At 41.3% G+C, this 122894-nt stretch overlaps 1 protein-coding gene across 5 annotated transcripts; it reads left to right on the forward strand.

The window, feature by feature from the left end:
* The first annotated feature begins 4663 nt into the window (after nt 1-4663).
* On the forward strand, nt 4664-112391 carry ZNF516 (zinc finger protein 516). 5 transcript variants are annotated; one of them, XM_068932031.1, is made up of 6 exons: nt 5409-5602; nt 50287-52317; nt 95021-96508; nt 101708-101818; nt 102733-102800; nt 109987-112391. In XM_068932031.1, the coding sequence occupies exons 2-6, from the start codon at nt 50412-50414 to the stop codon at nt 110044-110046; spliced, it is 3633 nt and encodes a 1210-aa protein (XP_068788132.1). In that variant the 5' UTR covers nt 5409-5602; nt 50287-50411; the 3' UTR covers nt 110047-112391. The 5 variants fall into 5 exon arrangements, with proteins under 5 accessions (XP_068788131.1, XP_068788132.1, XP_068788129.1 ...); XM_068932032.1 differs by lacking the exon at nt 5409-5602 and adding an exon at nt 5617-5735; XM_068932030.1 differs by lacking the exons at nt 5409-5602; nt 102733-102800 and adding an exon at nt 4664-5076.
* Nucleotides 112392-122894: the final 10503 nt, after the last annotated feature.

The following is a 122894-nucleotide window of genomic DNA, read 5'->3' on the forward strand; positions in this document are numbered from 1 at the left end:
AACTTCCTCTTAAACATGTTACTTCTACTCTGTTGCTCTTGATATTGATGGCTATTTTGACCTTTGCAGTTCTTTAATTACTGAAGCCTTAAAATAGTACACATCAGGTAAAATAGTCTCCTTTTGAAGTTCCTTTTTCCCTGTATGCTGAGCTGAAAAACCATACAAACCAAGATTATTCAAACACTTAGACCACTGCACAAAATGTCAAGGGAAATTTTGTTAGCGAGAACATGTCACTGCTTTGTTCCACTTTTACTTTTGAGGGATCTTTTACTCAGTAGAAGATAGTACATCAATGAATTTGTCATGCTGTTATATAAATTGTTCAGAGCATTCCAGTTACTAAACTCGAGAAACGAACATTTGTGTAACCATTTTTTTCTGCACTCTTTCATTGCAAGCTAGTGAAATATCACCAAATAATACACCGTTTTAGTGCTAGCAACCAAGTCTCTTCAGTTTATTAAGAGAGGTGTGTTTGATGTGCCAGAGGTCACTTTTAGCTATTGTACCTCTTTGTTTGGTCCAGTTAGAAACGCGCACAAATAATCCAGTACTATCAGTTATTCTTGGAAGAACATAAGAAGATGGGGGGAACGCAGGGGGCGATAAGAAATAGTCCGTTAATTTTCTTTGAGAAGAGTGCAGCACGCTAACGGTCAGGTTCGGCTTGCTGGAAGATTGGCATACTCTAGTATTGTAAGCAGGAGACAGCATGAAAAAACCCAGGCTACAGAAACATGCCCTACTAAAGACAGGAAATCTCTTAAAAGTGGCATCCTTATTGAATTTGTCTTCCTTGAAATTAATTCTATGTTGTGGCCTAGTTCTTTTCATTTCTGAACGTGTTACGGGCCACATCTGTGGAATTCTGTATCAGCTATTTTGAAACCAGCTGCTGCTGAGATTCTTTCAGTTAAGTTGAAATTAAGAACAGGTTTGTGGGTTCCCTACCTGCTGTGAAGCCGTGATGTAGTTTATGAAATTACATATGGGTGAGAAAATGCAACTGCCAGGGCTGGAAAAGTTGGTATGACATACAGCATTTAGCACGAAGCTAAAATAACCGTGTACACTGAGGCTGTACTTTCTTTGCAACATTAACTTTTCCTACTCTCTTCCCCAATGTCATTGTAAAAACAGTGTTGGATAACTTGATGTAAAAAAGTGTAGTTTTGAGAGGATCAAAGCGCAAAAATCAAAATCAGTCTATATCCTAGCAACTGTGTTGACAGTAGTGGCAAATATGAACGACATTAGAGTTAAAAATGTGGATTCTGCAAGAAAGTTCTCCAGATTATTTCTGCCATAAGGAAAAGTTAATTATGTGCCACAAGTAAAATGATGGGGCCAAACCCTGACCGTCTTTTATCATGAAAGAAATGCCATTAATAGCAGTGGGACAACTTGTATGAGTAAGGTAAAGATGATACAACCGCATCCTGATACTCCCATACAATTTTTCATCAGATATGCTCCACTCTCTTAATTGTGGTTCCGTGTTAATAGATTCTTCAGAACCAGAAACATGTGAAGTTCTTCGAATGGAAAACTATTTTTCAATCTGTTTGCTGGACTTGTGCGTGACTAAATTAATAGGGCACAAGAGCTTGACCGCAATCCCAGCAGATGCAGAGAACGTCAGTGTGCTAAACTTTGCTGAATTGTGGATGGTGCATTTTCACAGAACAAACTTCAGAAGCAGGCTGGCACTGCAGAGCTACTGAGGCATGGCTGAAGAAATAAAGATTTTTGTGTTGCAGATAAGAAGTCAATGCATATTATCAAAGAGAGTATGTGTATTATTGATTGAAACCTTTTTTGCTTCAGAGTGAAAATGGTGCCACCCACATAAGCTCTGAAAGTACAAGAATGTTAGAATGGCCCATTTCAATTGCACTCAGAAATTTTAGTTTTTTAAAGAAAAAAGTCCCTGGGAGTGTTCCTGTGTAGCGATCTGCAGATACACACGGGTATTAGAGCTGTATATACCTTCCACTTCTACACATGCTATTTGTATTTCTAAATATACCACGAAAAAGTCTATTCTTAGTACAAGATTATCTGTTGTCAGAGTTTGTGTGCTCTTTTTTTGACCCAAGCTCTCTTTGTAAGAGAAATCTCTGGTTTAGATAAAAAAAAAATGTTTTATTGCCACACCTGGAGAATTAACAAAAACTAAGGAGTGTGTTTAGTAAGGAGCATTAGAGATGAATATGATGGGAGACACCAAGGAAAATGCTAGCGGGAGTCCTGAGATGGAGGGATACAATCCTCAAAATCCTTATTTAGATACATTTTCTAAATATCAGACAGATTTGTAACAACAAAAATATTAATCAGCACAAAAAATGAACAGCTGAGCTAGTACATAGTGAGAGCTAAAACAACTGATTCCTCTACTCAAGCTTCATCGAAAATATCTGTATATGTGACATGTACACACACACACACACACACACACACACACACACACACAATATTTAATCCAAACTTGGCTTGTTTGCCTGCCCTGAAGTATTTATATATGCTTTCAACTTTGCTTTTAGAGACATGGCCTTTTTTCCTTGCTATTCTATTATGGTGTTTCTCAGGAACCTTTCTTATCTAAACTTCCACCAATCATTTCTAAGGCTAAGTTATGCAGACAAGTCATTGCACAGATTTTCATCAAAATGCCATTTTCCTTAACTTGAGAAAGCCTAGTTCCCAAATGCTGAACAAATAATTTATTAGACTATAGCAAAAGTAAATAAATGTTTTCCTGCTCCAAGTATTTCATTAGCCAGAATTATTATACATACGGGTCTATAAATAGCAAAACACGTATTGAGCCATTAATATCACTGACATTCTCATACAAAATACTGTAATTTAAAGAATTTGAAACAGGAGGACATCTCCTGGAAGATTTCTGGCAAAGACAGAAACGGGTAAACAGCATCTGTAAACAGATTAATCACCCATCCCATGGTAATGATACATTCATAATAATTTTAAAATTAAGGATGGCTTCCTTACCTGAAATTTCTAATGATATCAATGATGTTATGCAAATATCATTTGCAAATCTTTTAAGGATATGAATTACTATACTGTTCTGACTTTGCTTTCAAAACCCAGAAGTGCTGGAATCAGCAGAAGAACTGTGAGAAAAACTCCTATTTAAAATTACATGGTCAGAGTAACTCTACTAGCGACTTTCGATGAAATTAATATACTGCTTGATTGTTTATAAAGTCTCTGCACCTTCTGAATTTTTAATCGCCTTTCCATTAAAGGGGAATAACCTTCATTCACTAGGCTTGAGAATGGTTCTACAGTCCTTTCACCCTGTAGCATTCTCTCTCTCTCTCTCTCTCTCTCTCTCTCCCTCTCCCTCTTTTTTTTTTTTTGTTTATGGGAACAGGGCGTGCAAGATTGGGCCCTGTGGAAGCAAATATGGAAAATATTAAGTATTTTAAGGACTGTCGAGTAATATAGCAAGCACAGTGTTGATTGTGCTCACATTTTACTGTCTGACGAAGAGACTCTATACAGCCTGAAAGAGAAACGGGTAGGTCATGAAAATCACATTTTTATGTAGAGGAGTTTGGAAGTCTCGTGCACCTTTCATTGCTCTAACTTGTCAATTTTCACCATATGGAAATTATTAGCCTAATACTGTAGTTCTAAATACTGCCCAGGAATGCTGATTTATAATGGATTTTTTACTCTTTGTGTAAAGAAATGCTAAACTACTATATAAACTGTGATTAGAAAATCTACACTCTCGTGCTATGTGTGTGCCTGGGGTGAATTCTTAAAGCTTAGAGGGGTGAATCCTGCTTCGGTCCACACTTATGAAAATCCGGAATAAGCAAACTCTGCATTCTTACAGCAGTGCAAGTCTGGAGAATCTGAGAACAGAATTAGGGCTGGGATTTAAAAAAGCGCGCAGGAAAGATGCTGATATACAAGGAACAAAATCCAGACATTCCAGATACATTATTTACCATCCCGGCATTTAAAAACACTGCATTAATGTAATGAAGCTGCTTCTGAAGGACAGGCAAAGTGCATTTTTGAAAGTGCGTTCTCCTCATATTTAGACAAGCTACTATGTGTGTCCAGTATTTTTTCTGTGAATTAGAATGAAATTTGATTGTCCCAAATACATCCCACTCAGGCATTCATGCTGAAAGCAGCAACAATTGTCAATGACCTTTAACACGCCTGCTATTCAAATTAGTGCAGATCATTAATCACACATAGCTTACATTTTATGATTCGTGTATCCTTCATTACCAACTTTCCCTCTTGCTCGCTCTCTTCCCCCCCCCGCCCCCCCAACCCTTTTCTTTATTCCAAGGGTTCTGGTAAAAAGCACTGGAAATGACAGTGTTATAAGGCTTCCCCCCCACACACAATTTTTTTCCCCTTCTTTTTGCAAACGGGGCTGTAGCAGATTCTGTCGCAAGTGCAGGAAGGAGCTGGAGGGGGGCAAGCGGGGGCCGGGCCGGGCCAGCGGTGGGGGGCTCGGGGCTGGGGTGCCCCGGGAGGGCTCCGCAGCCCTCCGGGGCGTCGAGGTAACACCAGCCCTCCCCAAAAGTCCTCCGTGTCAATTCTACGTCATCGCACATTACTAGACAAAGAAAGAAAGAAAAAAAAAAAAAGAAGCTTCCACACCCTTGATGTCTAGTACCAAGCTTTAGCAGATTAAATTAGGGTTTCCAGCCATAGACTAAACATATTCCAACCGCCTATGGCACACATATTTGGCGTGATTAAACCGAGCTTCGCAAACACACAGGAAAATAAGAATTGAACTTTTAAGACATAGGAGCTTTTTTTTTTTCCTTTTTTTTTTTAAGCCATATGGCAGATTGATTTGTTCGGAGGTCTTTCAACTTCCCCAGCGTGGCTGTTGAACAGCATTACTCTTTGATCTTGATTGAGGAGTTTAATGTTGTTGTTTCTGCGCATTTCTATACATCCATAAATATTTTACCAGTGGAATTTGCAACAACAACAAAAAAGTTTCTAATAGAAATGCATCTGGGGCAACGCCAGCCCGTACCTTTTGGAGCGAAGGTAGGTGGGAACGGGGCGGGGGGGGGGGGGGAACACAGTGGACGGCCGAAGTGTAACTTCGCGTGCCCCCACGGCCGTGCGTGAGCGTGTGCGTGTGTATGTGTGCGCGCCCGCACAGGCGCTGCTGCCCCGGGGAGCGGCGGGGCGCGCGGAGGAGTGTGGGGGGGGGACCCCACAGAGTCCCCCCCCCCCCGCCCGGCGCCGCAGCCCCAACTTCGTGCCGCCGAGACAATAGTGGGCAGCGCGTGGCTCCGCACCGGCCGGCCCATTGCCGCGGCCGCCGGGGGACGGGCGGCGGCGGCGGCGGCGGCGGGGCGGGTGGGGCGCGGCGCGGGCGGGGGCGGGGGCGCGGCGGGGCCGCCCCCGGCCGCGCCAGCGGAGCCGCTCGGCGGATCATGTGCAGCGCGCTGCCGATCGCATGCGGCGCATGGTTTCACCTTCAGGTTGCTGGTTGCCTCGGCGCGTCCTTCCCCAAACCGTGCCGCCGCTGCCGCCGGCGGAGGAGGAGGAGGAGGAGGAGGAGGAGGTGAGGCCCCCGGTGGGGGGGGGGGAGGGCTTAGGGCCCCGTGGGGCGGGGGCCGCGCTGCGCCCGTGGGAAAAACTTCGCGATCGCGAGTCACGGGCGATGTGCCCCCGGTCATTTGAGCGGCTCCAAAATGGTAACTTTGCGCTGTTTCGCTAGCAGGAGAGCGTTTTTACTGCAGTGGTGGTGCCGTTGGGGGGGATTTATGGGCTCTGCGAGTCTTTTGGCTTTGTACACTTCGTCAGAGGCGGGCGGGGGGGGGTTGGTGGTGAACGCTATATTAATCCATTAAGAAACAAAGAGCAAATTGGCTTACTTTAAAGTAAAATGCTTCGGCTAATGAAGGTGGGTGATGGGTCTTCAAGCTTTCGAGCCCCGAGTAGCCACTTAAATTATTAAGTGTTTTTTTTTTTTTCTTCGCTGATAGTATTGATTCAGCGTGTCTACGAAATGCCTGGTGCCTAGTATGTGTATGTGTTTTCCCCTTGTTTTTAGCTACTCTCCTATCAGTTGCAAGTATATATAACTGAATGATCCACATTAAAGAAGTACAGTTTATCAAAGGAAGTTGGGGGTGGGTGGGTAGAGAAAACAATTCTTCGCATATAGACAGTGAGAAGGGCTTGAAGGACAATGTCTCGGTAGCAATTATTTCCAGAAGAGGAAAATAGCCCATTTGATGCGGGTGGGGTGGGGAGGGTGGGAGGGAGGGAGTTTAATGTATATGTTAAAAAAGGAGGGGGGGCTAAAGAAGGGGGGAGAGAGAGAAAAGAAGAATAGAAATAATGCAGTTCCAGACATTTTGTGCTATAAAAGCTTTCCTCCTCCTCCTCTTTCCTCCCTCCCTCCCCCCGCTACTATCTTCAGTGATAATTAGCATACCGTCTAGTTGCGATCGTAATGTGAATTAAGTACTTCGACAAGTTGAGGAAAGTTTGTGCGGGTAAACTTTCTTATAAGCGAACAAGGTGGGGTATTAAAAAAGGCAGTACGTGTGTGGAGGCTTGTGCAGAATGACAGTCAGCCGTTGTTTTTGCTCTAAAACCAGCTAACCTCTGCAATTAACTACTGTAGACAAACCCTGTATTTTAAGCTCAAAACTGTTGGTTAGGAGTCAGCAGCATTTATTACGAGCGTTAATAAGCTCCCAGCAGTAGACAAGTATCTTCTGGGGAATGTGCATTGTGTGTCTATAGCTTATTCATTACGTTACGTGTATAGATACGGAGGATTTGGGCACTAGATGTGCAAATATAGATTTACTGAGACTACTTTCTAAACATTAATTCTGGTCTTTATTTAATCCAGATGCACGATTCCCCTCCCCCCCCAACCCACATTTGCTGCCTTATTGTTGGTTTACATTTTCTGAAAAGGCGACTGGTGTAACCTGTGGAATTTGAAATGCAAATAAAAGCCTGTGGGAGTTGAGGCAGAACAAATCAGCATTTATAAAGTGAAAAAGATTTAATGTCTTTGAAACCATTGCGAGATTTTTTTTTTTTTATAAGAACTGAATCGTGACGTCAAGTCGTTTGGGAAAGATTTTTTTTTAATGTCTGAAACGCGGGTATGTGAAGTGCTTACAGGAAAAACAGATTACAAGATTAACATCTGTTAACATGATCGTTTATCTCCAGCCAAAAATAGGTCAGTCCTTTCTTAAGGAAACACGATTGCTGGGCGCATGATTAAATAATGAAATTAGGCTGATGAGTTCATAAATTAGATGCTGCCGGCATGCGTTATAATGTGACCCGGGACAAAAATATGTAATTCGGGGACCGTCGGAGATCAGCGTAAGGTCAAAGTCCCTTTTAGGGGTGAAGCGCAACTCTCCCCCCCGCCCCCGCTTCTCTCCTTCCTCCTCCTCCTCCTCCTCTCCGCGAGGTGCTCCCCATCTCCGCCCCCCTCCGGCGCGCACCGCGGCCCGGCCGCGCTACCCCGTCGGGGAGGCGAACTCCTTCCGCGCCAGCGGCGAAGTTTCCGCGGCGCTGCGCGGCGGGGTGGCACGGGCGGGGGCGGAGGGACGGGGACAGGGACGGGGAAGGAGGGGGGGGAAACGCTGCGGGGGCCGCGCCCGCCCCGCGGGGGCGGCCCCAGCCCCAGGTGCCCGCCCCGCCGGGGCGGCGCGGGGCGGCGCAGCGCAGCCGTGCGCGGGGGGCCGCGGGGCCACCCCGTTTGAACCCGGTTGGGGGGGGGGGGCGGAAGGCACGCCGAAGCCCCCGCGCTGTGCGCATCCTCCGTCCAGCGCTGTTGTGCGAAGCGCTTCGCAGTTTCGCTGTAAATGGCTTTTTTGTTGGTTTTTTTTTTTTTAAGTGACTGCAGAAGTGCCCTTATGAAAATCTTTTTGGGCCACCGATTTTGAGGTAGATCGATTGATTTCGCCGCGGGGGGAGGAAAGGGGGAAGAGCGCAGCTTCCAATTTCTGGGGTCTCATAGGAAAGGAGCAGGGGCGAGACTGATGGCGCGGGCGACTTCTGAACGGGGGCCGCTTAAAACGTAGTTGGGCGCAAATCCTCCCTTTTTAAATCTCAGCGGCTGCTGGAATAAAACACGCTGCTGACCAACGGACTGCGTGAATAATGGTCATTTCTGAACTACACAATAGGCGCATTCACTGGAGGAGGGCCCGCCATGAACCGTACCACGTCTCGTACTTCGTCTGACCACCACCCGGCTCGGCCCCCACGGGGTGCCCGCTCCCCGGCCCCGGCTCGGGGCCTGGGCCGCCGCCACGCTCTTCCTCGCCCTGCGGGCACCTGGCCGCATCTCTTCTCATAGCCTCTCCCCGTGTTTATTTTGATGACCACCTTTTATTTTATTTTATTTTTGGTTTGGGTTGCCTTCCTCGGGAGAGGTCCCAGAAGCTTCTTCCCAGAAGAAGATCCTCTCCGCTTTGGCTCTATGCCATGGACTTCTTATTTCATGCTTGCTGCGCTAAATGAGTTAACAGCGAAAGGGTTTTTCATTAACTCGACTTGGCAACTGTATATTTTGGTTGCCCCCCCCCCCCAAAAAAAAAAAAAAAGGCCATAATTTTAAGCAGAAGCTGCACTGCAAATCATGGGGTTGCTTTTGGGGCTCCGCTTTTCCAAGCACCCCTGTCAGATTTCTTTTGTGCCCCCCTCCTCGTGCGTGGGTGGGGGCGACAGGGGAGAGCTTTATTTTGTGTGTGTGTGTGTGTGTGTTTTGGGGGGGGGGGGGGAGACCCCGCCGTGCCTTCGCGCCCCACATCTCCCGCAGGGCCCCAAGGCGGGATGCTGGCCCTGAGGGCAGGCAGCGACCTGCAGGGGCTCTTCTTGCCCCCCCCCCCCAAAACAGGGAGGCTGGAGAGGTGTTGTGGGGTGTGTAGAGGGGGGCAGGTGTGTCTGTGCGTGCGGGGCCGGCCCCTGGCCCTGGCCCGGCCCCGAGGGAGGAGCCGGGCAGGCGCCGCGCCGCGTTGCGTTGCTGCGCAGGCCGGAGCGGCCGTTGGTGGCTGTCGGCGTTGCGCAGGCCTCTCTTCTCCCCCCCCCCCATGAGGTGTCCCCCTCTTCCCCCCCCCACGCTCGTGGCTGCTGGGGGTGCGCGGCCGGGCGTGGCGGAGCCCGAAATAACTGTGCTTAGAGGGATTTTGGGGGCAGCGCTGGAGGGGGGCGGGCGGCGCCAGAGTCGTGCTTTTATCGTGAGGTGAGGCGAGCAGAAGGCTGCTTGGGTTGGTGGAGGAGGAGGAGAAGGAGTCTCCCCTGCGAGCACTGTTGCTTTGTTTTGTGTCAACACGTCCTTCAGCGGTGTCAAAACAAAACGCGGAGCGAGCCGCCCTCTTGGGCTCGTGCCTTCCGCGGGTGCGGCCTGAGCCCGCTGCCTCCCTCCCTCCCTCCCTCCCTCCCTGCCGCGGCGAGGAGGGGCGGGCAGCCGGGGGGTTTTCCTGAGCTCCCCTTCCCCCAAGTGCAAACTGGGAGCTGAAGTTGGCCAGGAGCACCTGCGGCGTGAGGAGTCCTGCGGCTCGGTCATCCCAGGAGACATCTTCCCGTTCCACGAGAGGAACCAACCGCCATAGCCATCTGGAGGCAGCTGGGCATGAGGAGGTGGCTGGCGTGGAGAGCGGCTTCCCTCCGCCCTGCCGGCGCTGGGCGCGCACCTCGGCAGGCCGCTCATCTCAGATGTTTTCCGGATGGCTCCAAAAAATTCTTCCCGGCCGTTAATTTTCCAGGCTTTAGTTCCTATAACGCCCGGGGATGCCGAAGCGTTGTCTGCTTAGCTGAGGAGTGCCGCCTGGTCTGTGTGAATAACGGTGTTAAAACCCCCCTCTCTGAACTGTTAGTTTGATATGCAAGGATAACGTTTCCAGGAAAAAAAAAAAAAAAGGAGGAGGGGAGAATAAGGATTGTTAAGAATAACATCATCTTAAAACAATGAGTGATGTAACGGAAAGATATCCAAAACATAGATAGAGAGGAGTGGTGTTTGCTAGCATGGCTTCTGTCGAAGCTCAGTGTGACCTTCCAAAATGCGGTACGCGACAAAACACGCATCAAGAGCTGCGTGCAATCCCTCTATAAGTATGAACGACTGTTCTTCTGTGCATCCTGGAAAAGAAAATAGTTTACATGGCTAACATGAGAGCTACCTGTTGTTATTTGCAAGTGGTCTCAGTAGCAGGGTAACTGGCTGGAGTGGAGCAATAGCAGCGACGTTTAACTTCTATAGAGTAAAGTTTTCCTGTGACAGTGACTAATGTCTTTGCTTTAAAAATTAGGTTCATATGTTTTTATAGTTGGTCATAGTATTGTGCTGTCACCAAGACTTAATAATACCAATTATCAGCCCAAAATACTTGCTAAAGAGGTGAAAACGATTGTGCCATCGTTCTGAATCTCTGCCTGTTTAGCTGCCTTTAAGTGCAGTCATCCTTCATCTTAGCAAACAAAGGTATTTATGTGTTAACATTTTGCAGATCTGCTTCAGAAGCAGGGATGTTTGCTTCAGTTGACTGCAAAATGAGAACCTTTCAACATGTACCGTGATGTGGGTGCTTGCGTAGCTGATCCGGTGGGGGACAGCCTGCAAGAGTGTAATTTGCTAACTCTGGTAAACTGTGGGTAGTCTATTTATTTGAAATTTCTTTTTAAGGCCTTGCTGTGTCAGTGACTTCACTTGAGGTAACCAGTTTATGGCCACCAGTGATCTTGATCGATGAGTTTTAGACTGAGATCCCTTCTACTGAAGGTGGGATCTATATTTAGCATGCTTATAAAAGGCCTGATCCCAAACCAGTCAATAATTAACTTTGAAAGACTTCACTTCTGCAAAGACTTAAGTTCATGCTTTGCTGAGTATTTCCAGGACTTCCTTGAGACCACATGCAGTATGTAAAATAAGCAACTGCATAAGCCTTTGAAACCAGTGGCAAAGTCTGTAGGTGCGTACTCTTAACAGGAAAGCTGTGTTTGGCTGTGTTCTTTCTTAAAGTCTTCAACACAGAAAGCTGAAATACAAAGTGATTGCGTTTTGCAGGAAGGAACTTGTCTGAGCTTGCAAATTTTGCTTGTGAAATGTGCTGGTTTAAGTTTTTGAGACACAAGTATGAATTTGTACATATATGCCTTTTAAGCCTGAATGGGCATTAGGTTTCTGCACAGAGACAGAACTTGAGGAAATGAACTACTGTTTTTCATAATTGTGCGGTGTTCTTGTTGGGTAAGTGGGTATATGGCCTTCCCATAAATCGACTTGTTGCGTGTGAACATCATGTTGTCCCGTAATAAACAGGCTCATCGCTCCCGTTGGCTTTACAAGGAGATGTGTGAGGGTATCTCAAGGTGGAATTAAGGCCTCTGTATCTGAATAGCAGAGACTGAAATCCTTAAGAATATTGACAGTTTAGCAGCTAAAATTTACTTCAGTGTTCTTCTTTGTTTTTCTGAAGCCATAAACTTCATGCAGACAATTAATCACTGCATGGCAAAAACAGCAGAAAGCCACATTTATTTGATTAGATATCTGCAATATAAATATTTGAACCCTAGAGCAACATTGCTTTTTCAAAGCAGACATCTTACATGCTGCAAATGTTTATACGTTTCAGTGCTAGGATAAGGCTGTTATGACTCAATCACTTCAGGCAAAATTCTGTTTTTTCAGTTACCCACTTTAACTGCACAGTAACTCTGTGGGCATAATCAGTAGAGTATTTTGGAGTTACAATGACGCAACAAAGAGTAATACTTTTTGTTTGTCATTCTTATATTAAAGGTAAGTGACAGCTCCTTTCCTTTTCCAGCAGAAGTGATTTTAGTGAATTTTATGTTAGCAAGCCTGCAGTAAAACATGCTCGTGGATTATGGTCCAGGTAGTTAACATTGCCATTGCTTTCATTAAGATGATGACTTCAGTGCAAACGTTTACTTTCATTACCTGTTAGTCAGCAAATGATCTCTCTCCTGATCTGCTGAACCTGCCTTGCTATTTGAAGCCAGTGAGCTTTGCTCTTTTTTTTTTTTTTTTAATGGGACGATTACTCAATATTGATTATTCATTTTTTGATGCTGTTTACTTCTTAGTTATCTGTAGAGCCCCATCAACGTTGTTGCAAGTCTCATGTTAGCAGTTTCTCTTTACATTCCAGAAGCTGTATTACGGCAACAGTTCTTATGCAAACAGACTCAGGGTATTAGGCATATGTTCTGAGATTAAATTAGCACATGGACGGACAATGCGCGTTATCTCTTAAGTTGCTGCCAAACTATTTATTGCCTAATAAGTTCTAGCAGGTATTTTATAGTAGTAGCACTTAACTGCTATAAGATAATTTGTTTACTGCTTCTCAGTTGTGAGCTAAGATCTCGAATACTGGTGTGTTGCATGGGGATACTGGGAAAGTTGCCATTTACATGATGATAAAGTCACATGTTTAGGTTTGTTACTGAAGTCAGTGTCATAAACGCTTTAAAATCCTACAGTATGAATGAACAGAGGCTTTCACTGCGGACTCAAAATTACCTACATTCTGATGACTATTTAAAATCCATTTTTGCTAACCTTTCATTAAAATAAGTGCTTAGTGAAAAGCAACTCCTATCAGCAGGGTATCATATAGTTAACACTTGTTCAACAAAATCCATGTTTTATTATAGACTAGTGTAGAAGCCGTAGGCCAGACATTGCTGTCCTGCAGCAGCGTAAAGCCAAGGTAACTTCAGTAGAGTTACTCTGAATTTACAGGGCTGTGTGGGGGGGGGGGGGGGTGGAATTTAGCACGCAACACTTAGCTCCTAATTAAAGCTTATAGTATTACGTGAGTAATTGGGCACTTCTAGGATCTCTGATTTTTTTTTTTTTTTATCTATTCTCTCCGTTTTCTTGCTGTCTTGCTGTATGGTGTTGGAATTTGTCTTCCCATGTTATGACTGTCATATTTATGTCTCAAAGGAAATGTTTTCCAGCAGTGTACTCTAAATTGCCAAGTAGGACGATTTTGTGGCTCCCCAAATTTTTAAGGACAGTTTCTAAAATGATCTAGCTTTTAATCTTCGTTTCAAAGTAAAATAGAAACGACAAAGCATATGTAATTACAATTTGTAGCTATTTTTAGAATCCCGACATGTTTTGTTTATAATATAATGATAAAAACAAATACTCAGCACAGAGGGACAGTCAGTTTCCAAACCAACAGTGTTTGTTCCAGCTATTCTAAAATCTATGTCGCATATGTTTGCTTTTTTTTTTTTTTGTTGGGAGTCTAATGAAACTATATGTTTCATGACATTATTGGAGGGGGCGCAGAGAAAAGGAGACCTCTGTATCAGGCAGTTCTGGCTGGAATGTTTGCTGAAAATCAGATCGCATGTCAGCAAGTTTTAATGTCCTCCAAACACGCACATGCTTTCCTTTGCAAACAGGTAAAGCAAAGGAAGAACAGTGAGCTGGCTTGTCACTGTTTTTACACTGAATGGAAATGCTCATGTTTGGTTCCTACAGTGATAAAGCTCCCTTAAGTAATAATTTTTTTTTTCTTTGCTTCTTTAGAAAGATGGTGAACAGTGGAGTGGTGTTAGTTTTCAGGAAACACTGAGCGGAAGACTCATGGAAACTGAGGTGTTCGCAAATGTTTTGGTTGCAATTGCTGCTTAGTTTTAAAATAATCACATTTATTTCTTAAAAATAGGCTTGGAAAAGAAATTTTCATGTTCTTTGTTTTTAAAAAGGGTAACGTGTGTTCACTCACCATGTGGTAGCGTTTAACCCATATTGTATGAACTGACAACAAGTCACATTTAAGCTCTGATTTATTTAGTGTTTCAGAATGTTCTTTTTCAGACATCTAGTACAATAAATGATGCATTTAAAGTTGTGCAATGTAACCGTGTCTTTAGCTGTTTTGTCTCATTGTTACAGAGATACCAGCTTCATGAGTAAGCAGGTTTTTTTCCTTCTGAAATAGTTTCCTTAAGAAATAGCTCAGCTCTGAATGTTGAAATGATTTGTGGGAAGAGTTACAAACAATAGCCAGGGACACGACATGTCGTAAAGAATTGCGGGACGAGGTGTTACGGTCTCTGCTGGCTGAAACTGGAGCTGCTCCTTTGATGGCTGAGGATGTACTGGGAAATACTTTTTTTTTTTTCTTTCTTTCTTTTTTTCCTCTCAGTGTTGTCACAGAGCGTGCCTATTTTAATCGGTGCGTTCTGGCTTCCCCTTGAAGTAGACTGAGGCATCTGTATTGGTGAGTAGGTACCAGTATTAGCAGCCACAGGTATGATAAAACCATGAATCAGGTCACCCAGGGATTGACTTCTTTCATTTTCCCTTAGGTTTTTGAGCCCTTAGAACTTGTATTTTTAGACTTGTTTCCACTTTGCAGGGGTACGTATGCATATTTTGAATTCTTGTTTTCAGGAGATGGAGCTTTTATCAGAAGTCCCGAGATTTGCAGTAAATTGAAAGAGTTAGCCCCGTACAGTGCGTTGCGTGAGGAGCTACAGCAGTCAATGGTGCTCCTTGGTGAGATACCAGTTGCTCACCATCTGTCTTGTGCAGTCCTGTCTTTTTACCTCGGAACAGAAAAATATTCCAAAAAGGTTATTCAGATGTTAAGTGTCTATAACTGTGCTTCTTAAATCTGCTTAGCTCCTAATTTCAATGTGATATTTGAACGCTAATTTATAACAATTGGAAAAGGCTAACGTTGTGATTTATAGAAGTTGAAAGGAACATTAAACACTGCCCTTCCAACGTTAAATACAATTTTTTCCCCAATGTGTGGCTGCTTAGATGAAATCAAGGGTCTGTCCTCCAGATTGTCATGCTGTCACATTGATATATCCTTGAATAAACTACCAGTCTTTATATATGTTTTCACATCAACTCCTTTGCAGTGTTCTGCATTTAACTGAATCTGTATTTGATTAACAGAATACTTTCTTGACAGTGTATTTAATGGCTGTGTGAATGCTTATTTTATTTTAAGACCATTTCAGAGGAGCGTGTTCATCAATTCTGAGAAAAGCTGTAAGAAAAGTATAAATACATACTTTTAATTAGACTTGGTCTGTTTGTTTACCCTCCCTCCTGCCCCAGTGAATTTTACCTCTGTAATGAACGCTATGATCTTCAATGCATAATTTATATTTACATAAATAGTGATACTTGGAGAATGTTGTAATGCCAGTTTCGGAGAACTTTAAAATTATTGTTGATAAGCCTGGTCCTCTTAAGTTCAAACTGATCTTAGTAGAGAGAACCATGTCTGTAAGTGGTATGATGAAGTAATTCACTTCTCTTTGTGGCACGCTTACTGGAGAGTTCATGTTATCATGAACGGTACATACCAGGTGTCAAATGACTTTCCAGACACATAGCTTCACTTCTGAATGACTCCTTCCAATTAGAAAGTAATGGCATTAAAGGGGATCAACTAAGTAATTGGAGTCTCTCACTTCTCCGTGCCAGGAAGTGTATATTTGCAAATGTTATTACTTTATTTTTTTTAATGAGCTGCAAAATTGTAGGTAAATCTTGGGTAAATTTAGAGGAAAAAAATACTAGGTGGAAGTTATGGGATTAATGGTTTAGCAGTAGGGATTAAAAATAGTCTCAGTAAATTACCCTGTTGATACTGAAGCCAGAATCTGTTAATGGGGTTACAAGCAGATTGGTTTATCAGTCATTTATTTTCTAGGTTGATTAGGGATTATAGGTTGCCATGTATTTGTGCCATGAAAGGAAGTAGTGCAAAAAGGCTAGGATTGCCAGTATTTCACAGTTTGAAGTTTCATACATTTAAAAGAAAGGTAGCTGTAGCTTAAACATCTAGAGCTCAAAACGATCGTCTAGCTTGTGGCAAGCCTCTTCTCCCAGATTTTAATGTTGTGAAGTGGTTTTATTGGGGGCCAGGCCATTGTAAAGGCTTGGCTTGGCTTGTAAATGGTCTGAAAAATGGAGCAAAGGCGATGGCGCAATCTGTAAAATTCGTGCAGGCCGCTGAAGTGCTTAATTTTAAATGCCTGTTGCTGAATCGTTTGCTCGTGTCTCTTACTGTTTCAGTGAAGACCCTAGTGCATTTTTTAAATCACAGCAATATGTGTGATGTGGGAGGGTTATGAAGTTGTGGCCGCTTGGTGGTGACCACTGCCCTTTTTTATCGTGGCGTAGAAGGGGGATTAGTTCCCTGATATGAGAGACGCATTCCACAAAGGCCCCCTTAGGCGAAGGGGAGTTGTAGTATGTGAGAGATGGATGGCTTTTGTGTGTCGTATTTAATCTGCAAATGAACTCTCTTCCTATGTTCCCCCGTGTAACAAAATCTTTTAATTGCCGCCTATATATTGCAGGTCACGTGTTTATCTCGGAGTTGGGCATAGAATTGCAAACTAGAGCTTTCCCTCTGAGCCTTCATAAGCGATGAGAACCATGAAGGAGTCTTTTAGGCATTTTTCTTATCTTCTGCTATCTAACTCAGGAGATGCTGTTGCTTTCACACCCTTTGCTACCTTGTGCTGGTGTACAGCTTGAGATAACCTAGTGACATTTATTGGTTTTTCAATAGTTGCCAAGTGAAATGCAGTGAAATGGCAGAGGAGGATGATTTCTGTAACTTTTTAGCTAGATCTAGAGCGGTGGAAGAAGACTGGTGGAGAGCCTCGTAACTATTTTCACTTCCTTGGCTGTGATGGAAAATAAGGAAGAGAACAAGAAGTGTAAGAGAGGAAGTGCTGAACTAGTTTGAAAGGGGAATGGAAGATATTAGTTAAATGGGTAATCCACAGGGGACTGGCCAGTCTGGCAGTCTGAGAAAAGGGGGAAAAAAATGAGGTCCTTGAGATGTAAGAAACTAAGCTAATTCCGTACCCTTTTAAAGCCCATCTCCTTTTCTCCCCTTGCAAAAAAGCTTGTGAAAGGCTCCTGCAGGCTCCAAGACTGGTGTCCTGGGGTCAAGGCTTGCCTCACCAGAGGGCAGAGAAAGATAAATGGTTATCCTCTTAACACTGCTCTTTTGGGTACAGTGTGCAAGTTTTGCAGTTCCCGGGGATGGGACATGAGGGAGAGCATAATGAACATGGTAAAAGATGAGCTGCTTTGAGCAGGCTGGGGCAATGGCAGGAATACAAAGTTTGTCTGAAGTTTGGTTTGAGTTCGTTCTCTCCCATGTCGTTAATGTAGACATACTTTCTCTTAAACTAAGCTCAATTTAACTTTTCAGAGTAAAGGATGAAATGATCAGAAGTGTGAGGATGCTAGACGTGAAGCAGATTGCTGTTGTTCTTACAAACTGGTTTTATTCTGCTTTGCTGAGCATATTTTGCACTTCGGAGAATACAGCAGTATATAGCAGACTGAAGTTCCACTTTCATATTCTAATATCCGAAATGAAGTTTCCAGGTGTGTCACAATAATTATATTTTCTCTATAATCCTTAAAAAGGAAAGTATTTCTATAGGTACAAGGGGTATATGAATATGGAGAAAAAAGTATATAAGTAATTTTAAAGAGAAGCCGTAAAAATGCTCTTTAAACAATCACCCTTGCTTTGCTTTCCTGCTTTTAAAGTCAAATGTATTTTAACTAGTATAACTCAAAGTTTTCTCCTGCAGGCTTAAAGCCGCTCTGAGAACTTCATTGACGAATAGATCACCTTTTGTGTAACTGCACCCACAAGGTTACACCTTGTGTTTGGGGTAGTGGAGTGATGCCAAGAGTAGCTAGTTGACTGGTAATGTCCCCTCAGCTGTTTTACAGCTGGCATCAGCGTTGGTCTGCATAGAGGCATTGAAGAGGTAATGCAGGCAGCAGCCAGTGTAAAAAGCTAGAGGAGAGGAAAATGCAGAAAATGAGTGGGCCGTGAGGAGCTGAACACAACTTTAAAGGAAAACGGGATGTAACAGGATCACCCAGAGATAATAGGGAAAAAATGTGTTTGAGGAGGATTCATGGATGTTCAGAAAGACTCTAGCAGGACAGAGAACAGGTTTCCTCTATACCTAGAGACACTTGATTTCTGCAGATGGGTGTCTTTTATTCTTGCTTTCATCCGAAATCACCATGGTAGGAATCTTTATAAGGTAATAGAAGTTTTGTTGTTCCTTTGTCGTGCTTTTCTTCATGAGCAGCAAGGCTGAGGTGGCAGCTGTGGAGCTCTTCAGTCATTGCGCAGAGTTACAGGATTTCACTGCCAGGGATGACTCAAAATGGTCTAACTAAAATCCTCGTTTTTATTTCTCATGGTGCAGTCCTGCCTCGTTCTCTTGGCCGTCCCTGCAGCAGCACGAGAAGGAGCCAGGGGATATTAAAGAGCTGTATAGGAGTGGGATGGGGAGATACCTGATGTTTGTGTAGTGCCTAGCGCTGTGTGAGACTGCTCTATCACCAAGGGTCCTGTGAAAGATTACAGTACAAATAATGGTAGGGGGAGTAAGGAGATGTTAAGCAGGAAGGTGAGGAGAAGAGGGTGGGCTGAGCATATGTTTATGTCTGTGTGAAGTAACACAGAGGATTTTTGTGTGGTTACTTTAAGTACCTTAACACTTGGATCCCGCTGCACAAATCACTCAGTTTATCATAGATCCTTTCCCTACCTCTCTGTCCCCTAGATCTGTTTTACCGTGTGATCACAGTTTCCTGGCTGCTGTGTGCTTCTTGGGATGAGTGGGTGGATGTGGCGTGTTGAACATGTGAGTTTCCGGAGGAGGAATGTGAAGTGGAGCAGGTTTGCGTTAAGGAAGAAAATGGGAGTGATTAGAGTGTTGCAAGGGACTATGAGAAGAATGGGGCTGTGCTGAGAAACCGGGGTGTTGGCAGAGAGAGAACGGCAGGCGATCTGGTGACAGTCACCTAAAGCAGATGAATTTTCAGCACTGGCAACAAACTTCCTTAGAAAAGGAAACAAATTCTCATGAACAGATAGAGGTTGTTAGAACTAGCTAGATTTGTTGAAGATGTGTGTCACTAAACCTAACCATTTAGAAAAAATTATATATATAATGAGGAACCCTCTTGTTCGTATTTGTCTTTGCTGTGATTGCTCGTGAGCCTGTCCTGAAAGTGCACTGTCTGCACATGGCTTCTACTATCACTTCCTTAACTCCGATGAAAACTACAAAAGGTTGGAAGAAGAAAATACTGCATGGCCTCATTATATCTTCTTAAAAATGCTTGAAACGTTAAGCTATTACTCTCTTTTAAAAGATGACAAACGTTATTCCTGGCAGGTTCTTGGCAAAACTAATCGGTTTCTTTTGGTAACGGTCATCCTCTAAACCAAACCGCAATGTGAGGCTCAGGTAAAGGTGCATGGGAATACACCAGGCACCTGCTTTTATCCAACACAAGCTCAGCAGTTTAGACTTACAAAAGACTATAATTATATTGTCTTGATAAATCATAACTGTTGTCATATGGTGGCACCCAGTAGCAATGATTATCTAGTTCTGTTGTTCTGGGTGGTATACAAACACCCAGAATCAGTCCTGGACTTGATTGTATCTTCTGTGTGTGCATATGGTTATATGGATTCATTAATGGGTCATTAAAATTCTTCAAAGCATGCCTGCCGTCAAGTTAAATGCTAATAAATGTCTGTTAATTATCATAACCCTCTACGCAATAACAAATTATCACAATTACATTTACTGCACACTTTATGGGAGAAGAGGGAAGCCAACTTCAGCATTTGATCCTCAGCTGGCATTTGAGTGTGTAGCTACAACGCTTGGCAGAAAGTTGGCAACAGCCTTTCTGGTACCAAGAGCCGTGTGTGTGTCTGCACTGTGGAAATGTTTTCTGCTCTCCTGGGAGTTGGTCTGGGTCTGTGCGGGGAGCGTCGGCTCCATCTGGGCTGTCCCGTGGCTCCTGGGATGCAGCGTCGCGTGCTGATCCTGTGCTCCTCTGCGGGAGCTCAGGCTCTTGTCTAGTGCCAGCACACCTGTGTTGTCCCAGGAATTGACCTAGTAAATACATGGGAAAATCAGGGTGGTTCATTTGTATGCTGTCCCTCTGGTATCTTTTGCAGAGGGGTTGTGGTGAAAAGGCTGACAGTCAAGGGAGAGATGGGAACAACCGGGGAGAAAGTTTGTCTTGTGGGGTAGGCATCGATGTGTTTGTGAGAGCGTAGCGCTCGCTGGGTGGTAAGGTATTACTCACGCAGCTTTCCTTCAGTGCAAAGATGCTCTGCCTTTTCAAATGCCAATGGGAACTCTTGGGCTTTCATAATATGTTAGTAAGAGCTGTATGGTGTAGTTAATATGCCCAGATGCAAAACTCACTTCTATGTGTTTTCTGAGCAGTGCAGGTAGCAGTAAAGTGGTGCCATATCCTGTGGACACTTAAATATTTTGGTAATTTCTACTATACACTGGTCAGAAAATGATACAAGTTGTGTTATTTTAGGAACTTGTATCATTTTGACTGCAACGAGTAACTCTTGCTCAGTTACTCTGAGTTTTATTGTTTTTTCTCCACTGAGTTCAGTCACGTTAATTTAAATTTACGTCGGTGTATGTGAGACCAGAGGTTAGTGTTCAGTGTGCTAAATATGCACTGTGGCGTATGGAGTGTAGCAAGATGGAAAGAAAATCAGCTAACTGAAAGAGAGATGTTAATGAAATATATCCTGTGCTTCTGCATACTTTGTGTCAACCCTTGTGTACTCCCAGAGTCAAGTTTAGTCCTAGTGTAGGTAGGTGCAGCCTACGCTGACTCCCTCCATGTCACAGAATGGTCATTTATCTCACTTTCTGATTACATTTTCCTGTAACCTATACTGCCATGTAGGCTGGTGATGAATTCATTGCTTTTATGTAGTGATATAACTTGTGTACACACGCACACACACACACACACACACACACACACACACACACACACTCCTACAAAATATAATCTTCAAAGCCCTCACTGAATAATCCTCACTGATATCAGTGAGCACTTACTGCTCGTCTGAGGAGTCTCGCTGACTCCAGAGGCACGTTCTCCTGAGTGAGAGGTCACCAATGTTAGCGGTGGTGGCCCAGTATGGCCCCGTAGGGTGGTACTATTGCTCAGTAATCCAAGGCTTGGTATTTCCTGCACACAGCAGAAAGTGTACTAGGCCGTGATTTGAGAAATGTGAAATTGCTGTTTTCACTGCTGTTACTGATGTTAGCAATCTGTTTAAAACTGAGCAAACAAACATATTGCCTATAACATAGGAGGTAAAAATGTCTCTTTGGTGGTACATAATCAGAATGCTTTATGTGACCGTGCACTCTAAAGTGTTTTTGTCCCCTTGCCTTCTTTGTGGATCAAATTTTCCTTGACTATATGCTATCGCCACCCACTAATGTGGAGATTTCAGGGGTGCAAGCCTGGCCAAGCTGGTCCACTCTATACACAGGACAAATAAGTGCAAATTCTGTGAATATATTTGACTTAGAATACAAGTCAGTTGTTAAGAGCAGAATGGTACATGTCTTGAAATTCATGTGTAGGTACCGGAGAAATGAAGACAGTATTGTCCTCATGACATCTTTGGGCAGATGCAGAGATTCTCTATGTTTTTTAGTTGCTTGACTATGACAAAAGCATGCCTTGTTAAATATCGTTAAAGAAATAGACTTGCTCAATAGAATAGCAGTAAGCATGCGATGCAGTTAATGCCAAAGGCAAGAATGCAATTTAATAGTGACTTAAGAACCCTGCAGTTGTTCAGTATTTCTGCTTCTCTTGCCTTGATAAAGAACAAAAGATTTTCCTTTTTTTACTACTTCCAATTTTGCAGTAGGTTGTTTGTAGTCCTCTCTACTTCTGAGGTTATATATTAGCAAGCTTCATAATAGTAATCCTTGCAAATCTGTGTTCATTTTTTTGTAATATAAGCATGGAAGTATATTTCTGTACACATAAAAAAGAAGTCACAGATTTATTTTTAAACTATAAAGGTGGATATGTGGTGCTGGCAAGAACCAGACTGTACCCTAAGGCATCTTTACATTGCCAGTTGGGACCTGAGCTTTTACACAAGTAAATTTTACTGTCCAGGTTAAAAGCCAAATTCATTGAACCAAATTAATCTCTGGTTCATTTCCAGTGTTGGCAGAGTTTAACCAGGGACAAATGTAGCTGTTTTGTTAAACATTAAAGGATGTTATTGATTTGATATTTTTAAACTAATATTAAAGTGACCTCGAAAGTCGATAGGTTTTTGAAGTTTTTGCATGGAGTTGCCGTGCTCCCGTTATTAAAATAACTTTTTTTTTTTCCTTTTAAATGAACATGCTTGCCATGAGTACAAAGCTTGTAATTTAACACTTATCCTTGATCTCACAAGCTGATCCATGTAGGCAGATGCTAGTGGCCACTTGGAAACCTATTGCACTGACTACAAAGATTTGCTCATGTGAGTCAGTCTGTGCAACCAGGGGTTAAGTTTCAGAGGCAGTTGACAATTCACTACTGCCCAATTTTAGAGTTCCAATATTTACTTTTTTATTCAAGAGAGGAAACACTGCTTCTCTTTGGGATGTTCATAACTGGGGTGAAAAAACAGGTAATTTACATTAAATAGCAGGAGAAACAGCTTTTCTGTCTGCTGCACAGAATTGCTGTATTTCTGGATCGGCGTAATCCATCCATTGGTTTATGGATTCAGCATCCTCCTGGAAGTGTCACAAATCCACAGTGTCCCCGAGTGCTAGATTTAGCACTTGAAGCTTGGATTTTGTTTTCGTATCTGTAAAGTGTCTTGACGTCTTACAGCTCCCTATTGGCTGTATTTTTCGAGAAGCTCAGGAGCTCAGTATTCTTCTCAAAGTCAGCTGTAATTTATGCTCAGTCAGAAGAGTCTCAGGCAGCCCAAATGATAGCATGGCAGTTATCCTGAGGGACGCTGTCAACTTCAAAATGGCACCTGCCTGAACATTTTATGCCCGTCCAACTTAAAATCATAGTTATGTGTAGATGCAATACTAATGTACAGGCTGCCGCAGGTTTTGCAGAGGCTCAGGTCTTAACCAACATTTCCACCCGGATACCTGCAGGCTAGCAGAGTGCATCTGCAGCAGGTACCTGACCAGGAAGTTAAGGAGCAGCAGTGGGGGCTTTTGTTGTGCTTTTTTCTCCAAAGCAGTGAGGAGAAGGTCAGAGAAGGTTTAGGAAAGCTAAAAAGCTGATTTGGGTAGATGAAACAACAATTTAAATAAACACGCCACTGACTGCCGTGGTAAGATCTCTCTTGGTTGCCCCAGGTGCCCCAGTGAGATGGCACGAGGAGTGCAGCAGGGAAGGGCCAGTCGTAGTCAGGCTGGCTGGGGCTCTCCTTCCCCAGTTCCTTTGGCGCAGCCCTACACAGATGTCTTTCGGCCAGAAATTTCCCTCCTGCATCCCTTTGTAGGAAGCAGTTTTTTTGACACTACTTGCTTGCGTGCCCTCTTAGGGGACTGGTGATGTCGCTGCAAAAATGACTCTCGTTTTCTGGTGTGCAGTAGGCAGACTCTGAGAGAAACAAGCCAGTGAGAATTATTTATTAAAAAGTAACTAACTCTTCATCTTAAAAACATATAAGAGAACAATACTTCAATATTAGTTTTGTATGGGTAGGAGGTTATTTGTTTTAAATACGAGACTAGTGTGGTTTAGAAAGTTACAGGTGAAGGAAGTCATATTCACAAGTTTGAAAGGTTTAGGCTAGTCCAAAATGGTGTTTTCACGTTTTCAAAGCAGTCCTCACTGCAGTATCCAGTACACCTAAGCCTCCCTACTTTTTCACAGACTGGCAGTTTCACCTATTTGCGTGGTCTCAGTGGGAATGTGCAAACACTAAGCTCATAAGCAAGATGGATGGGTTCAGTAGATCATGTTCATATGTGTCTCTAGTTATTGAAAACGTGGAAGCTTTCCCATTACATGAGAAGAGAAAAACTTTCTGGTGTTGAAAGCTGAGTTGTAACTCTAAGGTCGTCTTCAGAGAGTAACAGATACACCCTCTTGCCCAGTCAAAAGTTGTGTGGGTGGGTTTTTTTTTTTTTTTTTAATATCAATATCCAGTTGGGCACAGAAAAGGCACCCTATCATGACTGTTGGTGGACAGATCTTAAAAGAAATCTTGGTCCTGGTCTGTCCCTCAGCCTGCCATACCATTTATTTAAGGAAAGGGTTGCTATGAAGTGGTGTAGTTAACATTAATAGAGTTCTTTTCTAGTATCTGTGTTTTGTTTCCTTTGTGGCTGTGACACTGCTATCTGTGAAGACAGGGTCTGCTGAGAGGTTTTGTTAGCGTGCTAGAGGTCCTGTATAACTTTGCAAGGGCAAGGAAGAAAGAAGTTGGTTAGGATGTAGCGATTGGCAAGCATGCTCATAAATGTGATACGGCCAAGGCTATGTATTTACAAAGGTACAGTTAGATTTAGTTATCCTGTACTTAGTTACTCTTTCTGTGGTTTCTGACACTGTGAGTATGGTGACACTAACAGGTGAGGGGTCTATAGTAGTTACAGATACTAGTACGTCATAGCATCTGCATGTTTGAGTTAGTTCATATGATTTGTTATCTTACTGATATAATAATCTGGAGAGGTATTACAGTCGTTAAAAAACCAGCAAGTTTGCATACTGCTTCAGATTAACAAGATCTGCCTATTAAGGCAGGGGACTAAAATTAAACCATTCCGTATTCACATAAAGATCCCTTATACTGATGTATGTAGTTTATGCAAACTCTTCTTTAGGATTTTTTTCCTTATTTAGTTTTTGAAAAACTATTAACTGGCTGTCTGAGAAGTTGGTTTTATTTTTTAAAAATAACTTAAATATTTGATCAAGTTATTTTTTCCCCTGCGTATAGGATTAACCATTGCAGTGCTACCAAGTGAAATGAAAGCATCATGTGGTTTATGCTAGTTCCACAGCCTGGAAGGTATTTCAGGCGTGCCAAAATAGTGTATTTTGGTGCAGCTTCTCATTAAATTGTGCTTGTTGCTTGAGCGACTAATCCTATAGTTTGCATTCCTCATCCATCCTTCCAAGCCCTGTGGGTCAGGCTTCTTGAGAGCAACCGAATGCATTACGAAATTCCAGTCATCCCCTGTGTCATCTTGCCTCTGCTCATCGTGACGGCGGTAGGCATCATGTGGGGCCGCGTCTTGGTGGAGAAGCAGTGAAGAGCACGATGGTGTGAAGCCCCTTAAACGCGGTAGCGCCCAGGAAGTCGGGCAGGCGGTATGGCCTTGAGGCTGCGGCTCGGTTCAGCTAGAAGTGTTGAGACGTTTTTGTTCGAGTTGGGGAATGCTTTGAAGTCTTATGGTGAAAAGACTGCCTCCTCTCCCCCAGTCTTTGCTTTCAGGTGGGTAGGTTTTGCTACCTACACTTTACAAGAAGTGTAGGTTTAGCTACCACTTTACAAGAAGAAAATACTTCCTGTGGAAAACAGAAATTGCATTTAGAAACCTGTGTCTTGATTTCTCAATTCTGAGTCTTTGCTTTCTTTCAGGAGAGGCTTGGTGTACCGGTTTTGTTCCACTTGTGAAGTTTAAAAGAAAGAGATTGAAATGCTAAACTAATTGTGTTGGCAAGCTGAGAAAATCTTCGGGAGTTGAGAAGTGGCAAAGGAAGAGAAGATAACTGTCCTGTTACAGTAGTAGTACAGTGAAGTCCAGGATCTTTTAACATTTTTCTATCAAAACTTTGGCAGAAGTTTCATTTCAGATGTTGAATGACATGATTGTTGCCCCAGTTCCAACGTCTGAATAACTGTGGGAAAATACCTGAATTATCTCAGTTTGCTGACACCATCTTATTGCTCTCATCCATCCATGTAGGTGATGACCTACATGTTTTCTCCAGTTTTGTCCTAAATGTGTACAGCTGGCTTCATCTTGCTCCTTCAGCAGGTGGAGCTGAGTGAAAGCTAGGATTTTTTTCTATGCTTCTGATCTAGGACATGCTTCCTTGATTAATACTAGTGTTGCCTGTTCTCAACAGAGACCAGTAAATCTCTTAATGTCTAACACTACCATTTTAATCTTCCATTAGAATTTTCTGCAGCCCTCCTTACCTTAGGCTTGCAAAAAATTGCTATGCCAATGGCTTTTATGAGGTTTCTGTTCTTTTGTTTCTATTCTTTACCATGAGGTATTTGAAACTTGTTGCTGTCTGTGTTTTTTAACTTGAAGTTTCAGTTGCTAGATGAAACTTCTCTTATTCATATGAATTGTAAGGAAAGTAATAACAGCATCATGTTCCTTAGTACTCTTGTTATGCCTGCTAGGAAACTTTAAGGAAATACATAGAGCTGTCATGAATCTTAAGAAGCAGAGTCTGGTTCCTGGAAAGAGAGACTTGGATAGCTGATGAAATCACAGCCTTTGGGTACTGTGGAGAAGTGAATTGAAGTCATTCTGACATTATGGCAGAAAGAGCTTGATCTGCCAAACTGTCAACTTTTGATGGACATGGTATCTAGTGACATGTTGTTACATGAAAGCAAGCCAGCTTCTCTTTCTGTCAGCACAGTGTTGATACTGCCAAGTGATTGCTACGCGCTCAAACTATTGCGAATGGAAGAGCTGCTAAGCAGTACGATAAACAGACGATTTATGTTTGGTGATTATCAAACTTGTATTGATCTGTCTTTCAGTTATGGGTGTGTTGCATTAGGAAGTAAGTGATTGAAAGGGCTGACGTATTGATCACAGACAATTCTTCTAAATTAAAACATGAACATTCTCAACACTTAATAGCTTGCAAGATACAAATAGTTTTCTGTTAACTACTCTCCAGTCTTAGTTTCATTTGGTAGCTGACTCAGTAACACCTGAAAATTGGGAAGAAAATAAGAGTATCAGGGAGTGATTTTTGTTTTGATGTTTGGTAGGGGTTTTCGTTTGGTTAACACAGTACAAAACGAGCAGCCCAAAGACATGACAACACTGCTGTAAGTAAATGCCTCCAAAAACAAGTCTGGAAACAGGTTCTGAAGGTGGAGACATAGCAAAAATAAAGAAAAAACTTGAAAGAACAAACACTGATGTTATGCAAGATAGCAGATGAGAAATGATTCAATAATGGTTGCAAGCATTCATACCAGGAAAAAAAACACACATTTCCACTTAGTAGTATTGATTCTACATTTGAAAAATGAACTGCAGCCTATTGCATCCGAACTACAGAGAATGCCATCCACAGATACAGGGAAGTATGACGTGGAGGTTTTTGCTATGTGCTTAGACAACAAAGTAACATAGGAAGGATTAAAGAACGACTTAGGACAAGTCATCCTTTATTTAATGCTTGTTGAGAAAGCACTGGCCTCTATAGTGCTGGTGGAATATATTTGGAGGGTTAAGAATATTTTTGCCATTGCACATTCACTGTATGGGTATTGCCTGTTAAAAAGAAGATCAAAGCTCCAGATGCCTATTGGCATCCTTTCATACAATTCTTTGAAAGGGAGTGTTTTTTCTTTTACTGCATCATAATTTCTAGTTTTGTTTGTGATAGTTTACCATCTCTAGAACAGTGCACAAATTACTAGAGAAAAGTACTAGAGAAAAGCTGTAAAATCTGGATGGCCTAAGTATAGATTACTCCATTTACAGCCCTGTGCCTTGGTATTAAGTATTCCCATACTCAGAAGACCTAAATACTTAGAAATCCCATTGCAGTCAACGGAACTGCAGTAATAAGCACTTTGAAAAGCAGGCTCTCCTCATTAGGCACTTATATGTGAAGGTTTATAGAGATACCTGAGACTTGAAAGTGTTTATCTAAATTGGTAACCTACTTAATGTCTCTAAAGCCCGTTAACAATTAGAAAAATATTTGCACATCAATTTGAAAATTTCAACTTTGATTTTAAAGAATTTTAAATTATTGTGTTTTTTTGCTTAGAGCGGATGAGTAGAATTTGATACAATGTTTTAAGGTGTGCTACCTTTTGGAAGAAATTGTACAGTTTCATACCGAAATCTCTGATTTCAGTTTTTGTTAAACATATTGTGATGTGATTCTGCTAGCACTTAATACATGCATATGAGTAGCTTTGAAAATATGAGAAGCCCCACTGGACTTAATCAGATTATTTGTGTGTGTGAAGTTGCTCAGTTGCTAAGTGTTTGCGGAATTGGGGCTTGTGTAAAGTTTCAGTTAATGACTTAAGTTTCTTTTTGTTCAGTTCTTAATAACTTTTAAAAATGTCTGGAAAGCCTATATTTACAGTGCAGCCCACCCTCTGCATTCAGTTTCAGAAAGGAAAATCACTTTAGGTCATCTTTTGTTTCTGTAGAAGGTAAAAAGTAATGTGGAAATAGAATGGATTTTGGCTTTATGCATGTTTCATCCTTGGTACAACGGATACGTTCACAAACGTTTAGTAAGATGTGTTTTGTTAGTTTTCTCTCATTGTGAAAAATAGATGCAAGTTTTCCTGAAAAACAGCAACACAAAAGCCTTTGTTTACAGTTATAATTATGAAGTACTGACTTTACTATCCCACGCAGTTTAATGGTTTTATATGGAATGAGAAGACAGATCAGGCTTTCTCTAATGCAGAGCACTTTAGTACACTATAATTTATGTGCATCGCTTATTTTTGTTCAGGCAGTACACAACAAAACATGTGGAAATGTTAGGACTACATCTCCTAGGGAAATATATTCATGAAATAGCAGTTTTAAATACATCCCATAATATGGCCATTCAGTATGGACAAACTGTGGACCTCGAAAAATCATAGATTTCCTCAGACAATCCAAAATAATTACTTGTTATTAAATTTTAAACAGGATTCACTATGCATCCTTTTAAATAGCCGTTCTGGGTAATACCTAGAACTTCAGTGGCCTCAGACGCTTTTTGGCTTGCTCTGCAGACAAAATGGGGCATTTTCTAAGTAGCAGTTAAAGCTTACTAAATATGGATTCAGTACACTATGAGAAGTAGACAAAAATAAATTTTCTTCAAAAACTCGCTCTTTCTCCCTCTTTCTTCCTGTTTCTTTTTTTTCCTCCCCTCTTCTCTATAAGAGATTTTTCCTCTCCAGGTATGCACTGCTAGTTTCCTTATCACTACACTATTGAATTACTCTTGATACAAAAAAAATCAAATGAGAAGACACGTAAGAGCACAGCCAAAGTTTTTAGAGGAACTTTTAAAATTAGGGGTGTAACTCTCTTTGGCTGCTTTGAAATGTTCAGGTTACGCTTCTCTCTTTGTCTGTCTGCATACCTATTGTGTGTCTATGTATATAAACATATAAATTTTCCTGTATTATAAACCTAATCTCTGTTGCGTTAAGTGTAGGCAGTTGAGGAGAAGTTGCTTTAGATTCAGGTTAAAGTTAAATTATAAATTACTAATATTTTGTGTTTTAGCTTGCATTCAAAACTAATATCACACATAACAGTTCGTGATGTTGGAGTAACAGCTGAATAAAAAGGTCAGATTTGCCTCACAAATTATATAGGAAATGAGAGGTGCCCTCAAAGGGCTGGGCACAAGAGCGAGCTGACCTCTCTCTCACAGACGCCTGCCCCGTAGAACGGACTCGGCAAGGTATTATCAAGGTAAAACTTTACAGCTCAAGGTAATTTGTGAAGAGGTTATGACAAGTGCTTCATGACATAAGAGAGCCAATGAAAACATGAAGTTAGGAAGACACCTCAAAGAAGGAACTTTTTGCCTACTTTTGAGTAACTTTGCATCTTCTAAACTTGAGGCCATTGATCTGATCTCTTGCGGCTGTTCTTATGCTGAAGTGATACACTGCTTTTAGAGGCTGCTTTTTCCCTATGAATCGCTGCTCTAACTGCCCAGATTTTAAGAAGTCCTCAAGACTGTGTATACTCTGTGATCTTAGTACCCAGTGTGAACAGTGTACATCATAAAATAGCTTTTTATTCAAATAAGGTTTGTTTACAAATATTAATACAGCAGCTACACTCTAGCACAACTAGAGTAAAGCCATGGGGTGCTTGCGATGCCACTGAAACTAGATGGAGTTATATGACAATGACTGGTGGTGACCTGGCAGCATTTGCACTTGATTAATTTCAGTCTTACAAATGCTTTGTACAGCAGACTCCAGTGTGTATTAGAAACAAACACTAGAGTGTTAGGAAAGCAACGGTGCTTTGCTCTGCAATGTGTGTTTCATGCGCTTCATAGAAGAATAACTTTATTAAACCAGCAACTGCTTCCACATCTTCTCCAGAGAGACCGAATAATCCAAGCTAGCTTTTTCCTCAGTGATGAAACATTAGAACATTAGAAGTAGGCAGATTTGCTGCATTTTGCTTCTCCATTCACAGAAAAGCTAAGTTCGATACCAGCAAGCCAGTTTCCTGTTTAAATTGCTTAATTTGTTAAATTGGGTTTTTGTTGCCGAGAGCTGGAACTCGGACGGAGCAAAACCCAATGATTTCTCTCTGACCTTTGTATGTATTTGCTTTTCTTGGCCAGCTGAAAAAAGTTAGAACAAGCTTGATGGTAAGACACTAACAGAATAATAAAAACCTTGTACATGAATGTGTAGTTTATCAGTTGTTGTCGCATTTATTTAGCTAAGTGATTCAATAAGAATAATTATAACACCCTGAGGAAATCTTTCTGTGGGGGCTAGAACTGATGGGTAAGAGCTCTGATTTTGTGTGTGTTTGTATTTGATCATTGTGGAGAATCTTTCTGGAAAGATTTTATTGTGCTGAATACATGAGACCAACTTTTGGCTTCAGTCTTTGTTCTCTCTTGTTGGGTAAGGTACTTTAAATGAGGAGTGCCTTCAATGCCTGACAGCTGCATTTCTTCCTTTAGGGCTCTCACCAGTGGAGAACAGTAGCAATAACGTGGAGATAACTTAATTAAAAAATGCATAGATGTTGTTTCACTTATTTGAACAATAAGCTGGAGACATGGGAACATGAATCTGTGAAGCAATAAGCATTCTTCTAATACGGAAGCATTTACAAACAAAATGGCTTTTAATTTCAGTATTTTTGCACTGTGCTAAAGATATGTTGTGGTTTTATGCCTTCGAGTTTAGTGTGCTTGTATGACAAAAGGATATCATGGTAGCTGAAATATTTTTGATTTGCGAATACCTTATAAGGAAATGTAAGGTGATACAAAGTGTTCTTTCAGTTGCGCTTTCCAATTAAGTTAATGTATACCGAAACATAGTTAATTTTAGGTTTGTGAATAATACTCTTCTAATAATATGAAATGTGAGGTTTTTTTCTCAAGAAGTCACAGACTGCAGTTAAAACTAAGTTGGAATATAAGTTGATACTTCTGCAATACTAGTAGTTATAGCATAGTATCACATAGCCTGGCAACAGTATTGACATAACTCACTGCCTTAATTAGCTGCTAACACATAGGTGTGGCAGTAAAGTGCATAAAACTATTGCAAACTGTTCCCAGAATTTGCATGTGTTGTTTTCATTTGCAATGTTAATATGGATGACAAACGTTATTAACTTATGATAATTAAAGTGCAGATCCATGATTTTATGACATCTCTACAGTTTGTTTTACCTCAGGTTCCAGGAAACGTTATAAATTCTGAAAAAGTTGTAAAGAGAGGTTAATAGAAGTTACTGAAAACGATTTGAAATTTAAATGGGAAAGTCTTTAAAATCTTTATTGTTTGTTTGTGTTACTCAAATATTTACACATATTTATTGATTTCTAAGCTATGTTATTTTGAAGACTTGTATAGATACTTAGGAGAAATACTTTAAAATTACTATTCAGACAGATGTTGACAATAGATGGGTCCTATTCTTTTTAATGATTTAAAGTTATTTAGTTAAATTAGAGCTTGTCGCACTGATGCGGATCTGGTCATTGCTTCTTTTTGGCAGGATTTCCCTAACAGTTTGCCTTCATTAACAGCTACCAGGTGACTCCTAGAAAATAATTAAAATGTCTTCTGATGTTATTTGTAATATGATGGCTGTATTGTTGCTGGGAAGTGAAATCAAATTGTTTGTGTTAGCCACAGCATCTCTACAGATGAGTCTCGCTGTGTCAAACCGAGAAACTGTTGTCCTTACAGTGAGAGCTCTGAAGGCATGCATGCCCATGTGTGTGTAAATACACTAATTCGCCTCCCATGTTTCTTTGTAGTAGTAAACTTTTCACCCCAGAAATCTAACGGTGTTTGGGTATTGAAGCCCTTCAGAACTCCAACTACCTTTTAAAATTCTATCGCTTAAGGAAGCCAAGTTCTTGTGATTAAATAGGACCTTTTTTTCCCCATGATTCCCCTCTCCTGCCCTTGCAGCTATAAGGCTTTTTGCGTTAGTTTGAAACTGAGGTCCATTTGATGGCAGCACAACCACTGTGTTTCCGGGTTCATCCTCTGGGTTTGCGATAACGAAGCACTGTCCTCTACAAGCCTTGTCACAGGGAGCCTTAGTGCAGAAATAGCCCAGGTAGCCATTGCAGTAGGAAGAGACGTGTTTGCTTTTTTTTAGAGCTGTTCTGGGTAACCAGTACTATTTGATTTCCTCAGTTGGAAAGTTGTTTTTGTCAGCTTTTCTTCAGGCTGCTGACCTCTTGTATACATTCATGTAAAGGAACAGCATTCAGCCAGCTTTACCTTGACTAGGTATGTTCGCCTTGCTTTGCCAAGGATGCTCCGTGTGCGCTCAGTGGCTGTAGTACTTGCTTTTTTGCAACTTGCTGCTAAAGGTAAGGCTTGACTTGAAATTCTCTGGTCACACATAAAAGCAACTCCGTGCCGCTAAACTGGAAGCGACTGTTCTACAAGAGTTGACACAGGGGCCTGCAACCTTTCCTTGTACAGCAGCAGATAGCTTAAGATTTGGTATTGATAGTCACGAGAAGAGTGAACCGGGTCAGGCTGGAGTTTCATGCTCTCCAGTGTCCACTCTCTGCTGGCGCTCAGTGGCAGATGCTCGGGGAAGGAGCATGAGAAATGGGACGAGCCCTGTGTGGTCACTCCTGTTGGGATGTTCCCCCACCTTTGACCAGTTTGCAGCGAAGGGATTCAGCTAAGGGATTTGCGGTGACTTCCTAAGCTAGAGGTTATGGCTGCATCTTTGGTGTCTTAGCCCTGGATGGACTTTTCTTTCGTGAATTTGTCGACTTGCTGTCAAACCTTGTTTGAATCAAGCAGGTGGTGTTGAAGCTCCAAGCAAATAGAGAATTTTCTTATAATTTTGGGGGCCTTGTTTTTCAGCTAATCTCCACATAGCAGGCTCAGTCTGGGTTTAAAAAAGAAGCCCTGCACTTTCATGTTGCAAACAGAAATAATTCTAAATATGTAAGAAAAATAAAATGGCTGCCTTGTACTTAAAAATGAAGCACTGACATCTCCTCTCTCATGCTGGTTCTCATGTGTAGTGACTCCATTGAAGTCAGTGCAGTAAATCTGGATTGACACCCGTGTGACTCAGATTAGAATTTGACTCATAGTTTGTAACAAAAAAAGCTTTGAGTGTGCCTAAAGCTCCTATGAGCTGGCGATTTCTCCGCTAGCCCTGCGATGAGAGATCCTTATGCAATAAAAGAGCTATATAAAACCATCATCAATGGGTTCCTGAAGAACCTCATGCAGGAGGTACCGTGTTGCCCCGAGGTCACCACTCGTGTGAGCCCCTGCGCAGAGAGTTTTCTAGGCACGTTTCTATGAGAAAATGGGTGCAGCTGGGAAACTGCTAGTGAAACTTTGGCTGCAGACCTGTAGTGACCTTGCTGTTGCTAGCAGCCATTGGGGAGCTAGAGCAGCTGCCGAGCTGCCCAAATACTGCTTCAGGGGCAGGGCTGGCTTCTGGCGGTCCAGTCATCTAGGAGGCATAAAGGTAGGAGCATAAAATTACCTCTCATTAGTCCTTTTCATTTGTCGTCCCCAGTGTATGGGGAGACTACATCTTCGTGAGTTTGAAACTGGTAATATGCTACAGAAGGTGAAATAGATCTTGGTCTAGGCCTTTATTTTCCACCGTCATTGGTGAGTTGCAGCGGGTTGGACTGCTGGCTTCTCTTTTGCAGGATACTTAAGTAATTTGGGTCAAAACAATCCAATTCTTTCCGCTTACTGGTTTTGATGTTAGTGGATACTGCTACGTCCTTTTGCTGCTGTACCCAGGATGGACCAATTTTGCAAGTGCCAGGCCAAATGAGACACGATGGGTTTGTCTGCTCTGTCATCGCTCTGCTGCATGCTCACCAGAGTAGAAGAGGCAATTGTCTTAGTCTTATAGTATTATCGCTATCCGTTCTAATTATATCCAGGGCTATAGTTTACTAGAAACATTCTGGCAGAAGATCAAGGTATTTTTAGCACCATTCAAGACTTGGCTACGTTTGTGCCACATTTGTACCACACGGCACCTGGCAGATACCACAAAGGGCCCCTGTCCTTCAGGAGAGGTAGCTGGGGCCTGGGAGGATATCCTGGGACATTTTAAATAGCACTATGATTGGGTTGGTCGGTCTTGGTTATGCCAGCTCATCAAGTGAAGATGTTTTTAACGTTTTATTTTATCTTTAGCTTTCTTAATTCTGTTAAGTCTAGTTGAAAGCAGTAAGGAGAGTATTTGTAAACCTAGATCTCTAATGTTCAGTACCTAAATCAAGCTTTTTACAAACAAAACAAAGTAGTTTGATTTCTTCTGTCATTTTCTTTTTTGAGTGCATGCAAATCTCACAAAGTAAATGGAGGCTTCATACGCTCTGTACTTCTGACGTCCACCTCATGAACGTGTGGAGGGATGATTCTGTTCCCCTGTATTAGACACTGATAGGCAATCTGCCTTCTGAGAAAGCTGTGTTATGGGTGAAGTGGAGAAAGAAAGGAATACCACACCTGTTTACTTCAATTGATAGTGTTCCTGCTTAGGATTTTACCAAAAAAGAAGACAGGGATGGCTTCCCCAGACCCTTCTTCTCCCCCCCCCCCCCCCCCCTCGGTTTGGTGATTGCAAAACAAAAGGTAGGATCCTAGGCTTCATGGTGGTTGGAAGTAGCATGAGACACTACTGAGTGTCCTGTAAAAGCTCAAAGGGCAAATAAAAGGATCCTCAGCTATGTTACGTTTAAACTCTCCCAAGCCTTTAGCTCTCTCATGATACTTTAGTGCTTGGCCCATGAATTTTAGTGTTCTGAGTTGGCAGTACTATAATCGTCATTTTTATTGTGCTTTCGTGCAGATTTTAAACATGCCTGCTGTTGGATCGTGTTTTCAAGTGACGCCTTGAGCTTATTAATAAAATTGAATTCAACACGTGGGAAGTTCATGAGGAACTAGAAAGTCTATCAGTAGAGAAGCATGATAGAAAGAGGAATGACAGCATTTCATAGTGAAGCTGTAAAGAGTGTGACATTGAAAGGAATTATTCTGCTTAATTATAAGCTCAATACAATACATGTTTTCGTGGAAAAAAACTTCCTTATGACTCAAAAATAAATGATTATAGATACAGTACTGTATTTGTGACCCCAGGCACAGTAGTAATTGTCTCATGTATGTTCTTCCTTCGGGAATATGTTTTTTACACCAGTCTAGTTTTGCGACTGTGATTTTTATAAGGCAAATTTTTTGTGGCAAGGGAATCTTCTCTTCAGACTACAAGCTTGACTTTGATAAAAGTGCCCGTTACTTAAGGAAGTAAATATAGGTGTGTTTATCTAAACCTGCTTTAAAAAAAAAAAAAAAGCCAGATCCTGTAAAGTATTAGCAAATATTGTAGTCGACTGTTGTAAACTTGCCAAAAGTAGATTACAGCTGCCTAAAAATGTGTTTTTAGGCAGGCATTTTCAATTAGTTTTGCTTGATATTACTACTGAAATAGACATGTCTTCCTTACAGCATAGCTTGCTCCTTTTTATTTATATGCTCTGTGTTTAGCACTGTCAGTAAAGTAGTCACGGAGTACTAAAGATAATATGTAGTTATAAATGGTTTATTTTGATAGTAAGAAGCATCAAGTAACTGTGATGCAAGCAGTCATTTAGATACAGAGCACGTATATACGACTGTGCTCTATTAGGTCATGATTATTTAGCACCCTCCAAGGAGCACAAGTATATAGAAGAGGAATAGGTGAGTCATAAATGGGTGACACAGAAAAGTGAGAGCTATAAAAAGATGCGTAACAAAAAATATGAGAGTGGTCCTTACATACGTGGCTAAGACAAACTGTATTTGTGTGTTAGGAACAGAATCACAAAACATCCCGTAATGAATCAGTCATGCAGTAATCCATGCTTATTTGTTGCGTAACAGGTTTAAGGATTTAGCAGAGTGGCTCAAATTCTACTCTCAAAATTAGAGAGTCACAGTTATATTGTGCTTCTCTGGCGGAAAATCTACTTGTTTAAGCGTCACCCTAAAGAGCAAAGAAGTATTTGTATTTGCAGAAACCTAAAATGTGTGATACAAAGCAGCATGTACATGCTTAAATGCTGGAGTAAAGTTAGTTTGAAAAGCCTTTAATTCAAAGCTATATTCCCAGGGATAGAATGAGACTAATTCCTGTAAAAAGAATACAAGAGTTATGTGAGACTCACCACTAGAAATCCTATACTTTAATTTGATGTTCTATCTAGCCAGCTTTTTCCCAGTTGCTTATGAGTGGACAAAAAGTGAAGGGAAATATGTTTCTCTTGGTGGCGTGTAGTAGTACTTTAAACACATTTGTTCTTCTTCTTCTTGTTTAATTATTATTAATATCTTGTAAATGGGTAAAACTGGCTGGAAACCAGTGTTTCAGAAAGGCAATGCCATGGAAGGTTCCAGCTCCTAGAGGAAGCTGGTTAGTAGAGTGGTTAAGGTGAGCATCAGTTGTTTCACTTTAGCCAGGATTCCTTAGCAGAGACAGAGAAGAGCCATGAAGTTTACCTGAGATGACCATGTAAGCATGGAGGAGAGGACTGAGATTAGTAATATTTGATTAACGCTTTGTTCATTCCTTTACTATCTGATGATCCTTTTGGTTCAGGAAGAGATGAATTCTGGGTAGGCAGAAGAGGGGATTAGTTTACTTTTGGAGGCTGATGGAAAAGAGACTTTGTTTTTCCATTTCGGGCTTTGCCCATTGATGAAAGGAGGAACTTTGACTCTTTGAAAAGGTGAAGCTTGACTTTATAATGATAATTTACCCATAGAAATTTTTTGAAGTCAGAGCATTTGGCACTGTATAAAAGCTTTCAAGTCCCTGCCTTGGGGAATGTACATCCCAATTAAAACATAGCAATATATATTATACATGTTATGCATTGGGTGGTGGGGAGGAACAAGTGATAGATTTAATTTTGGAAGACAATTTTGAATTGTTCATGGGGAAAAATTATGGGAATGAATATAATAAAATAATGAAAAACTGGTTCTAAAGGCAGCATTAAAATGCAAGGACATAAATGGGAAATCTATACAAAAGATGCATGAGGGAGAGTGAATCACTGACCACACAAGGAGAATATGGTGGAGTTGTAGAGGTCTTTGAAGCAGAAGAATGACACTTGAACCTAACATGCAAGACATGTGACCTGGATGTTGGCATCCTTTGATTTTTGGGAGAGCGAGATGCTGTTAGCAGCAGGGTTTTTGAATAGACCAGAGGAGAACAAGTTATGAGCTCAGCCACTGGAGATGATGCTGTAGTCACTGCAGACAGACGTTCCTGATGAATGGGCCAGCCTTCGAGGGAAGGGGGCAGAATGGGCAGGAAGGATTGCAAAGGCTGTGGGGATTCGGAAGTAGAAGATGGAACAGTCCTCCAATGTTGAACTTGGGATGTGATAACATAGTATGGCTCTGAACAATAATAGAGGAAGAACAAAGAGGAGATGCCTAATTAGTTTGTCGTATTGATTCTGGAATGGCTGGTGGCCCATTAAATGGGGAGCAGCACTTAGAGAGGGGTTTCTAAAGGGAAGAGAGGAGGAGAAGAGGAAGAAGGCTGTGTGCACGGAGGCCCTGACTGTGGAAGCCCTTAAGTAAGTGCACGTAGAAATGATTTTGCGAACAGGAAGCCAGTGAGCAGGGATTGAAGCCATGCAGGCGAGGGAGAGCCCAAATGGCAGAATTAGTCATGAAGGGCCCAAACAGGTTTGAGAGGGAGAAGGAGATGACAGTGCTTGTGGAAGAAGCAGACGGGTTTAGGGGAACTGAGAAAGCAGAACTGCAAAAGCAGAGAGTGAAGACTGAGCAGAAAGGAAGGGAGAAGTTGGGAAAAGTGGCCTTTGCCCGATGTCAGTGGGATAGGAACGGCTCTGGGAAGGCAGCTGAGTGTCGAGGATCCAGAAGGGATTTCACAGCCAGGCCAGGTAAGTGGTGCGCACGGATAACGTGAGCTGGGAGGTGTCGTGTATGACGAAGGTGGGGTGGAGCACATAGGTAAGTGCATTTAAGAAGGTCAGTGCCAAAGAAGTCTCGTGGATGTGAGTGAGATGGAAAAGGTTATATACTGCAACGGAAGATTAAGTGAAGCATATATAGTAATAATATTGTGTTGAATTCTTCTGTTGCGTAGAGCAGTTGAGAGCGGACGGTGTTTGTTGTGTATGTGGTACATAGCCACGTTTCTTTGAAAGGATAATTAAAATCTAACTATAATATTTAGTGATGCAAACAAATTTATGTTCTTTGTGCATCTTAGGGTGTGTGCAATTCGTATTTTGTTTTACCAGTTGATAGATCTGTCTTGGAAGTTGTCGTTGTAGTACATGGAAAAATAAACAAACCAGCAGCAACCTATGCAGTAGACCTTTTTCCCTTTCAGGCTTGCTTCCTTTCAGTGATAATTTCAGGGTTGTTTGGTTTGGTTTGGTTGGATATTTTTTTTTCTGATAGTTGCTTGATGTTTGTCGCTGAGGCTGTACGAGAGTTCCTTAAGTGTGAGTTGGGGGTGGATTTTGTTCCTTTGCTTAGTGCAGTGCTCTACCTTCCTATTCCTATTGCTCTAGCAAAAGCTGGCCAGGAGGGCCAAAAATGAGCTTGGGAATGGTTTGGGGGCTTGATGTCCCACCCAGGCTTTTTTCTTTCATTTGGCTAGAGTAGAGGATGTAAAACAGAATTATTATTGCACTTACCCATCTCTGGCTTTCTTTGGATGTCTGGGAAAGTGACATGTGCACTGCACATAAGGGATTGGCCCGATAGATTCAAAGTCTTTGATTACATAGTAAGGAAGGGGAAGTATCTGTACCTATTTACATAAGGAATGTGGAGTTGCTCTAAAAAGAGTTGTCAGTTTATCATGTGATATCTGTGATGTCTCAACCCGCAAAAATCTGAAGCGTGCCTTACGCTGTGCTGTAACAACAGCAGAGTTAGCAGGGTTGGTAGCATGTGCCTCCACTGATGGAAGCCCTGTTTGTGTCTCTGTGAGATACGTTGCAGTGATGCTCCCCATAGGCAGTTCAGCACTTCACACCAAGGTAAGGCAGACCAACTCACAGCTGAAAGATTTCTCTTCTCTTGGCTGGGAGCTTTGAAAACCAGAAAAAGTCATCTTGTGCTGTGTGTTCATTCGATATACAGGACCATTGCTTTCTTCCCTTTTGTGTTTAAAAAAAAAAAAAAAGGAGTTATCCTACTGTGTAAGTCAGCTTATGCTTTATGGTAGCGTTGCTTTTGTTAGACAGGCTACACCTGTTTGCTTTCCTTTGCTGACAACGATAGACCAATGCAAGGTTCAGTATGCTTCACAGCTGGGTTTATCCCATACACAGTGGAAGTAGCTTTTAATGATGAGAACTACGGAAGACTCTCAAATGAATTAATTGAATACTGAAACAACAGCAGGCATCTTCTGGTCTTTAAAACTGCCAGTGAATTTACAAACTTGTGATCCCTCATTTAAACAACTAGCGATCACCTGTCTTATTACCACATATAAGACAAGCTCATCGTCACAAGTTTTGCCTGTGGATCAAGTGATTTTTGGGGGTACTGTGTAAATTAGCAATAAGAAGGCGAAATGACGATGTTTTCTGAGGCACTGGATATCTACAGTTTTGCATTCAGCACTGTGCTCTCCTGGTCTGGGACTCGTGTCCTGTAGCCAAAGCTGTGCGCGGTTCATAGCACACAGCGGATCCTGATTCTCGGTTGATGTAAAGTGAACTTCAGCTTGCAGGGGTTTGGGATCTCTCTGAAGTGTGCAGAAACTAGCTGTGTTCTGCTCTGGGCATAGTCAGGATGCTTGACATTCAGAAATGTTGCAGAGAATGGAAAAACTGTGATTGAAAGTCTTAATTACCTGCTTAAGTTCTTAAACGTTTAAGAAATCTTCTTAAAATAGACCTAGTCCATTCTGTTTTGTGCTTTGCAACAGCTTACGATAAAATACTTGGGGGGGGGGGGGGTGGACCAACCAAAAAAAAATACCTCCAAACAAAACAGCAACAGCAAAACTGAAAGTGAGTTTTTTTTTTAGCGTTGTGTGATTTGTGAGTTGATTTTGTGTTGCTTTTCTGTGCTAAATAGTGCTACCTCAGAAGGTAATGTTTAACAGGATGTTTTTATGGCTTACTGCATATAATTATGTCTCCTTGTATTCCAGGGCACAGTCCTTGTCTGTTTCTCCCTCTTTCTTTCTTACTTTCTTTTTTTTTTTGTGGGAGCTTTTTACACTGTTAAAAATGGAACTTTGAAAAGAGACAGTGAAGTCAGCCCAAAAACTTGTTCCAGTGTTTTACAGTGTTTTTTTTTATGATACTGTGTAGAAAAAATAAGCAAACAGCTTGCCAGTTGGTGCTGTTGCTTCAGAAATCTTTTTTATTACGCTAAGGCTTAAATAGTTAATCAAACAACAGTGCTGTAATTCTAAATCTGTTAACGGGTTAACGCTTGGCAACATGTATTTATAAGGTAATGATTTTACTGTAGCAATTTGAGCAGTAGGATATATTAAGATAAACTAATTTATTACTTTGAATTTCTTAATTCTCCTCACAGCTTATTTCATAGCAGCATGCCACAGAAATAATCTTTGCCTTCTATTGACCTTCTGTATACGTAACTGTAGGCAGTAAGTTTGCTTTGTATTAAATGCGTAGCTTCTTGGGTTCAAGTTCCACTGTGGATGAGTTACTACAGTGCTGTACTAAGGCACTGGTGTTCGTTCCTCATTGCTGTAATTGCTAGTTGCGACAGGGAGGAATTTGGGCACTTAACGACTACTTCATGTAACTTAGGCTGGGGTGGGAAAGCAACGATTCAAAATGCTCACTTTTAATTATGCATGTGTTTTTCACCCCTTCAAGTCTTGATTGACAGAGCACAAAAGCATTCCAGTTTTAGCTAATGGTGTAGCTTCTCAGTTGATACAGATTGATCTCATGGCATTACATGCACTTACAGCAGCTGAGGATGTGGTTTGTATGTAGGTTGCATTGATAAGGGCAGATGAGAGCGGGATCAAGAAAGTGTGTGTGTTTGTGCACGCATGCGTGTACTGAGCTGCAGCATTTCATGCCAGCTGAGGCTCCATCTCTTTTTCTGTAGTTAATGTGCAAATAATAAAAGTAAGTATTCTGTTGCCATGACATTGCACATAAACAACAGATTTTTTTTTTTTTTTTTAATTTAAAGATATACACTGAACAGAGCATAATGGAGCATATTGGCAGGAAAGTATCATGCCTGTATAGTTTGAAATCAGCCTCTGTGCTGCAGATTCAAAATGGCCATGTTACAAGTCCTTGTAAATTTGTTTGCAGTGGAAACCCTAACAAGATCATTAACTATAAAAGCACTCTTGGATGCTGGGAAAGTATTGTGCTGTACATATATATATGCATCTCCACAGACATGCATGAATGGATACCATCAATGCCATTGATTTGAATAAGGAAGTAATATACAGTATTGAGGTGACTTTACTTGTATTTGGAAATGAGTTATTTTCATTTTGATACTGTCAGAATTATGGACATTTCCACTTTTTAATTTTTAGTGCTTGGAATTATTAAGACAGTAGGGTAATTCACTTGTATGGGTGTGGCAACATAGGAAAATGCGGTACTGTTAAAGTGAAGTAAAATGGAGTCTTTTTTCTGAAGGAATTTTTTGAATCTAAAATGATATTTATATTCAGAATTAGCAGTGGTATTTACAGCGTGTCAAAATAAATGCTTTTGACTTTCCAACATATATCATTAATGACCCTAGGAAAAAAAAAATCACATCTGCACTAGTTCAGTTCTTGGCTTTTCTAGGGCTGATCAATAATCACATTGTGTATTTCTTTCCCCCCACCCCCCTGAGGTCAACTTTAACTACTAGTCTTTATGTTTCAGAAAAAGGACATAGACTGCATTATGCATTAATAATATTGGTCTCGGTGTTTCTTTTGGATCTAATTTACTGCTACCCCATCAAAAATCAGTAACACTTTTTTTTTTTTTTTTTTAAATACTTTGTCATTTTTCGGGAGACCCTTTTCCCTCTTCTGCCTTACAGCGCTGTACTGAGGGCTCTAGGTAGGAATTTGACTGTGGATGCTGAGCTCCGCTATGGCTTTACTCTTTAAATGGATCCTCTCTTGCATTGTAGAATGTGAAAGTAGTAATGGGAGAAAAACAATTTCAGGGCTTCTCGTCTGGGTGATAACACAACTGCTGCAGTAAAGTCCAGTTAGGGTTGACCAGTGACATTTGGACAGTTATTTCGAATTCAAAGTTCTTATTTATGTTACATTAGAAAATAGTTTGACAGAAACTGAGATATTTGAATGAAGTTCATTTTCTCTTCCTCGCCTTGAAAGATTAATGTTGCTTTTTTATTTTGTCCTGCAGCCAGAATAAGTAGTCTTGAAAGAATCTTGCCTTTAAAATAAGCTTTTTATTTTGGACTATAATATAGTGGTCTCTAGTAACTGCCTTAAAATAAAGGGTTATTGTGGGTAGTTCTGTCAGTGTTACATATCACCACCAGCTTAAGTCTTGTGATGGTGGCATTTGTGATTTCTGTGTTGTTGTTTTTTTCCATGAAAGTACTACTGATACTGGTTCCCTTTTATTCATTTCTTCATATTAGAGTGGAAACGTAGTTTGTTCATAATGGATTATTGATTGGTCTGAGAACAGCAGAAGCCCCAAGGCCTTGTCATCAATGGTACTTACTTTCCCAATAGTGAATGCATCACTTCATGCAGCGATTCGCGACCCAAGTCTGTAGAATATAAGCCTGTAATTGTTAATCTAGCGCAGAACAGTTTTTAGGGAGAGGAACTCTTCATTGTCATTATGGGATTTTCCCCCTCAGTTTGTTCAAAGAATAGTCCCTTTGTTTTGGCAGCAAGATAAAGCTTGTCCTGGATGTTAATGATATATTTTAATTCATTGCTTATAATACTACAGTGTAACTAATAAAGTACGTTTCTTTGTCTCCCAGAACACAAACATGCACAGTATACTAAAACACAAAATATGTACTGAGTGGGTGACAGCTCTGTGTTTCTCAACATACCCTGTAGCAGCGCAAAAGAATATTTTCCCCCCCTCCCCGAACTGCTGCTTTACGAAGCGCAGAAAACTGGGTTAGGGACATTTCTATTGTCCTGCTGACTTTCTGTTTTGAGAGATATCACCTCACTGCAGATGCCTACCTCAAGCCTTTTCAGCCTTAGTGTTTTTATCTTTATTCCTGCGTATTCTTTCCCCTGCGAAGGGTGTGGCGCTGGTTCAGAAAGGCCTGACTTTGCTTTCGCAGCCCTGGCTGCCTGTCTGAAGCCTGCTGCAAAATGTCTTTAGATCATGGAGAGTGAAAGACACAAAAAACATAGGACGTAGTCGGAGGAGCTCAAAATAATATTTCAGCGTTCAAACTGCAAACTTTTCAACAACTTCCTCAGCTGCAGAGGAAAGCTGTTTAATTTTTTTTTTTTTAAGTTTTAAATGGCAAAATTCTGCTTAAAGATTTTTAAAAACATAAGCTGAAGTAAACTTAATACTAACAGAAATTGTTTATTTTTCCAGGAGCTCTCTCCCCCACCCCCCAGTCCCCTGTCAATTTTTGGCAGGCTTAAACAAAGTTCAGGTGGTCTGTTGTTAGGATTGCCACTTTGAATAATTTAATACTATGAAAATTAGACAGTCGTCTTTTTGTAACGGGTTCTGGGTTTTTTTGGAGGGGAGTAGCTTTTTAGTGGATTAGTTTAGATTATACTCAGAAAGTCAATTCAGAGCCATGCTGCCTTTACCTAATGCAAGTTTAGTGCATAGGTGACAGAATGCCAGGATTTCCTGTGAATTCAAGGACGGGCTTACTGTTTGAAGATGTGCTCTTTCTGCTGCCCTCCGTCCTAGGCTGAAGGGTGTTGTTACCTGCTCAAGACAGTAAAGGGTCGATAGAGTAGTGATGCCGTCCATAGGTGGCATTTCAATAGGGCTGGTACCTAAGTGAGGACCACAGACCAGACCAAGCGGTTATTCAAAATGATGGAAAAATGACTCGTGTAGGGTCCGGGTGTTCAGAGAAAGCCTTGTGCTCCCACAAAGTCGGCAGGAGGCTGCACGGCTGCAAGGCTTCGTTGTGTGCAGAGGTGTGTCTGTGTGACGTGGGGAGAAGGCACGGACGGGGAGCAGGGTCTCTAACTCTGTGAGCATCAAGGATGGAAAGACAGTTGTAAAATCTCTTCCACCTCTTTCACCCACTGTTTTTCTGCCCTTAGCTCTCTTCCAGTGCTTGGCTGTGACTAGGCATGTTTGTCCAGATGAGTGATTGAAGCCTTCCCAGATCTGGAAAGGTCTGGTCTCCCCGTTGCCATCGCTGGCGAGATACAACTTTCTCCAATTCACCTACATGTTAACAAGCTATCTATCATTTCTTCATCTCGAAAGAATTTCAGTAAGACTTTTCCACGGGATCATGTCTCACAGGGTGCTTTTTTTTGTCATTGTTGCTTTTGGCAGAGGAACGTGATGGAGTGATTGCAGTGTACGTTCAGACCTCTTGGAGATTAGAAGTGTTATTTCTACAGTGCGTTTATCTTTCAGATGGGACTCGAAATACTTGCACCCGAACTGGAAAGTTGTTTATTTTAAAATGTGTGCTGTGCTATTTGAAAAGCTCCGGGTAGCTTCCCAAATCTTATATTTTTGTTTATTGCCTACTGAAGGATTTTCCCTCCTTGCCACTAAAGCCCATACAATGTGATTTTTAAAGTCAGGTTTAATTCAAGCCAAACAAACCAAAAGAATTTCTGATTTTCTGTATGTTGTAAAATGAGTAATTTTCTTCTTATAACTTCCATGTTTCAGTTGCACAGCATGTTTGTACGTGAGCGTAAGACGAGAATGAATTTGCAATTACTTTTCCAGTGTTGCGTTCTGTTGTTCAAGTTTCTCATGTTGTTTAATTTTTACTGCTTCTTCACTAATTCTTCCCTGAGTGGCACAACAGGGCCTTAAGAAGGTCTGTTGGGCCTTCTTGAGGGGAGTCCTCACAGTGTACGTGGTCCTCTTAAGGAATATATAAGTGACATGAAGAGTAGAATAACTTGTATTTTACGGAGTGCTGCTGTGGTGTATTTGAAGCGCTGCTCCCCCATGCTGTTACTGGTCCTTCCCCTGAAGGACGTGGGAGCCTCTCGCAGCAGTCGGGGGGATGCGGCAGCTGCCCGCTGCAGTGGTCGGGTTAAAAAGGGTTAAGTTTGAGGCCTCAAAGTTTGACCCGGCCTTGCTGTCGGCCTTGCTGTCGAAGGTGCGGGGACTCCCTGGTTGACAGCAAGGTGGCTTTCGCCCAATGTGTCGTCCCTCAAGGGCCAGCAGCCCTTTAGAGTTTTGCTTTTTTTTAAAACCAGAGCTGGTTAAGTTTGAGGCCTAAACGTTCGACGTGGAGTCGATGCAAACAAATGTGTGGATTGAGCATGGGGGAAAGCTTGTTTTCCCTCCCGGGGATGGATAAAATAGGATCTCTGTTGCTGCGCTGGTCAAGGGAAAGACCTCCGTGCGGTAATGGGTGCAGGAACAAGTTTTACAACAAAAACATTTGGCTGCGTGAAGGCATTCCCCCCTGCTGTCCCCCACAGCCTTTCTGGTCTTTGTTGGTGTTTCTCTCCCATCTTGCTTTTTGTAGCCAACCTGAGTATAAAAGGTGAGGGTGGCAGGCGCTTTAAAGGGGCTCAGAGGCCCCCTGAGAGCCCGGCCTCTGTGCCGCGTGCCTAGCAAAGCGGGGCAACCGCTGGGGCAAAGCACACGGCCGCTCCCCCGCCAGCGGTTGTCGCTTGAACCACCGGCCCCTGCGTCGAACAAAGCGAAACGGAGCCGCTGCCCTCAATTCATGCTCCCCTTACACTCCAGTAGCAAAATCCTCTTCAAAAAATGGAGTTGCACGGCGTTTGGCATAGGCTCTCAAGCTATTAAAACACACAGAATACCTCCAAGGCGTACATATTCCGGCTGCGTGATATCTGGCCTATCTTCTACCTAGCACTGAACAAAAAAGAAAGAAAAAAAAGCAAAAAAAAAAAAAAAGAAGGGGGGAGGGATGGTACCCAAGTCAGCGTCGCCTTGAAGCTGCGTTGCTCCTTGCACGCAGCGCGGCGCAGCAAGGGCACAGAGCGAGGGCTTGAGTCGGCGCTGGTAAGGCTCTCCGTGCCTGGACGATTTGGGAGAAGTCTGCAGGCTGGACGCAACCTTGCTGTGAATTCTGTTTGACAACCGGGTGCTAAGGAAACGCAGGCTGGACTTGTACTTGTACCCTGTGAAATTACTTAGAATTGATAGATATTTCGTAGTCTGAGGGTAGTTGGAGATGTTTTCGTTCTATGTGTGCTGAAAGAATGCTATTTCAAAATACTTTAAAATCCAGAATTATTTCAGAATAAAAATATTTTAATTATTGCAGTCATCCAGAAAGAAACGAGAATAGTTTTTGGAAAATTTTACTCACTCACGGCGAAAGGCTGATCAGTGCTGTTTGGAGTTACCAGTTGACACCTTCCATCTCTTCTACTGTATTTGGTGTTGGAATAAAAAGTTTAATTGCTAATAGGAAGGGGGAAGATTATTTATTTAACTAAAATTGCATTTTCTATTGATAGGGTTCTTTCTAGTGTTCTTTTCTTCCTTTTTTTATGTTCAGACTTTTGAATTGAAGCATTTTTCAGAGTTGTCATTTTTATTTTGAATTTGCTGCTGCCTTTTTTTTTTTTTTTTTTCCCCTGATGAACAGTAGCTTTCTTGTTTGGCAAAGAGCCCCTCTAAAAGAATTATTTTTAAGTGGCGCTCAAATGATGTGAGGAGGGCGTTTTAAGCCATTCATGTATGTTTGTGTCAGTCAGTTTACCAAAGCCTAAAGTGAACCTCCACACAGTATGTAAAGAAAACTGAGAGTTGGTAAACACTTCCTGCCTAGCAATGTCTGTCTGTGGGGAATCAGTCTTGATACTTTTAAACTTTTAAATGTGTCCAAATAATGCAAAATCTAGGGATATTTTATTTCAACTTTTTATATTATAATAGGCTAAGCTAAAATAATAAAGTGGAAACAATATATATTTTGGTGAAAATTATACACTTCCATGAAGTATTTCAGACTAATCAAATCTTTTGGTAGTTTTTAAAATCTATCTATTTTTTTCCCCTCAGGCCTAATTGAATATAGGGCTAAGGGCATCTTCTGAGAGTGGCTAAATATCCCTCTTCTAAGTAAAGCTTGCTTCATATCCTCATTTTCATAACTAATCTTCGTTAATGAAAATGCTATAAATAATTAAAGTGAAATATGTGAAGAGTGCCCATAGGAAAGCTGTGGCCAAATAAACAAAGGGACTCTGAAGCTTTGGATTTGTATGTGCCCAAACTGCTGGAGACACAGTTCCTGTCAGACTAGGTCTGGGCTCTTAGAACTTTTTGTTGGACTTTCAGACAAGAAGCACTATAGAAATCTGTATTTTAAAATGGGACCTACTTTAGAAAAAAAAAAAAAGCCAGGACGAGCAGTTTTTTAGTGGTGTGTAAAATGTAGACAAAGCAGCCGAAATTTTATTTAACATAATAAAAATCCATGAAAATCTGCCCCCAATGCTGCTGCTTTTTTTTTTTTCTTCTTTTTTTTTTTTTTTTGGTACATGGTGCTGAAAATTTCAGAAGAATGTGTGGCTTGTTTGAGTACGCCATTGTGTTAAAAGTAGAACAATTACCCTACCATTTCTTTATTTTTTTTCTTTATCATTTAATGAATTTTAAATCAAGTCTTTGATTATGAGACAATATGGGTTGCTACTTGGCAGAACTAAAGGCTGGGTCAAATAAATGAGGCTGTTACTCTTGTGAATTTTATCGGAATAGTTTCATTCATCAGTGGGCAGTGGACGCTGTAGTGGAGCTGGGTTATTTGCTCTTGGGCATGTTTGTACCTCCCAGTACAGCTTCCCAGTTTCCAAGTGGCTGCCATCATTTATGTAGCCCTGGTGTTTCTTGTGAGGCTGCCCTTCAGCTTGGTCCTAAACTGCTGTTTTCAGGGGTTAATTTAGATGTTGTGTTAATAAACTTGCTAATATAGACTTCTGAATTTGTGATCTAGTGTGATTTTTTTTCCCCCCCCCCTCTCTTGACAGGCTAATAAGCTAGTTCCAAACCTAGCCATAATATAAAAATGCTTCATTGAAGAAATGAAATTGCACTTGTAACACATTTCTCAGATATTCCCTCTCTGAGGGAAAAGGTAGATTGAGTAAATACTGCTGATAGCACTTTACATGCTGAGCAGATACAAAATGAGCAGCAAATCAAAGCCAGAAATGAATTGCTTATAGAAAATAAAAGGGACAGATTAATTTAAACATAATAAAGTTATTATATAGTATGTAACTGAGATGAGTGTTGTAACAGTTTCGCCTTGCTTTCTGTTAGGTTTGTCCTGCTGATGTGCTTAGACTGTATCTATTCATTTACATATTAGGAAGAATCAGAGGTGAATGAGAAGCCTTAAAATATGCAACTGTAGATGTGTAGCTCTTTGTTTTTTGAGATCTGAAGTGACAGATGTATAAATATATATTCTTTTGTTACTGTTCTTTATACTTTTAGCTAAATTTCAATAACTTGATATTTTCTTAGCATTGTAGTAGTAGTTTGGTTCTGTGTGTTAGAGAATACAGTATTCTTTAATCTTCATCATGTGGTGTTTGTAGTACTTAATGAGGATAAAAAAGGGGCAAGACTTTCCTTTTATAGTTGTGGTAACTGAAAAAGAAACAAAAAATGTATGAAAACTGAACCATTCATTTTGGGCATGTTCAGGGCAGAGAGTTGCTGGTACATCACATCTTGCATTGCTGAGACACACAGTTGCCCTCGCATTTAATTATGGTTGTTATCATACCTGTTGCCATAGAAGAGTTTTTAAACTTTTATTAATCTGTTTTGTTAATCAAAGCTGCTTCTTGTTTGTTTATTTTTGGTTAAGGTTCTGTTTCATTAAGGTATACTTTAAGGTTTATATATATAAGGTTTCATTAAGTATGCTTTTGCTGTTTCCTGTATCTTTTGTTGACATAATTCACCCACCGTTAAGATCAGTTGATAGCAAGTAACGCTGTTATTTTACTTTGCTAAATTGAGACAAAATTTAGCATTTAGAAATTTTTCTTCATTCTCCATCAGGAAATACCTTCTAGTTATGTTGAGTACTCTGTCAGACTCTGGATTCTTGTTTTCTCTGCAATCAAAGTACCAAGTGTGCTGAGTCTCCGCGCCTGTTCTGTGCGTGCCACATCAAGCGCAGCCTGAGACACAGAGTAATGCAGTTGGCAGCAGGAATATGATATTTGCTAAAGTCCCTAGCAAAGCCTTTTCTCTTTGGCAAGTAAACATTTTACATGAAATTACACATGACGGTAAAGCCACGGATTTAAAGTTTAATGACCCCCTCAAGAAATGTTTTCTTCATTTAAGGTGTATTTTTAGCCACTTCTATTTGGATTTGAAATGAAATGATATTTTTAAAGTTTGCTTTTTTTTTGAGACAATGTGATGTCAGTAGATGAAAATAAATTCTTTTTTCATGGTTGGGTTTTTTTGGATTTTATTTTATTTTTTATCGGTGATACTTTCAGTGAGTGTTTGCCATTGAAGTCTAGAATATTAGAAAATGAAAAGAGAAGCTGCTGCTTTTTTGTTGAAGTAAATCAATATGGAATGCTTTTGAATGTGAGGCTAATGACAAACTGTTGAAGTAAAAATATTAATAGGTTTAAATATATTTAAGAATCTGCTTACACAGTTTTTGTACGTTTGTGTGATCTTTGTTTTTGTTTCAGGTGATCTATGCCACCTGCTTACAGAACATACAGCTATAAATTGGCACTTCAGAGTCTTTCAAGCAGTTAAAAGGAGAAACGTTACCTGGAGAATGAAAAAATAAAACTTTACTCTGCACAACCGTATGATTGAAACCACAGTCCAGCCCTCCTCAGCTGTTGGACATGCTTGTGTCCTCCTGCCCCGTTCACCTGATGTCGCAGTAATACAGATGGATCGTAGTAAAGAGGCGGAAATGGAATTACGACGATCCTCCAGCCCAAGCAAGCTGAGCAAGAGCGACATGGATGCTGACAAGACCATGTGCCACAGCTGCTGCATCTGTGGTAAAAGTTTCCCTTTTCAGAGCTCCTTATCTCAGCACATGAGAAAGCACACGGGCGAGAAGCCCTACAAATGCCCTTACTGTGATCACAGAGCTTCCCAAAAGGGCAACCTGAAGATACACATTCGCAGTCACAGAACAGGCACTTTAAGTCAGGGACACGAGGTGGAGATGGGAGAGGTGCAGCTCGGGGAGGTGGGAGTTGCGGAGGGCCTTGGTGGGTGCACCAGCCCCACTAAAAGTACCTCTGCCTGCAATAAGATCCTGAACGGTACCGCTCAGGTAGATAATGGCAAGATCTTGTTGAGAAGCAGCAAGAAGGAGGCCACAGAGGCAGCGCCTGCTGAAGAGGATGGCAAGCTAACCTCTCACCAGTGTACCTTCTGCAAAAACAAATTTGAAAGAAAGAAGGACCTTGAGCAGCACCTGCATCAGGTCCACAAACCATTCAAGTGTAGGTTGTGTAGCTACATGACCTTGAGGGAGGAGACACTGTTAAACCACATAGAGAAGGACCATATAACAGCTCAGGTCCCGAACGGGGAGGCGTATACAGAGAACTGCAAGAGTGAATTGAGTGCAGGCGAGTTTCCTTGTGAAGTCTGTGGTCAAGCCTTTAGTCAAACCTGGTTTCTGAAAGCTCACATGAAAAAGCATAGGGGGTCATTTGATCATGGGTGCCACATTTGTGGCAGAAGATTCAAAGAGCCCTGGTTTCTCAAAAACCACATGAAGTCACATGGCCCAAAGACTGGGAGCAAAAACAAACCAAAAAATGATTTAGAGCTCATAGCCACTATTAATGATGTGATACAGGAGGAAACGATTGTGACTGGCCTTTCTCTGTATGAAGTTTGCACCAAGTGTGGAAACCTGTTTACAAATATGGAAAGCCTGAAAGCACATAATGCTGTTCACTACAGAGCTCAACGGAGCAGCACCGGGGAAAAAGCTGAGGGCTTACTTGACGGGAGCCTAAACCCCTCTGTAACGAAGCAGTTTTTCTTACAGTGTCTGAATCTAAGACCATCTGTAGGGATAGACAGAGTTTCAAGAGGACAGCCTGGGAAAAGAGTAGCCGAGCTGGATCCAGTCAGTAGCTACCAAGCTTGGCAGCTGGCCACCAAAGGAAAAGTTGCAGAGCCATCTGAGTATGTAAAATATGTGGGATGGGATGAGGCTCTGGCGGATGCAGATGTGACTTATGACAAGGATAAAAGAGAGTATATTCTTGTCAACCAGGAGAAGCGCAAGCGAGATCAGGATTCACCTAGCTCTTCCAGCAACCCCAAGAAGAAGAGCTGCGCCAGTGGGCGCCTGGAGAAAAACAGCAGCACACAGCTGGGGGAGAGCTGCCTCGTCGCGCAGAATGACTTGGACTACCGGCCCTCCTCACGGCAGAGCCGACGGGCATCCCAGAACAAGTCCACCGAGTGCTTTGAGTGTGGCAAGATCTTCCGCACTTACCACCAAATGGTGCTGCACTCCCGGGTGCACCGCAAGGAGCGGAGGAGCTGCAGCGAGAGCGGGACGGCCGTGCAGCCTGACCGCTACGGGTTCAGCAGCGAGGAGGGGGACTCGGGCTCTGTCAGCGGGCCCAGCACGCCTAGCTCTGCGTCCGCCCCGGAGGACTCAGCAACCTCTGGCTTGGGTGAGGAGGGGGCCGAGGAGAGCTCGGAGGAGGGAGGAGCTGAGCCCTCCTTAGGTAAGGTCCTTCCCGATGTTGCTCTTCTCTCTTTTCCCCTCCGCTACTTTTTCCTGAGATCTGCTCATCTCCGTGCCTCCTGGCATGCCAGGGGCGATCCAAGTGAGGGACGAGCAAAAGGATGCTGGAGACTTAAATGCAGCATGGATCAGGTCCTCTGCCTGATCGGGGTTGCTTATTTTCTCGGCTTGTTGATTCAGCATTTCTGGTGTAAGTAATAAAAGTGAGCTCACAGGAAGTCTTTGTATGGTGCAGGTAAATTTGTATTTCAGTGAAGGACACCTGAGAAGTATCTTAGTTACCCATAGCAACATGGTTACCTCAGCTGGTAGCTTCAGTATAATAGTATCTTTCCTGGACATCTTGGGGCCTATTTTAGCCAGATTTATAGACACCCGATGCAATGTTTTGCCTTTAGCATGCAGGTGTAGTAAGAGCACAGCTTGTGTGGTGTAGTCCCAAAGTACATAAACTTGTTAATCACCAGTATGAGAGGCATTTTTTTCTTCTCTCTTTCTCTGCTTTGCTTCCCGAGCTTGTGTTTATAACTCCGAACGCTGTAATTAATCTCTCTGGATTAAAGCAGTCCTTTGAGTCCAGCACTACTAAATGGAACAAATTATTCCCCAAATAGCAGCAAAGTAAATATTTAAGAGAACACTATTAAGCACTTTTGTATCATTTTTTATTTTTGTTGTTCACCATTCTTTGTTTATAATACCCTCTTAGAAATGTGAGATTAACCATTCTTTCCTTACTAGCCTTGTGATTTGCTTTGCTTTGTTTTTTTCTTCTGTTTGGCAAACTATAATTTCTTCCCATTTTCAGTTCTTTTTTTGTGAAGAACATAGTTATCTGTAGAATTGAACTCATTTTCAAGGCCTTCTCTGATGAAGAAATCAGCTGTAACCATTCTGAAAGAGGGTGGGTTTATTTATTTAGCTAGGTTCTTTTAGGATGTAGTTAATGTTGTGCTTTCTCCACTGGCTGCAGATCATGCAGCAGCAAAGCAACATTTTCCAGGATTGTGTATTAATAGTTACATATTTTTCAAAAGAATAAAAGCGGTGAAGCAATGTTGGTTTTTTTTTTTTTTTTTTTTTTGGTCATTAAACAGCTTTTGCAAAATTCTCCTGGTTTTAGGAAAGCTCAAGTTTGGGCTGACACTGTGTGGCAATATAACTTTCTAAATGTAAGACTTAGAGGGAAGAGAGTTAGGATTGAAATTGTAAAAAATGAAACCCATCTGTTTGTCCCTCAAACTTACAGGAAAGATCTTAAACTTGATTTTCTACAACTTGGATCAAGGCCCAAATGGACAAATTGGGTGCGCACTAGAATAGAAACTTAAATTAAACCAAGAACTCCACTTTTTTTAATGCTTTCTTGCCCTTTCCATAAACCACAACTCCAAAAAGTCCTAGGAACAAGCTGACTGACTGAAATATTTTTACCATGATTACTTGCCTATTTAATAGGCTCAAAACTGGGCTTTCCCATCTGGTGTTGTATTTAGGAAATTAAAAAAAGAAGTTTATGGGAGTGCACTGACTGTGTGTGAAAATCCATCGGCTGCTGTCTGAAACACCTCTCCTTGCAATTTGGATACAATATGCAGTTACAAAACTGAAGCTTTGTCTGGATGTAAATGGGGCTGCTGTGTTTCACTGGTGCGACGTGCAGTGGAGACCATGGCGATGGAAAACCACCTCTGTAGAGAGAGGCTGAAAACAGTGAAACCCTTTTCCCACATTGTTCGAACGGTAAAGGTGTTCTTCTGCGCTCTCAGTGTGAAACACTTCATTTCTAAAGAGAATAACTACTTTATCTCTTTCCCTGTCCCAGATCTTCCCCCAGTTCAAGCTTTGAGCTCTTGTGTCGCGAGTGAAAGGTGAGAGTTTAAGTCACACAGCAGCTTCTCTCACAGTAATTAAAATGACTGGCTTAACCAGGGCTACTAGGCAACTCCAGGAAACTCGTTTCTTTGGGTGCCAAATTGGTTCTTATCTTCTTCACTGAACAGTAAAGAAGCAGGAAACTCAGCCTAAGTGTAGAGGTGCATCTTGGAAAATGGATACCTTTGCATTGATTGGCCAGGAGAGCGGGTACTGCGTTTTGTATTCACTAACTTCACAGCTGAAGAGCTGGTTAATTAGAGGGGTTGCTGCTTGGTTAATAAGGACTTTTTTAATCTTATGACCAAGAACAATATTATCCTTTGTTCTTACACAGTTTATTTAAATAAAACCAATAATTATCAATGAAGTGGACTTTTTTTTACAAGTGACAGATATTTCCAATTCAAAAAAAGATAACAAAGAAGGCAGGAATGTTCATAGGCCAAGATTAGTGAATTAATTTTCTCAAATTTCACTTTTCCTTTGTAAATTTCCTGCTACTATCCTTATATTGTTTTCTAGGGGACTGGGTCCTTCTATCCAGCAAGCTCTAGGATTTGCTCTTCTGCAAATTGCTTTTTTGACTCAGGAGGCTTTCTTTTTTCTTCCTCTATGAACAAAAGCCTAAGGTTTATAGAATATAGGCCAAATTCTACCGTCATGTACGCTCTTGTTAAAAATCAGATGTTTCAGTATGGCCCTTAAGTGCATTTTGTCCTAGAAGTGCTGTGGTTCGCTATCCTCTGCTGTGGCTTTTTTTAGCTGTTCTTGCTGGTGAGCCTTTTTTGTGAAGAGCCGTGCTCCAGCCGTATGGATGGCAGCCACCTCCAATGGATGCAGGCGAATGGTATTCTCAGTTGTTTTCCTGACCTTCCTGCTATGGTATTATTTTTACTCAGACTATGGTTAAGAAAATTTTGTGCTTATTTTAAATAATACAGATTTTTTTTCCACTTTCATACATTCCCCCTACTCCCCTCAACTTTGACACGCTACTAGGTTATCCTGGGTCAGAAAAAGGGCTTGATACTGCCAAGTGTTGAATGATCTGCTCATGGTTCACCTAAAAGTACAACTTTGTGTGTTTAACTCTTTTTAAAAAAAAAAAAAAATCTGAGTAGTCCTGTTGATGTGCAGGTTAGTATGTGGTTTGCTTGGTGTCTTGCAGAAGGGAAGGTGCGGGCGCCTCTCCCGGTCGTGGGAGGCCAACAGATGTGCATTCACAGGAGACAGCTGGGGAAGAGCAGTGGAGTTTACTGGGAGAAGAGCAAGAAACACACTGCACATGTGCAGTGGGATTGAGAGCCTCCAGGGTGTGCTTTTCCTGCCCTTAACACACCAGTAATTTGTCTCTGCTACATGTTGAGTGGACAGAGTGATTTCTCGGGCATGGGGTTAGTGTTTGCAAACCCAGATTATCGGCTGCCAGTGGGGAGCTAGCTGGTTACAAAATGTTGTTCATCTGGTTTGAAGGAGGAGAAAAATTCAATGTTTTTCTAATGTTACTTTTCTACATAGGCAGAATATAATATGATATCTGTCATACAAAGGTATCATATGACTTATGTATGTATAATGTATATATGCATTGTATGATGGCCATGTGGGAAGCAGTGATCCAGAACACATTCTCTCTGTTAAGAGCAGCCCCATGGATAGTTTTCAGGTCTGCCTGCTGCAGATGAAATCTTCCTTTTTATTTGCCATTCAAGCCACTAGCAAATTGTGCCTGAATTTCCACTAGAGTTGCCTCTGAGTTATTCAAGCCACCTGCAAATTAGTTGCTCAGCACTTCCCCAAATTAAGGCTTTTCTGTAAATTTCATTTTTTAATTAAAAAACCCCAGAGTTAAAATTGACAGAGTAGAAGGGGATTATACATACAGCAATAAAAGTGGAAGGGAAAATACTCTGTTTTTACTTTCAGCTTCTCACCTAAAATATGTTATTTGGTAGGCCAAAGCAATAATTGTGTCAGTGTGCACGTACACACATGTGCATACAGTGGGCAGTATTTTTAGACTTAATGTGGGAACCCTCATTAAATCCCACCATGAAGAGTACTAAAGATGTGAGTAGCACAAAGCAGAGTTGCTGCTCTCCACATCACATTTGCTTTCAAAACAAAAGAACTGCTCTCCAATTTGCTCCTCCTGTAGCTAGATCCTGATCTGCGGCAACTGAGATTGTGTTTGTCTCTTGATTTGTTTTCTTTTTTGATTCTCCCCCACCCGTGTATATCCTTTTGAGTATACCTTTCCCATTGAAAAAGGCGAGGTCACTGTGTATTTAGCATTTAGGGTGTTAGTTTCTTACAGCAAGGCACTATAATCTATTTCAGACCTGAAATTAGGAAGGAAATATAAATTTTGAGGATGTGACTCCTGCTTCTAGTAGGTGGGAAGATGAGAAAAAGAAGTGAAAACAATTTTAATACCATTTGGTGCTCAGCAAATGCGTAGTAAAAGACAGGTCTTTTGATATCCCATTCTAGATCTTGGGAAAGTAAGAGAATGAAATAAAATTATTTCCTGTTGCATGTAATTACCACATTGGAGAGGAAGAAAATAATAAAAGTAAATCTAGGGCGAAAAAAAAAAAAAAGATTGCTATATATGGAATAAAGGAGAGGAATGCTGCTTCTTCTAGCCTGACCTGATCAAGGAGGGAAGCAAGAAAAAGGAGACTGTGTTAAACATTAAAGGGAATGCTGCTTTCAGTGAGAATCATCTCCATTTTGTTTTCTTTCTTTTTCTGCCTCTTCTCTCCCTTTCTTTTTTTTGATCTTTTTGTTGTCTTCTTTCAAACTCCTCAAGATTTTTGAAATGCTTTAAAGAGAGACTGATTCATTCTTACTCAACGCATGCTGTTTTTATTATGCTGGCTGATACAGGAAAGGACTGATTGAGAATGAAAACCATTGTGTTAGGCCCTGTACAAACACAGTTACGGGCTTGAAGAGCTTATAATCTGCCTAGGTAAGACAGACACAAATTGGTGGAAAGTGCAGAATACCAAACCCAAGCGAACGGCGCGATGCCTGGCCACGTCGTGCTTGCGTCGGGAATTCCTAACGGTAAGTTGGGACTTACCTGGGAGAAGATCAGCTTGACTGAAAGGACCAGACAAGGGATGGGAATAAGGTGCAGGGCTGAAAGAAAAGAGATTGAGGAAAGGCAGAGAAGGGCACAAGGGTCAGTTCTGGAGTTAGGAGACCTTGATGAAGGGAGCTGCACCGTACAAAAAGACGGAGGTGTCGAAGGGGAGGGAAGACTAAGAAGAAAGATGGGACGGCATCGAGGTTTACCCGCGTCCTCCTCTGCCCCCCCCCCCCCGGGTGTCCTAGGGTGCTGGGGTATCTCGTGCTGAAGATGGCAAGGGTGGGTGACCACCAGGAGGGTTTCCCCTCACAAAACGGAAGATCAGGAATGATCACACAAATAGGAGCTGTGGCAGCAAGAGTTGCTCTGTTCCCACCTGTCAGTGGCCCCATTGCACTGTTACCATGGATGTGCAGAAAAACCAGAACTGTCAGCTCCTTCCTAGGTCTTAATTAAAAAAATTTAAGATGGGAAGTGCCTTTTTTTTGAGCTTTTTATTTCAATGCGTTTCATTTAAAAACCCTCAGGAATCTGTGGTTAGGCACTGTTTGATTTATTGTCTTTATTAGGCAGCTTTCTTTTCTCTTTTACTTCACTATTACTTGCTTATGGCTTGTACAAACTGGGAGATGTAACAGATATCATTCATCCCAGGGACGTTATAAAAATTGAAATGTTTGAGCAGAAGCGTAATGACACTACTGAAGTCTCATGAAATACTTCAGTGTAGGAGAGATTTATGAGGAATAAAGTTGGACTTTGATTTGCTCAGATATAAAGTATAACAATTCCAGGAGCTGAGTCTTTAGCAAGAAGTGCCTAGAAAAGCACGAGGCTTTTGAGTTTAAAAAACAAAACCCAAAAAACAAAAGTTGCCAGAGTTGCATTAATTTTCCAGGCAAACACCAAGACTTCAATTTGGGAGAGAAGAGGAATAGTAATAAACATTATATATATATATATATATATATATATATAATATATATAATAACAAATAGTAATAAAACAGCTAAGCAAATGAAAACAGAAAAATAAAAATGTGTAGCAATTCCAGAGTGAAACCAAGAAAGAGAGATCTAGTAAATATTTTCAGTTGCAAAAGCGTAAGTGCACAAAATAATGCAGCTGGCAGTATCCTATAATAGATTTTCCATTGTTCTGAATATATGCAAAAATGTTCCTCTGTGTACAAAGGAAATCCTCTCCCCTATTTAGAAAACAAAAATTTTCATTATATAAAATAATTATTCTTAAGATATTTCTCAGGCTGGACTCTCACTTACTGTAAACCAGCATATCACTAAAGGCAATGCTATTAGGACGTTTCACACCAAATGAGGATCTGGTTCTATATGTGCAATCTTAAGTCTGTTTAAGTTATTCTGCAAAATAAACATGCTAAATAAATGTATAACAAGTTGGAGGATATCTCTGTGCTGGGCAGTTGGCAACTAATGCGCTAAGCTTCCAAAAAATGAAATAGTTTTAAGAGTGAACAGTATCAGTGACTTGCGGTAGATCCTTGCATATGAAGATCAGAAAAACTTAATACTATGATTACATACTTCACCAGTTAATTTTGACATGGCCAAAGAGTAGTTGTTGGAATATAAAAACTCCTCAGCTTTACAACCCAAGCTAATTGTTTTGGTGGTTAATGCCAGTGGGATTAATGCCAGGACTTTCAAATACGGCAAGCTGATGATTCAAGTCATAAGGAAGTTGGGCAGAGGCAAGGACGCTGTGCTTGCGGAAGTGGGATCCATGAGGCACTTTTTGGAATCTGGCAAAGTTAAGACCATCACCAAAGACAAATTCAGGGCGTCACGACTTGATCAGTTAAAGCTTGAACATATCTAAAACTATCATACAGAAATGTCTTTTGTATCTACCTCATTATCATGCATGTAGTCCAATTCTGAGGCACATGCACTCATGGTCAGAAGTGTCTTTGCAAAGCACTGCCATTGGAAGCATCATTTTTGGTCAGTTTGGGCCTGTGTGTATCTTCGCAGCAACACTTCATACCACTTCCCTCCCCTTGGGGCTCTGGTCACTCCTCAGGACTGCAGTGGAAATCTCTTATGTGTGAACTCCTTCCCTGTGGTGCTGCTGTCTGCAATTGCTCTTTACTTTTGCTTACCACCTTTAACCATGGGTCAATGTGGATGGGGAGAAGAACTGAACAGAACAAAACAAAAAGTATGTTCATCATCCCAAGGAAATGGATATCTGGTAGCCAGAAGCGCTGAAGTGTGTGCCAAGGAGAGAGAAGAACCGTGGGGCATCTAGGGGTGTGGCTATAAACCTTTCCTGGCACATGCACCGCGACCTAGCAAGTTGTTTGGCCCTTCTTTAGCTTAGGCTCATGATGGGAGCCGTGCCTGAAGAAGCTTGTGCAAGAAGTGATTGATTGAAACAGGGTGGCTACACTGTGAGATAATGCAATCAGTGCTCTTTAATGTTATATATTACCCTGAGATCATACTAGCTAAGGAACATTCAATGATTGGCCCTGTAGGCATCTTGGGTGATTTCCACAGTTTTCCCGATTACCTTGTTAGTAGGTTCCATTTTACTCAGTCTGGTGTAATGTGGGTGGCCAACACAAATGTTGAATAGTAATTCCAGTTCCTCTCACAACAGGGCAGGATGATAGGAAGCAGATAACGCGGAGTCAGCTCAAGTGAGAACTGAGGCTTTCTGCCTGGGCTTCGGATGCCTCAATAGATACGTGACTTCTCACACCAGAAGTTAAGTCTTTATTGTTGTTGAGAGAGAACTTCTGCAGCATTTTGAAGTTACTAATCCAACCATTGCACTGTTTGTATTCCTTGCAGATGTTTCGGTGGAGGTCCTGTTGTTTAAATACTGTAGTATTTCTTGTGAGATACTTTGATAGATCATGTCAAAGACATTTTCGCTGTGAGTGTTTAGTTTTAACTGTTCATTTTTTGTGGGTTACCATGTAGGATAGTAAGTGACAGAATTAGACTGGAGTGTTTGTTTAGACACTGTGTTGTGGCTGTAGGTATGTGATAGGAGAGACCAAAGCATGGCAGTGTTTCTCAAGCAGTATTTCCATGCACAGGTTGGAGGAGAATTTGTACTGACATGCTAAAGAAGAGATAGGTTTACTCATCATTTATTTTCCTTGTTAAAAATCAAGGAGGCAAGTGCTGTTTCTTGAAGTTAGGCAATAATAAGAGAAACTTTGCCCTGCAGCTTATGTAAGATGTGCAAAGCAACTCGAGTTCTTCATGCTTCTTCAGCAGCTTTTGGAAATGCTGTTGTTGCATTACTTACTTTTCAGGATTGCTTGTGTCTAAGTTTAGTCCTTTCTCAGTTGCCAATATCCATTCCATGCTTACTGAACACTAATATTTAAAAAATGCATTCAAAAGTATGGAAAGCTATTTGCCATCTTTTTTTTTAGTTTGTATATTCAAAAATACCTCCCCTTAAATCAGTTGCACAGTGGGTCCAGTTTTAATGGTACGTTTTTAGCCACTCTTGCAAGTATTATAACCATTTGCATATGCGGACATGCACTTTGCATCCAGCTGCAGAGTAACTTAGTCAACTTCCTCAAAAACCTCACATCTTGACAGCTAGCCTTGCTGCCTTGTAGAAGCCAGTATAGCAATTCTGACGTTTCTTAGTACTGAATGTTTCTATTACATCGTGCTGTAGTACCTGAAATATTTCTCTGTGATGTTCATAGTCGTAACATCACATTGTGCAGTGTTTTTATTTTCTTGCAGTTTCTGGTCAGTGAGCAAGAACTCTCTTCCGCACAACTGGTAAAACAAAATTTGGACAATCAAAATTACAATGATAGAGTTTTTAACCTGGTTTCCAAATATTTCTGTAGCAGTGCAGCTGTTTTTAGTGGGATTCTACTGATCTGTAAATGACTGCCAACAAGGGAGATGTTAGATATCTTTGATGTTAACTCTTTTTGCTGCTCTTAACGTTATGGTTCACAGTTTGCCCCGATCTATCCTGAACTGTGGGTCAGGTTTTCTTTGTTAATGCGTTAGATTTCACAGTAGATGCTGTGTGCCTCTCGGTGGATGTAGTGCAGATTTAGTTTGGGGCACAATGAAACCTTGAGGGATCCTAGGGATGCACAAGACGTAGAAAAAATGCACAGTTTGGCCTAGTATTGGTAGGCCAATACTTTGTTTTCTGCAGCTTCGTTTTACAAATACAGGTTTTACTAGGTCACTTTATTACTTTTCTTTTTTCTTTACCAGTAGTCTGGCTGCTGAATTGCTTTAACTCAAATGGACATCTGCTAAGCTGAGACAGCCTGCTGGGCATGATTGTGGTATCAGTTATACCAGGGAAAGTCAAGAGCAACTTAACTGCCTTCAGGATGAGAGCATCAATAACTTTTTTTTATTCTCAGTTTTCTCTTGACTGCCTGCAAGATTTTTCAGCAGCAAATCTGGATTTTTGAGGGGGATAAAAAGTATATAGTGAATTTCATGGCTACTTTGGAGAAACGCTTTCAGTTTTTCATTATGTTAATTATTTTCAATGTTTACATCCTAGAACTGCTTTCTAGTCCTTGAACGAGACTTCTGGATCCTAACTGCACTTCATGTTGCTACTGTGCCATATTTGGTGAGAGCTGTCTATACGTAGACACTATTTTCAGAGCCTGGAATGGATTTGTAGAAGTGTCGGAAACTTACTTTCATGGTGGATTTGTTTTTCTCATTTATAGACTGCATGGGTTTGAAATGCCAAATTGTTGAATTCTTTTGCCCTGATCCAGCAAAACTCATACCTACTGGCTTGGTTTTAAGCATATGAGCAGTAGGGTTGGAATCGTTGTTAAGTGCTTTATTGAACTACTTGGCACCTAATGGCTTGAGGTTAGAGAAAATTAGACAAATCTTTCCTTTCTGTAATCAATGCCAGTGTAAATTATATGTCCTAAATTGTACTGTAGCATTTGAAGTTTGCATAGGACAAGACATAAGTCAGGAGTAAATCTTAAGAGTTTTCTGTTATGGATGCTCTGTTCATGGATTCGGTTACAGTTTAGTGATAACAACAACAAAAATCCAACGCTTCATTCACTTCAAATGAATGACTTCCTCTGCATTGAGGAAGCATTCACATGAGAGGGAAAAACATTTTCTCAGTTGATGCTTATTGCACCTTGTATATAGGTGCATACTTAACGTGGATGTAGAGCATGAGATACTTCTTCCTTATCAAGGTCATCTGTCCTGTACAGTACATGTGGGGGAAGATTTGCCCTCAGACTTTTAGAACTTTGCTTTCCAGGTTGGTGATCTCAAACCTCAAATAATGTTTGATTATGTATGTTAACTTCAAGTAACAGAAGAATAATTAACCATTAGAATGATTTTTGTTGTCAGATCACAGTAGTAATTTTAGCCTGTTTTGGAGCCGTAAGCTAGGGGTAGTTACAGTACCCTGATGAAACTCTGAGATCTTTCTTTTTTTCTTTTTTTTTTTTTCCTGAAAGGATGCAGAAACTTTTTTTTTTAAGACTACATTTGGATTTAGTTTGTAATATAAGACACTCCCAGACCTTGTGCTTCTTTGAGATAACAAATTCATCAGGCAGTTGAAGGCATCAGCTACACCTAACAGTACTTCAGAGGTGTGCGTTATCTCAGAATAGCATATGTCTTGTGATGTCTTATTGCTTGAGGAACATTTGAGGCAAGCTGCTGTCAGCAAAAATTAAATATTTGGGGGGGGGAAAAATGACCTAGAAGTTTTTTTCATCCATAGGGGAAATATATGGGTTCTTTCAGAAGTGTGAACCTTGGGTCTAAACAGAATTTTTTTCCTCTTCCATGAAATGTTTTTCTGTGTGTTTTAACAGTAGAGATTGTGTGCCACTGTCAGGATGGTGAAAGACTGAGCGCAATGTGTTATAAGAATCGGGACCGTAATAGGATGCAAAAGGCTTCATCTTTTCCCATCCCCACTGTACCCCAAGAGCAGATGTTGTGTTTGTGCTTTACTACTTCCCCGTTTTGCGAAGTATATAGCATTGGTGACCCAAAGGTGTGTTAAGCTTTCTGTAATATAGCTTTAATTCAGTAGGTGGTAAACCCTTTTTTTTTTTAACTAGATAATTAAGCAAATAGATCTTTCTCTTTCCTTAAAAGAGAATTCAGGAAGTACAGCTTACACTGCACATGGAACACATTAGTCCTAAAAACCTTATAATACTTTGCAGAAGTTTCTTGTTCTTACACATACCTGCATCCACATGCACACCAATTTTCAGAAACATCTCAACCTTAAGTACTGATGCAGCCTCGAGAAGCCTTAAAAAACTGTCAAACACTGTTTGGGAAGTTGTAACAGGAAAAATTTAGATCTTACTTGGATTGTTCTGAGACAATAAAATGGCTGTAGACCTGAAAGAATTGCTATGCATGTATGTGAAGGTCATTTATTTGATACTGTAATGTTAAATATGTTTGGAAAGGAAGCCTCAGTGCTGTTATTTGTATGGGAAATATGGACTTTTCTTTCATTAATTTATACATGCAGAAATATTAGTTGCAATTCAAACATAATAATTTATTTTGCAAGTGAGGTTTAGTTTTTTTATCTCCGGTGTTATCAGCATACAAGTGCCCAATATTAAGAACAGGAATAGAAATGAGGTGATATTACTGCTTAAAGAAATTTTTATGCGCTAGTAAAATTTTCTGCTAGACTGACCTTTCTTGGTCAGTTATATCAGAGCAAGGATTAAAAACCTCCATCACTTTTAGGTTGTAGTCAGTAAGTTGCAATATTTAGTTCACTCAACCAATGCATCAGTGGAAAGTACTCTTCATACATTATTTGCGCAAAGTTCAGGTTTGCAACTTTGATCCCTTGAGAAGACAAAAGGAAAGAAATACGATACCTGGGGAGGTGAGGGCTAGGATGGGCCAAAAATGTAATGCGATTAAAAACTCCATCAGACTGAAAAAGATTTGAGAAAAGCAAGGCAAAAATTTAGAAAGTGTGTGTGTGTGCATGTATGTATATGTCATATTTAGATTAATATATATGAATGGGAAAGAGCTGACATGTTACTACTACTCAGGATGCATCCAAATGTTATAAACAGTTTATTCTGGAAGCTCATTAATACTTTGAAACAGACCTCACATGTTGACATTCCTCCAGGGATCTCTATTGTATCAGATAACAGAAGGTATGCAAAAGTACAAGCCAGAAATGTGGTCTCCAGCCATAATTGCCCTATGTAGGAATTTGTTTTCTAACATGAATATATTTGGTCTGATTCACAATATCAAAGGTATTATTCAACATATACGTTGTAAGATAAGCAGTCTAAACTTATTTTGTTGACAGTTTGCTTGTAAAGTATGAGCAATACAGAACTGTAATTTTATGCCATATCTCAACAGCGTTACGTGTGCGCGTAGCATTTCCATTGACGTTAACTGGGAGTTGGGTGTCCCGGGAGTTGTGTTGCAGGACCGCGCTTTAAAGGCGGTGCTGTTTGACCTTGCGATGGGCTAGGTGAGACCTGGCCTCTCTTCATGGCAGGGAGTTTCTGGTTTTATGAAGGCTGGGACTCGGTCCAGCCTGTTGCGATGATCACACAGTAAAGGTAGTTGTGAACAATAAAAGAAACGTTTTGGCGTTTCTAAAAAGAAATGGTAGGAGAGTCTGTGTTGAAGGGTTTGGTCTGAATTTAGGCTGGATAATAAAACCGGAGGAACAGGAATGTGGGAGATGTGGGAAGTGCCTGGCTGTGCCTTGTGGAGTAGCTGTGCACACAGTTTTGCAGGCAGAATATTTATTTTTCACCCTCTTAGAGAAAATGAAATGGTAACGATTTCAGCCTTTCTGGTCAGCTGTTAACCGCAGGTGGTTCATGTAGTAATCGCAGCACATGTGGGCCTTGAGGAGAGCATTGAAAAAAAGGTGAATTAGTGGCGTAAGGAAGTAAGCTGGAGGTAAGCGTTTTACGTTTGCATAAGTGGTGTCATGGCATTAAGTTACTAATGGGAGAAGTGCCAGAAGGACAACTGAAGCCTGGACCGGCATGTGCCAGGGAGATTGGCACCGTGGGAGGAATTAGTCTGTGAAGATGCACTTAGAAGGGAAAATTTGAGTATTATTTAAAGGAAGTAAATGAGTAAGTGCAGGCTGGACACAGAGAGAAAAGAGAGTAGCAAGGAAGGAGGAGCTATAAGATGAGCATGATCCTGTTTATGTTGGGGTAGGGGAAGTTTATCTGTGCGGCTGCCAAAACCCTGTCGGAGCAATCCCGGACCGGCTCACAGCAGCGTAGGGAGGCAGAGCAGGTGAAAGAAAAACAAGTAAAAGTTTCTTAACTCTTCCTCTGAGCACAGAGGAAACTAAGAGAGAAAGGAGAAGTGATAACAGCAAAGCGACAACGTATGAGTGACGGATCCCATTTTGACACTTCCTGTTTGTTACTGTTTTGCGCTGTAAATCCCCAGGATGGCTGTATTCCTTTGTACCTTTTTATGTGAGTTCTTGTGTGTCTTTAGGTAATCATTACATTTGGAAAAATACTTGTGAAGAAAACTTCTGCAGTTCTTCAACATCTGTTTCATTTTCCTAGTTTGTGGGGAAAGGAAATAAGTATTTTCAATCAGAAGTGTCACTGAATGGGAAGATTCAAACTGATAATGTAATGGACTTTGAAAATGTGACTGTGAAAACTGGTGTGGCTGCCCCTCTTGGCTTAAACGTAGCTTGACATTTCAAAGGCATTGCTAAAGTCAGATACATAACTTGCCCCAGATGTTTTGATTCAGTGGAGCGATCACACATGGTGTTTTGAACAAAATTGCCTAAACCTCGGTAATAAGCATTTTATAAATAACACCATGATTCCAGATACCTTTCTTTGCCTGTATTTTAACCCAGTGAAATGCACACAGTGCTTGCCATCAGCGCTATCTACACCAACTTCAAAATCTTACATACTGGCAGTGTTTTCTTGTTACAGATGCTTGAAAGTATTTGTTGCATTTCTTTCCTTTAACTCAGTTAACAACTTGACAACTAAAGTTGAAGAGCAGATTCCTAGTAAGTTTTGCTTATATAGAGTATTATAATCTCTGTATTTCCTTTCTTTCCCGAATAAAATTTCAGGGGCACTTATATAGTAACAGAACTTCCATTAACTCCTGCTGTTTATTCTTTACCCTTAAGCTATCGTCCTTTGTTGCGGCATCACAGTGTTGACCCTGGAATCAATTATGGTCTAGCACAACCAAAAGATGATAAGGCTTATTCTGTAGCCATTATTTTCCAGCAGTCTTGATGTACATAAGTCTCTTCTAGTGCACGGGGCAGGATGATGAATCTGTTTAAGAACTTTGTAACGCTGTCTGGCCAAAAGCAACAATAAAAGCAATATAAAAGAAAATAGGATTCTTCGCCATTCTCCTGTTTTCAAATCCTAAAAGCACAGCTGGGAAGGCTATACAATTCTTCCTGTATTCAGCGAGTTGGGATGTTCTCCATTAGTTTTGAAGTCTGTCTCTTCACTGGAAGTGAGTGCATGTGCAAATGTCATACAGATGTTGTATGCAAGCTTAATTATGCCTCTCTTTACTTTAAGCTGTGGCACTGTTCTGTTTCGCATTCCCTCCTCCCCCAAAAGGCTTTTCCTGAGAATAGAAGGGAAACCATTTTCCCATTATTTCCTTACTTTAGGAGTTAATGGTACACTGTGCCGTCACTGTACCTCGGCGAAAGCTGGATGGAAAAACGAGCCTTTCAACAAAAGGGGGAGGTTTTTAAGATGGCTTAAATTTTCTGCTCTTGTTTAAGAATTAGAAGGTCTTCCCAATTTTAGCCAAAAAAAGAAATCTCGCCCTGAAGATGTATTTCATACGTGCACTTTGCTTCTGAAGGGGCTTAAATCTGCTGGCTGCTTCCTCAAAACTGGTTGCCGTTAGCTGACAGCCAGCGCAGTTAAATCGTCACAGGTGCAACTGTGAGCAGCTAGTAGGAACTAAAGAAACATGGGTAATCCCACTTAGGAAGTCCCCTAGTAGCTTGGAGTTCACTTGAAGTTGAAGACAAAAAGTATATTTAGCAGCAGCTAGAAAAAAGGGGAAAAAATCTTAGCCCATGAAGCAAGCAGCCCATTAAAGGGCTAGTGTCTGCTCCGCTTTCTGCAGTTACATGTATTAGTGTGGCAGTTTTGATAAAAGTCTTTTCTCCTGTATCTGAACTCCAGAAACCAGTCAGAGAAATCACTTGATTACACTGATAAAACTAATATTTTGTTTACTAGGGTTAATACTAGTCTGCTTCTGTGATGCCAGGTACGCCTTCAGATTTGATAAACATGTTTATTTTTCGTTTTGCTGCACGCAGTTCTGTTTATACCTTTATGCCCCAGTTATTCTTCATGCTTTTACTATCACCAATGTTATCTTTCTGCCCTTCATTTTGAAATACCTCCCCCCTTCCCCTCCAAAAAGAGAAACAAAACAAGCCAGCCTTTCAAAATATCTGAGACCTGGCTTGTTTATATTATCAAGATGAGAAATAACAAGAATAGTATTATAATTTTTTTTATGAACAATTATAACACTGAATTTCTCCAGCCACCTGAATGATGAGGTAATGAGACTGTAAAAAATCAGCTTCTAAGCTAACATGGCTTGTAACTTTTATGTTTGTCAAAGAAGATGAATTGATCGGACCTGAGACAACTTTGCCTTTTTATGATTGTAGAGCTTTAGGTCTCCTCTTGGAGAAACTGTCAGCTTTTATTGGGGGAGGGCAGGCAAGGGGAGAGGCGGTTAAAAACATCAAAATTGAATTACGTTATTTCACATGCCATTTAAAAGAAAAATTAGGACCCTCTTCTTGTCCATCAGCTGTGTCAGTTAAAAATAGTAATTTTTTTTTTCTTTTTCCTCGGTTCTTTTTCAGGAAACACCTTGCATTTTCACAGAACTATCTATATATTATTTTTCTTACACAAAGTCAAATGTCAGTGTCACAGCATCAAGTGGAACGCTTGGCAAAGTCCCCAGACAAAAAGTTAAATATCCCTTAAATAATGGTCAAAACAGGGAGTAGATAAGGGTGTATCTGAGAACTACAAAAGTGTTTATGACCAAAATCTTCCAGCAGGATCTCCCACTGCGTGTTGCTATTTTTCAAACCTACAGCTGTGTCTAATTATCTAAAGCTGATGTATCACGCAATTAATTAATGTTATGTGTCTGAAGAGCCAGGTAACAGGGCAGCTGACCATGTACGCGAACAAATAACCCAAAGCGTTTTCAGTGTGTACATACGAATGGGTGAAGGGTATATTCAGATGTTGACAAACCCCTGAGAGCCAAGCAGTGTGGGCCGGTATCGTCCCCTGCACCCTGTGGAGAAAGGAACTTGGGTGTTTAGGGAGAAAGCAGCCGAGAAGAAGCTGTTCAGTTGACAGTGCAACAATTAAAGTTCAGTGATGTCTTAGAGAAAGCATTTCTAAATACCGTGTCAAGCCCTAAATAAAACAATCAGCAAATGGGCACGGCAAAATCAGAGGCGTTGTGACTTTTTCAAATTTCTGAACAGCTGATACCGTGACCCGATATTCTTGGTTATTTATGGAAATATGTTACTTGCCAGATTGTGAAAATGGCTGCCTGCGTGTGTATGTATGTATTTTTGAATTGCTCATAAGTCGGCAGCTGCATTTTTATTAAACGCTTAGGAAAAATAAGAAAGATGGAAAAGACAACATCTCTTTAGTAATACCTAGATATGAAATTCTTTAAATGCTTTAAATATTTGAATCATTTGTGAGAAGCAAAAAGGCTGGAAAAGCTTTCTCAAATGAACGGCTGTCTTCAAAGCTTCTTTCCATGTAAGGCTCATATTTCAGATCTAAGCTTAGCTAAAAAGAACAGAAATACATGACCATTACATACTAATAAATGACTACCTTCTGATTGTGCAGTAAGTTTGTAGTTAGGCTTAGGCTTTCTTTAAAGTGCAATTAGTTTTTTCTTGCATTATGAAATTCATTTGAGCTTTAGATCTTGTGTTTTGCTCAGATGTTGTATGGCAAAGCTAATCTTCTTAATTAAGTTACTAAATGTTGCTGTTTGTATTTGTCTATCCACATCAAGTATTGTATTGGTCTTGTGACTTTGCAACCAGCTGAGGAATTATTTGGAAGCTACAGAGTTATATTAGTGATAAATTCTGTTTGCATAATCAAATCTGTTTCTTTCTCTCTGTCCCCACCTCTTCACTGTAGCAAGGACTCAGCCAGCTTACTCAGCTGTAAATTTCTTAGTGAAAACTGTTCAGCCTCTTCAACTGTCCTGTCGCCAAAATGACTAAGACGTTTCAAAGCTATTTTATCCTCTCGCTTTGATATGTTTATCCGTAACCCTCAGGAGTGGAATAACTGAGAATCTGCCCCATCAAAAGTAACCACGGACTGCGTGTGCGTAAGGCGTTTACAATCTCCGAGAGCCTCACCACTGTGCACAAGTAGTTGTACAAGAGCTTGGTGTGAGAAACATATTTTAAAGTGAAGATGGAAACAGGACTGGTCTCCACTATTTACGTGAAGCATGAGAGATGAGGTGCTGCTGTTTGGTTAAGGCAGGATGTTAGTTAATTGTTTCTGGTCAAAAAGTGGCACCACAGAGCTGGTAGAAATGATGACGGGGTGGGTTGTTAAGAAGTCAAGTTCTGAAACAGTATTACAGATCTTAAAGTTGAAAAAACCAACGTATGCAAACTCTAAAACTTGGTCAAAAGAAACAAAAATTATTTCCTGGTAGGGAACAGTGGAGATTTGAATCAAGGTGTTTAGGCCTAGCTTCTTAATGGACTTGACTGGGGAGAGGATTGCTTCTGGCAAGGAGAGTATGAGTTTGTCAAAACGTCTTCAGCATGTTTTGCTTGTCAGACGTACGCCTAAGAATTTTGCTGTCTGCTGAAAGTGGAATACTGTTTTCCCAAAGCGCAAACTGGTTCCTTGACACTCCTCACGCTTCCAGTGTACCCCAGTCTTCCTCAAAGGCAAAGGGAGAGCCTTAAAGCTGGTGTCTAGACAGGGCCCTGGCTTTCAGCAAAGGGAATTAAAAGCAGGCTCTTCTGTCCCTGAGCTTGCAGAGGAATCTTTGCTTTCTACTGCCTGTCATCCATAGTTTATGGAAAAAATGTAACATTTCTGTTGTGTTTGGGATATATGAAGAAAAGGAAGGTGTTCAGGTGTTGTTCCTGAAAGGATATAACTACATTGTGGCGTATTCAAATACCGCTGATGAGCTACTGCTGTAAGAAGCAAGCAGCAGAGCTGCTGTTTTTAGACAATCCCATTCAACTGAGAATGCTGCAGACTGTCATTGCACTAAAGGATTTTTCTGACATTATAAACCATACAAAGAAGGCTCGGTGAGCTTGACCTTCTTAAATGTAAGATGAAATTACAACCTATTTTACACCCTACACTATATACTTTTACATATAATTCAAGATGGTGATTCTTTAGTTCAGCCATGGTGAACTGTAAACGTATTGCCCTGTCTTTCAAGGCAGTAGTTAGTGGGATTGTCAGTAGTTTGTAGATTCCTGTTTGGCATATTACCCTTACTGCCCCTTTCAAAGATGTGCTGCCACTTGCTATGGTTAGAATTAATACTGGCAGAAGAATAAGTTACTTGGATAACAATTGAATTCAGAATTAATACAGTGTAGATCACTTTGCAAGTTTTAATTCCTTGGGCATGCAGTGTAAGCTGTAAATGCCACTCTTTTTTTTTTTTTTTTTTTTGATAAAATAAAAAGAAACATCATAGCCGTCGTCCAGTATGGTAGGGTTCTTTATTCTTTGGTTGCAGGTCTAAGGCAGTTTATCAAGAAGAGACATACTAGATGCTCAGTACAAAATATATAATGAGAATATGAGACATGCACTTTTCAGCCTTCAGCTCAAACAACTAAGCTTTTAAGAGACTTATGACTGAAACCTGAAGTTTAGATGTAACTGGTGTATTTTATTCTTGCAAGTAAATTGTGCACAATAAGTAGAGATGAAATGTTTTGCTGCATCATGAAGGGTGGTGCTATTCACCTCAGAAAAGATAATCCTGTTTTAAGACAATCTTCATTCCCTCATCACTGCTTGCATCATTGAAAATATATCCCTTTAGTACCCCTTCATCTGGAGCGCTCTTTGCTGTTGGTGAACAGCAGGTTTAGAGATCTGAATAATAGGCTAGGACTCAAATGGATAACCTCTATCAATTATTCATGATAGATCTAGAGTAGCCAATGTACAACACTGGCAACAGTCATACCTTTCTCCTGTAGTATGAACTGTAAGCGATACAGTGATTGATAGACTACAGATGACCTTATGGTCATTTTTAGTAATTCCTCTTGCTGAGTTTTATAACCTGTTTCTTTGCTTGTGCCATGGAGCCACTGGGTTTTCAAAAAAAACTCCTGCTGTCCAGAGCTGGGAGGGGCTCTGAATTTACTGCTTACTATCTATTCATATTCTTTAGACCAGTTCTCCTCCCTTTGAGATCAATACCTGTTTTGTCAGTGACTTCAGTGGGATCATATATATGTATATATATATAAAATATATATATATGGGATCATATATATATATATTTAGAATAACATTAGGTAATTGAAATGAAGTACAATTGGGGGATTCTGTACTGTGGCGAATGGGTTAGCTATAGGGAGTTCTCATCAACAAAAATAAGGAAGAGAGGTGGTACTTTCTCTTTGCTCATGCTCTATTTGTGTTAGGGTTGAGGTGTGTAAATTAGCTTTCTACCTAGAAGCATAAGGGCAATTCATTGTATAATCATACGTTACATTTACTGTGCTGTGAAAAGCCTCAGATGCAGATTTAGCACTACAGAATAAGTTGAAGATTTAAGAGCAATTAAATCTATTTACTCAGTGTCCCGCTGGAGAAGTGTTTTCTAATGTCCAAAGTTAGGAAATGCTCTTTAATTTTGCATTCATTTTGCTTATGGACTGCAGAGCTTATAAGCACTGTAATTTGTTTTTTTTGCTAATTTGTTTGAGAATGTGATGTAGGAGCAGATCAAGAGTTCGCACACAGGGCACATTTGGAATTAAAAAATAAAATTCAGCCAGATTTAGGAGAAATAAAAGAAACAGGCCCTTGTTGGAGGACAGAAGACAGGTAGGGGGAAGTCCAAGGCCATGACAACAGCCAAAAGAAACCCAGAACTGGAAGATAAGCAAGCAACATCTTCTTCACAGGAGACCTAAATGAATTGGGTGTTACAAACTCTGCCTGCAGTACTGTCTGTGTTAGGTTTTACAGAAGTGTGACCCCCTGACCAATAGAGGTCTGGTGGAAATAACCCCTTGTGCAGATGCAACTGCATCAGCAAAGCAGCATTTTAACTTGGTTTTGGGTAGAGGAAGGAGGTTTTTACTGAAATAGCACAAGCTGCAGCCTTGCCAGGATATCTGCACCCCTGTCGGCAGCCCTGTGGGTGTACAGTTTTGGCTCTGGGCATTGACGTAGCGTTGTGAATCTTGGCTTTTGGATCCCAGCGGGGACACCGCGGCTGCTCTCTCCATCAAATCCTCACCTGCTCCGCAAGGCAGGACTTCTTCCGGGAGGGATCCCGGGGGTGGCGGTGGCTTCTAGGATAATAACAGCTACGGTGCTGTCATGGGCGAGGGCGCTGTTGAACTCTGCATTTGCACAAGCACAGAACAAAAGGTGTTTGGTGCCACAAGTGCTTACAAGGTCACTGCAGTCAGATGCATTAAACCAGGAAATCCCTTCCCTCAGCTTGTGCCTTCATTTTAGGGAAAAGGCTGTAGCATGTTTCTGCAGTACACAGTGCAGGCATTCGGGAGACTAAACTTAACCGAGCAATGCTGCCGACACACCTGTATCCTGATCTGGCTGCATTTCCTTCCATGGGAGTCCTGAAGCACCACTCGCATCTCTGCAGTGAACTCATCTTCATGCTCAGCACTGTTTTATTCATGGTGGGTCTTTAGTGCGTATTGAGTTACGGCTATACTCCACTCACCAGTCCACCTTAACAAAGCGTTACTGGCTAACATATTTTGTTGATCAGTGTGATTCCAACTCTGCAGTAATATGTAGACTAACCAGATGGAGACTTGTACCTCTCGTGATTATAAAATTAACCAGAATCATTGATAGTTATAGGAGTGATGACGGAGACCCAGGCGCTGTCAGAACAATGTGCTTTGAGGCATGCTTAAATCTGTTAGTAAAACATTTCATGTTGGTGCATGCTCAGTGCGCAGTTCAAAAACATTGCAAAGCATGTATGCCTCACTCAGCTGTGAAGGTGGATAATGTATAAGGACTAACTGCTACTGAATTTGAGTCAGCAAATAAGGGACAGGTCCTGCTCCTTTCAAAGTCAAATCCAAGACATTTTATTCACAGGTCCCAGTGTCTCTGGGGTGTGTGTGTGTGTGTTTTTAATAGGTCAAAGTGGGATTTTATAACTTTCTGAATGAAAGTCTTTGATTTAGAATCCACTATGGGAACTTCCAGGGAATCAGTGAGGAATTTATAAGAAACAACTGGAAATAGTGGTTTAGAATGCAGTGCCATCTCTGTTATTACTGTCACAAACCCTACTGACGTATTGTGGAACCCTGTCCGTTTACATCAAAGGCTAGAGGACATATTTAAATAGATGAACTTCATGAATTAATAAGTACAGTTTAAAAAAAAAAAAACTTCATTACAATAGGTACTTTGTTCTTAGATGTTGAGAGTGAGAGTTTGGTTTGATATTTCATAACATAGTGCTGACTGCTGTTTAGTGTATTTCGTAATATCCCCTGGTAACGTGAGATCGCATTACTGATTCCTGTTATTAAATGGTTATTCAGAAGTGTTGCGCTACCAGCAGTTTTTGCTTGTGTGTGAATTATTAGGTGTTTGAATTAGCAAAATGTGGATTAGCAAAGTTTTGCTTTGCTAGTAGTACAGCAAACACTTAAGCCATTTGGTAGTCAGCTACAGTCATTCTGTGTTTGACCTTATCAAAATAATGCTTGCTAGTGCCTCTGTAATTAAACATCTGTCAGGATTTCCATAATGCCCTATGGGCTTTTTGGGGCGGGGGGAGGGGAAGGGGGTTAAGCCCCCTGCTCTTAAGGAATAAATGGTGTGTAACAACAAAATGTATTTTGGCCGTTTTTGCACAAGGGCAAACTTAGGAGATTAGCAGCTTTCTTCTCCTTTTTGGCTGATGTAAATCAGCAGTGAATTTATTGAGACATCCGGTGCAAAACTGGTGTGAGAACAGAACTTTAGGCCTCATGTGGCAGCTTGAGCAGATGGGTGCTTCTTACTATTTCTTAAAAACTGAAATGACAGGGAGATTAGGGTTTAAAAATCACAGCTTCTGCTGCATGCATTAATTAAGGGGTTTCAGTGTAATAATTTTATCTTATTGTTCTAAATCTTACAGTCAGTTACTTTCAGTTTTTAACAGTACCCAGCCCTTCTCTGGGAGCCGCGGCTGTTTATTCAGTTAAATTCCTTCTGATTAAAGCTCCCTGAATAGTCGTTGACATCATATACCAAGACCAGGTCTGTTTTCTCTATGCTATGCTGATAATGGCGTCACTGGGAGATTCCTGAATTACAAATTCTAATCCAAGTTATAGTGCTTCAGGGATGCTTCACTGCTCGGCACAGTCTGATGCGCCTCAAAGTACCGTTGGAGCACTTGGGGCAGCGGCTCAGACATTTCTATTCCTGACTTGTTTTGCTCACAGGGGAAGCACAGTATCACTTACTTCTTATCAGGTCCAAAATATCATCATATTTTTTACGATGGAAAGAGGTCAGAATGCAGGCCCTTCAGTGATCTAGCAGTGCTAGCATTTTTCTATTCAGATTCTTACCTTTTTTTTTTTTTTTTACATCCGCAATACCTCATCCTTTACTACTTTTTTTCCCTGTGATATATAAAACTTCTATTTTCCAAGCTGAAAATTGCATGCGTTAGGAGTGTGCTAATTTAGGGACCTAAGATAGGAGAGCTGGGCCTTCTCTGGGGTTTTAAGTTGATGGACTATGATGAGATCACTGAAAGAAAAGGCCCTTACCTTAAGTGTAATGCAATTTTTGTTTAAAATTTCACTCTATGGATACTGGATTTGGTGTCATTTTTGCTTGTTCCAACAAAATTTTAAACTCTCTGAAAGAACTGATGTTCATAGGATGAACTCCTTTTGAGGAATTAACTAATTAAGAAGGTCGAGCTTTATGTGTTCTTCCAAACCGTGTATCCTCAGGCTACAGTGCAGCGTCAGGGCTCTTCTTTGGTAATGCTTTTAAAGACAGGTAGGTTAAGACCTGCCACAGTCTGCCAAGCCGGTGATCCAGTACTGGAGTTCAGCAAGCGAAAGGGGAAGAGCTGTCAGCCCCACAGCTCTTCTCTTTTGCCTGTAAACTGACGGTTAGGAGATGGTGACCATTTCCAGCAAATTGCCGGAAAGCCTGTTCTTCTACCAGCTCAGTGACTGAGCAGACAAAGGTGGTTTATCCTTCCCACCTCTGACCAGAGTCACCCGGTAAACGTGACTGTTTGTTCTTGGCTATGCACATATTGCAGTTTTCTGGGAGAGAGACTTAGCACTGAATAATAAAATAATAAACACAAGCTGTCCCTTTTTTAGGGCCAAGCTGGGAAGTCCCACTCCCAGCAATAGGCTGCAGCACCTCACAGGAGCTGAGTTGTTGTTCTTTGCCTTATTAAGCTCGACAGCTCCTTGTAACTAGCTATTAAGTTGTTACGGCAGGCAGATCTATCTTTAGCACTGACCCATTGTCACCCACAGTCTTCATGTCTTAGAGTACAGAACACACTGAATAAGGGATTTCTTAGATCCTCTTAGATGCAGGAAGGAGCTTGGTGAAAGAGGTAGGCTGGCATCCACCCTCAACAAAATGATAACAGGAGCTGTAGATAGCATGTTTCTGGGGTTTGGGGAATGGAAAACCTCCTCAAAGGCTATTTCAGAGTGGTGAGACTTCTTTGGTGGTGGCTCTCGGATTTGAAGGCACAGCCATCCCTTGCAGAGAGTCTGTAGGATGCAGAGAACTAAATCAGCAAGAATTTTGGATTGAGAAGACTGGCAGAGGAATAGAGACACTTGACAACCCTTCTTGGTTCCTTTCAACTGGAATTATAAAATCTGTCAGCCTAGAATTTGGAAGCAACTTTAGCTAAGTGTTTGCTGATATATTAAATTTCTCTTACTTAATTTTAAAATGAAGACTAGAAAATGTTTATGAAAATGACTTAATGCGTCTAAGATCCAAATACACATATTTTGAAAGTACTGTTTGTAATAGAAGATATGATCATGTTTAAATCACTCTTTTCCACAGAAAGTAATTCATGTCTGATTATTCAATAATGTTGTTACACAAAGGATTGCTTTGTGTTTTGTGTTTTTTTTTTTCAGCCTAGTAACAAGATGACTCAGATAGTAACCTGGATAATTAGGTTACATAGAAACAATTTCTTTTAAAAATTCAGTTTCATATGCTTAACGTTGTAGCTTAAGTTTGGTACCAATAATAGTTAATCAATTTCAAAATAAATAGGGTATGCATAAAAAATTCAGCTCTATTTTTAAGGCACTGCACACTGTAAAGTACAGGAGCACAATATTGCAGTAACTTACTGTGTTTTTAGGTAAACAGAATACAGAAAGGTTTTTTAGAAGAGCTGCACGTTAGACTTACTTAAAAGCGGGGTTTTTATTTTACCACAATGTTAAAATTACTCTGTAGTCTTAAATGTTTTAAGACTTCCAGGGTAAAACTTTACCTCGCTTTGAAGTCCGACACTAAGCAGCGAGAAAACATCTAGTACAATGCCTAACCTAAAATTTTGTCATATGAAATTCCTGGTAGTTTAATTGAAGTCTGAATTTTATGTTTAGGTTGAGGGAGGATAATTTTTTTCTGGGGAAGAATTACTGCCTAGAGGAACTTTTCTATTTTCCACAAGTACACACAAATATAAAGCATCAAAAGGATAAAGAAGGTTCAGAAAAACTGAAAAGTGATACGTGAAGGGGGAAAAGCAAAGAGAATGTAAAGTATTGTTTATTTATTTTAAATTCACACTTATTTTTGTAATGACTGGGAGTTTTTTGCTCTGCCTGTTTACCTAAGGCTTTACGACTAGTTAACTTGAGTTCGAAGAGAGAATGACCAGTGTGCAAGCTCTGATCCAAATATATAGTTGTAGTGAATGAAGACGACTGGATTTGATAAGGAGCTGTAATTCGAATGGGTATCCTCACTGCATTACAAGCTCAAACATCAGCAGGGCATCAGTTCAAGTATCCTTTCCTGGCCAGGACAGGTGGTCAAAGAACTACAATGGGACTTAAGCTTTCTAAGCTTAAGATTTAAGTTTAAGACTTTCTATGCTATTGCTAAGCTGTGACTAGCAACATGGGGAATTGTGTCAGACTGAAGACAAAACTTGCAAGATAGCTTGAGCTAAGAGATGCTCTTACTTCTGATTAGCAGCATTCCCAGTCCAGAGGATAGACAACTTTCACGTCGGAGAGACTGAGTGACTTTCTCATAGTCATTTACGGGATTAAAGTAGGCGGTAAAAACAGAAATTTTAACTTGGAATTTCTTTGAATACCTTTAACCTCAAAACCCTAATTTCTCTGTGATACATCTTTCTTGTGAAGCAGAGAATGTAGCAAGGCAAGATTTGGAGAAAAATTATTGGTGTAGCAAGATGGATGTATTCTGAAGATACTGGAAGGCCTTGGAGGGGAACAACTCCAGAAGGCATCCATCCTTAAGTTTGTGGCAAAGGCAATGCTGTGATTTGGAAACGGTAGCTAGCTCTTCCACTGGGGTTCTGTATCACTGAATAATACAGAAAGGTAGATGGGAAGATTCAAGCGGGAAAGGCAAAGGGGAAGAGTGTCAGGATAAAGTCCTTTCTTGGGAACTCAGCAGTGATTCAAAGGCTGACTCAGCTTCATAGTCTTGCTGAAGGCACTTGCTGCTGAATTCTGCATAGCTACTTTGGAAGACGGGTTTCACAGCTATGTTCTGAAATACTCAAAATATACAGTAGGGTAAGCTAGCAACTGTACTAAGGATTCTCTTAGGATGCCAAATATGCTTGCAAAACCCAGACAAGAGGAAAAGATGTGCCTTATAGTGCAGGAAGAAGTTCTTAACTGTAGACAAAAGAAAATTTAAAGCCTCTTTAAAAAAACAGCAGAAAATAGTAGGCAGTGAGTTTGGGAAAGCCAGTATTTGATAAACAAATATACAAAATTAAGACCTAGCTTTGGAAAGTCCCTGGTGAGGTCTGGGCTCATTTGTGTTCTAATTTTTGCAGGAAACTGTCACTCTGAAATAATGAAATAATGAATTAAAGCTAAAGCTTTAAACTAGGCAATTTATGAGAACTTAGCTTGAAGGTGCCTTTTTCTGTTAAACTGTCATAATGCACCCTTAGACTCCATATTCTCACTTTGCTACTGTTATTCTCTTAACTCCTGAAGAATTAAATGGAAAACTGGAGCATTAGGAAAAAGTCATTCGTTTGTTGTCATTCTTCGATAGGTTGAAATGGGAAATAGATGTCAATAAAAGCACGAGGCAATTTGGGGGGCCAACTGACAGGTATCTTATTCTGAGTTTTCAGAATATACTGACATATACTTATCTTCTGAAAGCTGTGCTGTATTAAGTAAAGTGTATGAAGTAGAATACCTAAAAATAGGAGGACCTCAAATCCTTAAATGCATTAACAAGCCTAGGCTGTTGAATCAGGGACTCCTCCCCCTAAATCTTTGGAATTTTTTGCTGGGAATAAAGAGTTGGCTCCATTTATTCTATTCTTGGTCTTTGTTTTAGGCTTGAAGTTGAATTCAGAACATGTGTCATCTTTTTTTTTTTTCTTCCCCCCTCCTTGATACATTTAGTCATATCTAGAACTTTATTTTTTCTCATAACCTCTGCAACTATTTTAAATTTAAATAATGTGTTGCTGCAGCATCTTGCCTGGTCCTTGCCTAACCATAAAACAGCATTCCAAAGACTAGTTTGAAACTGATATGGTTGCAAATGTTGGATACCATCTTCATATATATTGTTTTCTTAAACACATTATCGTTCATTATTTCTTTTACTTTCCTGTTAGTTGCGCCTAAGTGAAGTTTCTCCCACTCTTACAGCACTTTCCTTTCTTTTCCTGTAATAATGTTCTCTCAATTAGCACTCTGCAGGCAAAGATTTAAAATCTGTGAGGTCTTTATATTTCCTTCTCCCACATTTTTGTATTTTCCTTTAGTGTCTGTTCTGCAAAAGTTCAAGTGATACTTTCACGCAGAGAGATGCATGTGGGCTAACTCATTACCATACATCAAGAATGACTCTCTGAAAGGAGAGATACAGATTAGCATTACCTCATTCCGCTGCTGACTGCACAAACTACAGCCTGTTTTGATTGAGATCTTTCTAAATAGCAGGAGAAACGGACAAAAGTTAAAACCTCTGTGTTGGAGGGTTTCTTTCTCCCCGTAAAATGGATGCTTTTCTACCGTCTGTGAACATGGTGCTTCCTATAAAGTCACCAATGTCTCTGTTAGCCTGTTAGGAGTTTTTTTTTTCCCAAAGGAGTTTTGATTTAAAAAAAAAAAAAATTGGCATAATATAGTATATCATGTAGAAAAGACCAGGAGACTTCTGTACTTCCTTTCCACGTGTTTCTCTAATTACACCCCAGATACAGCCTCGTTTGCAAGATCTTCCCCCACCCCCCACCACCACCCTCACTTTCTTGGTAGCTGTAAGCACTTTAGCCAAGGCTGCTTTGGTCATCTTTGTTTAAGCATGTCCTCGGTCTTGCAGCAGCCTAAAGGAAGTGTGTCTTCTGTTTGCTGAGAGAATGCAGACCCCCTCCACAGCGCTGGCAAACGGCCTACGTTTTGTGATTTCAACAAATTACGTCCCCATCGTATGGATCCATAACAGTGTGTAAAGACAGCAAGGGAAATCGGTTCAGAGACTTCTCCACAGTGGAGGACGGTTTTCCTATAGGCACAATGGGTAAAAAAAAGGTGTAATCTGAAGTTGTGTGGGCTGCTTGTTACCCTTTCTCAACCCAGCTGGCCGTTCTCCTCTTTCAGCCTTGCAAAAAGTACTTTTAACCTCTCCCATTCCGAAGTACAATGGTGAACGCTCCCAGGTATGTTGGTACTTCTGCCAGCACGATGCATTTAATCAGCTCAAACTCAGTACAGGACCTGTACTGCACCCGCCTAGCAGGTGGTGAGACGTGGACGAGGCCCATTGAGAAACGCGTCCGCCTCCCTCCCGCAGGAGTCGCGTCGTGTGCGGCGGTGCTCTCCTGCCCCTGCCCCTGGGGCAGCCCGGGGCCCCTTCCCCGCCACCCCGGCCGGGGGCACCGTGTCAGCCGGCAAGAGCTGTCGGTGCGGGGCTCAAGGGGTGGCAGCCGGCATCTGGCTGGAGGCCTGAGCAGGGCGCGCTGGGCGCTGGGGCCCTGCCCGTGCCCCCCGCCCCCAGACCCCCCCCCCGCCCTGGTCCGGGGTTGGGGGCAGGGCGGGGCGGCGTCGCGTAAACGCAGGAGGAAGGAAAGAAACTTTTAGTGGAGAAAAAAATATAAAGGGAGGCGTGAAAACGGGCGGGGGGGGCGCGGCGGCGGCGGCGGCGGCGGCGCTGGTCATCGGCGGCGCCGCGGCGCCACCTGGCGGCGCGCCGCGCTACCTGCAGGCCCCCGCGGGCGCCTGCGTACGGATGTAGATAGATAGACATGGATATATTCGCCTTTTTTTTTTTTTTTTTTTTTTTTAACACGGCCGTTTCTACAGGCGCTGTCCTAAAGTGAGCGTGTCAGGCCTGCGTGCGGAGCCAGCGATTCCTTCTGCAGGCTGAGAACTGGCCTTTCCGAGTTCTTAACGCGTTCACGGCCTTGTCCGTTCTCTGTTAAAACGTGTATGCGGAGGGTACGAAACTGGTGGGCCAGGCCAGGGAGATGGGCCATCTCTCCCGCTACGAAAAAAGGCTGCAAAATAAGACTCGGAATGGAAAAGTGCGGTAATTTCCGTGTTTTTCTGCGGCGAGGTCTTGAGGCACAGTAGTTAGCTTGACCTTAAAGCCGAGATGAGTTGACAAGGAGTGAGAGGAAGTACAGTTTAAGTGCGTGTTAGCCAGTTGTCTTGTAAGGGAAGTATGTGGAGCTTGATGAGAACGCTTGCAGAGTTGGGAGGAAGGGTGGTTTTATGAAACACAAGTCATCCAGTTCACCTAGTATTAAACTTGCACCACACTTGCCAAATTTAAAATGCGAAGCACTCTCTTTTTTTTTTGCTATAGAAACATACATATAAGGGACTGATATCGGAGTGCGGGAAAAGTAACAACGTGTTTAATAGTAATGAAAATATTAGATTTTCCTTATAGTCAGTATGCTGTCAAAATCTGCTGTTACTGCCCTCTTTGGGACACAGGGAACTACGTATGTGACAGGAAAAGGTAAAATGTCTTGCAAATGATGGTAAATTCAGAGTGTAACATAAACTTAAAATGTTAGGATTGTGTAAATGAAGTGCTCCAAGCTTAAGTGCACCACGGCTATAGTGCTGTAAAATATATTACAGCACTAATTTATGAAAATAGGTAACTCTTGTTAATTAACTGCTAATCTCTCTCATAATTGCTTTGAGACACTTTGGACTCTATTTTTTTCTGTTGATTAAAGAAGAAAACCTATTAAATAGGTTTGATGCAATGATTGAAATAATTCTGTCTGTGAGGGCAATTTTCAAAACACTTTATTCTTCCTGACACTGGCCCTATCTATGTGATTGCCTGGACAGTTAGGGAAATACTTCTTTGTCTGATGGTTGTTGGAGGGGAAGAAAGCAGTGTGCTGGCTTACCTCTTTCTTTTTGGAGAAATCTTTGCAAACGTGGTTTTCTTTTTTTTTTTTTTCTGTTATTTGAGAATCTGAATTAACCAGATTCATTTCTGAGGCCCGTTCTTCTTGAGGCAAATTTTATTTTGGTCGACTAGAAGCAGTCTAGGGAGTCAAATGTGATGAGTTTCTGTGTGTGTCTTGTCTTCTGTAACAGGGGGATGTGGATAAATGGCAAGTTCATGAGGTATGTGACCTGAGGAGGAGGAGGCCTTCCTTATTTTTTGATAACCTTTTTTTTTTTAAAAAAAAGTTTTGTGTGTGTAACAGCAGCGTTTGCAGTTGCTACCCGCCTCAGGCTGTGTGGCTGACAGGCAACTTGGTTACCTCAGTTCCCCTCTTCCTCCCCCATTATTTATCACACTGTTTAGCCTTGCTGGAGTTAGTGGTCACACCACGTACTGCTGGGAAAGCAGAGGACTTTCTTAAGTTTCCAGACCCCAGGAATAACTCCGTCTCTTCCTAAGGAGCTTAAGCCTGTCGGCACTGCTTCTCAAGGTCCATCTTCAGCAAAAATATAACAGGCCCTCACAGCCTTCACCCAAGAAAAGTTCCATTTTTTTCCCCCTTGTTTTCGGTGGATCCTTCTTCATCCCTCCACTTCCCCCTAGACTTGAAGAGGTGTTTTGCACAGAAGCAGTAGGCATCTTTGTGTTTAAGAACACCTCGTTTAGAAAGCTGATCGTCAAAATATTGTTAAACCTGTGCCAAGTGAGGGGATTTTTCATGCTTCTGCCTGTGGGTTTGCTCTCAGTAGGGAGGCAAAAGACGACAGTGAAGTTAGCTAGGCCTCTCATTCAAAACGCTGTTTGCAGTCTGTCGCGGATACACATGCAGGAGCTCTTTTTATCAAACCAAGTGTAAAAGTTGCCCTTAGAGATTCTTCCCTGATTTGCTCTAAGGTATGTAACAGAAGAAGGGTGGGGGAAAGGAAAAAAATCTAAGGTATTTTCCAGCCCTTCTAAACATTTTTTTTTCCTAATCTTCTTGAAAAAGAGAAATTCCAAGTTAAGCCAGCCTGTGGCAGTGTTTTTCAGCATTTCTTCTGTTTCTCCTGCGTTTATAGCTTAAGCCTTGGTACTAACTCAGAAAGTTGGGAAGTTTCCTAGGTGCTGCATGCAATGAGTAATTTAAATAGTTAATATTTTATAATTTTAACACAATCCTTTATCTGTTAAAAGATGAATATGTGATATAAGTAACCATGACACAGCTGTAGAATTAACATTTGTTGTGTATGAAGCTTATTTTAAACATGTGCTGCTATTGCCTTTTTTCAAATGGATTTGATTTCTCTCCCCTTCCCCACCCTTAGCATAACAATAATGCTATTATTTGAAAGATTCAAGAAAACACATTTACAGCTGGTTCTTCTTCTTTCAACACAACTTTGAGACGTCCACTTGTCTTCTGACCTTTTTGATCTGCATTATGCACCGTGGGATGATTCTCATCTGACTTCCTTCTCTAAATTAAGGGTTCCTCTTTAAAATGGGAAGCCGACATAGCAGAGATGAATAGTTTTTGGAATTTCTTACGTCTTTTAAGTTGCATCTTAGAAAACTTTTTGTTGCTCATTTTCCAGATTATTAAGGATTTAGAAGTAAGAATTCAAGTAAGCTAAGGACGTTGGTGTTCTCATAAGCTCTAAATTCACCTCTTAGCGTAAAAGAAAAAGAAAAACTAAAACTGCAAATTCCTTTAAAAGTACAGTTCATCCACAAGTAACTCCCTTTTCTGCTTTCTTGTTCATGGTGGTAAGTTACAGGAATCTTTGTCTGTTAGCTCTTCAGGGGGATCATGGATGTTGCCAGTAAATAACTGATGTCTTTAGTGATCTCCTTGGTCTCCGGAAGGCTGTCACAGAGTTGTTTCATGCCACATCTGAAAGGCCCTTTACTTAGCTGGAAATGCCTCCCCTAATCATTGTTTTCATTTCCTCTGTTCTTACACAAAAGAGCAAGGGAGGATACTAAAAAGAAAATAAAAGGAAATACTACTTACCTAGCAGTTAACCAACCTGTGAATATTGCTGTCATAGGAGGTCATCTGGAATAAACACCATACCATACCTAGTATGTAAGAGGCTAAACAGAGGGGAACTGGGACTGGTAGATAGGAGGACATTGACCCTTCCTTTGGAGGCCTTTGGTTCAAAGCTGCAGGTTTTGTGGCACATGTACAATGTGCTTGGTGGTTTGAACCCAGTTCTTTGTGATGGCTGTTGCCATCACCGCAGTCAGCACATAATTGGTGGCCTCAGCAGAGTGGCCAGAGGTTGACCTTGCGCCTGCAGCCACATCCTCTCTGATTGCACTAGCTCCCTTACTGTTCCGCTTCAATCTGTCCAAAAAGAACTGTTAAAATCAACTTTTGGTCCATCCAGTAGCTCAGAGTTTCCTGACTTTTCTGTGGCTGAACATCACTTGAGAAAATTAGGCTCAGCACCTCGTCTGTCCTATCCTGTCTTTTCCACCACGGCTGGAGCTTCTGGTACATGCCCTGGAAAGCCTGGCTTCTGCTGTTCGTGCAGACGCCTACTGTAGGGCTGCTCACAGCTCGTGGGTCTGGGAGAGCTTCTTCACATGAGCTCTAGATTCAGCGGTCATGTGCTTACACATCACGTGACAGGCATAACAGTGATAATTATAATTATGATCCAGCAATCTCACCCCTCACCTACTGCATCCAGTTTCACTTTATGGTAGTTCAGTCTGTACAGGGTGCATCTTAGATTTGATCTGACTTCTTTTCCTGTTCCAGTCTTATTTATTCATTCCCTTTCCAAAGTTCTCTTTCTTCTAAAAGCCTTAAAAAATGAACAGCATAAGGAAACAGCTTTTCTGCTCAAATATCGCATACCTGAGGAATTTTTAACAATAATCAAAATACTTCTAAAATTATAATCTATGTTAAAACCTTTCAGTGATGTGCCACTGCATTCTGAGATAACTGACACGCAGACTGGAGATCCTTGGCTACCTTTAAGTAGGTGAACTTAAATACCAGCCGTGGTAGCATGGCCCTCAGTAGGACGAACAAGATAAACCAGCTCATGCAGAGCTTGCTCTTTATTTCCACAGCTGTGCCACCTCCGTTACCACATTGGGCTCACTGGCTGTAGCTTAGGTATGTTTGCAGAGCACTAGCCTGCAGCACAGCTGTACCCTCTGTTTTTAGACTGTTTTTAGACAATGCTAGTAAAGGGCTTTAAGATGTATTGCAATATGCTATCCTCGCTTAACAAATGCTAGGAGAAATGAAATATTGAATGAGGAATGTTAAGCTATATGTTGTAGTTGCCAGTCTGTAGTCCTGGCCTGGAAGGCCTTTTCCCTTAATACACTTTAAGGAATAGGAACAGGTGGTGGGTCAAGAAGACGCTGTGGAGCAGACATTGTGGCGTGTCTGACTGTTGGAACAAAAGAGAAAATGTCCGAGAAGATTTACAACTGTTTGGTTCTGTGTTTGGAGTGGCTGTACAGGCAGGCTGCCACTTGCTTAAAAAAAAAAAAAAGAAATCTGAGTCATAATTTTCCATCCACTCTGCAAGGATTTGTCATGCATCAAAACCAAGTGGACTTCTCTTTCTGTACCTGAATTAAAAAAACAAACAAACAAACTCCCTCCTAAATCCAACCCTCTCAAATTTAATTATGCATCCTACTGTGTTAATGATCTTAGGCCCTTTCTTCCTCCTCCTCCTACCTGCACCAAAGTTAACAAGCAGGGCCACACACAAAGAAATGCCTAGCAGCTGTGGAGTGTACTGGAAGTATTAGGCTTAGGTTTTGGACCAGTTCATACGGTATTGCTGTTAACTCTGGAATTACGACAAAGCTGTGTTAGAGGCAAATCGATATCGTGTGGCCTAATCACATCCTAATTTTGCAGAACATTCCAGGGGTTTTATATCCCATAATTTTCTTTAGGTATAGTATGATCAGCATTTAAGGCAATGCCAAATTGTACAGTTTTAATGTTGGCAAGCAGTCTCAGCAAGTGTGTTTGTATTAGTCCTGTATATATTTTTTCTATATTTTACCCATAGTTTATTGATAAGTACTCAACCATTTCCTCATCTCCTTCCGAGATCCAGCAGCTGAAATGACTGCGAAGGTGCTTATACTTTTTGAAATGATGCACTGCTGTCACTCCGGCTGGGGCGCGGCATTCCCCCTCTGTGAGGGGGCCTGATGGATGCTTTTCTGTACGGCCGCTGGTGCGCTTTGCCATTACGTTTCCTAAAGGAAGAGGAACAGGTCTGAAGTTTTGTGACATGGGGATAGAGGTCAGAAAGCTTCATGTAAGAGTGGACAATTGACTTTGATTTCATAGCACCTTGCTCTGCCCAGCTGTAACTGGAGCTCCCCTCTGCGAGCTGGAATGGTGGGATGCACTTGCTGCTCACAGGGCAGAGAAGGTGCCTGCAGGTAAATGCACGTTATTTCACTGGGCTTTTCTCTACTGCTGGGCAGAGATTAACCCTCACTCACCTCTGTGTGAGTAACACGGAGGTGAAAGGATTGGTAAGTCATCACTAGCTCTGCGGTTGTCCAAAAATCCTAAGCACCATGTATAGAACGATTTATTAAAAATCCTACTGACGATAGGGAGAGACATTGCAAACATTGAAAATGTAGTGCCTGTGGCAAGCTGCCAGCAGCAGCCATTTTACCCACACATGCATGCACTTTTCACTTCATTATGCGCTCAGCTGTGGGTGCTTTCTCTCCCTCACCCTCAAATGCAATTCAGTGTTGAGCCTGACAAGGCTGAGACTTGGGAGGCAGATCCCCAAGTGCCTGGCACTTGAAGAGAGTTGGCATTTGGGCTTCAACACAGAGCTTGTCACACTCATGGAGCACCTGTGTGAAGCTGAGGATGATAAAGAGATTATTATGCAAGGGGAGAACGGAGGAATTTGCACACAGAGCAGCTCTTGCAATCAGTTGGCCTTTGAAAGGCTTGTAGCATCGGTATCGTAGATAGCTAAGCCAAATAGTCTTCAAGGAAAAATAGCATGCAAGTAGCTGGAAAGAAAAAGTTCACTATAAACATTATGCTAGTTTTTCGTCATGCCTCCCAGTACCTAACAACGTGCACTTCAGCCTGACAGATTTTGGACCTGATACCCTTCCCTGCTTAATTCCCCAGTTACTTTGTTGGTGCATGTTCTCTGGTTATGCTTGAAATTCTAATAAACCTGCTGATTTTTGCATCTGTAGCTGTGTGGATGGAGGATGGTTTCAGGCCTCTTTAAAAAAAAAAAAATGTGATCCTTGAAGTGTGACATAACTCTAAAGCATTTCTGCTGTGCAAAGGAATTTGTAATTTTCCTGAGCTAGGGGATACCTTGTAGAAGGGGTCTTTTGTGTGCTATACTATAACTCTTCTCAGACTTGGATTTCACTCATCTTAAAAGGTTCAATTTCAGATTTAATCAACTAAATTTTTTGTGTTTTGTTCTGATCAGTTCGGTGACCTTTCAGAGTCTTTCCAAGACGTGAACCTAATGCAGTCGGTCTCATAATCTTAATAATCTAAAATAATTAAAAAAATCAACATGGGCAGTCCAGAACTGCACAAACCTGATTGAATTAGTCTGATGGTTGCCTATTCATGGTTCTGCTGCCCCGATTGTAAGAGCTCAGTGGGTTTTGTTTTCACAAGCAGCAGGTGTCCTGCCAGACAATGCAAGAGAGATTAGTCAAATTGAGAATCGAGAATGTTATGAGTGGCGACTTTGGCTGGCATTTTTCTCATTCATCTTGTGGAATGTTTCACAGTTCTGCTGAGAGAATGAAGTGAGCAGTATAATGGGGCCGTTTAAGCTATTTGCACACTTGGGGTATGGTTACTGCAGAACTTGGCTACTGCAGCTTTTAAAGTGTTCGGCAGCTGGAATAAGAAGGAACTTGTGGGTGAAGTTAGAAGTTACAGAGTGTAAAATTAATAAAATAAAACAAATGGGCCTTTGGAATAAATCCATAAGGTGTCATTCCGGGAATAAAGGGGAAGGAAGGAAGCCTGAGAACCAACATGCAAGAAAAACAACTGAAATATAACAAGGTCACAACAAAAGTAGAGTTAAGGGATCCAAGCATTAGTCATTTAGTCATCCTGGCAACTGTGTTCATACTGTTTGGGAAGGGAAGAGAAGAGTGGAAAGAAAAAAAGCTAGATTTTGTTACTGAAAGGTTCCTAAAAGACTTTAACTTGCCTTGGTCAGATAACAATTTCCCTTCCCTGGACCCACTCCCAAGAAAAGGTGATATGAAACTGCAGTACTTCTCTCTGTACTTGTGAGATCGTGGTTTTTCTTAGTCAGCATACTTTTCCAAGAAATATTTGGTTAAAAATTGACAGTCACCGTCATGTATCGTTGTCCTGAAGTTGTCAGCCATGAGATTAAAAAGTAAAAGAGAAGTCATTTTAGGAACTGTAAGGATTAAGTATGTAAGAGGGGAATGGAGACCATGAACACAGCAGAAAACAAGAGACAGCTCTTTCTGGTAAAAATAATATGCCCGTATGAAGAAAAATCAAGCATTCCCTTTGCCCATGCATCTGGCTTCATTTGCCCATGATGAAAGTATACTATTATTATAAATATTATACAGCTAATAGTTTGGAAGTAAAAAGGTAACTCCCCAGTATCTAGTCAAAAAGAAAAATATCACGGAAATGGGAAACATAATATGGAAAAGCGTTACGGTGTAGAGCAGAAACTTGTGCTTCGTGACCAGATGACTGGGGGACGCAGGAGCTTTCGGAGTGTCTGGGGCTTGTCTCTGTGCTCCTGTGCTCTGACTCAGGACTACGTTGCTGCATTTTCCCCTGTAATATAACTGCATTAAAATCACTGCAGGGGTGAGGTAAGTTGACTGATAAAACATATATTCGTCAACATCTGACTCTCAAGAGCTTTGTTCGGTTTATGCGCTGTTAAAAACCTCACGCCTCAGCCAGAAACACTCACCATCATTCTCCAATTAGCTCAAGAGGAAGTGGGGGTATTAGCTGATTGTGTACTTTCTACCTTTCTGTATTACCCTCTCGTCTGCTGGCCTGCCCCATCCTGCAGTGCCCCAGTCTTAACTCTGGTTCATCTGTACTTCTGAGCTATCGGGGAGCTGGTGTAGCTGCAGCTGAGAACGTCTAAGAACATATAAAGCAAGATGAGGTTTGCAGGAGGAGCTGGATCTCTTATTAAAACAGTGTAACTTTTTTTCCAAGTTACCCTGTTGTGGCAAATGGCCCTATGCTGTAAGAAAACGGGAGAGGGAGGGGTAGGAGTTGTCTCTCACCTTGCTCCCACCCTCCCACTATGGGAGTTGTGCTGTGCGGTACACCGAGAGGAAGAAGCAGAGGAGGTGAGGGATAGTGTGTGGAGTAAAAAAAGCAGATACTTAGCAGCTAGAAAGAGGGCACAGTTAGTGCAAGACAAATCATCCTCTGCAGCAGAGATAACAGATCTCTTTGAGCAGCCTGACCTCTACCCAGAGGATAAACCCACTGCTAAGCAGGATCACAGACTCACTGGTGAATTCTCCAGCAGTCCTTTCCTTACCTAACCATGTAGGGAATTAGCCTGAAAAGAAGGCTCTTTTTGGCTTACCTCTAGAATGCAATTCCGGTGTGTGGATATTAGTTTACGAGGGGTTTTGGTGTGCTGTGGGGGTGGAGCGAGGGGAAGGAGTAGGTCATGCTTTGTCTGCCCATGAAAAGGAGGGATTTTTCTTATTCATATTTAGTATTTTGTCCGTATGAGTTTTAAATTCCAAGTGGTGTGGCACCTCTTCCCTTGACACTTACTCTACAAGCTACAAATATACATAGCTGGGAAGCTTTCCCTTTTCATCGTTGAGTTTTCCGTGTGCAATTATATCTTATTGTTCTGATATACTGCAGTGCTCCAGATGACATAACTCTCTCTTTTGGAACCTGGCACTCCTCAGAAGTCTGCAGGCGGTTGGCCTATCACCCCGCCGTCTTCAGTGAGCGATGTTACAGCCATTTAACTCTTCATCTTTATTTTCTAGTCAGTTACTTTTCTATTCTGTCGCAGTTCTTTGAACTCCTTCCAACCTGGCAGTGTTTGCAGATCTGCACAGATATTGTGGGTGCTTGGAGTTATTCTATTGGACCTTCCTTTCACATGATAAAATAACCTCAATTTTGTGCTATAGACCTGCTTTCTACCTGTTTCCCCTGCCGTGTCACGTTGTGTTATGCTTAGTTCAGGCTCTACACTTTGCCCGTGACTATCATATATGTACGATGGCTAATATACATACCAACGTGACTGCTACGGCCGTCACGTAAGCATTGTCCTCAAAGGGTAGTTTTGTCTTCGTAATGTGTGCTTTTATTTGTGAAAGTTAAGCTGAAGCAGCTCACCTAACACACACAAATTTAAGTTGGTGTCTACTGTAACATCTGTTATTTTCAACATAGCTGCTTCCCAGGTTTTGCCCTCCCACTGCATGGGCTTTTTGGATCATTTGCCTTTAGTTGTCTTAGCCTGTTTTTTTTCCAGAATGAATCTCATTTGGTTATTTTCAGATTGCATTTCTATTCTCTCTCAGTCCCTGTGCATTTATTTCTCTGTGTCCCCATTATTTTTCTAGCTCCTCCAAATATGTTATTTCCTGGAGATTTAAGTTAGCTTGCTGCCTAGAATCTCTTCTGGATCATTAAAGAAAATATCAAGTGAAATAGGACCTCATATAGATCTTTGTAATATTGCACGTTCTTCTGTTGTCCTTTGCTTTTATTTTATAAGAATTTATTTTCAGGCAGTTTTCATATCAAGCCACAGCATTCGTATCAAAGTGCAAATCACTATCAAATGTTTACTAAAAATCAATCACATCGCATCTGCTCTTTTCCCTTCACCAGTTTAGTAATGCTAGCCAAAAAAGGGGCCAATTTCTAGCCAGTTCTGCTGTTCTGAATAGAAATCATGGCTGCATTGTCCTCAGTCTTCTAGCCTGGTTTACTTTATAGGAAGCCTCATGAATTAAAACAGCTGTGCAGCCCGTTCTCAATTTTGGTTTAGTGGTGAACAGAGCTGAAGAGGAAACAAGTGAAATTTATGCATGTGAGAGGGAGAAAGAGAGAGGGAAAGGGAAGTAATTTTTATCTGCCTGCGTTACATACGTAACTGTTGGAAATTATATGCGTTTCTGAAGAACCAGTCAAATCCGTAAATGTTCTTACACTTCTAGACCTGAACTTCCATGAAGTTCAGTGTTTTATACTGTCCTGCTTTGCTTTCCTGTGATCTGGGATTCCAGCAATATTTGAAGCTCTGTCCAAACTGAAGGTATGAGATGACGTCAGCAGCCGCCCCTTAGCCGAGGGCCCTGCTCCAGTTCCTCTGGTTTAATTGCTGGCCAGTTATCCGTGACACACAAAAAACTGTGACGCTTCAGTGATGTGGTAAGAGTGAGAAGGGTCCTCTTCGGGTAACACAGCTGTTTCGGGTAAGAAACAAAAGAATTAAGACAGAAATGAGATGATGACAGGGACTGAAGGAAAGAAAGTGAGAGAATGCTTAGCCAAGAACTCTTTCCGCGGGGAGTGTGAGTTATAGTCCCTGGAGATCATGCAAAAGGCATCCCCATTCATGGCTTTTTGCTTTGACCTGGCCATAATAAAATCTCGAAAGTTTCTGGTGACAGTAATGCCTGCATTGCACTAGTTAGGGCAATATTTTATACCGGTGATTTAAAAGGATTGTTAGTACCCCTTTTCAGCTGGGGTAAGCGGCTAGGAGCAAGCAGAAATAAATTTAAGCTGTTTTTCTAGAAAGGCTCTGACTGTATTATCGGATCGCATACTGTCTCCTCTCGCTTTTGCCTTCGTCCCCTCTCTGCACATGGTCGCAGCCCGTCCTGGACTGCTAGCCTTGAGAGGGGGCTGAGGGCACAGTGCGCTGCAGCATTTCAGTCTGGTTGTTGGCATCTGGAGAGTCGAGTTCCTGGTGAAGAGTAGGCTACTAGGCTACGGCTACGGAAAAGCTTAGGCTTGGCATGCTTTGTACTGGCAGAGAAGTGTTCTTGGGCCTAGAGGTGAAAATCTATCCAGATCCTATATGTTTTTTTTTTGCCAGGAGTAGAGCTTGAGCAATTAATATGAATACTGCTGCCAAGGCTCCTGGTTTAAGCTTTTAGAATTAATTCTAGTGTGTTAACTACTGTGTGTGTGAGACATCAGAGGAGTTGAACCTGGTAAGACACTGCCAAGAGATGTTAGAAGCTACGTTTTGTAATAACCTTGCAGTTTTTCACATATTGAACTTAAAATGTATGACTTCTGCGTTGTGGCAATTACAGGCTGTATTCAGATTTACCTTCATGTATTTTCCCTATTCTGTGCTACATTTTCCGCCTGGAAAATGCCCTTTTCTTTGACAGCTGCACTTAACCGAAATGGCTAAGAGAACCATCGCCGGCTCTAGCTTTGCAGTTCCAGTCCAAAGCTTTGTACGTGCAGTTATTAAAGCCATACAGAGCAGCGGTCTGTCTGTCCTCCTTCTCTCCCCGAGTCCAAGCCCAGACTGATTACATTGCTGCCTCCTCCTCAGTTCAGTGCAGTGATCTTTGCTGCAGCGGCACGGCGTGTGAGTTCTGACAAAGTCCCAATGCATCAAGAAGTATCAGACTTACACCAAGCTTCCTGGGAATAGCTGCCTTTCCTCAGCGTGCTCCTTTATCGTAGCTGCGCGGTTCAGGCTCGTCGCCAGCGTTTCCCAGCTCCGTAGGCCCTGAGAACAAGGCTCGCCCTGGTCTCAGACCTCCCCTTTTTTGTGTGTACTGTGCTCAGTTTCGCCCGTAGGTTGGTGCAGTCTCCGTTGCACACTGCTATGATGGAATGATTTGTTTTTGCTTTACTTTATTATTTACGACGATGATCAAAGGACCCACTCCTTGTGATCGTAAAGACAAGCCTTAAAATCTTATTTAAGAGCACAAATATTTTGGGCTTTGACAGATGTGCTTTGAAAATAACACAGATGTGCAGTGTCAGATTTCACTACTGCATGCAGTGTCTTTGTTTCGAACTGTAAATTTAACTGCTAGTCCTGGGCATATGCTTTCCCAAAGCCTTGCCCCCTGCAACACAAGAAAAATAAGCTAGGTTTTGTTTTTTTTGTTACCCCTGACTTTACCCCTTTAGAGACTTTGAAATGAAAATGATCTGAGCAGAGTGAGAATTCAGCCCTGCAAGACTGCAAATCTGTGGGTTATTTTTAACCTAATTACCTCGAATTAAAGAAAAGCTTAGGAATTTTTTGCCTGAATTGAAAATGAGGCTAAATAGACTTTATTTGCAGTGAAACTTCAGCTGAAGACATACTTCTTCCATTGTGCAGTTTAGAATAATGCCTACGGCAGGGCCTTCTATTAAAGAACAGTACTTGATTTTCTAAAGCGCTGGCTTTTATGAGTTGATGCGAGAGGATATGCAGCTACGGAGCAGTTCACTCCTTTCCCGTTCTCACCACTCCTACGAGTACTGTGATCACTTTGGACTGGTGACATTTTAGATGGAACATAGTCTCCTTACACTTGCCTGGCAGTGGCTCATTAACTGCATGTTAATTGAAACTGAAAGTTTGTCAGATGATTCAATTCAGTTACATGTTAAATGGATTCAGTGAAGTAAGCATTACTGCTGTGATGAAAATCTCAGTGGAATTCATTTGTGAACTGATTTGGAGGGATTCAACGACTTTATCAGGAGCTCTGAGAGATCGCTGTTGTGAGAACTGGTGGAGGTTAGCCGTGTTCTGAGCAAAACAAATCATACTGTTCTGCTTCCCCCAAACTGCTTTAATTACTGCCCAGTATGTTGCCTTTCTAGGACATGTGTTAGATAAAATTACTCTGGAGAGCTGGGAAGAGAAGAAGAAAATTGAAAGAATTGAAAGTCTACTTTGAATTCTGAAATTCAAATAATCGAAAATGTTGAATTCTATATCGCTCAGTGGACTGAGCAGTCGTAAACTTTACCTAAGTTTGACTCAAACATATGTTAAAATAAAAATGTATCTGCTTTAAACTAACAGACAGAAAATTCAAAATTTACAATCCCCATAACTCATCTTTCATATTGGGCCACTGCAGAAGTCTCTGTTAAGTGAGCAATTTATTCTGTATGCTGTATCTGCTTATATGCTTGGTTTCAATGTGGAGCGAGTTTTTATTGCTGAGTTATAAACTCTTTGAAAACAGGAGCTTGTAATGGAAATGCTGACAGACCTTTAACTAGGTCAGTCTTATCTGACTCCATTATCTTTGCTTTTGTTAAAGCATTAAATGGCTGCATATTGTTTATTTTTCTCGCACTCCCAGAATTTTAACGTGGGTATCTTATTGAATTGGTGTTTCTTTAAAATGTCACAAACATGCAGCATTAAGAGAGTTTATCCAAACTTCACAGTGATCTTTACATTGAACTGTTGTGTCTTCTTTCGTGATTTTCTTGCTTATACTGTACATTTAGTTTGTAGTATTGTCATTATGATAGTAATACCAGAATTTACTTTTTCTCCTTGTATTCTGTCTCAGTCTTGAATTTTGCTTTGTGTTTTATGCTCCTGTCTACATAAAATGATAATTATGTTTTTTGTTTATCCCATTCAGATGAAAAGCCATACAATTGCAATTTTTCTAAAGAGGAGACACCTATGGCAACATCTCAGGTGGATGAACTTCCAAAGCTCGGAAGCCACAATGCCAGAGAAAAGGAGGCCAATGAGTCTAAAACAGAGATACCAGCGTTGGTGTCTGCACTGGGGAACATGATCAAGGAGCCCTTTTCAAAATACCAAGATCTGAGAGGTCCTGCAGATGTAAAGATGCCAGCGTTTCACCACAGCCAAGGGCTTGCTTGCTCCAGTCACATTGCTAACTTCGCTTCAGGTGTGGGCCAAACATCTTCAAACAAGGCCATGGGCTTGAAAACATCACTTGAAATGCAGGCTGGTCGCTCTAAAGAAAATTTGCCAGACTTACGCAGGGAGCTTCCTCTGATAGAAAAAGGTGCTGAAGCTCAAGAGGTAGTTCCACTCGATTTGAGTGAAAAATCAACAAGGGATAATTCATGCAATAAGAATGGGAGTACATCCTTGCAGGCTGCTTTAATTGTCTACCCATGTCCTTTCTGCAGTCACAAGACCTACTACCCTGAAGTCCTGTGGATGCATAAAAGAATTTTGCACAAAGTCAGCTGTAACGCCATGGTTCCCCCTTGGGTTCAACAGAATGGATTCAAGAGTATTAAAAACAACTTGGTTTTTCTGGCAAGGAGTGGACGTACTGGCCCCCCTCCTGTTCTCGGTGGTAAAGAATGCCAGCCTTTGCCCGTTGCCAGATTTACGCGCACTCAAGTGCCAAGTGCTTTGCCAGGATCCAAAACCAGCTCCCTTCCTGTTGGGATGACTGCTAAGTCTGGGAGTGTGCATCAGTCCAAGGACAGTCACACATTTGGCCACTGTGGACCACGTGTATCAGGTCTTGATGGGTACAGGCAGCCCAAATTAAACCATTCCCAGGAGCAATACAGCATAGCAGCACAACAGCCTCCCCTGAAAAATAAGTATGAAGCAAATTCCAAACTTATACAAATGGGAGCCTTTAGCAGAAGTGTAACGCCTACTCAGACAGTCATATCCAGGCCTAGTGCACAGCCTACCAGCAGTAAGCAAATGGAGAAGTATGTGGTTCCCCAAGGGAGTACCAGTTTTGCCCCCTCAGGTAAGCACTGTGCATCCGATTCCATGAAGGCCAAATTCAACCCACCACCACAGTATCATCCTCTGTGCAAAAGCGAGCAGTACACTAAACATGAAGAGCCATCGGTGCCTCAGAGGGAGTCTCACATAAAGGCTGGGAATGAGCTGAGGACATTGGCAAACTGCACAGCAATGGCACGAGCAAGTCCACTAATGCAGCCCCAGCCTAGTGCAGCAGGAGTGTCTCCAGCTTTACACTCCAGCAAACAGGATCCGGGATCAGATGGGCATGAAAAACGTTTGGACATTTTAAATATCTTTAAAACGTACATTCCAAAGGACCTTGCTTCGCTGTACCAAACCTGCGGTGCCAACAGCCCTGTCCTGGATCACGCAGGTATAATTTCACAAGCCCTTCCATAGCTGAGGATCTAGCTTGCTTGTTTCTTTTTTGCTTTGAGCTGTCATACGTTGTTTTGCAGTTTCTTCCTTCCTTCTCTCGTTTTAACTGTTGGGATTATAAGTTCCTTGTTTTATCATTGCTGGATAGGCTTGAATAGATTTGTTTATGTATCTCTAACATTGCAGCATCCCCTCTCGGACATGGTGACATTTCTATCACAGGTCAAATGTATTTTGTTCCACCTGGCGTATTGCTGCTCCTTTGTCCCTTCGCTTCGAGCAGGCTAGAGTTACACAGATGTTCTGTCACGCTAAGATCCCTGTGATACCCTGGTGCTGGCACACATCATAATCTTTTTGCTTCAGGCAAAATAAACAACCTCTGGGGCTTATCTGTGATGTTATTTTGGAGGATTTGTTCAATTTTCTCTGCAAACAAGTTTTCCTACAACAGAGAGAGATAATCACTTGTCAGTGTCCTTTGTCTTTCTTGACAAAAGTCTTAAGATCTTCCTTGTCCGTATCAAAGACTGCTATAGTATTTTTCAGATGATTCTTTTGATTTGTTTGTGTGTTTCTAATTAAAAGGAGGCAAAGCCAAATATGTCTGCTAGTTCACATAGGCAGGAAAGGCAGTTGTGCAGATAGCTGGTTTAAAGTTCAGGGACAAAAAGAGTACTACACTTCTCCTTCTGTCTTTACCAGTCAACTGGCACATTAAAAAAAGAAAGGAAAGAAAGAAACCTGTGCATTTGTGTGTGAAACCATGCTTTTTTGACTGTCTGCCAGAATTAGTTTGTGTTAGTGGAAACTGAACATCACTGCCATCTATTAGCCTTGAGAAGGGTGGCAGCGGAGAAAGGGAATCATAGTCCCAGCTCATACCATTTGTAAACCATACCTTTTTTTTAATATACTTCTCCAAGTAGAAGCTGTGCAAGAAATTAATTCCACATACAAAGAGCACTCATTTCAGACCTTTCATCCTACAACTATCTAGTATCCTTATCAGGCATAATGCTCTCCACCTTTTTTGTTAAAGGAATATGTGAAATGCAGCTTATGACTATTTTATAAGTGGGATGAAAGCCAGGACATTTGGAAGTTGATAGTCTAAGAACAGTTGTGACTGAATTCCCAGCAGCTTTGACCACTCTGGCAGCTATGAGGCAAGGAAAGACCCATAGCGTTCAGTCAGGTCTTTATTGAAGGCCTTTTGGAGAAGACAGGAAGGCAAAATCTGTCTGAAATACTCCATGAGGAGCACCTTTCACCCACTATATCGTCAGTTTTGCTCAATCAGTTAAGAAGTATTGCTATGTAAGAGCTGATTGTTATTTATTGTTATTAAAGGGATAATTTTGCAGGTGTTAGCGGTTATGTGATTATTATAGCTATCATGGAGCTCCCCGTTGTTGTTACGGAAGCAGAGGAGAAAGGCCTTCTCTCCTTCTAAAAAAACGTGGTCGGTGTTCCTGCTTCTGTATCCGTTAGTCCACAGCTGACTTGCCTTTGGCCATTGCTGCACCTAGGAGCATGCTCTAAAGTTTCTCCCTGCCCTTTTCCTGCTCTAAATACCAGTTAATTGTTCCTCCATCAACTTTGGGTACCTTAATGTGGGTGAACTCTCCCTGATGTTGTTTAATACTACAGTGTGTTGATCTACTCAGAGCAATCTTACTGATCCAGTGAGCTCCCAGCTGTGTTAACAGGGATGGAGAAAAGCAGCAGAAGCTGACTTCAGTAAATACAGGCACCAGAAAACATATGAGAAATGTAAGGGCAAAATAAAGTAGGGGCAAGGTTTTCAAGGAATTCTCTATTGAGCTGCTTATTAAAAGAGGGATTTTATCGTCAAATAGTTTTCGTTGGGGGGTGATTTCCAAAGACATTTTAACTGGAATTTATTTAGTGCTCATCTTTGCTTTGAAATCTCTTTTTTCGTTCAGAGTGGTTTATAGCCATCACGTTTTCAGAATTTGAACCCTTTTGTTTATGCAGCTTGTCTTCGTGTTATATACAACTTCCAGGTTATTGATGGCTTTTCAAACCAATTGGCAGGATGGCTGTTTTTCATAATACCAAAATAAAAAGCTGCTGCAGGCAAAGGATCAGGGTCCGGCCCCCCAAGTACGGGAGGCTAACAGGGCCGTCTCTGAAATAACGCATGGTCCTCGACTGAGCCCTCTGAGTCTTTGTCAGTATGCATCATGCAAATAAGTCTTCGTATGGTGATATGAATTTGGCAATCATGACATGAAAAACAAAACCAAAAATCCCAGGGAAGGCTTGGGTACATGCTTAGTCACATGTTTTTTCCCCACTGAATGTTCCTGATTGACTTTAACTTGGATGTGCAGTGCACTGCCTCCTCCTGGATCATACTAGAATATTTTAGTGTGTGGTAATGCAGGGTTATAACCTTTGCTTTCAACTTTATTCATATTGGCTGGATTTGTTTATGGGGTCCTTGTACATAATGTGTTTTTTAAAGAGGGTGGTGTCCTTGGAAAAGAGTTGTAAGTATTGTTGCAATCCAGTGGCAAACACAAAGGCTTCTGTGCTTACGCTAGGTTTGTTTCACACTGCGCAGACTGCCCAAACACTTCTAGAGAAAATCTTTTTGTTATATTTAATAGCGGTTATTTATTTTATTTACGTTCGGGTTCTTTACATGATTTGTGGTATTAGGAAAGGATGGGCTAGGGCAGCAGATGTACTCTTTCCCTGGGGCTCCTTTGGGACCTGCTCTGAGTATTGGTTTCATAGGAGTTCCCATTCAGATAGTCACGTTGGTGTTCATTTACCTTAATTTGCTGCCACCTGTAGTCATCCACCCTCTTTTGTTCCCATGTAGTGTATCCTGAGTGGTGACTCACAGGGGTGTTACCTTGCAACAATGATGCCCATAGAACAAAGCCCTGAAGTATCAAAGGCCTCATGGTGCTTCTTAGGAAACACAACAATGGCAAACCTACCTGGAAGCCATCCATTTTTTTCCCCGCCTGTTTTCTAAATAACTGCCACTAGGGAGGGGTCAGGTGAAAGTGCTAACCCAATCTCACGTTTTGCGTTTGTGTAGGACAGGTTAGTTTAGGACAATATTCGAACCGTCCCCCCTCTGCTAAAAATACGATATGGGAGGTGAAATGAGCATTTGTCTTTACACTCTTAAGCTAACCGTCAGTTACTTGGATAACCTCTCGCCTCAGTTTCGTAGGGGTTTGAGACTTACAAGCTTCAAGGCTGTGGAGGAGCAGCGCTTTGTGATGGGTTACTGTCATCAGTGTACGGGGACAGTGTGGGCAGACTGAGGAGTACACAAGCCTGACCGTTTCTAAAGGCATTTGGTTTTTTGTTCATATGGTTGAAATAAAACATCTAGAGATGGGAATTGAAGCTCTTGCTGTATTTGGTAGCAGAAAAGCCAGTTCCTGTCACACAAATTTTCACAAAAAGGGGTCAGAGAAGAGTATTTTCTTCTTCTTTTACAGACAGAAACTTGGGGTATAGAAAAGATTAAGTGTCTTTCCAGAGGTCACACACAGCCCTCTGTGAAACCCAAGTCTTCCGGGTCCTGCTGGGAACCGCTGGGCCGACAGAGGGTCGGCTCTCGGCGCAGTGGGTCACCAGAGCCTGGTTCTGCTCCCTTAACGCGCTTCATTTCGCTTTGCTCTCAAGCTTGCAGCTGTAGTTGTTCTGGCCAGTTGTTCTGGTGTTGTTGTTAGCAAAAATACTAATAATAGGCCAGAAAATCTGCTTTAATCTTTAGCACCTTCCAAGGCAAATCCATGTCTTTATATTTCTGTGAAGCTGTCATTGAAATTGATGTGATTTTTTTTTTTTTTTGGGTGAGTATACAGAATCTAGGTTTTGGCCCTAAATCATGGATCTTGTGTTCAGCTGCGAGAAGCTGATTGTTGCAAGCCAGTCTGCTGAGCTACATTATATAGACTGTACTGCCATCTACAGGAGGTGCTGTTATAAAAGGAGATAACAGAAATAGGATTTTTGAGTGTTTTTTGCAACCAGCCATTTATTTACAGTGTACGTTATGGTAAAAATCAGCACAAGACGCTGGTGCCGTATCAGCAGGGTAAATGGCAGGCGATCATCTTTTCCACTCATTTTCAGGTACAGCGGTCTCTAGTTTGGATGAGCCCTCTGGCATCCTGTGGTTAGTTTTCAGTGGTTACTTTTTTGCCACTTTTTTGTTCACAGTTTTACTCTGCTAAAATGCAGCGGTGTGGGGAGATGAAACTTCACTTCCACTGACAAACCCCTGAGAATTTCTTTAAAAGCCAGAGTCTTCCAATGGCAAAAAAAAAAAAAAAAAAAAAAATCAAGCCTTTCCTTCTGAGGAGGGCGTTTTACCAAAATAGAAAAGATGATGTTCAAGCATTTTTTTAAAAAGCCCAATAAAAGTCAAATGTGTCTTTTTTGATCAGCAGTAAAAAGACAAAGACCAGCCCTTTAAGTCAGATACTGTAAACTGACCTTTGGAGAAAAAGGAGAGGTTTGAGCGGGTTTTCCACAAATGCTAATGGCCTAGAAAACATGTTTACCAAGGGCTGGTAGAAGGCTGCTGTGCTGCTACTAGCTCAAAATGTCCGGAATGACACTTTCATTCACAGATGTCTTTCGTCTGTGCCTCAGAGGTCCGAGGTCAAAGCAGCACCGGCAGGCAGGTAGGCAGGGGCTAAAGGTTTGATCAGTTTGTGATGGCTCCACTCACTCTGCATTTGTCTCTAAGGTATTGCCGCCCGGGGGGGACAGTCGGGCTCTGGTCCTACTCACTTCCTATTATCCATGTGACTTGTCTCCTCCACGCTGGAGTCACTTTGATTTGCCTGATGTACTGCTTGACAAAGCTGGGTGATGGCTGAAAAGTGGATCCAGCTGCTCGGAGAAGCGCACACCTGACATGCCAGTCCTGGTGCGGGCACATCACGGGGAGCATTTTTTAATTCAATGTAATTTATGCATTCTTGCAGTCCTGTGTGTGCCTGGCCTGTCAGCCAGTGCCTAGATGAAGGCTGACAGTTGTCATCCAGGGCCTGAAGGTAGCCTCACATAATGACACATTAGACATACTAATGATGTTTTCTTCTGGCATAATGTTTTCTTCTCAACTTTTCTCTCTCCTCTCCCCCTGCCCCCCCTTTCCCTCCCTCCTCCCCTCCCTCCCTATCAGCTACAGGGATGCTTAGGACACAAACACGCCAAGGAGACTGTGTCTGCAGAGAATGTGGAAAATGCTTTAACCAGCCCAGTCACCTCAGGACTCATCAGAGGTCCCACACAGGTATCTTTTCACGCTTGTTCTTGCTCTCGCTCTTCCCTGCTTTCCTTCTTTCCGATCCAGCTAAGAAAATGCCAGGAATTATGTTTACGTCCCATGTTAACCTAAGTAATTTCAATACCTAAATCTCATACGCAAGTTCTTTATTTTTATGACTGTTGCTCTTGTTCACCACATATTGCTTACCTGATTTTCCCCCCTGCTCTGAACTCTATAAAATGGCAATGCATTTAAGATAAGTCTGTTTGCAAATGTTTTATTTTAATTAGAGAGTAGGCTACTCAGAAATGAATATGCTAATGAATTCTGTTGCCACCAGCACACATTGAAATCAAAGTACCCCTTTCAGCAGAACATAAGGCTTTGTTTTGCTTCATCATTGCTGTTGACAGGAACATTTTTGTAGGAAGCTAGATTTTCCTCAGACCGGTCACTTACAAAAATCTGAAATCCCTAGCAGCCATTTTAAAACTTGGAACGATCTATTGTTGAGAATGTAGGAAGATAAAGCTACCAGTGTTGAGATACCTCCTGAGCATTACATGAGACAGTGAGACCAGCGGGTTCTTTCTGAGAAGTGTGAATGATGCATACATAAGCCAGTCTGATGCAAAATGACAGAGGCCAAATGGTAAGTAATGCAAGAAGAGGGTCCCTTTACACGTACACTGATAATTAATGTTGTCAGTGATTGCTTTCTTCAGCACCGAAGTCTGAATTAAAAAGGGCAGTGGCCCTAGGCTGCCATTAGCACACTCTCTTACAGTAAGTGTTACGGTAAATTGGTATTTTCCGGCCACAGGCTAGTAGCTGGTGTCTTTTTTTGAACGTGGTTAATCTGTAATGGTCTCAAATAATGTACACACACTAACGAAGCTTGAATGTTCATCTGTTAACAAGCCCCCTTGTTCCCACAGTGGTATTTGAGTCTAATGGACTCCGAGGTACTGAAGTTCACACCACCTCCGCAGATGCCCCAAAACAAGTATGTTTGACAATTAATTGGGTGTTTGGTTTTTAATGTGGTAGCTGGGAAAAAGTTGCACAGTGATACTCATCAGTAAAGCACTGACTATTTTATAACAAATGTATGAATAATAACAGTGTTGCTTGATTTTTAGCTCGTAAAATTTTTAAGCATTTTATCAAAGTCTTCTGTAGAGAGACAATTAGTTGTAGATCAGGTAACTACTGCTTAAATAAAGATGTTACTGGATTACTTGGGAGTGGGTGGGTTGAGTGACTGTAATGCAGATTATACATAACAGAGAGATAGTATTTTAAGAATTTCTAGAAATAATTTACTTTTACAACTCATCCATTATCTGCTGCAACAATACAATTAACACTTGGTCTGTGTTTTTCTGAAGAGTATTCCTACCATAATATCCTGTAGCTTGTCTTGAACGGCTCATATCTCTCAGTTCTGTGGACTCAGTGTGGTGGTGAGCTTTCCTGTTCCTAGTATACAGCGCTTCCTGTCTTGACAGACGCTTCTCAGCACTCTGAATTATACATGACAAAGCTCTTATGTAGAAAACCATTAAACTGAATTTATTTTGTATCCCTAATGACTTTGGAGACCAGTGTCGTAACATAGACCTTCCCACTCCATCTTCAAACTTGGCGAGGGGGTTTCAGGGCATACCTTCTCGTAGGAAGTTTTCTTTCATTGTGCAGTGCCTCAAGTACCACTTGTTTTTCCACCTTCCATCCACATTTTTTATTAGCTTTTTACTACCACAGTTTTCCTGTCCTCCTGTCTCTTATTAAACAAGTGCAGATGATTTTTGGCCATGCCTAGAGAATGCAGCTTGGTGCTAGTCCCAAGTCTGAGCCTTTGTGAGATCTAAGAGTTGTTTCTACTTGCTGCGTGAGCATCCTCACCAGATGCCACTGCGTTGCTTGGTTTGTGTGCTGCATGCTTCATAGAGGCTCCAAGTGGCTTCTCTGCTTTCCTTTCTTATTTCCCCTGGACATCCTGAGGTTACTCTGGGGATCCAGCCTTTGCTACAGGGATATCTGATGTTGCCATCGGGCCATAGGAGTGGCCTACAGCTCTCCTTAAGAAGTTTTCACATCTGGTGCTAGTTACTTGTCATGACTTAAAGCTGTGAGTGTGACTGGTCCTTACTACGAGTGATGTAAGTTTGAGTCTCAGCCCATTTTTCAGTTTTTAAAGAATCATAGAACCCAATGTCAATGGTTGATTTTGTTAGCAATTGCAAGAGAAGTGAAGCCTGAAATGGTCATGAATACTGAATCTTTCCAAGGACGTTTTTCAGACCTGGGTGTGGTGGGATATGCTGCCATTGCCTAGACTGTCCCAGAGTTTCCTTCTTTAGCACTGTCAGCGTGTCACCTTTAATGACAATGAATTTACATGGGAAACTTCAGAAAAATAGTGCCAGTGGTTTTCCTCCTTCTTCAAATAGGACAGTGCTTCCTACTAGACAGACAAACTTTAAGCCATGCCTTAAAATTTGTTTTCATTCCCACACAAGGGATTTTTTTCAGAAAGCTCCTTCTACCTCCATTTGCCCTTCCTCCAGTTATTTGTCAAGCTTGTGCCTTGATGGAAAAAGTAATCTTCTCTGTAACATTAACAAGATTTTCCGTGTGTAGTAGAGCTTTGAATGGAATCAACATTTCCTGACCTTTACCACTGAAATGCAACTTCTATTTTACAAAGATGGCACAGCACTTTGATTGTGGTCGTGGGGGCGGTTTGTTTGCTTTGTTTTTGTGGGACACTAACAGCAAAGTTATGCTACAGTTGGAGAACTAGATAGTGAGACTGCAATTGGCGCCATCAAAGAGTGCTCTCTTTATGGGACTTATCTAATAAAATGGTGCTGGGACATCCCTCTTGGTAAAAGCATATGATAGGGTGCAGCTCTGTGAACTAGATCAGGAGTCTTTGGTTCTCATCAGTTTAGTAACGTATAGATTTAGTAAAACTAAACACCCTTAAAATGCTTGCATTGTTGGGTCTCTTTTATCTCTTCATGTTTGTGGTTTATCCCATATATAGTTTATCCTTATATATCCCTATATATATTTATCCTTCAGTGATTCTGAGGGCAATGTTTTGGCTTTTGGGCCTTTTTCCCTCTGAAAGACAATGTAAGGTCAAAATTGGAAAAACATTTCCAGAGAATTCTGAAATGGCCATATCTATCTGAAGAGAGATGTGGCAACTCAGTCGGAGTCTTTTTATAATTCAGGTTATATTACTGCACAATAAATTTACTCATAATCTTGTCTTTGTAAACTACTGCCACGCCAGAATTTATTGACTAACCTCTTCCACAGCAAATGTAGTTTGCTGTTGCAGTCTCAGTCCATGTCAATCTGTCTTCGAAGAATTTGATTAAATTACAACATCTCTCAATACAGCAGAATACTGGATAGAGGTTAGGTTCATGAATTGCTTTGTCTCTTGCCAATCCGTATTTCTTTCACAGAAGTTGCAGTATGATCGCTTCTCCAGGAGGTAGTTTCCTTCCTTTTGTCTTGTTCGTTCTTTAACTTCACCCTTTGTCTCAGTTTGTCAGCGTCTATGTCAATGAAAATTTTTCAGTTGTCTGCTGTTTTTCTTGTTCTCGTAGCAAACAGGCTTGACGCTCCCCCAGAAGACTCTGCATAGTCCCTACCTTTTACCAAGGGAATACTTTCATTTCTACCTGCAACTGTAGGGGCCTTTAGAAGCACAGAAACTAGCTCACACAGAGAACAGTGCCTGCAGCATTCTGGTAACATAACTATTTCCCAGTTAAAACATTGTCACTCTGTGTCTTCATTTCATTTCTTAATTGGGGACAGATCTTTTCAGGAGAGTTTACAGTGTAAAGTCAGTTCAAGTAAGGGAAGTGCCATGCACATGCTCCGAGCAAGAAACAATAGCTACCACGTTCGGTAGCTTTAGAATGAAGGGTTTTTTACATTAAGCGAGTGTGATTTGCTTTGCATAATGTTTCCTCCTTACAGGTAAAATACCTTCCCCTGAGTAGTCTGTTAAAGAGTAAAAATATTAACATTAGTATATCACAGATCCCCCATTTCCTTCAGTAGTCAAGAGGAGATCTCCTCTAAAGATTTCCGGTATAAAAGACTGTTAGGTAAGGCTCTTAAAATTCCCCAACGTAGTAGCTTACAACAGTGCTACATTATATAGCTGTTTTCTCTCAGAGTAATTTAAATCCAGCATGTTAAAAATAAGGTCTACATCAAGGCTTTTTCAAAAACGAGCCCGTTAAATCTATATTTAGATATCTAAATAGAAGCCTAATTTAGGGCAATGAACCGCCAGCAGGAGATGCAGGTGTTCAGCAGCACTGAAAATTAGGCCATGTATAGGGGTATGTAAAGAAGACTATACACACGCAATTTGGATAATATTAGCAGTGGACTGCATTTCATATTTTATCATCAACAGCAATGAATTGTAAACAAAAATAGGAAATAAGATGGTTATCTGCTTTGTAATAGTATTTTCTGCTTTCCCTTTATTTCCAGCTGAACGGTTTAAAAAAAATAAAAGACTTTTTCCATCAAATACATTTCCTTTGAACTCTAGAATATTTCCTAGTCTAACTCTGAAGGACAAAAACGCTTATTGCATATCCCGAGTCAATGCAATCTGTGCAGAGTCATGCAGATTCTCTTGAAATGCTGCCATGTTAAATGCAGCGAATATTCTGAATATTTTTATAAATGCTAAATATCCCAATATATCCATAATTAAGCTTGCTTATCCACAATGAATATGTATCTTAATTTGGAATACACTAAGTAGCATCCAAAGACCTGATTTAGTAAGCATGAATTCTGGAAGCACGCTTGAATTGTTTATATGGTGTAAGACAAATGCTGGCTCCTTTTTGGAAGGGTCCCTGTGACTGCATAATCTCAACGCCACTGCGACTCTCAGAGCAAAATTCTCCTAAGACATTGGGTCATGTCAGAGGAATTACCTGCTTCTGCAGCATTGCAGCCAGAAGCCCAATTCCCAAGTGTGTCCAGTGGCACACGAATCAGTCTGCAGTCTGCTTGTACAAAATGGTAACAGCAGTGGTAGCATTTGCCTTGTGTTACATATTTAGAAACATGTACAAACTTGGCCTGCTTTAGGAATATAGTTTAACCTCTCTCTCTGCTGTGTTGGACAATATGTTCTAAAAGTTATAAAGGACAGGCGATTGGGTTTTTAAAAGGCCATGATTTACTGATCAGCACCAGTGGAGACTTCTCATCTTCTTAGGATTATATATATGTAAAGCGTATTTACAGTGCTGGAATCGAAGCCATTGAGGTCTCTGTTCAGATACGCTTTTTGTGCAAATGAAACAAGCAGAAAAACAAAATACTCCAGCCTTTCTCCCTTCAGAAAAAGTGCCTTTTTACTCACAGAAAAAGCAATTAAAAACTAGAGCCCATGAGAAAAATAACTACTGAGATCATGGATGTCTCTGGCAGAAGCTCTCCTCATGCCAGAATGTAGGGGCACTCTTTTTAAGTGAAAAAAATGTACATAGCACAGTTCTGGAAGCTCATTCACTGAAAGGAGACAGCAGAAATAGTTACTACGAGAGTTGTATGCAGTCTTCGTTAAGGAGGCAGAACCATAAGCCCACATTCTCTCCAGAGTAACTGTTAAAAAAATTTTTTTTTAATGGTCAGTGCTGAGATAACATAAATGTAAATGGTCAGAATTTGGGGAGTAGGCAGACTGGAAGGAACCAACAGGAAAACACTGTATAGGTTGCAAAGGGGCTTGGGGGAAGGCTGAGGACATCTGTTACCTCTAGCGTTCATCTAGTCCAGCTGCAGTACAGCTCTGCTTGCCCCCTGGCTGGGGGGAAAAGGGGAGGGGGGAAAAGGAGGGGAAAAGAACAGATGAAAAGTTACTTAAACTATTGGTTTCTGTTTGTTTGGGGGGTTTTTTGTTTTTGTTTTTTTGCTTTTCAAATTTTAACATAGTCAGTTAGAAGTCGTACTTACGACATTTGTTCGTATGAAACGTCTTGCCCCAGTTCCTTGCAGAGTTTCTTTTAAAGATCATGATTAATAGTTCAGTCCTCATTATTGCAAATGTTATTTTTAAATAGTTATTCTGAGAACAAGAATTCCATTAATCAAAATAATAGATAATGAACAAATAAATGGCAACCTAATTTGTCTCGTTCATACATATGGAGATTATAATGCAAACAATCAAGGAGTCGCCGAGGCTGTTGCACTGGAATCTGAGCGATGTGTATGTCTGTTAGTTTACGAGCGTTACGGACAGGAGTAGCAGCTATGGCTCTTGTCCCAGCGTTTTCACCTTGCCTATAAACTGCAAAGGTATCCACACTCCAAACTGATTACCGCTGTTTATTTAAATGTCGCACAATAATCTGTTTCCAGTATATTAAGCTGCGCATAAACTGAATTTTCCTTTTTCCAGTTAAGGCCCTAGAATTCTGTATGGAAACAGTTTCGGCACGGAAGCTAGAGGGTTTTCTTTAGTAGAAAAGCCCTGCTTTTTTCCTCTAAAATTCTTAAAGCGGAGAAAACCTACGTTTCAAAACGGTAAATTTTTACTTCAGGAAGCAAGTAATACAGGTATATATCAGGTGGTTCAGACATCGACTAGAACACCAATGTATTCTAAAACCAGATGTTTAGATGTTTTAGATGTTTTTATTCTAAAACCAGATGTTTAGGTTTTAATTTTCTGCTGGAAAGCACACCTCTGGTTCCATTTCGAATAGAGAAAATGACAGATGGGCCAACGCAAAGGCAAGGGAGGGAGCAGCAGCGTGCCCAGGTTTTGGGCACGTTTCCAGTTGTGACAGCGGCACGTGCTGGGGTAGGGGGGATGCCCATCCCAGGGCCCTTTTTTCATTTCTTCCCTCCAGAAAGGGGGGCAAGGTGGCTGCCCTCCCACAGCCCAGCGAAACGCTGCTGCGCTCGCTGGCGTCCGCGGAGTCGGTTCAGTACGAGACATTTCAGTGACGGATGCCTCTTCGTGGAATTGCGGCTCTGTCTCTTAGGGGTGATGCAGCCGTGCAAAAATGTAAAGCATCTTTCTGAGTTTACTGCAGGAAATTCAGCATCCAACTAAGGAAGTTTTATCACATCTCTCATTCAGTTACTGTTTCCTACATTTCAAATATACTGCGGTCTGTACAGAAGCTTTTTTTTTCTTTAATTTTGTTGCAAATCTTTCCGACTTAAACCAAACTTTGACTGGTAAATGTCATGAATCTTGGGCCAGGTTTAATTAGGAATTTTCTAAATCTATTAACAAAGGAGATGCACTTAATACATTATGTCAGCCAGAGCTGGGCTTTCTTTAGCTATTTCTAGGGCTGCCATAGGCACAGCTTGAAACTTGCTTGGATTTTACATGGGTGCCGTATTTTATGTTGCATTAATTTAAAATGGTCTGTTTCACTTCATCAAGACTTTAGCTTAAGGATAATGCATTTATGTAAGATTAATCTTGCCATGTTGTTTTAGGATCAGGATTGTAAACTGCATTGTTCCGACAGTGATGTTCTAAATGTCATTTTAAAGCTTTTCCTGGGAGCTGCAGGCTCCCACTTATTCACGATTTTATCTTTCATTTCACTTGATTTTTAGAATATCCCTTCAGTTTTCTTAACGCGGTAATTATTCATGGAAATTGGCTAAAAAAAAAATAAAAGGAAGATGACAAGAGGAGGGGAAGAAAAGCTTTCTTAGCTTTTGACAGACCTCAAACTTCAGTCTTTTTAAGACTATGATCTAGTTATGAATCCCTTTTGGCTAACACACAGTTCTGCTTTTTGGAGGCCTTCCTCCCTTCTTCCCTTTCCTAGAGAGGCTTTGCTCCCTCCCTCCGTGTTCGTAACCTTTGCAGAGTTGCTCCTTCAGACACCTACTCGCTGTTCTAGTCCATGCAGCAGTTTATAAGGGCCTGGCACACTTTGCTCTCACTGGAGACTATTAAAAAACAAAACAAAACTCTTTATGATGTGTTAGGCCAAAATTAACGTGCACAATGCTAATGAAAGGTAACCAATGCCAAAAAGAGGCTCGAGGTTGCCGGGCTCCTCTGAGCGGGAGCAGAGGGGTAAGTGTGAAAGGGAGGGGAATGAGGCAAAAAACGAGCTTTCCTGTTTGTCGTCTTTCTGTTGCAGGGGAGAGACCATTGCAGCGCGGACGTTGTCCATACGGTGCCTCTGAGGAAGGGGACCTAAGGCCCCCGGTGGAGCGAGAGCAGGAGCAGGAGTGGCGGCGGGCCCCTGCCGGGGGGTGCCCGTGCTCCCCGCGCAGCCGCCCCGGCGGAGGAGCCGCCGCTGCAGCGCTTCCCCGCGAGCTCTGTGAGATGGCAAACAGCGCTCCGTGCTCTGCTAGGAGGGGGATGCCTCTGCACTGTTAATCATTTTAAAATAAATGAAGATGCTACACAAGATATATATAAATTGACGTACTAATCAGTCCCATGGTTCCTTATTTCCTTTATAATAAACAGTGGAGCTGGCAAGCACTGTGGCAGCACAAGGCATCTATATTAATCAAGAGAAGTTTGAGACACTGGAAAAATTAAACTTTATGTGATTTGGACAGCATGAAGAAGTTAAGCACTGTAACAAAAACCTCCCTGATGCTCACAATGACTATTTGATACATTTGAGAAACAGCGGTGGATTCGAGGGCTGGAGAAGTATTAATTAATGAAACTGCCACTGCCTGTCATGCTGGAAAGCAAATGGAAAAAAAAAAAAAGAGCGAGAGAGGAAGAAAGGCGGGGTGTGGGGAAAAGGTGGCATTCGGTGCTGAGAAAGCGAGGCTTAATGAAGGATTAAAGAGACTAAAGAGAAAGACCGTCATTCTGCGATGGTTTGTTTCATTACAGTTTGGGGACCACTTGCATTTCTAGTGCTCTTGTTCTTGACTGCGCACCACTGATGGTATGTGAATATGGAAATTGAAACACTTCCACAGCAAAGCTTCTATTCTGCTTTGGGAAAGAAAAGCTAGTTGAACACTAAGAAAAACAGGCTTCTGTGTTTTACTCTCAGGACCTTTTTTGTAACAGGGCTACTTTCTTCGACCTGATCACAAAGGAAGTCTTCACGTTTTTAAAAAAAAAAAACAAAAACAAAATATGCTCAGCTGTTTAAAGCCGCTGATCTGTATGTTTATAATGGAAAAGGAGTCACTGAACAAGTTCAGGCAGACCGTGGCCCTTTGGGTACTATAAGCTCCTGCGTTTTGTTTGGCAGGCCAGCTACCGCTCCTTTCTCGGCCTGGTGACGTTTTGAAAAGACGAGTAACTTCTTTTGTGGTGGCAGGTTAATGTTCCCATGATGTGTCATGTCTTGTGCTTGGTGATCACTGGTGGTGTTAGAAAAAAAAAAAAAAAGCTTTATATACCTCTTCTACAGTAACTCTTTAACTGCAAGTTTTCAAGGTGGGGTTGTGGCACATAACAGGTTGTTAAACCATGCAGTGTAAGCAATTAAAAATGTATTCCACAGATATAAATATTTTCTTTTCTTATTGCTGTGACACTATGTGTGATGGTAATATTTCTGAGAGTTTCAGATTTTGCACATATAATTTTATGCATTATCAAAAGTTACTGCTGCCTTGAAAGAAAAACGTTCTGTGAAAATTTTTGCAAAAGCTTTACTAGTTTTTTTTAATTGTAACATTTTATAAAGGCAGGAAATGGATTAAAAAACCCTAGCATGCTAAATATATTTTTCAAAAAAGCAATAATTTTACATGTACAGAAATGATGCTAACCTTTAATACAGGTGAGAGCAACAGGTTACTTAATACAATAATGAAATAGTGCTGTTTTTGTAGAAATGGGCTTCTGACACAAAGATTTGTTTAAAAAAAAAAAAAAGCGTGATCTTTCTGTTCTAAAAGTTGTGGGTGGGAAGGTTGTTTTTTTTTAAAAAAAATCTAGTCAGTAATTGATTCTGGATACTACTTGTACTTGTTTTAAATTACTTGACAGTTTTTGTTACTTTGCAACACTTGCAACAATGCAAATTAACTTTCTTATGTATTTTTTTTACTGGTTTTTCCTTATACTATTACACCAGATATATACCAGAATTCTCTGTAAGCCCTGGTGTAGTTAGGAATGTCTGTGCAAATACTTATAAGTGACTGTAATTAACTGTTTTGTGAAGTTATGTTGAGGGAGGTTGCGTAGACACATTCCATTGTACACCAAAAAAAAAAAAAAAGAAAAAATGAAATATTTTGCTGTGTTGCTTAATGATTGATCATCATTTTGGGTTTGCACTAGCTTTCTCTTTTTTTTTTTTTTGGTTTTGTTTTGTTTTTGTTTTGTTGCTTTTCTGAGTCATATTTTCCATGAGTGAAAGTAATGGCAACAGTTCAGGAATGCACAAAAGCTAGTTGCTTAGCCTATTTGTTTGTGTTTTAGTTATTAAAAACTCTTATGTACCCAAAATGGCATGAAAGTGTAGTGTACATTTGTAATTTCTCTTTTTTTATTTTCTTTTTTTTTGCAAGCTGTTAAGAGAAAATCTCAGTTAATATTTAGAGCCAAAAGCTTCTTTTTGGAGCTTTTCTTCCAGAATATCTGACAGAGAAGCTAGTGCTGTCACTGCCATTTCCAGGGTACTAATCAGCAAAGTTTACAATCATAATTTAGCTACATGAAGAACAACACTAGGGGAAATAGTTTAAATAATTATATGCTGTGTATAGCACAGAAATGAGATTTTCAGTTAATTAAACAAGAAATAAGAATGGGTGGGGGAAAGCCAACCTTGAAGACCAGCTGTTTTCAGAAATGAGTCCCGTGATACCTTTTTTCTTCTTTCTCATTGTATTGTATTGCTTTGTTATTTCAGTTAGGCCATAGTATTTAAAATGAGTTATGTTCCTTATTTATTTAGTCAATGGGCTTTGATCAGCTTTTTAAAGCAACGTGATAATTTTTTTGACATGACACACTCCTGTAAAGCCCTTTTATGACTGTTACAGGGACTTTCTACTACCTCTACCAATCTACTGTTTCTTCTTCTTAACAGGTTTTTATGGTGTTGCAAGTCTAATGTAACTTAGACAATAAAGGGTTTGATTATCTACGCTGCAGATTTCCAGTGTATCTGCCATCTCTCTTTCTCTCTCTCTTTCTCTATTTCCGTTTTTGTCCTTTTTATTATAGCTAAAAAGCAGGTGAAAGAAGGACCTTCTTTGCCATGACAGTTTTTTCCTGAGTGCTCTGCACTGATCAAAAGTCAAACTTGGAGAAACTTCTTTCCATGGAGATAATCAGCTACCATATTGTCATAATTCTGTTTGCATTCTTGAAATTCTTTCTGTCAAATATGTTTTGAATAAACTGTTACATACTGCAAAATGGAAAGCAAATTAGAAAGCCAAAACAGTTTTTAGTTTTGTATTTGAAAACCACTTAAAGTGCTTAGTGAAAAGCCTTAGTGTAAATTGCCACCCCCAGCTTATGGTAGACACTGCTTACATGAAAACAGCTAGTTAAGGAAATTATCCTTTGGAAAATAGCATCTTATATTTTTGCAAAAAAAAAAAAAGTGTTTTGCTATTAACTGACTGTCAGTTAAAAACTGTCACTTGAGTGATTTTCAGGCTTTGCTATCATGTGCATTTTCTGGCAATCTTTGTAAACTTGTTGCCTTCCTCTCATACTCTGTGTGTGTTTTGGAGGGCACACATAAATTCGTCATGCTCGATGCTTCAGAATATACTTGACATTTTGAGCCACTTTATGCAATCATGCCCTTCTACCGGGGAGTGCGTTCTCCTGTTTGCTCATTTTCACGCTTAAAGGGTTCACAAGCAGACCTGTGGATTTTTCTTTGTTTTGTTTTTTTTTTTCCTTGCTCTGTTCCTGTGTTGAGCTACTTAAAATAAAGTATATCTTGGTGGCTGCAGCACAGCTATTGGAGTTCATGGACACAATCAGGAATTTCTGCTGGGTGATTCCCTTGTAAAACCAGTCTGAAGTGAGAAGGCCTCAAACAAAGTCTGAAGCAAGAGATTGGTTCCTGCTATGTACAATGTGTTGGGTTAAAAGTAGGAAGTTGTCATTTTATATCACATCAAACCTGCTCCCCTAGAAGCCAGTGTTTCTTAAGCAAGCAGTTTTATGCAAAGCATTGAGCGTACAGAGTCCTCTTCCGCTCGTGCTTTCCGTTCTCTTTTGCTGTGTCTGACATCCCATATTTAAGTGCAGTCCGATATTCTGAGGCAAAACTTGCACTGAGAACTTGTAGGTAAGGAATACCTCTTTGGTCCCAAAATTTAGAGAGTAACTAAAATGAAACTGAGTATGTTAATATATAGATAAATACTTCCCCTTTAGTTTTTCAGTAATTATAAAATGATTGTGTCTGGAGCTGTAAGACGAAAGGGACAGCTGAAGAGCAATAGATGAAAAAGCATGGGTGTACTGCCTTATTACCTGCTTTAAGTGGGGCTAAATGTATGCAGGCATCCTCTAGAAGCAATATAACTGTGTTGACCTCCTTGGCTGTCTCAAGGTAGAATGTATCTTTTATTGTAATTTTCATTATACATTTATTTATTTCTTCAGCTTCACTACTGCTACTTTTGGAGATCTCACCCCCTCCCCCTCCCCAGCTCTTCTTTCCTTTGTGAGGCTGACGGACGAAGAAGCAAAGAGCAGATGGAAAAAGAATACGTGTGCTGTTAGAGTATTAGAAACAAGCATTATTTCCAAATTGATCTCCTGTTTGCTGCTGTTAATCAAAATGAGGGACATTTCTGCTATTGCGAATGATAGAAGAGGATGTTATGTAGGAAGCAACAGCAGGCAGAGACAGGGAGTGCTTTGGATGTAGCTTGAGGCAAGGGATCAAGACTGTTTATATGACCCCAGCTGTACAGAGTTTGAATAAGGAGGTGGATGATGCTGACAGGGCCATAGGAAAGAGATAGGGAGAAAGCATGTGAAAGGGTGGAATATGACCCTACCAAATTCACACAGATAGACAGAAAGCAGCGTGTGAGAATGGCCAAGATTAAGGACAAGGAGAAACCAGGAGTGGAGAGAGGTTTGTAGGTGAATCACCAGAAGTCCTCTGTGTGGAAAAGCTGCCAAGGAGGTCAGATCAAAAGGATGTGGAGATGGCATAGAAACTGAAACCTAACTAGAAGAGAGCTGTCTGTTGCAAAAGGGCTTCGGTTCTGATTAAAGGGAAGAGAGATCAAAAGGCAACTTTTGGGTAGATGGAAACTTCAGGAAATAAACAGTTTAAGCTTGGTGAGTCATCTTATTCTGTGAAAAATGTTCTTTTGTGGTATGAGGCTGAGCAATGTCCTGACAGAAGATAGGGAATGCCATTCTAGATCTGTGTTCTCTTGACTGTGAGTGAACCGCAGTTAGGACTGTAATTATGAGTGGCTGAGGCTAGACTGAAGGGTCTCTCCAATACCCAAGGGGTTTTGAAAAGCATATTGCTCTTGTTGAGAGATGAGCAGTCTCTGACTAGCCCAAAGCAGGAAAAGGAGGTGGAGGGGAAGCCAGGAAGGCATAGTGTTTTAAGCAGATGCTGACCTGCAGCAATCCTTTGAGGATGCTAGAGGGTACATTCAGATAGCATTCTCTAATAGAGCGTATTTTGAAATGCCTCATAGTATGTTGGATAAAAGAGCTGGGGATGCTCCAAGCTGTTAAGAAAAAATATCTGATATTAAAAAGGCTTCATCAACTTGGATCTCTGCTTTGTGAAATCCTTTCTATCTGAAACTTAGGTTGTGGTGCATGTAAGATTCATATGGGCTGCTTGATTTGTTTGTTCCTGTGTCATCAGTGTTATCTACAAAGGTGAGTTACTTGTCAAGAGTTTAGAAAATGTTGAGTAATCCATGTTCCTTTTCTGTAAGTGAAAATCTTTGTGTCATGTTTCATCATAATCAACCTAAATACTGCAGCAATCTGAGAAGATTTTTCTGGGCAGAGAAAAATGATTCATATATCTTCTAAATATTCTTTGATATAAAAGCAAAGGAAGGGCCTTCAGTTCATTCTAGCCCCAGAATTCAACTTACTTTTCTGAGAAACAGAAAAGTTGTGTCTTACTGGGACAAATAACAAGCCTCTCTTGGCGTTTGAGACCACAGAGCTCCAGAGCAGTGCTCTGAAGAAAAAACTTCTGTTAGGGATCTCCCTCGAGGCAGATAGGTTGCAAGCTTTTTGTTTCCTGCTTTTACCATGAGCTTTTATGAAAGCTGTGCTGATGCTGTGCAGACAAGACAGACGTCTGTTCTTCTAGACAGCAGCCAGCGGCAGGAAGTCATTTTAGTCAGCTCACCTATGGAGAATCATTTCGCTAGGACTGTTACATGGTAACCATTTTATTGGCTATTGCTTTCCCAAACTTTTCTTTTTTATGTGTTCCTATCCTTCGCCCGCAGAAGTTGCCAGCCTGAGAGCACAGCCACAGACAGCTGCTTGGTGCAACTGAGGAAGTGCAACCTCCTGTGCAGTGGTGGGAACGGCAGCTGGGAAAAGTTTCTGTCGGCAAGAGTTCCCGAGAGCCCCATCCCCTCTGCCAGAGGTTTCCTCCCCCTCAGCTGTGTCAAATGGCAAATCAGTTGTTGTGTGGCTGTGCTCCAAATAGGCGCAAAAAACCTATCGTGCCTGTGGGGGCTACTTGTTTTTTCTTTTTTTCCCTACTTTTTTTCTTTTCAAATATCATGACAATAGATAACTTACCTGGACTGCATTGTTGCAGAGCCAGTCTGAAGAAAGCGTGATGTAGATGCAGTACTAAGCCAAACTTTACAGATGTAGGAACTGGAGGTCTACAGGCAGGCTTCAGCTGCTGCTGAAAGTGGAGGATTTGTGGAAATTTGCTAATTGGAATTAAGTGGAAATCTGCTGAGGACCGACCTGGCACTGTGTTTCCTTGTCATGCCTGCCTTGAAAGGGCATTGGTATTTGCACGGCTGCTGGGATCTGGCAGGCTCTGGCCATGTTGCCTGCTGGCAGGGTGGCTTCGTCCTGGCCGGGTGATACACTTTTGTAGCCCTCTTCCACACGTGCCCGTCCCAGCTGTGCTTGTCTTCCTGGCTTGCGGCCGCAGCAAATGGCTGCGTGCTGCCTCCAGGTGTCCTGCGAGTCATGTCCACCGAGACAGAGCCACAAAGGACCCTAGGATGGACTCCCCCACCCCCATATGCATTTTAGGGATTTTGTGTTTTGCAGCAGCCATGCAAAAGGAGCAGCCCAGAAAGAGCCCAAAGCCCAGAGCTCCTTAGCTGGGGTGATCTGCCAGGCCTTCTCGAGGCTCTGCGTGATGGGGTTACCATGATTTCTGGAAAGGCTCATTGCAAGTTTGTTCACTCTGTGCAAGTAAGGTCTTCCTAGCATTTGGCCAGAGGTCCTTTAGGGCCATTAGTAATACTCAGGAAGCCTGTGGGAACTTTCTGAGACAGGCTGACCAAAGCATTCGGGTTAAATCCAAACAGACTCAAGGGAAATTCCAGTGAATTCACCATTTGTTATTGCTGAAGATAATTTGACGGATGATTTTATAGATCAGCATCTTTGCTCAGTGTTATATGTGATGTTTAACAAAGCAGTTTCCACAGTGTTCAGGGCAGCAGGAAGGACAGGTTGTGAGCAAGTGTCAAAAAAAACCTAGGCTTTTCACTTGCTGCTGGAGAGGCTGATGATTTACTTCATAGCACACTGTTTATGGGCTACTCCATTTCCTACACTGCCTCTGGAAGTTTTAGTGCTTTCAAGGTAAGAAACATCTAAGGAATTCCCTGCAATGTCCCTTACGTCATTTTTATTTTATCTCCTCTAACAGCGCAAGATGTGAGAAACAGCATGGCTTTTAATGATGAGGCATGTAGAAGTGGGATAGTCCAAGTGGCGGCAGTGTAGTGGTCCCAAAGTACTGCTTTTCCTGAGCATAACATGAAATTATTTGGTAACTGAGTTCTTTCTTCCTTCTTCTGTTAAATAAATGGTGACTTTAAAATGAGACACAGCTGGAGACTCCATTAAACCCTCTTGAATTTTACTTCTAGAGTTGTATTTTCTGAGTGAGTGTTTTGCAGAAAATGAGTCGTTATTGCAACTTTGAGAGTTTTTAGAAAAACAAGCTCATAAGTTTAGAGAAATATTTTGGTTGTAGCCAGAATCTCACTGCTTCAGGAATTTGAACTTGCAAGAAACAGGTGGCCGCTTAGGTGGCACAGGAAGAAGCACAAAGGCTGTAAACCTAGCTATATGTCGACCTAACTGTATGTTGATTTGGCCACATTTTTACCAAAGCTAGTTTGGTAAACAGCAAATTTCCCTGTATTCAGGGAATACAGGTGTCTTTTAGGGACTCTTCAGATCATTTCTCATACTGCTTTTGGCAAATGTATTTCTTTATAAGATTACAGTTTCCATTATCACATAGCGGCCTTTTAGGTAGGTGTCTTGTCTATGCAAGTCACTGTATAGTAAGAGACCTTTCCTGATGCAAAAGCTGCATGGAGGATGTCATGCAGAAGTGACCCTGAGCTGGACTTGAGGGCAAATTCACATCTGCCCACCTTACTTACCTGCTTGCATGCCCTGGCTGTCAAGCAAACTAGCTGCTTCTCTGAGAAGTGAAGTGTCACGCGCAGGGGACATGCATGGTGCTCTAAAGGCCTTTTATCTGCTGTGTGCATGGGCTCTGGCACACTTGGCTTCAGTCAATGTACCCGCGGACGTTGTTTGCCTTGAGGGCAGGTGGGATCTGTAGGCAGTCTGGCTTCTCTGATTGAGTGCAGATAGCCTACATGGAAAATTTAGACTCGAGAAATCAGAATCTCTCAGCTCAGGGGAATGTAGAATTGGGCGTTAGGCAGGAAGGCTCTATGGGGGTCTTTTGCCCAACAACGTCTTGCACAGCACAGGGCCCTGAGTCGCAGACATTAGGGAGCACGTAAAGGAGGTGCTGACAACCTTTCCTTTGGGCCCGTATGAAGGAGGAGTAGCTGCCTGCCGCCCTACAGCCCTGCAGCTCTCTCTAAAGGAAGGCATTACACCCCTTTCATGCTTCCAGCAGATGCTCTAACGGGAGGACGTTAAGTTGAGGGTCTGTAGAGGCACGAGAACATGTCTTAATGGTCTTAACCTGCCCAGATAACGATGTGGACAGTTTGATACTTAACTGTTTCTGTAGAGCCTTCAGCTATTGGTTTTTAATTATTCTGCCTATCTGTGAGTCCATATCACTTTTGTACAGCTAGGAAGAGCAAAGCTGTTTCTGAAAAAGGAATAAAAGGCTTCATAGTTCTCCCTGTCCTTCTCAAACATGAAAAAAGGGCAAATTCTGTTCTCTTTCCCACCTGGGTGTTTTCAAAGCAACTCCATTAACATCATTGGGATTTTTGCATAGTTACATGGCTGACTGGGAGGATAAATTTGATCTCCAGTAAATGATGCACTGAAACTCAATATATGCCTATTTACATACTTATTTTGTGAAGGGAAGAATTAGAACAAGGATTGCAGAATGATCACAGAATGATCCTGCTGTCTACACATATCTGAGGAAACTGTGACACCAGCTCTAAAGCTGAGCTCTATTCAAATCAAGAGATTAGCTTGAGGCTGATGTCATACATTAGCTCATAGTGTTTTAACTGAAGTTTGTTCCTTTGGCAAGAAAACCTTTTTTTAAAAAAAAAAAATTGAAATACAGTCATATCAGAAGATGGAGGTAAACAGGTGTAGTTTTCCCAGTGAATTAACTGTGAAGAAGCAATGAAAATGATACTTAATATACTTTAGAAGATTTGGCTTTAGGATGGAAATGATATCAGTTGAAGTGAAAGCAATAATATCTATGTGGGAAAGTGTCATTGAAATATTCTTTCTTTCTGCCGCTTTTTGTCAATAAAGAGGCTTGAATTATGCATTAGCAAAGCTATATAGTTATGGAAGATAATACAGCAAGGTTATGAACCAGGAACAAAAGAAGAGGAAGCTCTAAGTTCAGCTTGGTAATATATCACTTGGCACATATATAAATGGTTATAATGCTCTGCACATTATAAAGACAATTGTCATATATTTAAATGAGAACAGGGCCATTGCTTCAAATTTGTCTTCGAATACTAATTTTGGAGTTGTAATTAGTTTTTCTTAAAAAGTCTTGCAATGTTTAGCATGTTTAGAGTTATTGGAAATATTCTGGAAAATGACTGTTAGATTACTTGAGGATGTAGGATTTTACAAAGATATCAATTAATATTAACATAAATTGCTATGTGTGAGTAGTCACCTCTTGAAATGAGAGATATCTTTGGATTGAGATGACCAAAGCAGTACTAATTTTAAATACCAGCTATTTGGAAGAGGAAACCATGAACAAAGAATTATTCACAGATTTTTTTTTTTCACTTTGTTAATTTTTTAACAATGCATTTTGCTCCCTGAATTGAAAAGAAGAAAGAGAATCAAAATTCATCAGCTAATTGATTTATCCTCTGCTGGTATTTGTGAAACCACAGACTTCTGCAAATCCTTTGTCCTGAGTTACATTGAGTTGCCATTACCAAGCTGGGTGCTAGTATTGCTCTTGACTTTGATGCTAGTCCATGGGGCCTACCCCATCCCTGCTGAAGCTGCACTGATGTGCAGCTCTGAGAAAAACAGAGAGGCTCTCACTTATGGATTACCTCAGCAGCCCCCGAAAACCCCAGGTTTATTCATTATGTTGCTGTGTGTATATATATGAGGTGTACCCTTCCCAGGTTAGTTTTGTTTGGAGCTAGAGCACTTTCCTCCCCATTGAGAGAATTCAGCCACATGGAGCGGGAGGCTGTACGCTGGGATGGGGAGCGCCACGGAGGCTGCAGTACATCGAGTCTCAAGGCGAGTAATGGGCTGGCTGAGCTGGTGTTTCCTCCAGGGTCTCACTGAGAGCTGGGGGTGGCCCAGGAGGTTTCTACAATGATGGCTGCCTGGCCAGCTTGGCCACCTTTGCTAGCGCCAGCTCCGTGGCCGCTCTGGCGTGGCACTACATTGGTTCAGGGAAGGTTCCAGCTCTTCTGCTGACGTCCATCTCCCACATGGACTGGATTTTCTTTACCACAGATGCAAAGTGAGGAAGCAGCAGAAAATGTACTGCAACGTTTCCTTTCCCCTTCTTGCTCAGCTTCATAAGAAGCTTGGAGACTGCCTCCTGTTGATTGTTGTTGTTGAACCGTGGCCACAGCAACAGTTGTTGTGGTGCCTACTGACTCCGGTCATGGATATGGGTGACGTTTTACTCCTAGAAGTGTTTCTACTTCTGAGATTGTCATTCTTTTTCATGCAGTGTAATTAAAAAAGAAAAAAAGTTATGTTTTTGTTGCTCTTGCTAAAAATGTAGTTAAAATTTATTTTATTTTTTAAATAGGATTTTTGGCAGAGATCGAGTATAGAAAAGTTAAACAAATCAGATCTTTTAAAGAGAATTATGGGCCTTGAAAACAAGGTCTTCTGTTTACCAAATCAGTGAGAGATATCTTATGTGCATTTACAGTTTTCTAAGCCGTATCATTAAACAACTATAAGTTAACTAATCTTCAGTGCACTGTTGTTTATTTTTAACCACAGCTGAGGAGCTGTATAAGAAAACTCTTGGGAAAAGCAGACCATTTCTTGAAGAGAGGAAAAGGGAGTCCAAGGTAAGCATCTACCAGTTGCCAAGAATCTTTAGATCCATTTAATGTCTCATTATTTGGTGAATAAACCACCTGGCATTGCTTAGAAAAACATCAGTATAATTCCTTTCCAAGACAGACCTAATTGTGTAGCAGTGGGTGGCCATTATTTTCTTCCACACCCAAAAGTGAGACTGGGAGCACATGCCATAGAGTTTCCTTCTCTTTTCATTTTAGAAACATTGTCCTTAAAAATGGGGAAGTGGTACTCTATTTGGCTATTCATGCTAACTACCTTGCTAAAGAAAGGTGCCAGCTGAACCCTTACAAAAGAAGTAAAAATGCTCATGCTTGCCCTAGTATTATTGTCCTTTGTAATGAACAATGCTGATGAAGAAAACACACTGGACAGGCGAGGCTTTGATTTTGTCTTTGTGATTACTTTTAGGGTTCGTACGTGAAGGCTCCATAGTCTTGAACTAACAGTCGCTTTTTGTGCTCTTCGTTGCACAGTCATAGATTATCACAGTGTGGCGGCCCTTGGTTAGGAAAGGAGAGGTAATTCCTGACATTTGATCAGTCACACTACCTGTGAATTTTAAAAACTGCTTCTGAAATGTGTTCAGTGGGAGCTGAAGTATTCTTTGTGATGTTGCAGTGATGAACGTACAATGCCTTAACTTTATTTAGTTGAGGGGCTGCTGCATTTTGCACTAGGAAGGAAGGCTTTTTAAATTTAGGTTTCATTTCTGTGTACATGATACACGGCCAGCGTCTAAGCCTGACAGTCATGGATGTGCACATCACTTTAAGCAATTTCCACGTGGGAGAAACAAAGTTTTAGGACTGTCTAAAGGAAGAGGTAAATTGATCCTTTTATGTTACTGTTCATATAGCCAGTACCAGGAAAGAGGTTAGAAGGGTTTTGCGCTCAAACTGATGTTCCGCAGGTGTGATGCCATTAATTTTGCTACCTGTTTCCCTCTGCTTGTCCATATCTCCTTCTTACCAAGGCGTACCTTCCACCAGTTGATTTTTAGTGAATTTCTGGTTTCATGTAGATGCTAGGAGAACTGTGAAATCGTGAGCTGTGGGAGACCAATGGCTTTTTTCTCCGTATTGCTAGCTTTTGGGGTGTGTGATTTACATCCTTGAGAGATTAAAGTGACTGAGGAACAGAAAGGATGAGAAAATACAATCTGTGCACCTCTAAAGGTGAAAGCTTTGGAGCTAGTGACTATGCAAGAAAGCCTGGTGGTAACTTTATTCCTACACAACACAAATTCCGCTAGAAATTTCATGTGACGTTTAGAATTTTCAAGCTCTCTGAAAAAATAAATAGAAGTAATATTTGCTCCATAAAATTTCAAGCCTCTTAGAAAATAGAACAGTGAAGATACAAGTG

The sequence above is a fragment of the Struthio camelus genome, chromosome 2, assembly GCF_040807025.1.
Source record: "Struthio camelus isolate bStrCam1 chromosome 2, bStrCam1.hap1, whole genome shotgun sequence".
NCBI lineage: Eukaryota > Metazoa > Chordata > Aves > Struthioniformes > Struthionidae > Struthio > Struthio camelus.

Coding starts and splice junctions, on each gene's coding strand:
- ZNF516 (XM_068932030.1), top strand. CDS start 50,412: ATGATTGAAACCACAGTCCAGCCCTCCTCAGCTGTTGGACATGCTTGT. Junction 96,509..101,707: donor CCCTGTCCTGGATCACGCAG/GTATAATTTCAC, acceptor CCTCCCTATCAG/CTACAGGGATGCTTAGGACA. Junction 101,819..109,986: donor TCATCAGAGGTCCCACACAG/GTATCTTTTCAC, acceptor TTTCTGTTGCAG/GGGAGAGACCATTGCAGCGC.